Genomic DNA, 144,179 nt, shown 5'->3' on the forward strand with positions numbered 1-144,179 from the left:
TGCCCCAATGTGGGTCTCCCATCTAAGTTTGGACCAGAGAAGTCCAGGGATAGTTCCCATCACTCGATGAGTGTCGGGCCCTCTGTTAATCATGCTGGAAGCTCGTTCTGTCAGTCTCCTAATAGCCTTGTCAGTTGGCTCCTGTTAGCATTCAGATGGTATAGGTGAGGAGAAGTGACAGGAGTGTTCTGACAACGGCTGAGTTTTTACTGTAGTCATTGCTCTCACTGTTGCTTTCCCCATGGGAATGAAGATAGTGTTTACTGGGCATCCGCAAGAAGGCAGTCACCGCTCACAGTCCTCAGGCGTCCCATCACCTTAGCTGGCTGTCGCCCTTACTTTGTAGATGGGTTGATGTCTGCAGGTGTTAACACAATTCTGTCATACAGCAGGAAGAAGAAGGTTTAAACTTAGTTCGACCAATCCAAGAGCCTTTATTCTTCTTTACTTTTCTCTGTCCTCTGATCCCTTTGAGCCTTTGCTCATAGAGACGACCACCCCCAAAGTTCTCCATGAGGCTCCACACGCATGGCCGTGAGCTTTAGGTGAACTAGTGCATGGTCCCAGCTCTGAAAGGCTAGGTCTCTGGTCGCGTCTCATCTCTGTTTTCTGCATCGCTAGGCTGAGGGGACAGAGAGGTATCCAGAGCTGCACGGGACTCCATGCTAAACTGGGGGAGCCGAGATCATGTGGGAAAGATCCTGGGAGCTTGGCTGAGCGTGTGAACTGGAATAAACATCTCAGGTCAGAGAAGGGTGGTACCTACTCTAACGTTTTGGAAATTAACTGCCTGAACAGGACTTGGGAAGGACCAGGGGAGGGGGAAGCCATGTAAGAGGCTCTGACTGCTCACTGCTAGGCAACAGCCACGATTTATAGATGATCCCCCACAAACGCACACACATACACACACACACACCACACATACCATACACACACACACACACACACAAACACACCACACATACCATATACACATAAACACACATACAACACACCACACATACCATACACACACACACACACACACACACCACAACACATGCCATACACATATGCCATAACACACACACACCACATACCATACACATGTACACACACACACACACACACCACATACCATACACATGCACACACACACACACCACCACACATACACATACACACACACACACACACCACATACCACACACACACCATACACATATACACACACACACACACACACAGATCACACCATGCACCCCCTCTCACATACCATACACAACACACACCTAGCACATGCACAGCACACACAGCATACATACATACATACATACATACATACATATATACATATACACATACCACACACACCATATATCACACATACATGCATACCACATCACACACACTACATACCACACCCCACACCCCCACATCCCACATATACAAGGACACATACCACACCACACCACACCCTCATGCCCCACATACACACACACACACACACACACACACACACACACACACACACACACACACTTGCCTGTTAGGTTGCTCTTTCATAAATGTCATAAGATCATGGCCTCACACCCTCTGTCCACACGGAGGTTGGACAGAGGCGTCAGCCTGTGAGCAGAAGCAGAAACAGAAAGAACCCCAGGGAAGGGTGGGGCAGGGCGACTTCTATCCAGATCACCTGAGGCACTGCCAGGTGACCCTGACTGGGGTGCCAGGATGCCCAACTCTCTTACAAACTCTCTGGGTGACAACTGCAGGCTTTGCTGAGGGTTGACTCCAGGAAGTCTTGACAAGAGGAGGAGCGGTTTGGTAAAGGCCAATGTACCTGAAGAACCAGCATGGAGCCATTGTTGGCCTGGCCAGCTGTGTGATGGGCGGGCCAGTTTCCTCCCCTTCCCATGCCTGGATTCCTGGAAAGTTGTATGTTGACCAGGGCAGTTTGGTCAGCGATTTTCTTTTCTATTTCATAGAGATTTGGAGGCTCCATGAGTCTATAAAGAGACTCGAGGCGGAACTGCAAGCCAGAGGGGCAGGTGACTCTGAGCCCCTCCCCCCCTTCCAAAGGAAGTGTTCTGAGCTCACTGAGTTATGCTGAGTACCACTGAGAAGTAGCCTGCCCTTGGTCCTGCCCTTCCAGGATGGGAATCAGCCCCCTTTCCAGTGTATCCACTCTGTATACACTACCTGCTCATTGTTACACAGTGGCCCCCTTTCCAGTGTATCCACTCTGTATACACTGTCTGCTCATTGTTACACAGTGGCCCCCTTTCCAGTGTATCCACTCTGTATACACTGTCTGCTCATTCTTACACAGTGGCCCCCTTTCCAGTGTATCCACTCTGTATACACTGTCTGCTCATTGTTACACAGTGGCCCCCTTTCCAGTGTATCCACTCTGTATACACTACCTGCTCATTGTTACACAGTGGCCCCTTGCTGGTGTTACACCCAGTGCAGCAGCACACAGTGCCAGCATTCAAGAAACTTTACTTAAGAGTGAGCCCACACACAGGGATGCTGACAACTTGGTTATGCCAAAGAGAAGCTCTCAATTTTCATTTAGAAATATTTTTAGAAGTGTTTTCTCTGAAAGTCCTTGATTTGTTAAAGAAAAACCAGTGTAAGTTTGGGTACTTCATCTGAGGTTTTGGACACTCAGCAGAACAGGGATTCTTAATTGTCCCCATCATAACCCTTTTTGGTCTAAGAAAGACTTATACACCCCAAGCACATGGGTACATAAAATAGGTATAAAATTAAACATTTACTGATAATAAGTCATGTGCATATTAATGAGTTGAATATCATTATTTTATATAAAATATGAAGTCCTGACAGTACTTGGTGCTGTAGGAGACAGACAGCTTCAATCGTCTTCAGTTAATATTTTTTATTTGTAATAGTCAATGCCCAGAAGTCTAATTCATACAATGTAGCAGTAAAACTGGGAGAAGTAAGTTCAGAGCCATTTCAGAAAGCGTTGAAAATTATATCCTAATCCTAAGATAAAATTTATTTAATAATTTGTAAATGAAAATTAAGTTAGCAACTCAAACATCAATTTAAAAACTCGAGCAGAATGTGGTGGGGGCAGTGAGAGGGACAGGGGGGCAGAAGCAGAGAAGGATGGGGCAGGGTGGGCAAGAGTCAGGTTTGTATAAAAAATGCCTGGATAAAGTCCATTACTCTGCACGCTAACATAAAACACGAGTAAAACATTACAGGATGCTATTTGAGGAAGCTAGAAAACATTACTAAAATAATTTGGTGTGCGGGTATCTGTGTGAATGTGTGTGGGGGGCGTGGGGATCCATAAACTAGGAAATAAGTGTGGAGGGCAGTTCTCCCCTTCCACCAAGTGGGTTCTGGGGATCAAATGAAGGCCATTAGCCTTGGTGGTAAATGCCTTCACCCAGTGAGCTGTCTTGCTGGTCCAATAAAAAGTTGTCGCACAATGCGATCCAAAGAGATGCCAACTTGATACACATCAAGGAACAATGATAGGAAAGATGAAAAATATCTTTGTTTTCTGTAATTACACCATTATGTTTCTGTAGGTGCAGAAAACTTCCTACATGTCCCATACATGTCCCCAAAACGCAGCAGTTCCTGACGTGCCGTGAGCCCGGGTGCTTCAGGCATTTGTTGGCACTCTCTGGCTTGTTGGTACTCTGTGGTGTGACCGCATGTGCTGTCCGAAGTTCACTTGTGTGCTCAGGGGAAAGCCTGCAGTGGAATCATGGGAAACTATCCACGAGGGCTTCCAGAAACACCTCAGACTCCGTAGACCTTTGATTTTGAATTTTTGTTCATTGTGCCCTCAGAAAACTTTCAATTTGTCAAACTTTTCAACCCCCATTCCCCAGCAATGACATGTCCCATATGGAGTGGCGACCCACAGTTTAAGACACTGGGCACTAGGTCCCTTGCATATTTCCCATGGATAAATTCAGACTCCAGATATTAAAAACCCAGACTTCAAAAGGGAATCAAAGCGTCGGCCTCTAAACCCTTCGTCTAGATGCCCTTTGAGAGCAGCTCCATGACTTGCCCTCTCTGCCCAGGCCCCTGGGATGCCCCCAAGTGAACTTAGCTGTGTAAGTTTCTCTGGATCCCTCTTCTCCCTCACATACATGCCCTTGGCTGTTCCTACCTAGCATCCTGCTCTAGCTTAGCTCCCGCCACGCTCTGCTCTCTCACGGAGAGCTCCTCAAGCAGGTTCGAGGAAGGCGGCAACATCCACAGCAAGTGTGATGGTTTGAGTTTGAATCCCTGGCCCCAACTCTGGGTGGGCGGCTTGATTCCACATGCTTGATTCAAAGGAGGGATTCAAGGGAAGTGATTGGATCCTGAGGGCTCTGATTCCATCATGGATTAGTTTCTCGATGGATGCCTAACGTGGCTGTGCCACTGAGGGCTGCTACAAGCTTGGAGCTGTGGCCTGACATGCTTCGTTCCAGGTACCTCCCTGTCTCTTTGCTCCCTGGATGACACAAGGAGAGCGGCTTCCTCCTACTATGCCCTTCTGCCATGAGGTTTCTGCCTTAGCACAGGCTTAAAAGCCATGGAACCAGATGGCTGTGGACTAAAACTCCGAAACCACAAGCCCAAATGACCCCTTCCTCCCTGAAGTAGGACTGTTCGGGCATTTTGTCCCAGCAGTGAGAAGCGACTGACACAGGAGATGATGGCCTGACACCTCATGGCTGGTGACACTGAAAATCTGATGCTGCGAAATGCATCCATTCCCCTAAGAAGTCAGCCAGAGTCTTGGACCTGAGTGGCTGTGAGATCACCTTTGTCCTTTGTGAACTTCCTCATGAAGTCCTTGATGCTCACAGGAACTCCTTAGTGACAGCTTAATGACTTCCGGGCTCGGGCTTTGCTGCTTAAGTCTGTCCTTGTCACATGGGCCCTCGGGTGTCACACAGCAGCGTGCACTGCTCACTGGAGCTGGGCTACCCACCACTCTCTGCTGGATGTCTGTCCTAGTTGGGTGACAGTGTGACAGCCGAAGCAACTCCAGGGTGTCTAAGTAGAAGAGGCCGTTAGTGCCTCCAGTCTCAGAAGCTGCCTTTCTGGGCACCTTCTGCTCTCTGTCGAGTCCTGGGGCAGTGCCTGAATCGTCCTCTCCTGACTGTGTGTACCTCGGGCTTCTCTGCATGTGCGTCCCTGCATGGTGAGTGAGGAGACTACTCCTGGTGATTTTGGAAGATGCTAGCACTTGTCTGCACCGACAGTCTTCCCCGGAGCTCCTCAGTCATATCGCCTTCTGTTGAAAGAATAGTCTGACTGCACGAGGCTGCACTGGAGGCTGTTAACAAATTTCCCAGGAGACTGCTAACACAGAGGTATGGGGCTTCATAATAGGAGAGCCCAAGGGTCTTCAATGTCCCAGGCCAAAATAAAGTGGGGCCTGGGTGTGGCTGTTACTGTTCTTCTGGGCTCTGGTGCTCTTTCACAAGCTCTGGTCAAGAACGTAGGAATGACAACCAAACTCATCCCCTGGCTATGTGCAGCCGTAGAAGAACACGGCTTTGGGATTCCTACCTTGGCTTTAATGGCAATCCTGTTGTTGACAGTTTGGTGACCCAGCTCTGTCCTCTCCCCCCCCCCCCAGGAATCTCCAATTGGGGGAGGGGCTTATTTGCCTTTCTCTTTTGAAAGGTCTGAATTCAACCCTGAGAAATAGGGACTGTCCTATTTTCTTTTATCAAATATACTGAGGGTTTCCTAAAGTAAACAAACACGGGTTACTGAATAATTGACCTACATTTCTCAGGACTGCAGCGGGGGTGGGGGGGGTCAGGGGTGGGGGGCAGGTGCGCTGCAGAGATGGCCATGGGAAGCAGTGATGGGGAGAATCATGATTCTTTCAGCCAAAGTCAGAGTTTAGATGAGTCTCAAACACAAACAAAGCACCATCCTCCGGAGAGAGAGAGAGAGAGAGAGAGAGGTCTTCTTCTCTTCTCAGTATTATTTCTGCCATATCTGGGAATAGAGGAACCTCAGAAATTAGTTTTCAAGTACTTTGAGACACCATTCGATTAAAAGGCCACCTGAACAACAGCCGAACTAATGCAGGAGGGCTGTGGCTAATCGAAAAGATTCAGGATGGCACTATGGACACTGTGTCCACTGTATCTTCAGCGGGACTGTGGGAATAGCAATACTTTTCGGGACAGGCTTAACAGGTCTAGAATATGACCAGGTATTATTCTGTGGATTCTGCGAATATTGCTTAGGTGGCAAGTGGAACTTTCTGAATGTAATTGAGTTTAGGATTTTGACTGAGAAATTATCCTGGATTATTGGGCGCTGCCAGTGGTAGCCGAGAGGTTCTTCTAAACAAGAGAGGAAGCACAAGAGTCCATGCCACACTGCTGCTTCTGAAGGTGAAGGAAGGGTCCCAAGCCAAGCTATGTAGGCAACGTTTGCGACCTAAACAAGGAGAGGAATCAGAGCCTTTACAGAGCTTCCAACAGGAAGGCAGTCCTTTCAAGACTCCGTTTTTAACTCTATAAGACATTTGGCATTTATGATCTCCAGAGCGCTATGCCAGGAACTGGGTGTTCTTTTAAGTCTCCGCCATAATTTGTTGGAGTGACGATAGGAAACTGATAAACCTTCATTCATTGGTCTTATGTAGGAGAATTTTAATCCAGCAGCATGGCTGCTCGGGCAAGGGAATCACATTCAAAGACCTATATGATAGCTCATATCCAAAGATATATATGATCCCACCGGAAGGCAGACATGCTCTGGATTACAGCGTGATCTGTTTGGAGTACAGACACGCCCTTAGCGAATACCTTTAATCCCCAAAATCTAAAGTTAGTTTGTAGAAGGAAGCTGCCATCTTTGAAAGTGATGTCTAATTGAGGGGCTGACAAACTGATGTATCAGAGAAAGATTTGACAAAATAAGTCAGAGGAGGATATAACCAATTCTCATGACAACAGCACAGGAAAGAAAGGCTACTTTAGAGAACAGCGGGGGGGGGGAGACACAGAGAGAGACAGAGACTGAGACACACACACACACACACACACACACAGAGAGAGAGAGAGAGAGAGAGAGAGAGAGAGAGAGAAAGAGAGACTGAAACAGAGAGAGATACACAGAGAGAGACAGAGACAGAGAGACAGAGACTGAGACAGAGAGACACAGAGAGAGAGAGAGAGAGAGAGAGAGAAAATGAATACCGAAGGAAAGAGAGAGAGCCCAGTAGTAAACACACACACACACACACAGAGAGAAAGAGAGAGACAGAGAGACAGAGACTGAGACAGAGACACACACACACATACACAGAGAGAGAGAGAGAGAGAAAGAGAGAGAGACTGAAACAGAGAGAGATACACAGAGAGAGACAGAGACAGAGAGATACACAGAGAGAGACTGAGACAGAGAGACACACACAGAGAGAGAGAGAGAGAGAGAGAGAGAGAGAGAGAGAGAGAGAGAGAGAGAGAGAGAGAGCAGTTTTACTAGGACAGGTTTACAGAGACAGGTTGTGAGAACAGACAAGGCAGAACAGATCAGCAAAGGCAGTGGACCCCAGAGAGTAAGAAAGAGCCAGAAGTTTAAAGCAGATTGCCAGAGTTAGCTTGAGGCCAAGCAGAAGCCAAGAGACACTGGATTGAGTCAGTTAGCTTGGAGGATTAGATTGTACGGACACTAGAAATTCCCAGGCTTAGGCCTAGGGATAGTTAGAACAGAGAAAGAAACCATCTGGGTCCAGCCCAAACTGTGTATTCGCACAGCTTGAGTATAGCTCTCATTTTATCCCATCATCCGGGGAAATTAAAGTCACAATTACCATCTTATACATGGAGATGTCCTTTGATCGCCCTTCCCTAAACCCAGATATGAATTAAAATGTTCTGCCTGGAGCCATGACGGCTTTTCAGTTCTTGATGATCAGAAACTAAACCAACACTCTCGGTATTGCCTTCTGGGTAAACCTGTCACCCTGTGGAACTCTTCCTAGGACCTTAGAATCAAGAAGAAAAGTGACAGGCACATCTTCCTGATCTCCTGAGTGTGTCCAAGGACCCCAGGGTTCATAGATTCCAGGCTTTTAGCATTTGCCAGGGAGGTGGATAAATGCTCTTGTCTCTTATGAGGCCCTGGAAGTCACTTGCTTAGGGCCATAGAGTAGGCTAGGACCTGAGCACGACTGAGATGGCCTTTATTCCTAGATCTCAGCCGGCTTGTGAGGAATGGTCTGAAACCTTCCACAGGGTAATCATCACATTCGGAGGATTTGGCTCTGGGCCCCACTGCAGGTGGTGGTGGCAGAAGACAGGATGGGGTCATTCTCTTCAACATGCATGTCCTGGACCAATACAAGTTGCAATGTGCCAAGCTCCTTGCTGAGGTGAGGAACACCCTCACCCTGGTCTCCTGGGTGGTCAGAACTTAATGTGTATTTTGGATTTCCCAATGCTTTCCTAGGAGGCCAACAGGGGTTGGGGGTGGGAGCACTGGCAGCCGTGTCCTAAGGTTTGCCATGCAAAGAATGTCCCAAGTGATCCTTTGACCGCCAGAGTTTCAGTGATGAGAGTCAAAGCAGAAAAGTAGGTCACTTGGTGCAAAGTAGGGCGTTAATTTAAAAGTTTCCAGATTTTTCTCTTGGCTCAAGAAAGATCATAGCCTCTCAGAGCCTTGGAGGTCTTTTCTCCTCAGATTTAATTACTAGATGAGTACTAATGTGCTGGGCTGGAGCTGTTCATATACTCAAAAAAAAAAAATCTTAACAAAATTGGAGATGGAAACTGCATTGATTAGACAGGCCCTCACTGAACTGGCAGGTCACAGATGTTACTAATAGGTGTAAGTCCCTATCACTCCGCCCCACTGAGCATTCTCACAGAGGAGGGGCAGTAAACACAGGTATCTATCTGGGGACCCAAGTAACTTCTACATCAGTGGTTCTCAACCTTGCTGCAACTGCTACAGTTCCTCATGTTGTGACCACCAACAATAAGATTTTTTTTTTGCTACTTTATAGCTGTAATTTTGCTACTGTCCTAAATCATAATATAAATATCTGATATGCAAGGTATTTGATATGTGATCCCAAAGAGGTTTCTGCCCACAGGTTTAGAACTGTTGTAAGGTCATTGGATCTCCAAATACACGACCTTTGTAAAATCGGTTTTGGGGACATGGCTTAGATTCTGACTTCTAGTTGTCACCAAACTACTTCTCCCTCAAGCTACATACATAGCTTGACCACATTTTGACTCCTTCACAGCCATGTTTGCTGTGCATGGGTGCCTTCAAGGAAGTCTTGCTTAGTTAGAGCTGGCCCCACCCTTTGCCGGCTGTAACTCTTGGGAGAATAGGTCCTGCACTTTGTCTGGGCAGCACAGTAGAATTGGCCCTGGTGGCATGGGTGAGGGATAGCCAGCCCCAGATGGCATAAGAAAGGGGGAGCTGGCCCTGCCTCCTGCTGGGGCAGTGCTGGAGAACTGGCCCCGCCCATCACTGGGACAGAGCTGGAGAGATAGCTCTGATGTCAATGGCACAGGAAAGCTGGTGAGCTGACTAACTTAGCTTCCATCCAGGCACAGATCCAGGGCTTTGAGTTGCCCACCCCAACAGCTACTTCATCTATAATTTGCCGCAGTGCACGAAGGGACCAGTCCTGCAGGATCTCCATGACAGGGCAACAACAGATATCCAAGGGAGTCCTGGTGAGGATCCAGTATTGATAGAGTAGTAGAAGCCAGAGGCCTTGAACCAGATTAATGACTCATTGCAAAAATGACAGCATTGCAATGACCACTTGCAAGTAAAGCTGTTTGGGCAAAAGGTATAATGTGTGACACACCATGACACAGCACTCTCCAGGGTAAGATTTGGTTGTTGTTGTTTTTGTTGGTTTGCATTTTTTTGTTTTCTTTTTTCTTTTTTCTCTTTTTTTGTTTTATTTGGGGCAGGGAGGTTGCAAGGGTGGAGGGTGGATATAAAGGGATGGGAAGAAGAGTGGGATTGGGGTGCATGATGTGAAATTCACAAAGAATCGATAAAAAGTTATTTTTTAAAGTGACCTCATAGGTGTGTGGTATCAGCCAGCCTTGTCACAGTCTTCAGCTGCGGGAGTCTCAACTCCACTGGGTTCTATGTCAACCTTACAGGAGCTGCCTTACTCTTTTATCACCATCTTTTCACAGGCCTTGATATCTAGTAACGTTTGTGTCTCCCCAGACTAACTGGAGCATCTCCTTCCTGAGCATTCAGCCTACGACCCCAAGGGACTGAGCGGGCTCCGGTGCAATGTAAACTGAGGTGGTACTTGCTATTTGGGGCTTGGCCTTGGAACTATCCTGGGTAGGTGCACGATACCTTCTCCTTTAGTTCCCTGGAGATGGGCTTCAGTGGTGCTCTACAGCAGGTAGACCCATAGATAGGGCGGAGGTTGCGGGAGATCAAGAACAGAGGCCTTGCTAACCTGAGCCTCCTTCAGAGCTCTATTAGAAGTGAGCTTGCAGTGTACACAGCCGCTGAGTTTTGGCCATGAGTTTGCCAGTTCAGCTGATCTGTCCTGACTACTCTTCCCTTCTCCTCTACCTCTTTCAGTACAAATGGAGGAGTTAGAGAAAGATAGATGTGTCTCTAAATAGGGGTGATCACTGGCAGATAGTAGTGGACACCCAGGTGCTGACTATGGCCAGATTTATGCTTAGAGATTCTTGGATCAGATGGTTAGGTAGAAGAACAGGTCCTGGAGCAGCTTTTCTGTGGAGATCTAAACTCCCTTAAAATGTAGTCTAATGCCACTATGTTGTTATCAATAAAGAAGCACCAGTCTGATAGGGGCAGCAATCATAAGACAGGGAAAGTAAGCTCTCATTCTAACAAAGAAGAGACTTGAAATGACTATTCCTGGTTGTCAACTTGACTGTATCTGGGATGAATTACAACCCAGAATTGGAGGGCTCACCTGTGATCCAGATCTTGAGGCTGGAACACACAAGTTTCTGACCTGGATCTTGGCATGGAGATCTTGAGGTACAGTGGCTAGTGGTACACGCCTTTAATCCCAGGAGACTAAGGCAAAGAGATCTCTGAGTTCAAGGTCAGCCAGGGACAAAACAAGCCCCAGATCCAGGCATGGTGGTACACACCTTTAAGTTGGACCACACCTTCTGCTAGAGGCCTACATACAGACATTGGAAGAAGGAAGATTCGCTCTTCTTCATCTGCTTGCACTTACTAGCCAGCACATCTGCTGGAACCTACTTCTACAGAAGAGCAGCTCAACCAACCAGCCTCGTGGGACTGAGCAACTACTGGATTCTTGGACTTCCCATTCACAGCTGACCATTGTTGGGTTAGTGGACTCCAGACTGTAAGTCATCATAATAAATTCCCTCAATACAGAAAGACATTCTGTATATTCTGCGACTCTAGAGAATTCTAATACAAGACTAAAATTGTCCCTTCTCCTTTTAATAATAGAGTTGGTTTGGGATATAGCACATTGAATTCCCTTGACTATGGCATCATCCATGCCTTTGGATAATGCAGTGATAGGTGGCGATACATGGTATATAGTCGTATATACTGTAGGTAGCTAAATTCTAGGTAGGTAGGAATGGAAGATATGTGAATAGAGGTGACTTGTCAGCTGAGTACAGAAGCCATGGCGGCTAGAGACATTGAGATCTGTTCTCATGGTTATGTAATTAGGACTTGGGGTGGGGGTGGGTATGCTGCTGTAGTGAGACATGGGACTCTAAACCCATTGTCACACTCTGGCCCAATAGAGGACAGCTACCAGGCAAAGAACATTCCATTGGTCCCAGACAGGGTTTCCTTTGCCTTGCAATGGCTTTGTTTTTCTTTATTATTAAACATAATAGTTTAGAATTCATATACTCAAATTTTGTCATATAGTGGGACGGAGTGAGAGAGAACATTTAATACCTTTATTCTCTAGGTGCTGGCAGTTTCAAACATTGGCTTTTGTTTTTAACCCTTTCATTGTAACACAAGTTGGGTCAGGGCACAAGTTTTAAATATCTCTTTTTTTTGGTGATTCTTTAATTTTTTTTATTTGTGTATATTCCATGTCATGGGATATGATATGTCCATGGGGACCAGAGGGTATCTGATCCCTTGGAGTTTGAGTGACAGGAAGTTGTGAACTGCCTGACATGGGTGCTGGGAATGGAGCTTGGGTCCTCTGCAGGGAAACCACTGAGCCATCTCTCCATCTCTTGAAGCTCTCAGCATGGCTTTGTGATTAGTTTAGCATTGTTTGGGAGGCAGGCAGGCCAAGGTGAACTGAACAATGGAAAGCCTTTATTACTGGCTGGCATGGTGGCTCTGGGTTGCTAGGAACAGAACCACTGAAGGTTTCTCAGCAATGCAGTGGTAGGCTCCCTGAACAGACCTGAGATGGCTTTCACAGAGATCAGACTAGATCCAGCACAGGGGTTAGGTGGTCAAGGCCTAGACTAGGACAGTGGCAGTGTAAATAGATCCACAGTGGATGTGGAATTGCTGGACCCTGGCAAGGTTACCAAGGGGACAGGAGGAAGAAGGAACGATTAAATAGATGTCTTAGATGAAGTTGATTAAGGTAAGCTACTGGGGAGACGTTACCATTATAGAGACAAAGGAGGGTGGGGGGAAGGAGATGGTGCTGATGTTGACAGTGCTAAAATTAGTAGGAAAGTCAGATGTGGAGGCCTAGGGATGGAATTTAGAGAAGTCAGCATGCAGGGCAGAGTAGAAGTGGGGTCCCTAAGAGTGATGAAGATGTCCACCATGAGCTTCTTTCCAAAGGTAAAGCTTCACTTCCTGGAAGAAGTGAAGATAGTCCTCCAACCTCCCCTTTTCTAGTCAATGGCAGAATTGCACCAGAGTGGGAGAGCCCTGGACACCACAGTTCCCCTGCAGTTGTAAACACATCTGCCCAGTGTGTGTGCCTTATTAGTTTACGGATTCCTCAGCCTGGGGTTGGGGATTTAGCTCAGTGGTAGAGCGCTTGCCTAGCAAGTGCAAGGCCCTGGGTTCTGTCCCCAGCTCCGAAAAAAAGGAAAAAAAAAAAAAAAAAGATTCCTCAGCCTTATCAGGGAATGGGGTCGTGGGCTTCATTAACTATGCTGGTTTTGTTTCTTATTTATTGATTTTATTTTCCTCTGTGATCCACGGGGATCCTCCCCTAGTAATTCATAAATATTTATCTCTGTTCCTTTAGTTCCCCAGTATTGGGAGTCGAGGGGAAATCACTGAGACTCACTGGCCAACCAGCCTATTAGAAGTGGCGAATTCCTGCTTCAGTCTCTCTGTGCCTCACTCTTTCCCTACCCCTAATAAATAGCTCCTAAAGGTTATTTATAAGGAATTAAACTCCTAAACGTTAGAAGTAGGTTTATTTGCATACTTACCATAACATTCTCTCCTCATTTTCACTAACTTTTCTCTTTCTTAAGCTTAGGCATATGGGCAGGAGAGAAAAGGCCGAAGGGACAGGCCTCAGGAAGAACACAAGTGTGAAGCTGCAGTCAATAGGATGTCCCCAGATGTCCACTTGTGGGCGCACTCCACTGCTACTGTGTATTATCTGGTGACACATCTTAGTTATGTGACCATTCAGATACTGCACACAGGTTCATACCAAAAACACGCTAAGGTGATTGACTATACTGTGTCAACTCCATAGCTCTTGAAGGTGTATGTTTTTTTCCTAATTGAATGTATGTTTCTAATTGAATGTTTCCTAATTGAAATTGTATGTTCAATTTCCTAATTGAAGTATCTTGTAAAGAGCGGTGTAATTTTAAATTTACTGTTTTAATTAATTGTCCAGTGTTTAAAAAAAATGAACTGAAGCTTGACTGACTGTATAATTTTAATACTTGAAAATGTACACAAATAAACTCAATACAATACAGATTTGTACAAAAGAAGGACTGCTAAAAACACAGAAAAAAAATAAATAATAGGTTTTTTAAAAAAGGACAAGACATTTTATAAATACTAATAAATACTGTGCAATGCTTTAATTTACTATGGCAGATAGAAAAACTCAAGAAATCATTAACAGGTTGTATATTTAAAAAGCTACATGAATTTTCTAGCTGATTAAAATAAAATGTAACAGTAGTAGTTTTTACTTTTAAAATGAGGTATTATTACATTGTAAACCAAAACAGAGCATAAATATATGACTTATCAATTAATGGTTATAAACTTCAACTTAATAAAAGACAACAAATTTCCCATTATTTATGGACTTTGTCACTTACAATTTGGCTTGCCTGTGTACTTGCAAAAGTGACATAGCTATCAACATACATCGTTAGACATGCAAACCAAACCAAACCAATACTATTTCCATGAGTCAGCCCTAACAAATAAAAACTTCATTTACATTTTACTGAAAACACTTAAATCTGGTTTCCTATACATAATTCTTTGTGCTTGTTAGTAGGAACCTACATTAAACATCTCTACGCAGTGCAAGAGAGAAGCAGTTTTATTTGCATATGGATTTAAAACAATATACACACCAAAGCAAATGTACCTTTAGCTGTCTTAGGCTTTCCAAGATTTTAAAGAAGAAGTATCCTTTTGGTATACTCAAATGGGAACGTAGTCATTTGCAGTCTCAAGCCTCACAGGAAAGGAAGTTGGGTTCTCTAACACACGTGGGTGGACGTCAGAACTATGGGCACACTGACTTGAACTGCTGCACCCTGAGTTCTGCTGGTTGGGTGCAGGAAGCATAGCAACAAGGAAATGCCTAGCTCAGGAAGGGGGCCAAGTGTTACTTGCCTGTGGGTCATGTGCTGGTACTAAATGCTGGTTTCATTCTTATTGCGAATGTCACTTCAGAGTTTTCTGAAGAAAAGCTATCAAAGAATAAGTCTTGAGATGGAAATGTTTGTAACATGCTAATAAAACTGCTTCACTATAAATTAAAACAAAACAAAACAAAAACTCTGGGGCTTAAAAATGCAGTTTTTACATGCTATTTTATTATAAATAGAAAACAAAGGTACCTTTGAATTTACTATATTTAGAATCCAGTGAAAAAAACAAACATTTTAGCCAAAATGTCAAACTTCTACATCATTTTGACATAAATGTTTTTAATTGTATTTCACTTTTGTCAAATATCTTATCCTACATTTTCCAAAAATTAGTGTTTTTTATAACTGGTGATCAAAAATGTAGATATAAGTTGTACATCAAAATATATAAAATAGCCGGGTTTCTTTTGTGCTTGTAATTATTTTAAGTAGTCAATGACTAGTTTGGTCTAATTTGCTCTACTATATTGATTTTTAAGGAGAAATACCATTATACAAACATGACAGGATACTCAAGTAACCAATTTACTGTCAGGGAGCATGCAGACTAACAATACTTAAAAGAATATAACCATGAATCCAATTGGTCTGAAAATACTCTTGTACAATCATCTTTGTTGATTTGTAAAAGCTGTATACACATCTAAAACCCTAAATTTACTTTGTAAAAATAAATCTTTAGCAATAAATGGCACTATCAAAATCCCATGATTCTTCGGCTGCTGTGTCGTGTTATTTACATGCTTTTCAGCAACGGTGAAAAGATCTTAGAGGACCCCAAACCGATGTATCAAAAGACCCTGTGAACTGCACTTGCAGTTATACTGTTGTTACCTTTGTATGAAAATATGGCTACATGCTTTATGGTAAAGATAATGTAGCTCTCTGCTCTGCTACAGTGTGCTGCCAGCACACATCTGCCACTGGGTTCCATCATGTCACAGAAACACTCTTACTGCACTTGGCTTTCCCAGTGGACACCTGTGACAAACTACATACGGACAACAACAAAGTGCTATAAAAAGACTGCTGGACTCAGACCTGTTTCTGCCATAGGCTCTTTTTCTCACTGAATACATTTTGGAAATATATATATATTTTAAATCATGCCTTCACTACACATATTTCATATCTCAGTAAAAAAAAAAGACCCTCATTATTTTAAAAGTGGTGAGCTTTGTGAAAATGTTTTGAAACCGAAACATGAAAGTTTTAAAGGCACAGTAAGAGGGAACTGAGTGCTACATATAGAATACTGTATTTCAAGTCTTCTAGGTTACTCAAGTCCAAACCCTTCTGAATTTGAAATTCCAATAATCAGTTTCTGTTTCAGATCTTTTTTGCTCTTGTATGGGGGAAGGCAGAGTTGATTGAAGCAAGTGTGTGCCACAGGTAACCTAGAGGGAAAAATAAAAATTTAAGGAACACTAAAACAGACAGGAAACGACCAAGAAAGTTAAATGCTGCAAACATTGGGTTCAATTTTCCTGTTCCGTGATGACTCTGTCTTCATTATTGAGGACTTAAGGATCCAGTGCCATTCCAGATAACAGGGCATGGTAACAGACAAGACAATCAGTACTCCTGCCTTCAGTAAACTCTAATTGGAAAAGCATTTTGTCTAGAGTCAGACAGATCTGAATTTAAATACTACTCCCCTCACTTCTGTGGGATTTTGAGTTGCTCAGTGTCTCTAGATCTCAGTTTCCTCACTGATATGTTAAACTGTGCACTTACATTAAAAGAAAAAGACTGTGATCTAAATACCTAGGTGGTATATTGCTAGAGTTCAGTCTTGATTGTCAGAAAGTTGTAACAAGCCATTCTGGACCTGCTTTTAAAGCTCTTGTCCTCTATGCACACAGAACATCCAGTCCTTGAGTCCTTCTGATTGGCTCCTTCCACATCGTTCTACCAGGTTGTCTTCATCCAGAGTCTCTAGAGACATCTCAGAGCCTTCTCTTCAGTTTTTCTGAATTGCTCAGCATCACAAGTAGCTTTCAGCAAAGTCAGTATGTAAGAGTGGAGAATGTGCCAGAGAATACTTAAGAAGAATTCTGTATGATCAGAGTTCATACTGCAAGACCATACAAAAAGACTTACAAATACTAGGTCAGTTACCATTTATGGAGGCTCTGGATTACGATAAGCACTGCAGCATACGCTGATATGCATTGCTTCATTTAAGCCCCAAGGTAACCTAGAAGTGGTTATTATCCCTACTGTATGGATGAGGAAAATTAGACCTGAGAATATATGGATCAAGTATCCAAAGCTGGAAAGAGTAAACTTGAGTTGCAAATCCAGTCAGGTCCGACTCCAAAACCAGTGCTATTTGCTAAGACGTAAAAAAGCATTGCCACTCACATTCAACAAAACCATTAATCATTAATAGTGTGCCTTACAGAAGGGATGAAAATTCTTAGTTCAGATGGAATATTGTCCTTGCCTTTTAAGGAACACTGTCACTGTACTGGACGGAAATGTCATGTGTCTTTGACAGTTATATTTAATCAATGTTGAAGGCCCTGCTGGGAATCTAGAGTCATTCCAGATTCAGAACTAAGCTGTATTAGCTCCTGAAACTATCTCTGAAGTAAAAATAATCAGAGGCATTTATATGTTGCTTTTGTATTAAAATAAGTTACTCAAATTACCTTTTAACTCAATCATATTTTTATTGCTATATTCAAAAAACTGTTGAGCAAATAAACCTGCAAATGCAAAAGCTTCTCTTGACATTTTCTCATTCTTTTAATTATGACTCATATAGAAATTTCTTAATTATATAAAAGGATTCATTTATGTTTTAAAATATAATCTTTTTATTTTTTGTGTGGTATATGCTCATGTGCACATATGTGTGACAGTACACACATTCATGTGTGTATATAGAGACCAGGGGAAGATATTGGGTGTCTATTCTTCACTCCCTGCCTTTAGCTCATTGCAATAGGGTCTCCGACTGAACCTAAAACTTGTCTTTTCTTTGACTTGGCAGGCAAGCCCTAGTGATCCTCATTTGTTTCCGCATCCTTACTCCAGTTCAGGGTTGTAAGCTAATGTGGCCACACGCCTGGCTTTTTATATGTGTGCTAGGGATCTGAACTCGGGTATTTGTGCTTAACCAGCGAAGGACAATATTGTGATCCCTAAGTATAATTGTGACATCAGCTTAGTTGTTCAGGAAATAGTTACTACATGTGTTCCTGTATGGAGTATACGATAAATAAGGCCTGCCCTCTATGCCTTGAAGAGACAGTGCAATGACAGCAATATAAAGTGAAATAAAATTTATTGAAAAAATGATGACTTTTTGGTGTCACAGGAAAAGTCAACATTAAAAAAGATCTTCATGAGAAGTAGCAAGCACATATCACATAAAAATGTTCGAATTATCCTAAATGCACAGAACACATGAAACTCAAGAAGGATGACCAAAATGCATTTGCTTCACTCCTTCTTTAAAAGGGGAACAAGAATACTCTTGGGAGGGGATAGGGAGGCAAAGTTTAGAACAGAGGCTGAAGGAACAACCATTCAGAGCCTGCCCCACATGTGGTCCATACATATACAGCCACCAAACTAGATAAGATGGATGAAGCAAAGAAGTGCAGGCTGACAGGAACCAGATGTAGATCTCTCCTGAGAGACACAGCCAGAATACAGCAAATACATAGGCGAATGGCAGCAGCAAACCACTGAACTGAGAAGGGGACCCCTGTTGAAGGAATCAGAGAAAGGACTGGAAGAGCTTGAAGGGGCTCAAGACCCCATATGAACAACAATGCCAACCAACCAGAGCTTCCAGGGACTAAGCCACTACCCAAGGACTATACATGGACTGACCCTGGGCTCCAACCTCATAGGTAGCAATGAATAGCCTAGTAAGAGCACCAGTGGAAGGGGAAGCCCTTGGTCCTGCCAAGACTGAACCCCCAGTGAACGTGATTGTTGGGGGGAGGGCGGCAATGGGGGGAGAATGGGGAGGGGAACAGCCATATAGAAGGGGAGGGGTTAGGGGGATGTTGGCCTGGAAACTGGGAAAAGGAATAACAACTGAAATGTAAATAAGAAATACCCAATTTAATAAAGATGGAGGAAAAAAAACCTCTCTGTAAAATGTCTCTAATATATTACACTTTGTCTTAAATTTTCAGCAGTTAATTTTAATTTAATTTAAACATTCTAGAAACATTTTCCCAAAACAAAACAAAAAAAAATGAACAAATCAAAGGAATGGGGGAAGGCAGGAAGTGTGTTTTAAGGATGAACCAAAAATAATATGTGGATGTAAACAGAAATGATGGACTCTAGGAATGGAACCGATGAGGTACAATAAAGCTACTAGTGCCAGCTTGTCAGGACCAGGTCAGTGTCATGGAGAAGGAGCTGTATAGGAACCTGGACAGGAAAGTGGCCTTAACTCAGCTAGGCATGAGGTGAAAAGTAAGAGCGCCAGGGTGGGACCAACTGGGAAAGCATAGAACCAACTCAAGTTCGGAAATGAAAGGCCTGGAACAGGATTTGAGAACGTCCAATGTGTGACCATAGGGCAAGGGTGATTATGATGAGAGTTGTGCCTTCTTGGAGTAGTTTTTGAAGGCACAGAACAGTGGAATAGGAGTAAGGAGGACCAGAGTGAATTACCCATTAACACCATTAGAAAGATGTTTAACGTCATGGTCTTTACCACTTCATATGTCAGGAGCATAAGACTTGAAAGGTGCCAGTACCAGTACTTAAAAAGTATTAATACAATAGTTACCTCTGCTCCTTTCAAAAGCCCCAACTTCATAAATTTCCTAATTATAAAAATCATTTACACAAAAATGAGGGCTAGACAACATGCTACTACAAGGTTCTAAGAAAGTCCACAAAGCGAATACCTGACACAGGCATTTAAAAAGAGACAGAAGAGTATCACCATTAGTACTGGGATGCGCCAACACTGCCAGGAACTTTCAGCCAGTCTCCTCTGTTTCAAGGTCACGTTGACCCTGAAGAATTTTACATGAAAATGACTTCAGATTGGAAGACTCTTTTGATTCCAAAATTACTAATAAGTTACATATTAAAAATAAAGTGAGCTGGGCAGTGGTGGTACATGCCTTTAATCTTAGCACTTGGGATACAGAGGGCGGTGGATCTCTGAGTTAGAAGCCAGTTGCCAGTCTGGTCTACAGAATGAGTTCCAGAACAGTCAGGGCTACACAGAGAAACTCCATCCCAAAAAATCAAACCAACCAAGCAACCAAGCAACCAACCAACCAACCAACCAACCAAACAAACAAAGTAAATAAGTAAGTTATAACCCAGAGTTTACCAGTTAGTAGAAGTTTCATTCTTTGAAATTTTAAAATTCAAATCAGCCATCCCTCCAACAGGTACTCTGTCGCTTCCTGTGGTAAAGTGTAGCAGCTTCTTCTGAAGTTCAAGAGGAAATCCAAGCACAACATCCCAAAAGTATCTACAGAAGGAAATTCACACATGACACAATCCTTAGAGACTCTTATAAACTAAGTTCTGAGAAAATTTCTCTAGTATAAATGTGTTTGATACTAGAATAAAATAACATTTTATAACATTATTTAACCAGTCTAACAATGGATAACATAGAACTTGTTTTTTGTTCTCTATATAATATACAAGTTTTTTTTTAAAACACAGTGCCAGTAAAAGGCTATTTATGAATTTAGCATCTTTAGAAAAAATCTCTATACTTTGATAGAAAGAAACTGATACAATTTTTTCTCAATAAGATTCTAAATACATCCCTATTTTAGTACATTTTTAGAAATAAGTGAAGACAGAGTGGGGCTGCAGAATATTTAACGTAAGTAATTGAAGAATTCTAAGTTATATGAACAAGCAAGGCACATTCTGTTCTGTTCTACAGATGTGGCACCTTAGTGCTTACCTTATGGTCAGGTCTGTTTTTGCATAGCCATCATACTGTGTACTCCTCTGCAGTGCATGCATATCCAGTTCAGGACTTCCACAAACTAGAATTTCAACCTCTTCTGGACGAAGCAGCTGTCAGTAATCATAAAAACCATAATGAAAAGCCTTAAATGAAATCTGAACTGGTTTTATTGCAGAATCAAATCATATACATTATGATACTGTTTCAGTAAATCAAATGACTTTTTTTGTTGAAAAAAAAAGCTTTCTGTTTATATTTTTCTACTAAAGTATTTTGCTTTAAAAGGTTTGTATCTTATAACAGTAATTAGTAGTTTGCTAGAAAACTGAAAAAACAACTCAGCTTGAACCAAACTCATTCTTCTCCAGTCAGCAGGAAGCACTGACGTGTTCTGATATGGCTGTCCTGTCACCTTTGTGGTGCTCTGTGCACTGCAGGCTGGGTAGTCTGCTAGTCTAGACCTAGTCTAGACTCACTAGCTTTCTACCTTTTAGGTGAGTTAGTTCTCATTTGAGAGTAAATCTGAAAAATAGGCAATACTATGCCATATAATTTTTATTTTCCCTTTCTCCATCTTCCCACTACCAGAGTCATAAAACTTAGTTACAGCTCAACAGCACTTCTTTTACAAAGGTACGTACCAGCAAGCATATTACAAAGTTACTCTAAAGGAGTGGTTCTCAACCTTCCTAATGCCACCATCCTTTAATACAGTGTCTCATGTGTGATGACCCTCAAACACAGAATTATAGTTGCTGCTACTTTATAACTGTTGCTTCTGTTATGAATCAATCAGATATACAAGATACCTGCTATGTGACCCCTCTGAAAGAGCTGTTATCGACCCCACAGGGGTCATGACCCACAGGTTGAGAACCATTGCTCTGTAACAAGCCAGAAAGAAAGCTTCTTGCTCCTGCCACCATTAGCATTTTGATAATCCATTTCCTTCTTCTTTAAAAACAACATAAATGAAAGGCTACTCCAGACTCTCATGATAAAACAGAAGGGACATATGACAGGCAGGATGGCATGTGCCTGGTTATTTAAGGTGAGAGAATCATGTAGTATTTACAAAATGGTATTCTAACTCCAAGTTACATGGTCAAGACAAGTCAAAGCACCATAAAAGCCCACCAAAAGCTGTGGAGAAGTTGGTGAGACCCTAGGGTAGGCAGGGCAATCACACAGCACACTGGCACATCCCCCACCCGGGAGCCAGGCATTAACTCTTCTGCTATGTTTACTCCTAAGTCTCAACATCTTCATACAGCTTTTAAAGCCCTGATTTAAGGCATAGTAGAAGAGAGAAAGAGCTGAAGTCACATTTTTCTTTCTCTAAAGGAGAAAGGTGAAAGAGGAACACTACTGTTATTTCTATTTTTAGAAACGTTTTGATTCTTTGTGAGGTTCACATCATGCTCCCCAGTCCCACCCATCTCCTAATCCTCTCATATCCGCCCAATGTCCTTGCAACCTCTTCATTTTCTAATTTTAAAAGCTTATCTATTACGATACTTAGGAATTATCTGCTGTACCATTACAAAACCTAATCAAAAGCTTAAAAATTTAAACTCACCATTAGGGCATTTGAAGCACACACACTATGAAATCCACAGTAAAATGCAGCAAATTGCTTATAGATAGATTTGTTCAAAAGGAAGTCAGTATAAAGCTGTACATATTCTGGAAAGCAATTTTACATCTGTTACACAGTCATAGGAATAAAAAGGTATAACTTACTGCAATTTAAAATGGTATCTAACTTACCTCTTCTATTCTGATTGGTAACTGGAATCTTATCACCCCCTGGCTTTAAGTTATAGGATTTAATTACTCCAAATTCTTCTTGAAAAACCTGGTGGGCGATACCACATGTTAATTGGACTGTTGACATACAGAGGCTTCGGGTGGGTAGATCCGTAGAACAATTCTGCCTCTACATTAACACACAACTGCCACAAGCCTCAACTTTCTAGTGATATTTATATTAAGGGGTGTCATTCTGAGGTAAAAAAGCAGGTTTCCAACCCTCCCTGTTAAATACAGTTAATGTTTTAACAAAGCTCACAGAACCTGTATGGCAAGTGAGCAGAGTGGAAATGAGTGGTTTTCTGTCTGACCTGCTCCTAAACCTCCTGTGTTGGGGCAGTGTAAGAGGCCAGCTAGCTTTGGAGTAAAGCCAATCAGTCACGGGAATATGCAGCTGTCTTCGGGGCATACCATGCCCTTGATGAATTCATTTTCGCCTGCTTATCTGCATGTGTCTGTGGTACTGTCTCTATTACATCTGATACTTTTAAAATTAGTTAAGTGAGAAAAGTGTTGCTATAAGGCTCAAAATCACAATTCTTGTGTCTGAGACTCCTGAGTGCCTAGACCTCTGATACACTGCTACACTCAGACTAAAGATCCTTCTCTTAAGGATTTACATGTTGATTATTCTTGTTCATCTAACAACAAGTGCTTAGGAACAATGACATTTTCATATTTAAGATTACAGCTCATACATAGTGCTATGCTTTTTCATCAGTACCTGGAATGTTGAATAGAAATCTTCTTCAACATTGCCTTCATATGATAAGAGTTCCTTTAATCCATGGGCCAACTCCTGTAAAAACAAATCTGTGATCTATCTTTTACAATCAACTAGCATTACTTCAAACTGTAAGGAGACGACTGTGGGTCCCTTACCTGTGAGAATAAAAAGTGAACTCATATTTTAAAACAAATATTTGAGATGTACTTTCTAAGACTCATGATTCTTGCTAAAGATTTCTACCATCCATAGCTTGGAAAAACTGAAGTCCATGCAGGAGGGAATTGTCCAGTTCATACTACAGAAATCTAACTCTCTGGTCCACTATTAAGCAAACAGGTGTTACAGTTCTACTGTGACTTCCAGTAATTCCTGTCTTCCTGCCACATCACCTATGGGTCTGCAGTGCGTCTCCCTTTCAAATCACATATATATTTAAAATGTGCTATTCCAGGATGCAGTGCTCAAACCTTAGACACACAGCTCATATGCATTAAGGGTTTATACATTTCGTTATCGTGTTCTCTTTTCCCAAGAAAAGCCTGAGAGCACTGGGAGAAGTATTTTCTTATTTTAGTTATCTATGAACAAAAACTGAAAAGAAGAACTGGCTCAATATTTCATTTTTTATCAAGTTTCATGAAAAGTTACTCTTAATTTATTAAATTGTTTGAAGAGATAAGTAATATCATGGGCTAGAATAATTTTACTTTACATAATGCATTTTAATTTCATTAAAAGTACAGGGACTAGAGCCTTAGATCTGGCAGGGTAGCGGTGTTTTTTATCCCGATTACTATGACTTTATATTTATATATATAAATCTGTATCTATATCTATATCTCCATCCTACAATCACCATCTGTAGGAAAGTCACACTGCACTGTAGGAACCACGAAGAGAATGTGGAAGTCTACCATCAGAAATGGTATCTCCCCACAGTCTCCTGGGTCCTCCTCATCTGGGATGATGCCTACACCACAAATGGGAGGACCTTCTCCTAGGGTGATGTCTGTGGAACCTGCTCTTAGAATGAGGCTTCCCACATGCCCAAGATGACTAAACCTCCCATGATGAGACCTTCTGCTTTCCCTACGATGGTACCCACTCATCCTAGCATGACTCGGCTACAGTTTTGTATTACTTGGTCTGTTTTATCAGATCATGATGCTGTGTCTGAGTGTTTTCTGGTAGTACAATAAAAGAAGACTTCTCCCTGTTTCTAGCAAAGAGAATAGTCTTGGATAGGAGGAGTGGGATAAAAAGTACTATTTTCACCTGTACTGTAAAATGTGAAAATAAAATTGTCAGCGGTTTTTCACGTATTTTATATAAATCTAGGTGGGTAGAGATTTGATATGCCTATTACCATAAAGTATATTTTAAATTATGCTTATGTGTGTAAGTCTGTGTACGAGTATGTGTATATGATTGCAGAGGCCAGAACTGTTGGATTCCCCAGAGCTGGAGTTAGAAGTAGCTGTCAGCACTCTAATATGGGCCCCAAGAACTGAACTTGGGTGCTCTACCAAAGCAGTAAGAGCTTTTAACTGCTGAGCTAGCTATCTTTCCAGCCTATTATTTGCTTTTGATTATTATTTTTAAAACAACCTAGTATTTCCATAAAGACATTAGGGCTCAGAAAGGGTAAATAACTCACCCAAGTTTACAAAGTCAATAAATGGCATGGTCAGCATTGAAATCAACGCCCATCAGACTTAAAAATCTTTACTGTTCTGTAAGAACTTAGGCACACTGCAGAATAGCTCTGTAAGGAAGGGACTACAAGGAAGACAGAGAAGAGTTCTACAAGGGAAGCCTGATTTAAAGTAAGATCAGCATTACAAGACTACAAGTAAGGAGGCATTCAGCATAACACACAACTACAAGATCAATAGCATACTTACAGGCATAATCTGGCACAAGTCGTCAATGGTAACACTGCAGATGCCTACTGGTGTGCTCTGATCACTAGGTACAACAGGAGGGCTCAGTAACTTTTTGTAACAGCAGGGAGGAAAACGAATATCCAAGGTGATGCTGTTATAAACAGCTAGTCCCATGAGCTATGCATACTAAATGTTAAGTATTAACATAAAATCCATGACAACAAATGAGTTTCGAATTATGCACCAATCTTCTTATATACTTCTTTCAGATCTAACACTGGATTTCTGATTAGTCCAACACACCTCTCTTTTCTCTTTATTTCATTTTATTTACACACTATAGTTCTTGATTAACAAAAGTCATGAGAAAAGGTGTTTATTTGATAGGATTTAATGATTTCAGGCATTCCTATAAATTATTTAATATATAAAAATTACTAAATTTAAGCAAGTATGTTGGTGGTTTTGTAAGAAGTACTTGATTTTAGAAATTGCCATTTTTATTTATTTAAAGCTGAAGAGTGTGTTAAGGGAGTTGGTATGAATGGGCGTACTGACGTACAAGTACTGTCAACGAAACAATGGTGTGAGCACATTCATATACAAAACTTGAAGGGCTAGAGTTCAGATACCTTATTTAAGTTGTAAAACTTGCTTACACAGCACAATGTAACTTATCCATTTGCTGAAAAAGGAAGTTCAGATCAAATTTCCTGGTATTTAAAGGTCAGTTATTATATTAAAGTTACTTAAAGGGTTAGGGGGATGTTGGCCCGGAAACCAGGAAGGGGAATAACAATCGAAATGTAAATAAGAAATACTCAAGTTAATAAAGATGGAAAAAAAGTTACTTAAAGAGTAATTTATTTTATATATTTAAAAGGAAACCTAAACAGATAGGCCTAGAAAATTGCTGAAAAAATTTTGAATACTGTGAATTTAAGTTGCAAAGGTTAAATGAGGGCTGGAGTCATAAGAAATGGCTATACTGTTGTCTAAGTAACTGCACAGGCTGATCAGTGTGTGTAAGAAGATAGAATCCGCAAATACACTTAAATATATAATCAAGATAGTAGCAACAGTGATGACAATCATAATATTACAGTGTTGTAATTCATAATTATCCACTATGATAATAGCCTCTAAACATTTTTCACTTAAAAAATTTTAATACTAAAATCCTCAAAGCAGGTTGCCCACAGTAAGGAAGTAGGTTAATAGGTTTCTGCTACAGAGCCTCTCACACAGAAATATTATACTTCACACCAAATTAACCTGCTCTAGTTGAAACAGGGATGGAGTAATTTTTCTGCCAGTGTCACTGACTGCTTTGTGCTGTGGATAGTCTGAAAACCTGTACTGTACTATATTGTTTCTATACAGTTTCAAAATCCTTTTATGGTATAGGTAATTCTACTTTTAAAATATTACTGTTATTAATACTCTTATAACATTTATAATTTTACAATTATTATTTTGTTTTATAGTTCTATTTCTTGTAAACACTAAGATTTTACCATATTTAAAAATAACTGCAGTCAAACACTAATTGTGGGAGTTTAATGTTTAACATAAAATATACGCATAAGAACATGCTTAGTATGATCTTTTAGGTACTGGCTGAGTAAAAACCACGGATATCATAAAAGAAGATGACTGGCAATTCACAGTCTTATGAAAAGCATTATTTAAAAGTTCAATAGCTAACTTTATTAGTGATATCAGGAAGTCAAAATATCACAACTGTGAGCTGTAACATAGTATTGTAAAGCAAGATAACCACATGCATGAAGAAGTTCAAATAGGTCAAAGTCAGTAAAAAGTACCACAGAGTTGGACACACTCAAGTGAGACCTGTAAATTAGAGGAAAACAGGAATCTAGGACTTGTTCAGCCTTCTTGGATAGTGTGAAATTAGTCGTTCTGGACCTTAGATATGACAATCTATAAGCGTTTCAAATTAACTTGACTACTTCAATGTGTATTTTTATTTCCTGCTTTTTCTTTCATATACGCACGCTTTCAAGTTCCTCAGGATTTAATCACGGTAAAAATCATGACATGGCCTGATATGGACGGATGCTCAGCACTTCCTCCAGTCCCAGGGTGATCACTGCTTTGTAGCAAGTCAGTAACAACTCAGCCTTTCAGTCCCCCATCCTCTCGGCTTAAATTCTCTGGGACAAATACAGTATTACATCGTCTCCACCTTACAACCTCACCACACTTATTTTTATGCTAATCTTGGTTTAGTGAAGTCACAAACCCCTTAGAACTTATTGTTAATGCACGGTACATAGCCATCTGACTGACGATAAATTCCCCTGCACTGATGCTCATCGACTTATTTAAATGCTAACCTTCCCAAAGTTGGAATTTTTCCTTTTCTCTACACATCTTCAGCTCTTGCTTATCTTTTTACTCTTCTTTCATTTCCTACAATTATATTTCTTCTAACTTAAAAAGCTAATATACAAGGTATCTTTGTCTATTATCTAATCTCTCTTTGTAGTGAAGGAATAAATTATACAACATACCTGAGATAGAGATAAGAAACAGCAAATGAATTTATAAAATTAAAAAAGCTGTAAAATAATTATATATGTTTTAAATATTTCCCATAGCATTCACTTTTTAATTTTTTTAGGGTTACCTCCTTCATGTCTCAGGATTTCAAGGTACTTAAAAAAAGCTAAATTTAATTCTTATGATTTCAACTTAGTAAATTGAGTAAATGAGCACAAAATGCAAGGAGAGAAAATAATCTATTACAAATGGAAAATACTCTAGATTTTTAAAACTTTTAAATTTTTGATAATTTTGATATATATTTTGAGATAAAAAGAATTAAAAGTCAGTCATTTTCTTTAAATGTACTGAGACTATGGAGGTTTGATAACATATATATTATATATATACATATATATGAGAAAATCTAATAAGTCTGATGTTTAATTTTCTAAAACAACATCTTTCTAAACTATAGATTGAAAAATTAAGAAAAAAAAAAAACCCTTAAAAAAACTCTAGTCTAGTAGCACCTCCTAGTGGAAAGTTTAAAGGATACAATTCCAACCAATCGGAACTCAGAATAGTTATCACACTTAAAGCTGCTAAACCAATGGCAGTGTGAATCCTTGTGGTATGTAAACATGCCTGCAGAGAAAGCATAATTTATCCGTTAGATGAAAAGCACTGGAAAAATACATATGAAATCTACCAAAGGCAACAGTTCTGTTACGAATCATCTTTCATGTTAAAAATTTCACAGAATATATTTACAAATCTTAGTAAAATATTTATGGAAGGCATTTTTATATCTTTGGGTTTTTACAAGGATGTACAAGATTTTACACATTTATGTTATCCATAACATGTATGATATGTATAACCTTTGAAGAAAAACATTTAATAGACACATAATTATGTAAGCATTTTCTCTAAATAAAATATAATAAAGATTTTGTCCTTAAAATTTAACTTATGAATTTCTACTTCATTTGTCTGTGGTTTATGCGTGTATACATGTTCACCTGTGTGTGAATCCACAGGTTAATGTCAGGTGTCTTCTTCAGTCATGGTCCATGTTATCTTTGAAAGAGTCTCCCACTGACTCTGGACCTGACCAATTAAGCTCTAGGAGATCTCTCTCTCTCTCTCTCTCTCTCTCTCTCTCTCTCTCTCTCTCTCTCTCTCTCTCTCTCTCTCTTTTCCTTTGTTAAAGGAGTGCTGGCAGATGGAGGATACTTGGGACCTAAGTTGAGCCTTGGGCATACACAGCCAGCTGTTTACTGACTAAACCATCTCCCAAGACCACAGACTTCTATTTCTTAAAATGACTATTTAACGGAACAAGCTTCGCATACTAGTACAGAAAAAAAGAACCTATTGGCTTGTTTTAAAATTCTGAATGTTCTTTATTTCAATGGTACACTTCCATTCATTTCATTTATTCAAGAGATGTACGACTATTTCTGTACAAATTCTACATTTACAGCTGATGAAAATGTCAGGGCTACTACTAAACTCTAACAAGTCTAGAGTGACAATGATCACAAACATTAACACTCACCATAATCTGGATGGAAAATCTGGCGAATTAGAAGAAGGAACCATTCTTTAGTCAAGCCACCCATATCCAAACCAGCTTCACCTACAAATGTAACTTTCAATTTCTTCTTCAAGTCAGCTCTTTTCCGGGTCAGCTATTTGAAGAAGTTATGTAATAGGGCAGAACAAAGAGCAATAAAAAGGGAATTTATTTATTTTTTAGTTTTTGGGAACAATATTAGGCAGACTTTAGCTTATTTTTACTTCCATAAACATCTACCCATTCACACATCTATCCATCCATCCAATTTGTCTGACAGGATAAGCTAGGCGTTATCATTTGTTTTACAGACTAGGAAAAAGAATTAAGGGTATTGCCCCCAAGAATCATACTGTGTCCAAAATTTTAATTTAGTAGACTGTAACTTTTTATGGCCCCTTCTCTTTCAACACTAAATAAAAGCCCCACATAGATAAAATAGCCATTATCTCTAATACATGATGGTTTGACTGCAGCAGTGTACATGCAAGGTGTGAACCTACAGAGGTCCTATATACCCCATACCCTATCGGTCAGACCTCTAAGTTTACAGATGAGCAACGTGGGGTGTGGAGAGCTAAAAATGACTTGTTATACACCTAATCAGAAGAAAGATGGCTGGTCTAGAGTCCAGGTAGAACACTAAGAAACATGAATTACGTATTTACATATTCTACATCAACTCCTATGAGGAATTAACCAACTACTAATAAATATCAGAATGTTATAAAAGCTTATTTATATAAAATTTCTCTTAACTATATCAGCATTTATGCAGGTATACATATTGGCACAGAGAAATAATAGTTTAAAAAATTTTAGTAATAAGTCAGAACCATTCTGAAATAAATTATACCTCATCAAGTGAGTCGCTAACCAGATGTGTCCTCCTTACTTTCATATTTAGAAATAACATATTCATATCAGGTCTTTGTCTTCGTGATACTTTATCCACCAAACTTTGCTAATTAAATAAGAAAGCAAACATTTTCACTTTTACTTAAAGTATAATTTCATTTAAAACACTTAAAACAGTCAAAAAAGCTTAATTCTTTTTTATGTGATCTCTCACATAAATAATTTCATAAATCAATTATATACATTTTAGCTTGTGAAACATCTTATTATTACTTTATTTTGGAACCCTGGTAGCCAGTAGGTACAAAAATCTTGCTCAATTTTATAGTGAGAAGGCTGAACTGCGATTTCCACAGGACTCAGACTTTTGATAGCAAAGTTTCCTGTGTAAAAAAGCATGTATTCCTAATGCTAAGCTCAGGTTTAAACTATTTTGGATACTTAGTTTATCCTAAAAGAACAGTGTATTTCTAGAAAGTAAAAAAGTTAATGTGTCTATAGGTTTAAAGATATCAACGTTCAGATCTTTAATTCTAATAGTTCTACATTGGAGAATTTTAAAGATTAGATATAAATTTATTCCATGAGATATTTATAAAAATATTATCAATAAAATCAAAGCTTAAAACTATCCTAAGTATATCTAATAAGTGGAATATAATGCAGCTACTAAAAATAAGTAGGAAAACTATGCAGACAGTTTAAGCAGGGATTAAAATTATGTATATAACACAACATTGCCTGTGTTGATTAAAGAGTACCAAAAGAAAATTTACCAAAATGTAAACATATATGCTGGGTGATACATATATAAAAGATTTGAGAATGCATTTTTCATGTTTCTCCAAAATATAAGCACCGAGTATATAAAAACCAACATATTAGAATGTATAAGAAATGTATGTATGTCATTTATTATACAAAATCAATATATATATTTATTTACCTAGATAATGATTATTAGACTAATTGTCTTTGGTGACAATGAAAATAAATTCTGTACAAATAAGGATCAATATTTTAGACATCTGAAGTATATTAATGTGCTATAACATAGTAAATATCTCATGCCCCAAATGGAGTTTGAGGTTTAAGATTTTGTAGATTACTATAATAGATGACAATTCATAGCCTCCCCCAGGCCTCCAATCTCTTGTGTGAAGACTCTTAGTAGATTTTTGTTTTTCTGGGTCCTAGCTTACTAAGGAAGTCTATATTCCTGGACAGTGTCTTGTGTAACAGATCTTTGTCCTATCCTTTCTTTCTCGTCTTCTGATCCTGTTCTTGACCCTATGTAGCTGTCACATGTTCAAGTAAATATCTTTACCTCTGGATGCTAATGAAGACAAGCTTAATGGTCTTTTCACTGGAAATGTGTACTTGCCATAAGAATGCTTCAAATGGAAGAGGCCATCAAAGGCAGAATTTTAGGCAGTCTTATGGAACTAATTTGTTTACTTAATTTTGCAATTTCAGACTATAGCATAAGCTGTGCCAAAAGAGTCACCAGTCATTAATTCAAGTGGCATGGGAGTTAGGAGGAACCTGTGAGAACTAACAATGCCTCTGAGTCTTCAGTCTACTCCTCCCTCTCATGGTCTGTGAAAGCCTATCTGGGCTCTCCTTTCCCATTGGAGAACTGCAGCACGGAATGGCATCTGATACATTAAGCATGAGTAGTAGCACACTGCTAGATACATCTGATACATTAAGCATGAGGAGTAGCACTGCTAGAGAAATCTGGATAAACTAGTGCTGTCTACTTCATTTAAACTGTAACAAACCACACAGCCACAGTAAAAGAAATTACTTTAAAAAAAGACACATGATACAGAAATTCGATGAAGTCAAATGTCAGGATGACTGGCTATGCAGATCAACTTTTCAGTAGCATGCGGTGTCACATATGCCCACTTAATCTCATTCTTTAGGAGCAGCATGGCTTTGGAATTCTCTTTGGAGCCAGAGGCAATAAAATTTCTTCTAATATTCCCATTCTCAATGCAAGCTGATTTTTGGAACTTCTCAAGCAACAAAACCTTTGTCTTTTTCTTTGACAGAAAACATTATACCCAGGAACTGAACTGCTGATCAATAAAATATTATTTTTATATTTTGAAATATCGTAATTTATACTTTGCTGTTTTAACTCTTGAAGAAGACTTGGGAATAATTTCTGTCTACTCTGTTTTTCTTTCCATTTTAAGCCGCCAAGCTTCTCTTTCATCTTTAACACTGTGCGTATTCTCATATGCACAGACACCTGGTATGTGCAAATGTGTAGGGGAGCAGTGTGAGCGCTCACTCTTGCGCTGTCCTCAACAGTGGTAGGCAGTGCAGAGGCCCAGGGAGAAACTTCACCTTGCTCTCCATTTTCCTAGTCTGTCCTACTGTCTGCATTTCCCATGTACTGAGAAACAATTATAAGACTTTTCACTTTCCTTAAGTGTATTTCTTAGTTTTATAGGATATATACTAGTGTTAATCACCTAATGTCTTGGTTGTTTCTGATTTTCATCAACTCCAGAATGTGCTATAGTGTGAATGATCAGTGTCTTGGTCTCATCTTGGTTACAACAAGCTCCTCAAATTTGGGTCTATGAGAGAGATTTCTGCTATATTTATAATATACTGGGAGGCTGACTAGATGTGGGGTGTTCTATCTCCCATATTGTGAACAGGGTTACCTTGTGGGAGTAATAACATGAATTATATTTTTAACATTTCCTGATTACACTAAAACAATTCACAAGACATTTAACTTATTTATTATTTATTATATTGATTACAGTCAGCATAAACATGTTTCATAGCTGGCTTACCCTTGCGATGCTTATCATCTGTTGTTCTGAGTCTCTTTGAATAATGATTTTTTTTGCAGTTATAGAAATAACGAATGGGTACTGACAGAAGGAAAACCTGCTTTATAAGCGAAAACAGAAAAAGCAAAATGGTGCATTTTTAGCAAAAGTACACTAAGGGAATCTAAGGTACCCTCCTTGCAATATAAAACATTACTTTTGTATGGTGTTTTACCATTCACAAAAGATTTTGTGTGCATGAGTTCATTTTCACAAACCTATGAAAAATGTATCATTCCTAGAAGTACAGTGTTTTAATTCTCTATAGGAAGCCACAACTAATTTTTTAAATATGTGCTAATCACTTACATTGTTCACACAAATCATTTCCATTTTCACAGACACCTATATTATCACCTGTGAAAAATGTGGCCAGCAGCAGGAGCAGGAAGCAAGTGTTGATGGTCCAGAAATAGGACAGAATATTTACACATTCAATGAATATACAATTTATTTTTCAAGGACTATTTCTGGTGTGTGAGCGTCAGAAATGAACAAACAGTGATAATTATAGCATATAAAAAGCAGTCATAAATTTAAAAGCAATATAATAAAAATGAGAAAACTGCAAAATATGAAAAGTACTACTTACAAAAATATAACATTATTATCAAAGGGCATGGGAATAACTTGTCTCCCAGATCAGAGCTACGTCTTACACTACATAGGAAAGGCACAAACTACTCAGTCATAAACATATGGGAAAGAGTGAACACGGCAGTAGTAATACTTTGAGGTTTAGACTCCCATTAGAAGTGGCTGCAGTGAAGGTGGGGTAGAGTTCAATGGAAGTAACTGCAACAACCCCATCAACTTTAGCTGTACTCTGAACACAGTAGGTGGTGGTCTTATGTCCACTAGTTGCAAAGAAGATATGAGAAAGAAGAGATAGTCCTATGTACTGAACATTACACAGACTTTACTCTGATTCAAAATTGATAATAAATACAAATTGCTCAGTACTAGTAACTAATGATGAGTTACTAAGTCAACTAAAGGTTTGAAATAAAAGAAAATGCAACAAACCTAAAAAGATATATGTTGGTTTCATTATATACTTTAAAACAGTGCTTCTCAACCTTTGCCATTTTGGTTTTATAAAAAATAAAACACATTAAAAACTACTATGTGTATGAAGTACCCAGGTAAACACCACACAGTCAATGGTGACTTGCCCTGAATTCCAGATCCCATTCCAGATTCTACTGACTTCCCAGGGCAGATGGGGCCACTGGAACACCTAGGTAGTGCACTGTCGGTATGTTCCAATGTGACTAAAAGGACTTCATATTAAAAACTTACAATGAAATAGTCAAATTATTAGTTGGTTTATGGTTACACTTATACTAAAACAGGAATGAGAGCATCTTTGCTCTCTACCAAAGAAACTCTACCAAAACATTATTCCTCAGACGACTGTTCATATGTACACTGAGATTTGAACAGAGGGCCATTATAAATTTTAGGTCAATTCTGGTAGAATTACTGGAAATTTTAAGGAATGCGTGTGTTTACGTGGGCTCTGTGGGTCTTCAATATGTATATTCACATCTTTCCATCTCCTGAATATTTCATGTTTGAGAAATAAACTATGTTTTGGATAGGCTTGATGTAATTCAAAGTAGAAATGTACACAAAAAGTATTGTGTATTCAAGAATTTGGCCAAGCATTTTTGAAAATCTGTTGCACTAAACTGTGAAGCTCCTTTCTCTGAAATATCAATTCTTTGTATAAATAATTCACAATCACTTTTTGTTGCAGACTGAGGGAGCGGCCATAAGTGTGTGATCAATGAACTGGACTAGGAACCGGTACACTGTGGCCTCTAAGATAAGATGGCTTATCACCAGTTTTTGTAAATAAAGTAATCTGGAACATTCACAGTTATTCATTTATATAGTATCTAAGGGTTTTCATGCTGAAATAACAATATGTATTATTTACAGAACTGAAAATATTTATCTTCTAGTCCTTTAGAGAAAAAAACACACTGCCCCTTGTGTGATGACAGCACACTGAATAGTAAGCTCCAAGGAACCTCATACATAGGGAAAAACTCATTGTTCTTGAAAAGATACTATTAATTAAAACGAAACTATATTAACATGTGCATAAACTGAAAATGTAGCAAAAGTTAAACCTCTCGATAGACAAAATCACATTTTAAAGCTACATATCTAAATGACATGTTTATATACATAGAAATTATATACATACTATTTATACAAACTTAAAGTCCAGTTATTACTTTAAATAGCATTTTGTTAGGTAAATAATTAGATGTGCTACTAATCATACCTGTGAGAATTCCCAAAGCTCTGCCAAGTATGATACTCTTCCATGAGATCAATGTGATCCAAGGTAGAATTATAGAAATCAGTGTAAGGAACAAGGGGTGGGTGAACCAAATTGTTGGCAGTATCTGTGAAGAGAAGTTCTCTTATAGTGTTCCTTTCCAATATGTGCATAATCTATTCTAATAAAAAACACATTAATATTTACTGGCTAGCCTTAACTTAAACTTCTGTTTTAAATAACTACAGTTCCAATGAAAAGGCATTCAAAACTGTTAAAAAATAGCTATTTCTTGCCTTAAAAAAGTGATAAGGATCATAAAAATATTTAGAGAAGGGGCAGATGGTCATCTACTCATCATTTCTCCATCACTGTTGTCTCTTGTAGAAGTCTTCAATAATTAGTGGGAATTCCTGTTTTCTCAGCAATGAATACTTAGTGAATCATATGCACCATAATGCAAGCAGAAACAAAGCTCTTCCCAACTTCGTAAAATATTCATAATTAAAAGTTTTATATTTTGTAAAATCCATAAAACAGAAAATGACTTTGTTTTCTTCAAAATAATGGTTTAAAAGTTAAAGCTATCTCTCAAGTACTTAGCGACCCTGAAGACAAGCCCCTCATACTCATCAAGAGAAAAGGAAGAGTGAGTGAATTATCAAAACCTACTAAGTAAAGCCAGAACTTTAGCAGCTGATGGAATCCACCAGGTACACTTTGTTAGAGGCGGGAATTCTTCAGGTTTTGCTGGAAACAGGCGTAAAGAAACAAATTGCAGCAATCTCTCTACCAGTTGCTTGAATTTCTTCTGGGATAATCTGGTAAAGATTTTGAAATAATTCTAATCAAAATTTTTCATTTCTTATTTTGTCTATATATTTGTTAGAGACCAAACTACATCCGATATGCATAGAATATAAACTATTCATTCTCACAGATTATATTTATTAAGTTGAAAACATTTCAAAAGATGTGAAATTCTACCAATACTATTTCTCAAATAAGAAATAAACACAAAAATTACTGCAGAATTATTAGTATAATTTTTAAGTCTTTCAGGATTTACCAGTTTTCATTATTCACAGATCCTGTTCTGGAAGACTAACCTGTATGCTAAGATTTGTTCCCTATGCCCCAGGTCAGCACTTGTGCTTTCATGACCACTTGTGGACATAAACAGTAGTGAGAACCTCGAGGCATCGGCATGTATGTATGAATGAGATTCAGTAGGGTAGTGCTTTAACCTTCGTTTCAGTTCTCATACAGTAACCAAGTATCTTTTCTATAGTCTGAGATCATGTTTTTCATATTTTGTGCCTTTTTTGATTATTCTGTTATTTTTTAAAATGGCCCTCCAGCCAGGCACTGGCGGTGTACACCTGTAATCTCTATAATTGGGAGACTGAGACAAGAGGACTGTGAGTTAGAGGCCCACTGGGATACAAGGTAAGTTCCAGGCTACCCTGTCTCAAAATCCAAAGATCGTACAATGTAATAATTAAGTGCTGGCTAGTCCCAATGAACAAGACGACTGTGATGTTATCCAATGAACAAGGAGGACGTGGCATGTTGTACTTACAAAGTGTGTGTGTGTTATAGCATTATTAGCATTGCATATGGTACAACCATCATGATCTCAACTTAACCAACTTACATGGAGTAAAGCATCAAGTACAAGCACTCATAAAGTGGATGCTTGGTGAGCTGACAGGACTGTCATCAGAGAGGCTTCTGGTAACCCACCCAAGCAAAGGCTCATTGACGTGTGCTAGACAGCATTGTTTGTGACTTCATAAATACAGTTAGTTTCTGAATACTACTACCAATAATAGTAATTATCACTAGTATAATCAATAGTAATAATTATTATTATAGTCATCATGAGGCCTGACAGTATTGAAATTTTATTTTGGAAATATTTTGCCCTTTTAGTTTTTTCCCATCATGGAGAAATGTCTACTAATGTAAATATAGACTCGATGGGAAGAAGTAATGTGCTTTTGTAATCTGGTATTTTTAAATAAGGAGAAAGTACCACATGTAGTAAGATGTGCTAACAGAGAGGAAATAAAAAGACACATAATAAAGCAAAAGTTGAGCAAATTCACTTGAAATGTATAAAAAACAGAAATGTGTTACATAAAAGCTGCAAGTGGTCAATATTTTCACAGGAACATGGTTACTTAGATTAAAAATATTTATGTATCTTTTATGTATTACTGAAGTATACATTTTATAACTGGCTTTTGAAGCATTTCAAAGTATAAACATCATTCCTAAAAATCTTCAAAACATTTAAATATTATAAAGGTTTACAATAGTTTATCATAAAATTAATAATATCACATTTAAAAGTGAGAGACTATGAAAGTTTTTGTTTACTTTTTAAGCCAGTGAACTAGGAAATGATGGTCAGCTTCCACTAAGGTAGCTATCTGTCGTAGCAAGTGAGCATAGATGACATATGTAGATGTGATATTAAATTGAGGATTCTGAAAAAGATATTAAAGATAACTGTGTTAAAATTGTGTTAACAAGGAAAAACACAAATCTTAATGAATTTTAAGCAGCAAATTCAGGAAGCTACATTTGAGTTTGTGTAGTTCTTTAAAAACAATCAACTTGTATTTAAGCAAAACTAGTTTCTGTTATAGGCTCTGGAGTCGTATATTAGCTGTGCACCATTAGGTATGGTTTTAAACTTTAATTCTCAATTTTCTAGGCTGTAAAATGGAAATAATATCTATCTCAGGAGTCATTTTGAGTTTTAAAAAGAAAACATATATAAAGCACCTTGTCCCATTCTCCATAAATGCTGTCAATCAATCATTCTTACTCAATTAAACAGCAAGAGAACATTGTGGGTTTTCTTGATTTAAAAAACAAAAGGAAAACCAGGTAAATGTACGTTGTAAAACTTTTGCACTGGGAAATAAGCTGGCTTCATTTGTCACAGAGAATAGTAAGCATGTGCTGTGACAACTTTCAAATGTTAAAGGACTGTGAGAATGCTCCTAAACTAAGTAAACCCCATATTAATCTTTCAAAGCTGAAGCTCTTTCGCAGTGTTTATTTCATAAATTTCCATCGAAGTTATATTATTAAAACTCAGGTGCCAGGTAGAGAGATGGTTCAGAGTGCCTGATGCCCTTCTAGAGGTCATGAGTTTGGTTCTGGCACTAAGAACTGTGTGCAGTGTTAGTCCTAGAGCATCTGACTTCAACCTTCATGAGTACTCCACACAAGTAGCTCACACACAGACACACAAATAAAAATTAAAAATAAATAAAAAATCAATCCGATTGTGATTTTAAAAAAAGAGAACCCTGTTTTTCAAAGCTGACTAATGAGGCAGGAGTGAACTTAGGGCGCTGACCACCTCATCCAGTAACAGCTCTGGGAAGAGTGATGTGAGCAGAACTTACAGCTGACTAACACATGCTTCTAAGAGCTGAGCTTTATGCTGTCAGCTTATAGCTTTTCTCTATCTGCACATTCCCTACACTGACACTTAATATTCTTAACTTCAAATAAGTTAATATACCTGAACAACAAATTATAAAGAATGGTATAATGTAGTGTGTTAACTAAGATAATATAATTTTTAAAAAAATTAAAGATTTGATTTTACTTAATACCTTAATATATTTTTGTATTTTTAAATCCATCTCTCTCTCACGAGAGAGCAAGTATCAGTTTGCTTTCTAACAAATAACTAACAACTTTTATGTTTCTATCAGAATTCTAATGAACATTACTAAAAAACAGAAGCCTAGTATATGGGGAAATTCTGTATCCTGTGCCAATTAGGTGAGAGGAAAGTGTCTGAGTGGAAAGGGAAGAATATCCAAACACTGTGGAAAGGAGGTATGAACTCACTTATAATTTAAATTCCTCATATAATTTAGCTTCTGAGTCTCTTTGGGTTACAATTAAATATTATCCTAAAGAGTATTAATACTATTGCAAGTTATAGTTATCTGATATAATTTAATTTGCACATGCAGATTGACATATGAATTCAATAACTCTAACTTACCTGTAACAGTATAAAATATGCTCTAAGATCATCTTTTGTTCGTGGACTGAAAAAGGGACAGACATGATTAATTACAGTTGAGTGGTTAATTTCATAGTATCTAATAAAACATGACTATTATATATGTGTTTTTAAGAACTGAGAAGCCAAAATAAATTTAAGTTTACATGCATTGCTTTTATTGAGATATAAATGTCTCTAGTGTGCTTGGAAAATAGTAGGCTGGTTCTGAGAATCACTTAAAGAGCAAGTTACTGAGGAAAGCTGTAGCATTTTAAGGTAAAAGCTAGACTATGGAGAATGGGATCCCTAATGGAGGAGTTAAGAGAAAGGACTGAAGGAGCTAAAGAGGTTTGCAACCCTGTAGGAAGAACAACAATATCAACCAACCAAACCCCCCCCCCCCCGAGCTCCCAGGGACTAAACCACCAGCCAAAGAGTACATGTGGAGGGACCCATGGCTCCAGTCACATATGTAACAGAGGATGGCCTTGTCAGGCATGGGGGGGGGGGAGGAGAAGCCCTTGGTCCTGTGAAGACTGGATGCCCCAGTGTAGGGGAATGCCAGGGCAGGGAGCTAGGAGTGGGTAGCACCCTTATGGAGGCAGGGTTGGGGGAATGGGATGGGAGTTTTCTGGAGGGGAAACCGGGAAAGGGGATAACATTTGAAATGTAAATAGGGGTTGGGGATTTGGCTCAGTGGTTCAGCGCTTGCCTAGGAAGCGCAAGGCCCTGGGTTCGGTCCCCAGAACCAAAAAAAAAAAAAAAAAAAAGAAATGTAAATAAAGGAAATATCCAATAAAAAAAAAGCCTAATAAATAATCAGTAATTTAAAAACACATTTTCTTTTAACATGGATTATTTTTACTTAATATTTATTTATGCATTAAAGAAAGAAAATGTGCTTCAGCTTATAGTCCACTCCTGAAGAGACAGAAATGTCTGTAACCCGGCAACAAGTAGGCCGACAGTAGATCCACACCTCTCCTGCTCCTCCAGATTCAATCCTCCAGTCTCATCACCCAGCTCTGAAGCAGAAAACCTGCTGTGGTCTCTTTTTCTTTCTGGTCCCACCTCCAAACTGATCACAATCTTTTCCTCCAACTCAACCCATTATCCAAGCCGCTAATACCAGCAGGCACACCCTGGGAAAACATCAGCTTAGCAGGCCATGGAAGCAGGTCCACAGAAAATTTCCTACTAGGCAGCAGACAGCAATCATACTCATTCAACAAAGACAAACCCAGTACAGCACCTAGACCAGTGGTGCTTGTTCTTAACCTGTGGGTCATGACTCCCCACAGGGGTAGCATATCATATCTTGCATATCAGATATTTATATTATGATTCATAACAGTAGCTAAGTTACAGTTATGAAGTAGCAACAAAAATAATGTTATGGTTGGGGTCACTACAACATGAGGGTTGTAGCATTAGGAAGGCCAAGGACCATTAGACCTACAATCATCCCAATTCCAGATACCTAGATACTAATATAAAAACACCATCAATAACAGCCAGGGCATTGTGTCTCTACTAGAGGCCTGCTATCCTACCACAGCAGGCCCTTTTATCATAGCTGAAATAGAAGAAAAAGACTTTAAAATCACCTGAATGAAGATAACAGAGATCCTTAGAGAGGAAATTAATAAATCCCTGAAGAAAATCTATAAAAACACAGAGTGGAAGGAAATGAATAAAACTGTTTAATATTTGAAAATAGAAACAGAATCAATAAAGAAAACCCAAATTGAGGGAGTTCTGGGAAGGAAAAAAATTTAGAAATCAAAACAGGAACTACAGAGGCAAGCTTCACCAACAGAATATAAGAGATGGAAGAAAGAAGCTCAGACACTGAAGCTACAATAGAAGAAATAAATACACCAGTTAAATCTAAAAAACTCCTGACACAAAACAACCAGGAAATCTGGGACACCATGAAAAGACCAAATCTAAGAAAAACAGGAATAAAGGAAGAAGAATCCCTACTCAAAGGCCCAGAAAATATTTTAAAAAAATGATAGAAGAAAAATTTCCTAGCCTAAAAGAGGAGATGCCTATAAAGGTACAAGAAGCATTCACAACATTAAATAGATTTGACTAGAAAATAAAGTCCTCTCAGCACTTAATAATCAAAACACTAACTGTACAGAACAAAGGGAGAGTATTAAAAGCTACAAAGAGAAAAGAACAAGTAACATATCAAGACAGACCTAATAGAATTATACCTGACTTCTCAATGGAGACTGTAAAAACTAGAAGGCCCTGGACAGATATGCTGCAGACTCCTAAGAAACCACAGATGTCAGCCCACAGTACTATACCCAGCAAGACTCTCAATCATTACAGATAGAGAAAATAAGATATTCCATGAAAAAACATGTAGGGAAGAAAATTCCCAACCTAAGAAGGAAAACTATAACCATGAACACATAGGAAATAAACAGTCCAGACAACCAAAATTAAAGGAGGTGGAACACATGCACGAACATACACACGCACACATGAACTCACATGCACATGCATGTACACACAATCACCACCACCACCACCAATAACAACAAAACAACAAAACAACAAAAATCAACATTCATTGGGCATCGATATCTCTCAACGTCAATGGTCGTAATTACCCAATCAAGAGACACAGACTAATAGAAAGGATGCCAAAACAGAACCCATCTTTTTGCTGCATTCAAGAAACACATTCCAACATCAAAGATAGAAATTATCTAAGGATAAAGGGTTAAAAAAAGATATTCTAAACAGACCTAAGAAAAACAAGTTAGTGTAGCTATTTTGATATCAAACAAAACAGACTTCAGATGAAAACTAATTAGAAGAGATAGGGAAGGACACTACATACTCATCCAAGGGAAAATCTACCAATATTATATTTCTATTATTAACATCTATGCCCAAAGCATACACCTTTGTAAAAGAAGCACTACTTAAATCACATATTTGACTCTCACACACTGACAGTGGGAGACTGCATTACACCATCTCATCGACAGACAAGTCATCTAGATAAAAAGTAAATATAGAAATGCTAGAGCTAATAGATGCTATAAACCAAATGGACCTAACATATTTACAGAACATTTCACCCAAACACAAAAGAATATACATTCTTCTCTGTACCCTATGGAATTTTCTCTAAAGTTGATCATATACTCAGACATAAAGCAAGTCTCAACAGGTTAAGAACACTGAAATAACTCACTCCATCCTATCAGGTCACCATGGATTAAGGCTGGTTATTGACAACAAAAGAGATAATAGAAAGCTTACAAACCGTGGAAACTAAACAGCTCTCTTCAGAATGAAAAATGTGTCAAGACAGAGATAAAGAAATTAAAGACTTTCTAGAATTGAATGGAAATAAATACACATCACACCCAAACTTAAGGGATACATGAAAATTGTTCTGAGAGGCAAGTTTATAGCAATAGTGCCTACATTAAAAAACTGGATTTACCTCATATAAGCAACTTAACACCTGAAATTACATCCAAAAGAAGTGTAATAAACTCAAGAAGTAAACTCAAGGCTGAAATCAATAAAATAGAATAAAAAAGAGTAATACAAAGAATCAATGAAACAGAGTTGGTCCTTTGAAAAAAATCAGTAAGACCAACAAACCCTTATCTAAATAACTAAAAGGGGGAGAGAGAATATCAAAATCAACAAAATCAGAAACAAAAAGGGTAAGAAGGTAACACCTGACACTGAGGAATTCAGACAATCCTATAAACACACTTTACAAGCTGAACTCTACCAAATTGGAAAAATCCAAAAGAAAGGTTTAATTTTCTTTATAGATACCATTTTTTTAAAAAGTTAAATTAAGATCAGATAAGCAATTTAAACAACTTATAACCCTTGGTGAAACAGAAACAATCATTAAAAGTCTACCAACCAAAAAAAAAAGCTTTGGACCAGATGGTTTTAGCATATAATTCTACCAGACTTTCAAAGAAGAGTTAATACCAATATTCCTCAAATATTCCCACAATATAGAAACAGGAAAAACACTGCCCAATTCATTATACAAGGCCATAATTTTTCTGATACCCAAAACCACACAAAGATCTAAGAAAGAAAGAAAATTATAGACCATTTCCCCTTATGAACATAGATGCAAAAATACCCAATAAATACTTGCAAACCAAATCCAAGAGTACATCAAAAACAACATCCACCGTGATCAAGCAGGTTTTATTCCAGAGCTTCAGGGATGATTCAATATATAAAAATCAGTAAATGTGGGTTGGGGATTTAGCTCAGTGGTAGAGTGCTTGCCTAGCAACTGCAAGGCCCTGGGTTCGGTCCCCAGCTCCGAAAAAAAAAAAAAAATCAGTAAATGTAATCTACCATATAAACAAACTGAAAGACAAAAACTACCGTATCATCTCATTACATGCAGAAAAGGCCTTTGAAAAGAATCCACTATTCCTTTATAATAAAAGTCCTGAAGACATTAGGGAAGCAAAGGGACATATCTCAACATAATAAAGACAGTTTAAAACAAGCCCATAGCCAATAGCAACTTAAATGAGGAGAAACTCAAAACAATTTCACTAAAATCAGGACTAAGAGTTCTAGTACTTGAAGTCTTAACTACTGCAATAAGACATCTGAAGGAGATGAAGGGGATATGAATTAGCAAGGAAGAAGGTGATATCATATGACAGCATACATGAGTAACCCTAAAAAACCCACTAGAAAAATCCTACAGCTAATAAACACCTTCAGCAAAGCAGCTGTACAGAAAATTTCTGTATTAAACCCAGTAGCCTTTCTATATACAAATGACAGCCTAATAAAGAATCAGAGAAACATCACCACAAAAATCCTTAAATAATATAAAATATCTTGGGGTAACTGTAACCAAGCAAGTGAAAGACCTAATGATAAAAAAGTCTAAGTCTTTGAAGAAAGAAACTGAAAAAGATACCAGAAAAGAGCAAAATCTCCCATGCTCATGGATTGTTAAGATTAACATAGTTAAATGGCCATCCTACCAAAATCAATCTGCAGATTCAATGCAATTCACATAAAAATTCCAATACAATTCTTCACAGATCTTGAAAGGACAATTCTCTATCTTATATGAAAATGCAAAGAAGACCAGTATAGCTAAAACAATCCTGAAGAATAAAAGGATTGTTGGAATCTCACTATTCCTGATCTCAAGTTATACTACAAAGCTATAGTAATTAAAAACTGCATTGAATTGACATAAAAACAGATGTTCATCAAAGGAATTGAATCAAGATTCAGACATAAACCTGCACACCTAGAGACACCTGATATTTGATAAAGAGGCCAGAAATACATATTGGTAAAAAGATAGCATCTTCATCAAATGGTGCTGGTCAAACCGAACAGTTGGATGTAGAAGAATGCAAATTGATACATTCTTCCCCCCCCCCCGGAGCTGGGGACCGAACCCAGGGCCTTGTGCTTGCTAGGCAAGCGCTCTACCACTGAGCTAAATCCCCAACCCAAATTGATACATTCTTAAAACCCTGCTCAACACTCAATTCCAAATGGATCAAAGACCTCAGCATAAAATCAGGTAAACAACCCAACAGAAGAGAAAGTGGAGAACAACTTTGATCTTACTAGCGTGAGAGAAGACTTGCTGAACAAAACACTGATAGTGCACTCATATCAACAATTAATAAACAGGGCCACATCAAACTCAGAAGCTTCTGCAAGGGAAAAGGTACTGTCATTTAGACAGTGGCAGCCTACAGAATAGGAAAAAGATTTTTACCAACTCTACATCTGACAGAGGACTAGGAAATAAAATATCAAAAAACTTGACACAAAAAACTAAATAACCCAAGTAAAAATGGGGTACAGATCTAAACAGACTTTTCAAATAGGGGAAACTCAAGTGGCTGAGAAATAGTTAAAGAAATTTCAACACCCTTAGCCATTAGGGAAACACAAATCAAAATGACTTTGAAGTTCCATGCTAACCTCTGAATGGCTAAGATCAACAACACAAGGGACAGCTCATGCTGAAGAGGAGGGCAGCAGGGAGAACACTCCTCCACTGCTGGTGGGATGCAAATGTGTACAGCTACTATAGAAAGCACTGTGGCAGTTCCTCAGAAAGACCCATCTACCTCCAGATCCGGTGCAGTGGGAATTTTGGTTTCTTTAAAAACATAGAAATATTATGGGAAGTGGTTCTGTTTAATCCCAGGTGTGCGATACGGAGATGCTTCTGACTGTCCACAGCAGCAAACTATGAAGTGCCTCATGCCCTGGCAGGGGCGGACTTTGTCAGCTGCAGACAGTTTCTGCAAGTGTATGGTGTTAAGAATTCTGGGAACTCTTGAGAGGATATAAAAAAAAGCGGCTGCTTCTCTTCTTCCTCTTCCTGCTGCTGCTGAAGATCAAACCTGCCCCAAGGAACGCAATGCCCCTAGTCAGCAGGAAGTAGTCTAATAATACTGATGCTCCCTTCCCCTCTAACCTTCTTTCTCTCCTACCTAGTATTGAGGGCTGGGAGTTGGAAGGGTAAAGAAGGGTGGTAGAAAAAAAGAATCCAAAAAAGTAGCCAAAGGTCTGGTTTCAATCCAGCTATACCACTCTTGGGCATATACCCAAAGGATAACTGATCCTATCATAGGAACACTTGCTCAATAGCACTTGGGTGGCCAAGAACCAGAGACTAGATAGTCCAGAGACTTAGGATAAAACCAAATGCTCTTTGTCTTAAAAAAAAAAAAAAAGTAACAATGAGTCCTAATGCTATTCTGCTATATTCATAGACTGTTGCCTTATCCAGCCATCACCACAGAGGCTTCCTCCTGCAGCAGATGGGAACAAATACAGACTCACAGCCAGACATTATACGGAGACCTTGGAATACACAGCTCTAAATGAGGTATCTCTCTCAATCAAATCCCTCCCTCAGAGCTCAGGGAACTCCATGGAAGAGGAGGCAGATGGAATAGGGGAGAGAGAGCAGACAAAGGACACCAGGAGAACAAAGCCCTCTAAATGAACTGAGCAAAGCTCACATGAACTTTAGAGACTGAAGCAGCAATCACAGGGCCTACATGGGTCCTCTGGACACCAGTCCCCTGCATATGTGTGTGTGTGTGTGTGTGTGTGTGTGTGTGTACACACACACACTATATATATATATATATATATATATATACTACAGCTTTCAGTTTATGGGACTCGTGAATGTGTAAACGTGTGAGTCTCTGATTCTGTGCCCTTCTCTTTGGGCTCTTTATTTTTTTGAATTGTCCAAATTATTTTATTCTGTTGGTATCTCCTAGAAGCCTATTCTTTGCTCATGAGAGACAGAAAGGGAATGGATCTGGGAGGAGTTGAGGGAGGAGAAACTGTTTTCAGAGTATATTGTATGAGAAAAGAGTCTATGGTTAATGAAATGGGGAGAATGTCTATAAACCAACTCACATCCGGATGCTAATTAAAAGAATTTTACTTGGGTCATCCTGAAATATCTTGACTTTAACATTATCAGTTTTGTCCAGGAGAGTTTTAGTCCCAAATCTGACCAGCATTTCTCACTTGTTCAAAGTTTATAGTATACTGTCACAGATACATAGAAGTAACTTTCTAATTTAAAAATGATTCCTGAACACGAAATCATGAAATTCAAGATCTTTCACTGGATCCCAGATTAAAGGCAAAACTCAGACATTAGAGCTTTTGGGGATATTAAACTCTGCTGAATTTTCTCTCTGCTCAAGACTTAGATTTTCACCTATTACTTTAAGTCTTTTTCCATTTCATTTAGGATTTTATCAAACTAGCAGTATCATTCATGTTTACATGAATTGTTAGGCACAAGCAACAAAAAGTATGCATGGGCTTGACATCTTGATGTTTTTGATGAGGTTTTTGTTGTCATGCTCAGGAAGTAGCCAAGGTCCAGTTTGGTTTCAACTCCTTCTGGCCTGAGGTGATTACCTGAGGTAACAAAAGCTATTTTCTGGAAAAAAAAATGTATAGGCTACAAAGAAGCCCAAGATTATGGACTAATACTCAACTTATATCTGCATAGCACATATATCTGTACACAAAAATTCTTAACACATAATTTTAAAAGTCATAGATTTCCTTTTGCATATTCGCAGATCCAAGAAATCCAAACCTCAGGACACTAAATAGCTTTGTTTCCAGTATTCTATAATCCCTTTCTGATCCATGTCTTATTAAAACTCATATAAGATACTTCCTAAGATTAAAACAGACATAAAGAAACATGAGATATGTATCTAAGTCATCTATACAGATTAAATATCAGTTACAATTACCCTTTCCATTCTTGTAACAAGCTGTTAATGATTCCCTTCAATACTGACTTCTGAATATCTTGAGGCTAGAGGCAAAAGAAAATAATAAGATATAATAATTATTAGGATATTTTGTGATTTTTACATTATTTTTACTTGCAGATCTGTTTGAATAATGACGAGCAGACTTAGTGACTGGAGAATAACCCTCAGAGCAGTGTCCATTTCACACCTGAGAACTCCAGGGAGCACCAGTTATGTAGACTACAATGAGATTGCTCTCTGGGATGTGCAGTATATAGTTTGCAGAAATATACAACGTGATCTTTTGATTACTAGCAACAATTTTATGAAACTGAAAAAAAATTCACTTTTCTTTCCTTGAGAGGACAAAAATCACAAGTCCAACAGTGTTGTATTTACTAATTTAAAATGTTTGGCATACATCTACACAATGGAGTACTATTCAGCTATTAAAAACAATGACTTCATGAAATTCATAGGCAAATGGATGGAACTAGAAAACACCATCCTGAGTGAGGTAACCCAATCACAAAAACACACACGGTATGCACTCACAGATAAGTGGATATAGCCCAAAAGCTCAGATTACCTAAGCTACAATCCACAGACCTCATGAAGCTCAAGAAGATGGATGACCAAAGTGCGAATGGTTCAATCCTTCTTAAAAGGGGGAGCAAAAATATTCACAGGAGGAGATATGGAGACAAAGTTTGGAGCAGAGATAGAAGGAATGGCCATTCAGAACCTGGGGATGCAGTTCATATACATATAGCAACCAATCCCAGACAATATTGCTGATTCCAAGAAGTGCATGCTGACAGGAGCCTGATATAGCTGTCTCCTGACAGCCAGAGCATGACAAATACAGAGGCAAATGTGAGCAGCAAACCATCGAACTGAGAACGGGATCCCCATTGGAGGAATCAGAGAAAGGACTGAAAGAGCTGAAGGAGCTTGAAACCCCATATGAACAATACCAACCAACCAGAGCTCCCAGGGAGTAAACCACTACCCAAAGACTATACATGGACTGACCCATGGCTCCAGCTGCATATGTAGCAGAGGATGGCCTTGTTGGGTACCAATGGGAGAAGCCCTCAGTCCTGCCATGGTTGGACCCCGCCAGTGTAGGGGAATGTCAGGGTGGGGAGGCAGGAAGGGGTGGGTGGTTGGAGAAGGGGTATACTCTCATAAAAGAAGGGGAGAGGGGGTAGGATAGAGGATTTATGAATCAGGAAAGGGAATAACATTTGAAATGCAAATAAAAATATCTAATAAAAATATTTGGCATACATTTTGGCTATGTACACCTTGATTCAAGTTATAGTTTTCAGTATGTAAACCAGGCTAGCCTGGACCTTTTGATTTTCCTCAGTTTCTTAATTGCTGGCATTACAAATTGAACAATTATACCTGAACATTTGGGATGAATTTAATTCCAACAAGTTAGTCCTGTTGATTCAGCAAGTGCTACTAAGCTATGTTCTACTAAAATTACTTTTTTCTTTTATTTTAAGATGATACTGTAATTACCTCATCCCCCTTTCCCTTTCTTTCCTTCAAACCCTCCTATGTAGCCTTTTTGCTCTTTCAAATTCATGGTGTCATTTTATTAATTATTATGTGTGTATAGGTAATATGGCACACACATACAGTCTGTATAATGCTATTATGTGTATTTATGTTCTCAGGGAAGAATAACTAAATAAAAGAAAAACTGTTTTATCCTAATGCTCCAAACAAAGTCATAAGAAAGGAAAGTATAGACCAATGGTTCTCAACCAATGGGTCACGACTCCTTTGGCAAACCTCTATCTGTAAAAATATTTCCACTGTAATTCATAATAGTAGCAAAATTATAGTTATGAAGTCACAACAAAAATAATTTTATGGCTGGGGTTCACCACAACGTGAGGAACTGTATTGTAGAGTCTCGGCATTAGGAAGATGAGAACCACTAGGATGGTTGATGTGAAACAGTCAACAAAATATTAGCAAAGTGAACAAAAAACATGAAAAGAATCATACACTGTGGCCATGCAGGATTTAGTCCAACCTTACAAGGTTTATTTGACCTTTGGAAATACATGAATATAATTAATCACATTAACAAACTCAATTCTTGATCTCTGCATAAGACCTACTGTCTCTGAGCCTATGTCACTTCCCGTGACTGACTCAGAACTAAACTTTGGAGAATCATTCAAGTCACGTTCCCTGAGTAAGTAAAATAGGTTGGAGTCAGTGAGAGGGGAGTGGGATGAGGACCTGTCAGAGGGAGGACCAGGAGGGGGTTAACAACTGGACTGTAAAAAGGATTAAAGAATAGTAATAAAAAGTTTAAAAAAAGAAAGTCTTTCTAAATTCACATTAGATACAGAGGTATTTTCTGTTGAATTCTCAGATAATTAAAAAAAAGAATAATCTAGTGATTTGAAAATCCTATTATAAAATTATATTGAATGTTTAGTGTAATTATGTTACAAAGTGGCTGCATCTGACATAGAGGAGCTGGAGAGATGGCTCAGAGGTCAAGAACACTTGCTAATCTTCCAGAAGACCTAAAATCGGTTCCCAGCACCCACAGACCTATAGACCACACTCCAGTCCATAAGCAGGGATCAGGTGCCCTCTGCTGGCCTCTGTGGGCACCCTTATACACACACACACACACACATTCATTCACACAAACACACAGACTGAAAATTAAAATCAATCTTTTTAAAAAATAAGAGTTGTGCAATAGAAACACAAAATTATCCTACTGAAATATGTCCATAAACAATACTTACAGTATTAAGTAAGGCATCAAATACTGCATTCACCAAATTGGCATTAATCCCAGCGTCCTCAATAGTATTAAATGAGGCTGTGGCATCTTTCTGCAAATTCAATTAAAGAATTAAATATGTTTAATATTTCATGGATTATTCTTAATAATATCTGAATTATACTTTTTTATAATCTCAACTAATCTTATTGTTTGATGATCAAAAAAGAATCATTGAGGTGATTAATTATTGAAGATAAAATTAATGCTTTGGTTTTAATAATTTTTTAAAATTGAAAGAAAAATAATAGTGAAATAAATAAAATACTTAGTAAATCACAAATATTTTGATACATATAATTTAAAAATACATCCATTGTTTAAGTCAATACTGACTATAAAATAGTCTTTTTAAATTTAAAATTGTCAGTGAATGAAAAGTACCTTTTATATACTATTTATTACCTTAAATGCAGCATTTAATTCTGTGAAAGAATCAAATGCAGTTATATAAAAAGCATGTACTGTTTTCCAATTTCCTGTGGCCTCAGCTTTTTCTAAATCTTCCCTATAAAACAAACAAAATTATATATTAATTATAAGTTGAGAGAAATATCATTCAGCTAAACAGCATTTCTTTAAAAAAATAATATTATGCTAAATATATAATTTTAAGGCTGAAAACAACATAAATCAGTTGTAGTTGATATAAACAGTATATAAATGTGTAGTTCTTCATTATATTAAAATAGTAAATCACAGTTCCCTAAGAGTCTTGCTCTGTAGCCCATGTTGGCCTCAAACCTGGAGTGTTCTTTTTGCCTTACACTCCTGAGTGCTAGAATTACTGGTGTGTACTATCATGTCCAGCTAAAAACCATCGCCTTGAGATGTGCCCTTTCTCACTCTTTCCTTTTCCTCCACAGCCCATCTTCTGGAGCGTTCGTACTTTAACTCTCTCCTTTTGCATTCCCATGTAAGTACTTCAAATTATGGATTTTCTGAATGGTGACACAGCTTTTAGAGAATGGTTACATAGTAGATGAATTTGTGTTGTGTGTGTGTGTGTGTGTGTGTGTGTGTGTGTGTGTGTTAATGGTAAAATTAATTATTGTCACCATTTTGAGACAATTCTGACTCATTCACTGGTGTTTGCTGTCTTTTGCTACAACATATCCACTATCCATTATTCACACATTTATTTACATCTTCAACTTGAGATATCTTGTCCTTGGTAAGAATCTACAAGTTCAGCTAATTTTTCAGAGAAAGACATTAAGCTATGCAAAACACTGATATGCAGGTAACTGTCAGTCTACATAGAAGAGTGAGTCAGAACTTACTCAAAGTCTTTCACAGTTTTGGGCTGGCTAGGAAGAATAGGTTCTGGAAGGGGTGGGACCTTCACTTCAGATGATAATGAATCCATAGACATGCGCTGTTTTTGTCTAACGTCAAGACAAATTGGTGGTAGGTCTCTCACTGTGAAGTGTAAGAGAACATTCCACGTAATGAATCAAAGCTTTTTCAAATTAGCAAATACCAGGGTAATTTAACATAAACAGAAAACAAAGCATTTTATAATGCATTCACTTTGGGACTATGTAACAAAGCTCCCATCCCACTGAAAGGCAATTTCCAGCTACTTCATTTCTAACAGCTATTAGACTGTGCTTTCCATAAACTCAGAACCTTTAACAGCTATTTAACTATACCTTATATAAAGTTAGAGTTGACTACCATTGATCTCCATTCCTCCCCAAAGCCCTTCATAGATGAAATGTATAGTTCTTTCACTCTCTTTCCTTTTTAAAGTGTCTTTCAAGGAATATTTCAGTGAAACAACATTATTAACACTTACTAACTTTTCAGAAATAGGCGAATCACTTACATGCTTTCTTATCGGTGTCCACAATAAGTAAGATTCTATTTGCGTCTCTACCCTTACTTTTGAGTTTTGGACTGGCCCATATTTGTTTTCCATTTTCTTGAAGTAATTACATGTATTTAAGATCTTACTTTCTTATTGTGGACATGCATTTCTCGTGTGTTTCATGGTCTTCCTGGCTGTTCCTTTGTTCCTTATTATAATAAAAATTTGTAATTGAAAATTACAAACTTTGACCATGATCCTTTAATGCTGCTTATTTTTACTTGAACATAGTAATTTTGAGCTCTCAGAACTAAGTGCACCTCTGTCCTTGGCTATTTCTGTGTAGAATCCAAACAAAGAGACCTCTGTGACCCTTGTACCCCCTTCCTTCTACTTGTACTCAGCTGTTAGTTTTCTTCAATCCCTATGCTACTCAATTTGGTTGTAAGCTCAGTATGGGGTACCCTGGGATAAGAAGGGGTTGTCAGTTATCTTGGAGAATTCTGAGGGATCTCATTGCTTCCTCATCATGGGACCCCATCCTGGGATGTCCTCTACTTGCTCTTGATAAAATCCCTTCAGCTTCAGCTTTTGTTCTAGAACCTGCCTTCTGCACTTAATGAGTATCTATTACTTATTTTGAAATTCTCTTATGCCAGGGTCCACCAACAGCTTTGCTCAGTTCTCCTGGTACCACCTACCCAGCAGCTCACACCAGGGAGAACTTATATTTTGGGTTATTTATTCTGTTTATTTTAAAAGGTTTAAGTGGCCATTTTATCAGTTAACTTTATTGTAAATTATGTTCATGATTTTAAACATTGATACATAGTTAACGTAAGTTTTTACATAGTGATTTAAGGAGATTGAAAAACTGCTTGTTTCTGCTGTTATACTCATAGTCACAGAATCTAGCACTAATCCTTTTTTATTTTAGAAAATGGAAAAATTCTCTGGCAAGTCCATTAGCTAATTTTACCTTTTTTTTTTTTTTTTTTTTTTTTTTACTGTAGTACTTTTGTATTTTTATAGTTGGGGAACTTGCAATCTAAATCTCTTTTATTGTGTTTTTCTTCACTGAAGCATATATAAACACTAAGAACAATGTTCAGTAAACAGAAAATGATCATCAGAGTACTGATATCATCAATGGATTAACTGACTGGTAAGTAAGAGCTGAATGGGAAATTAGAAGGTGGGGCCTAACTAAGAGCAATTAGGTTACTGTTTTAGTCAGAGCTCTTTTGCTGTGAAGAAACACCATGACCATAGCAACTCTATAAAGGAAAACATTTAATTGGGGCTTGCTTAGTTTCAGAGGCTTTGTCCATTGTCAATGATGGGAAGCATGGTTGCGTGCAGGCCAGGCATACATAGTGCTGTTAGTTCTACATTCAGGTTTGAGGGCAGTAGGAAGACACAAGTCACTGGTCCTGGCTAGAGCTTTTGAAAACCTCAAAGTCCACCTCCATTGACATACTTCATCCAACAATGCCATTCCTCCTAATCCTTTCAAATAGTGCCACTCCCTGGTATCCAGACATTCAAATTAATGAGCCTCTGAGGGCCATTCTTATTCAAAGCACCAGGAACTTACTTACTGGAAGTGTGCCTTTTTTTTTTTTTTTTTTTTTTTTTTTCCAGAGCTGGGGACCGAACCCAGGGCCTTGTGCTTGCTAGGCAAGCGCTCTACCACTGAGCTAAATCCCCAACCCCTGGAAGTGTGCCTTTGAAGGGTTTGTCTGATCACAGTCTCTCTCACCTTCCAGCTGCCAGAAGGTGAGCAACTCTACTTACTTCTCTGCATTTGTCCCATGTGAAACAGTGACTCAAAATGAATCCTCCCTCCCTTTAAGTTCTTTTTCTCAGGTATTTTGTCCCAGTTATAAGGAAACTAGCTAACACAGTCTATTTTAAAATAAACTGTCTCTATTAGAAGATAGTACAATTTTCAATTTTTCATATGCCCCTTCTTATCCCAGGGTACCCCCTACTGAGCTTACAACCAAATTGAGTAGCATAGGGATTGAAGAAAACTAACAGCTGAGTACAAGTAGAAGGAAGGGGGTACAAGGGTCACAGAGGTCTCTTTGTTTGGATTCTACACAGAAATAGCCAAGGACAGAGGTACACTTAGTTCTGAGAGCTCAAAATTACTATGTTCAAGTAAAAATAAGCAGCATTAAAGGATCATGGTCAAATTTTGTAATTTTTAATTACAAATTTTTATTATAATAAGGAACGAAGGAACAGCCAGGAAGATCATGAAACACACAAGAAATGCATGTCCACAATAAGAAAGTATGGCTTTCGGGGCTGGGGCTCAGTGGTAGAGCGCTTGCCTAGGAAGCGCAAGGCCCTGGGTTCGGTCCCCAGCTCCGGAAAAAAAAGAACCAAAAAAAAAGAAAGTATGGCTTTCACACTTATTAGGCAAACTTGAAACACTGATGGCTGAGCCCTCCTTAGAGTCTGGGGTGAAGCAGGTAGGGGTAAGACATAAGAAATTCATTTATAACAAGCTCCCAGGTGATGCTGATGTTGCTTGTCCTGGGATGTACTCAGTGATGTGAGGTGAGAAGGTAGTGATGCTGAAAACATGCAATATAGAATTTCTTCATTTCTATAATTATTTTATATCTTATTAACTATGCAAATATTAAAGATCAAGCAGTTTGTACTATAAACAAAGATTTGATAAAGCTTAATTTATTATCAAATAAAATTAAACATTTCCAAAATGATTTATGTTTAAACATTTTTTTATTACTAGTGAGGAACACTTTAGCAGAAAAGAACTTAACTCCAGTCTTGTTAAAATGATCTTCTGTTACTCTTCCACCTTTCCTCATTCTTCACTAGGCTTACCCTTTCCTATCCCTTCCCACACACTTTTCCCAATCTGGCTATAAACACCCTCTATTAAACACAAACAGATTCATTCAAATATAAATCAGCTTATTCATAAACTAAGCCTATATGGGTGTACATTTTTATACCCACTCACTTTTATTAATACCATGCTGGGGTAGAACAGTGAAATCGAGTTAGTAAGAGAACTTGTTTGGCAGAGCCTGAGAGCGGGAGAGTCTTATATAAGAGAAACAGGAACGCTGAGGCTGGGAGGAATGTCCAGTGAAGTAGCGCCAGAGGCTGACAGCAGGTTTTATTTTTAGTTCCAAAGGTAACTTGCAGAATGTTAACATGCATGTTAATGAAATTCAAGTCTGAAAGAAGAGCAGAATCCTTTGCTCATATCAGTGAATGGAAGCCAAATTACAGGATGTGACATTCAGCTATTAAGGGAAGAAAAATAACAGCTCACAGCTGCTCTTATGTCCCTAAATATCAAAGCATTGTTTCTAGAGAATGGTTTTTTTGCCTTTTTTCACAGATGGCTTTTATTAAAGTTCAACTCAAATGAGAAAACCAATAACTATGGTGATTAATTAAACCTCATATCAATATCATAAATAAAACAGGAAAATCTTCATTCTGACATATGTAACTGCAATATATGAGGATATTGTAATACAGTAAAAAAAAGCAAAAATACACTTGTGAAAACGTGTCATTTAGGTTTCATTCAGTCAATGTGTGGAACTCTGTGCTAAATTGATAAGCAGTAAAAATTTTCCTTCCTTTTAATAAAGTGCTGCCTATTTTGGTTGCTTAGAAACATTAAGCAAAACACTTGAAGCCAATATAAGAAGAATACAACCACGACGAGGGCTGGTGGTATAGTAAAATGTGTGTAGATTAGAATACAGTTATGTATAAGGGTGTGAGATTATTTTGCCATCTAACTATTTACAGATTGACTTTGATTAAATACAGAATATGTAGCTTTCTACAACTACAATAATCAAAATGAAAACTGACATTTTGGTTGATTACATAAAGACAGTTCCTGCATAACCATCAAATATAGTAACAATAACTCAGATATAAACAAAAGTATCTATGTGGATTGTTCAAGAGAAGGAACCTAGATCTATGTGCTGCTGACAAGGAAGTAGGGGCAGACAGAGTTGTTGCTTTTAATACACAACTGCAAAACATCATACCCTAAAGTTTCATAAATAATGGAAAAGTCCCAGCCTTGAAAATCAGGGACTTAATCTATTGCTTGCTGAGCTACTCTGTTAACCTTAGTCACTGAGGCTCTTGGAACTGAGCTCTGATATAAAATGATTGAAATGGTCAGTCACTTGGGGGTGTAACTGAATAGATTGCTTGAGTGGGAGTAGCTTACCCTTTGTGTGTTTAAGCTATCAGCTCTTTAGGAAATTTTATATTGTAAATATCTGTTTACTGCTCTAGTTGGCAGTCTGAACCTGGGATAATGGGGCCTAAAAATGAGAAGAACTAAAATTTCATGTGATAGGCAACTTTATACAGAACATTAGACAATTATGCTCTGAGGGTTAAGGAGAGTCACCCAAGTAAAGTATCCAATCACAGAGACAGGCAAAAATGTTTTTTTCGTAGAGGCTGTGGTGGTCCAAATGAAAAAGGCCCTCATAGACCCATAGGGAATGGAACTATTAGGAGGTATGGCCTCATTGAACTACGTATGGCCTTGTTTGAGGAAGTGTATAATTGGGAGTAGGCACTGAGGTTTCAGATGCCAAGCCCGGTGTCTCACTCTCTTCTTGCTGCCTGCTGATCCAGATGTAGAACTCTCAGCTACTTCACTAATGCCATGACTGCTTGCCTACCCACCACACTTTCTGCCATAAGGATAATGAACTAAACCTCTGAACTGTAATCCAACTCCAATTAAATGCTGTTCTTTGTAAGAGTTGCCATGTCATGGGGTCTCTTCATAGCAATAGAAACCCTAATTAGGACAGGCATCTGAGTAACAACAGCTGAAGTAAACTCACTCCTATCTGCTACAACTGGGAGGAGCACGGAAAATATATTCTAAGAATAGTTCTGTGTTTTGAAGAAACTGAGGTTGCAAGACTCTTGTCTTATTTTCTGTTCCAACAACTATTCAAAAACAAAGTAGATAGGACTTATAAACAATCAAATATAAAAATATCTCTCATCAGTGTGATTAATATTGTGATCTGTTATAGAGAAGCTGAAGGAGCAAAGGAAAGTAAAATGTGCATGTTATCTAAAAGCCTCCTTTCAGGTATGGGTCCTGCTCTACAGCATGAGCTAAGGACAGTTTTGGAAGAATCAAAAGCCCAATCTTCTTTTCCTGGATCTATATAGTATATCCACATATATGGTAGTTTTAAAATATGCCCACAGGTTCTTTGATATTTCTTCAATCAAAAGAAGGAGTCTAGTTGCCATCCTTTTGAATATGAGCCAGTCTTAATGAATCCCTGATGATAAAATGTAGTCCAAGTCAAGACTTGACTATAAAATCTATGCAAGTTTTGTTTGGCTTTCTCTTTACGGATATTCAGTCTTACAATTCAGTCATTATGCTATAGGGAAGTTAGGAAGCCACAGAAAAATGCCACAGGTAGGTGCCTAGTCCCAGTCCCATCTACAGTCACAGGAATGCTCAGCAAGCCCTCAGAGGTCACTCTAGATCCTTATTTTTCAAGTTGTCTCAGATGATGCTAAAGAGAAAAAAAGATTCCCTTCCAATAATTACTAAAATTTGATGTGGTTTTTATAATGTGAATAAATAATGGAAAATGTGACATTAGGAAAATCAAATCATCTCTTAGAATTTCATGTCTCATCTTTTAAACAAATAAAATGGCTGAAGGGATGACTCGGCAGTTGAAGAGAACTTGCTGCTTTTGCAGAAGACTTGGGTTAGGTTCCCAACAACCACATCTGACAATCATAAGTTCCTGGGATATTTCAAGGGATATGATGCTCTCTTCTGGCCTCTGGGAGCTTGCATGCATGTGGTACATTTATATGTATATACATATTTACAGACATTTGGGTATACATAAACAATAAATAAATCTTTCTTTTAAAGAAAAATAAAAGAACAAATGGAGGCTTTTGAAGATAAATGGTCAGTTGAGAAGACTTTTAATTCCTCTCAAATTCTGTTAAAACTACAACAAAAAGTTCTCTTATTTTCTTTTTTTTTTTTTTGTTTTTTCTTTATTAACTTGAGTATTTTTTATTTACATTTCGAATATTTTTCCCTTTCACGGTTTCCGGGCAAATATCCCCCTAACCCCTCCCCCTCCCCTTCTTTATGGGTGTTCCCCTCCCCATCCTCCCCCCATTACCCCCCTCTCCCCAACAATCTTGTTCCCTGGGGGTTTAGTCTTAGCAGGACCAAGGGCTTCCTCTTCCACTGGTGCTCTTACTAGGCTGTTCATTGCTACCTGTGAGGTTAGAGTCCAGGGTCAGCCCATGTATAGTCTTTGGGTAGTGGCTTAGTCCCTGGAAGCTCTGGTTGGTTGGCACTGTTGTTCACATGGGGTCTTGAGCCCCTTCAAGCTCTTCCAGTCCTTTCTCTGATTCTCAGTTCAGTTGTTTGCTGCTGGCATTCACCTATGTATTTGCTGTATTCTGGCTGTCTCTCAGGAGAGATCTACATCCGGTTACTGTCAGCCTGCATTTCTTTGCTTCATCCATCTTGTCTAATTGGGTGGCTGTATATGTATGGGCCACATGTGGGGCAGGCTCTGAATGGGTGTTCCTTCAGTCTCTGTTTTAATCTTTGCCTCCCTATTCCCTGCCAAGGCTATTCTTGTTCCCCTTTTAAAGAAGGAGTGAAGCATTCGCATTTTGATCATCTGTCTTGAGTTTCATGTGTTTTGTGCATCTAGGGTAATTCAAGCATTTGAGCTAATAGCCACTTATCAATGAGTGCATACCATGTGTGTTTTTTTTTGTTTTTTTGTGATTGGGTTACCTCACTCAGGATATTTTCCAGTTCCCTCCATTTGTCTATGAATTTCATAAAGTTTGTTTTTGATAGCTGAGTAATATTCCATTGTGTAGATGTACCACATTTTCTGTATCCATTCCTCTGTTGAAGGGCATCTGGGTTCTTTCCAGCTTCTGGCTATTATAAATAAGGCTGCGATGAACATAGTGGAGCACATGTCTTTTTAATATGTTGGGGCATCTTTTGGGTATATGCCCAAGAGAGGTATAGCTGGATCCTCAGGTAGTTCAATTCCAATTTTCTGAGGAACCTCCAGACTGATTTCCAGAATGGTTGTACAAGTTTGCAATCCCACCAACAATGGGGGAGTGTTCCTCTTTCTCCACATCCTCACCAGCATTTGCTGTCACCTGAGTTTTTGATCTTAGCCATTCTCACTGGTGTGAGGTGAAATCTCAGGGTTGTTTTTTGATTTGATGATTTCCCTGATGACTAAAGATGTTGAACACTGCTCCCTTCCTATCCCCAATACCCGCCCGATGTTGACATTTAGGTGTTTCTCAGCCATTCGCATTCCTCAGCTGTGAATTCTTTGTTTAGCTCTGAACCCCATTTTTAATAGGGTTATTTTGTCTCCCTGCAGTCTAACTTCTTGAGTTCTTTGTATATTTTGGATATAAGACCTCTATCACTTATAGGATTGGTAAAGATATTTTCCCAATCTGTTGGTTGCCGTTTTGTCCTAACCACAGTGTCCTTTGCCTTACAGAAGCTTTGCAGTTTTATGAGATCCCATTTGTTGATTCTTGATCGTAGAGCATAAGCCATTGGTGTTTTGTTCAGGAAAATTTCTCCAGTGCCTATGTGTTCGAGATGCTTCCCCACTTTTTCTTCTACTAGTTTGAGTGTATGTGGTTTGATGTGGAGTCCTTGATCCACTTGGACTTAAGCTTTGTACAGGGTGATAAGCATGGATCGATCTGCATTCTTCTACATGTTGACCTCCAGTTAAACCAGCACCATTTGCTGAAAATGCTATCTTTTTTCCATTGGATGGTTTTGGCTCCTTTGTCAAAAATCAAGTGCCCATAGGTGTGTGGGTTCATTTCTGGGTCTTCAATTCTATTCCACTGGTCTATCTGTCTGTCTCTGTACCAATACCATGCAGTTTCTATCACTATTGCTCTGTAATACTGCTTGAGTTCAGGGATAGTGATTCCCCCTGAAGTCCTTTTATTGTTGAGGATAGTTTTAGCTATCCTGGGTTTTTTGTTATTCCAGATGAATTTGGAAATTGTTCTGTCTAACTCTTTGAAGAATTGGATTGGTATTTTGATGGGGATTGCATTGAATCTGTAGATCGCTTTTGGTAAAATGGCCATTTTTACTATATTAATCCTGCCAATCCGTGAGCATGGGAGATCTTTCCATCTTCTGAGGTCTTCTTCAATTTCTTTCTTCAGAGGCTTGAAGTTCTTATTGTACAGATCTTTTACTTGCTTGGTTAAAGTCACACCGAGGTACTTTATATTATTTGGAACTATTATGAAGGGTGTCGTTTCCCTAATTTCTTTCTTGGCTTGTTTCTCTTTTGTGTAGAGGAAGGCTACTGATTTATTTGAGTTAATTTTATACCCAGCCACTTTGCTGAAGTTGTTTATCAGCTTTAGTAGCTCTCTGGTGGAACTTTTGGGATCACTTAAATCATATCATCTGCAAATAGTGATATTTTGATTTCTTCTTTTCCAATCTGTATCCCCTTGATCTCCTTTTGTTGTCTGATTGCTCTGGTTAGAACTTCAAGAACTATAGTGAATAAGTAGGGAGAGAGTGGGCAGCCTTGTCTATTCCCTGATTTTAGTGGGATTGCTTCAAGTTTCTCTCCATTTAGTTTAATGTTAGCGACTGGTTTGCTTATTTTCATGACATAAATCTGCAGATCTGAAAAGAATAAGCCAAAAGGCTATATAGCCTCGAAGTTAAAAAGAACATGTAAACACGGACTTAGATGCAAGACATCTAAACACAAATGCTCAATGAAGTAGGATGAAATGGATGAAGGAGATGAAATGTGGACATGGCTATTTAAATAGTGAGGTCATAGAACTAAAGTGAAACTGAAGACAAGCTTAGAACTCTTGTTGGTCTCTCTTTGTCACAGTGTCACAATCCCTCTCCACTCCTACTCTAGCAGAAATCTGGAAATTTACATTCTTTGGAGAAAATAGGCACTTTGGACTGGGAAAAATGTTACAGGTGTTATAAGAGGAGCAAAAATAAGGGAAGAAAATGCTAACTGCTAAATTCTAAAAATTATCAAGAAACTTCTTTCATCCCCATCCTCCTGACAAATCAAATGCCCGGTTCAGCTTCACTCCATAAGGCCTCCCTCTCCCCACATCACGAGAGGAGATTACAGCTTTCTTGTAGAATCTGACATGCCTCAAAAGAAATAATGGTGTTAATTAATGAGATTTCCCTAAACAGGCCACCTGTATCATCTTATGATAAAGCTTAAAGTCAATAACCTTACTCATGGCTCAGATTTCAATTATTTGGTTCCTTACTATAAATGATAAGCAGAAAACTAAATAGCAGCTTCTGACTGAAAGCCTCCAACGTGAAAAAGACATAAACAAAGACAAATAAAACTTGAGTTAATCATGAAAGGAGACAAGGTGAAAACCTATCCTAGAAAAATACAGTTTTTATTTCTGCTGGATTAAAAAAAAATCACAACATAAGAAAGTTGTGTAAAAGAAATATTCAGAATGTGACAAAGAAATCTTAGTAACTAAAGACAGTTTCAGAAACTAAATACTCAGCAGATAGGACCTTCATGCTGTTGAGCATGGAGGTACACGCCTATAATCCCGGCTAGGCAGGAAGCTGAAAGAGAAAGATCAGAAATTTGGGCTTAGTCTAGACAACTTTGCTAGACTCTGTACAGTGCTTGCTTATTATACTGAAAACCCTACATTCAATCCTTGGTGGTAGAAGAGAGAAAATGGGAGACAAGATCAATGGAGAAAAGAAAGAGTTTAAGGAAATTTCCCCAATGACAGAACAATGTAAGTCAAGAAAGAGGAGACGGGGAGGGGAAGAAAGAAAAGTTTAAATAAGGATCTCAGAAAGGCTAGGATTTAAACTACAGGGGATATAGAGAGAAGGGACAGAAAAAGCAGAGGGAAGAAATAACTAAAAGTTTTTTTTTCCTGGAATTTAAATACAGGAGCTGGAAAACATAAGGTGTCTACCAAGTATGTGTCATAAGAGATTTAAAAAGACTCAAACCAAGGCTTATTACCCTGCAGTTTCAAACCTGAAAGAAATGGTTCTGTGAGTTTCTTCAAAGTAAGCCATGAAGACAAAGGCAGAAATACAGAGATAGTTAGTAGTCTTACAAAAAGGACCAGAACTCATAGTGGCCTCAATGAGAGCTTTATTTTGTACAGAGTGGACAGAATATGCTGAGAATTAGTATCACTTGGTACTTGTCATTACCGCCATCTTGACTGTCCTTGTGATCTGAAACTGAAGAGAATGAACACACAGCCTGCATGTTCTCTTAGCTAGTCCTGGTTGGCCTGCCATGTGCTGTGAACTTCCTGCTTCCTCTTCTGGCTCCACTGTTTGAATAAGCTAAGGATACGCAGGTCAACTCACAGCTTTCGTGTGCAGTGCTCTGGTTAGTTGGAAAGTCATGTGTCTGCTAGACATCAAAGGCACTGATAAAACAATCAGCCCTCAGCTCTTTGGGCAGCTGTCTGTCTCAGGGTTCTTAGGAGGGACAGAGAACAGGGCAGTAGTGACCTCTGAAGAGGACAATGCACATGGAGTGGGCTCACTGAGACCTGCTGGTACTGCTCTTTTCTTAATTTGAGTTCATGGACTTCAATTTAACCACTACTGCATTCAAGGTCTGCGACATATTTGAATTAACTTGTGCCCTCAGTTGCTCAGTACCCCATGAAACAGAAACTCTGTTCTATCATAATCTCTTCTACAATTCTTCACCATACAAATATATACAGATGTAAACATATAAAAATTACTCATCACTAACATTTACTGAACTATATAAGGTATGGAACTAAATATGTTTTAAATGTTTTCTTTTCATTTATCCTTGTAACTACAGGATAGCTTTTTACTCCCTTGATTTACAGGGAAAATAAATAGAATGAGATTAACTTTTCTAGAATGTCAGTTTGTACATTATAGAAACAGGATTTAAATCTAGTCTGAAAAGCTATAAAATTTGTATTTTTTTCCAATATTGAACAATGGCCAATCTTCTACCATGAATGAAGTCAAGTAGCAGAAGGCAAACCTATTGGAAACAGAGCTAATAAACTGTAAATATGCCCAGAATGTTATCCCAAGAAAACCAAAAACATCCTTCAAAATCAATCAAAATCATTATACTAGCAAATCCCATCATACATATTACTTATAAAACAGGTACAGAAGATATTTTACAGTTCATTAGCCACAACTGCCCCATTCTGTGACCATTAAACAAAGGCCTATCGGGGTTAGATGGTTAAGAGTATACACACAGTTGCAGGCAGTCAGGTGACAGCATGGGCACCATGAAAGGCATAATGGAACAATGTAAAGGTTCCCTCTCTGTTTAGTTCTTGTGCTGTTTTTGACTACTTCAGTTGTGGCATGAAGCAGAAACCGGGAAAGACCAGAGTAGATTAGTTATAACAAGTGGTGCTTACATCACTGTGTATAAGAGTACTTTTCTGAACATTTAGCAAAAAGAAAGCTGAAGGAGGGAGAAAGGAAGAAGGGGGGGGAAACCCTGATTCATAGAACTTTAGCCATTAGAGCCAAATAAAGCAACACATTCACTGGACTGGGGAGATGGACTTTTACCAAGTTCAGTGAAGTTTATGTAAAACTCTAAGCATGACTGAAGTGTTCTTTTACGTACTTTGCATTAAAAATACAAGTTATTTTTGTAGAAGCTCATCTTTAATGAACTAGATGCTTTATACTAGATTGTCTTACAGAATTAAAGACCAAAGAAGGACTTAGTATCTCACTAGGGCAAACAAGCCAGCGTAGAAAAATTATTTTCTATTCATTTTTTTACACAGTAAATTGCTTAACAATTACAGACTACATGAGACATGAATACTAGGTCCTTGAGGTACCTGGATTTGAAACCCAAGAAAACTATAAATATATGCATGTCCAGATCTGACAGTCACACTTCCAGGAATATCTTACAAACACTTTGCAGATGCACAAAAGGGAAAATATATATATAAAGTCACTTGTGGTACTGGTTCTGCTTTAAAAAATAATGGACACAATTCATCCTTTTTAATGAGGTCTGAATAAACATGTACATCTAATATAATGGAATACAGCTGTAAAGAGCCAGAAAGATACCTGAAATAAAACAACTGAAAATAACAATCCAAGGTGCTGGACAATGTACATGTAGGGTGTGTGTGTGTATGTGTGTGTGTGTGTGCGCGCGCGCGCGCGCGCGCATATATGTATGTATATGTATGTATGAGAATATATGTTTTTAATTTTTTTTTTATTAACTTGAATATTTCTTATATACATTTCGAGTGTTATTCCTTTCCCTGTTTCCGGACAAACATCCCCTCCCCCTCCCCTTCCTTATGGGTGTTCCTCCCCACCTCCCCCATTGTCGCCCCCCCCAACAGTCTAGTTCACTGGGGGTTCAGTCTTAGCAGGACCCAGGGCTTCCCCTTCCACTGGTGCTCTTACTAGGATATTCATTGCTACCTATGAGGTCAGAGTCCAGGGTCAGTCCATGTATAGTCTTTAGGTAGTGGCTTAGTCCCTGGAAGCTCTGGTTGGTTGGCATTGTTGTACATATGGGGTCTCGAGCCCCTTCAAGCTCTTCCAGTTCTTTCTCTGATTCCTTCAACGGGGGTCCTATTCTCAGTTCAGTGGTTTGCTGCTGACATTCGCCTCTGTATTTGCTGTATTCTGGCTGTGTCTCTCAGCAGCGATCTACACTTCTGCACTTCTTTGCTTCATCCATCTTGTCTAATTGGGTGGCTGTATATATATGGGCCACATGTAGGGCAGGCTCTGAATGGGTGTTCCTTCAGTCTCTGTTTTAATCTTTGCCTCTCTCTTCCCTGCCAAGGGTATTCTTGTTCCCCTTTTAAAGAAGGAGTGAAGCATTCGCATTTTGATCATCCGTCTTGAGTTTCATTTGTTCTAGGCATCTAGGGTAATTCAGGCATTTGGGCTAATAGCCACTTATCAATGAGTGCATACCATGTATGTCTTTCTGTGATTGGGTTAGCTCACTCAGGATGATATTTTCCAGTTCCAACCATTTGCCTACAAATTTCATAAACTCGTTGTTTTTGATAGCTGAGTAATATTCCATTGTGTAGATGTACCACATTTTCTGTATCCATTCCTCTGTTGAAGGGCATCTGGGTTCTTTTCCAGCTTCTGGCTATTATAAATAAGGCTGCTATGAACATAGTGGAGCATGTGTCTTTTTTTATATGTTGGGGCATCTTTTGGGTATATGCCCAAGAGAGGTATAGCTGGATCCTCAGGCAGTTTAATGTCCAATTTTCTGAGGAACCTCCAGACTGATTTCCAGAATGGTTGTACCAGTCTGCAATCCCACCAACAATGGAGGAGTGTTCCTCTTTCTCCACATCCTCGCCAGCATTTGCTGTCACCTGAGTTTTTGATCTTAGCCATTCTCACTGGTGTGAGGTGAAATCTCAGGGTTGTTTTGATTTGCATTTCCCTGATGACTAAAGATGTTGAACATTTCTTTAGGTGTTTCTCAGCCATTCGCATTCCTCAGCTGTGAATTTTGTTTAGCTCTGAACCCATTTTTTAATAGGTTATTTGTCTCCCCGCGTCTAACTTTTTTGAGTTCTTTGTATATTTTGGATATAAGGCCTCTATCTGTTGTAGGATTGGTAAAGATCTTTTCCCAATCTGTTGGTTGCCGCTTTGTCCTAACCACAGTGTCCTTTGCCTTACAGAAGCTTTGCAGTTTTATGAGATCCCATTTGTTTATTCTTGATCTTAGAGCATAAGCCACTGGTGTTTTGTTCAGGAAATTTTTTCCAGTGCCCATGTGTTCCAGATGCTTCCCTAGTTTTTCTTCTATTAGTTTGAGTGTGTCTGGTTTGATGTGGAGGTCCTTGATCCACTTGGACTTAAGCTTTGTACAGGGTGATAAGCATGGATCGATCTGCATTCTTCTACATGTTGACCTCCAGTTGAACCAGCACCATTTGCTGAAATAGCTATCTTTTTTCCATTGGCTGGATTTGGCTCCTTTGTCAAAAATCAAGTGACCATAGGTGTGTGGGTTCATTTCTGGGTCTTCAATTCTGTTCCATTGGTCTATCTGTCTGTCTCTGTACCAATACCATGCAGTTTTTATCACTATTGCTCTGTAATACTGCTTGAGTTCAGGGATAGTGATTCCCCCTGAAGTCCTTTTTATTGTTGAGGATAGTTTTAGCTATCCTGGGTTTTTTGTTATTCCAGATGAATTTGGAAATTGTTCTGTCTAACTCTTTGAAGAATTGGATTGGTATTTTGATGGGGATTGCATTGAATCTGTAGATCGCTTTTGGTAAAATGGCCATTTTTACTATATTAATCCTGCCAATCCATGAGCATGGGAGATCTTTCCACCTTCTGAGGTCTTCTTCAATTTCTTTCTTCAGTGTCTTGAAGTTCTTATTGTACAGATCTTTTACTTGCTTGGTTAAAGTCACACCGAGGTATTTTATATTATTTGGGTCTATTATGAAGGGTGTCGCTTCCCTAATTTCTTTCTCGCTTGTTTCTTTTGTGTAGAGGAAGGCTACTGATTTATTTGAGTTAATTTTATACCCAGCCACTTTGCTGAAGTTGTTTATCAGCTTTAGTAGTTCTCTGGTGGAACTTTGGGATCACTTAAATATACTATCATATCATCTGCAAATAGTGATATTTTGACTTCTTCTTTTCCGATCTGTATCCCTTGACCTCCTTTTTGTTGTCTGATTGCTCTGGCTAGAACTTCAAGAACTATATTGAATAAGTAGGGAGAGAGGGCAGCCTTGTCTAGTCCCTGATTTTAGTGGGATTGTTTCAAGTTTCTCTCCATTTAGTTTAATGTTAGCCACTGGTTTGCTGTATATGGCTTTTACTATGTTTAGGTATGGACCTTGAATTCCTATTCTTTCCAGGACTTTTATCATGAAGGGGTGTTGAATTTTGTCAAATGCTTTCTCAGCATCTAATGAAATGATCATGTGGTTTTGTTCTTTCAGTTTGTTTATATAATGGATCACGTTGATGGTTTTCCGTATATTAAACCATCCCTGCATACCTGGGATGAAGCCTACTTGATCATGGTGGATGATTGTTTTGATGTGCTCTTGGATTCGGTTTGCCAGAATTTTGTTGAGTATTTTTGCATCAATGTTCATAAGGGAAATTGGTCTGAAGTTCTCTTTCTTTGTTGGGTCTTTGTGTGGTTTAGGTATAAGAGTAATTGTGGCTTCATAGAAGGAATTCGGTAGTGCTCCATCTGTTTCAATTTTGTGGAATAGTTTGGATAATATTGGTATGAGGTCTTCTATGAAGGTCTGATAGAATTCTGCACTAAACCTGTCTGAACCTGAGCTCTTTTTGGTTGGGAGACCTTTAATGACTGCTTCTATTTCTTAGGAGTTATGGGGTTGTTTAACTGGTTTATCTGTTCCTGATTTAACTTCGGTACCTGGTATCTGTCTAGGAAATTGTCCATTTCCTGCAGATTTTCAAGTTTTGTTGAATATAGGCTTTTATAGTAAGATCTGATGATTTTTTGAATTTCCTCTGAATCTGTAGTTATGTCTCCCTTTCATTTCTGATTTTGTTAATTTGGACACACTCTCTGTGTCCTCTCAAGTCTGGCTAAGGGTTTATCTATCTTGTTGATTTTCTCAAAGAACCAACTTTTGGTTCTGTTGATTCTTTCTGTGGTTCTTTTTTGTTTCTACTTGGTTGATTTCAGCTCTGAGTTTGATTATTTCCTGCCTTCTACTCCTCCTGGGTGTATTTGCTTCTTTTTGTTCTAGAGCTTTTAGGTGTGCTGTCAAGCTGCTGACATATGCTCTTTCCTGTTTCTTTCTGCAGGCACTCAGCGCTATGAGTTTTCCTCTTAGCACAGCTTTCATCATGTCCCATAAGTTTGGGTATGTTGTACCTTCATTTTCATTAAATTCTAAAAAGTTTTTAATTTCTTTCTTTATTTCTTCCTTGACCAGGTTATCATTGAGTAGAGCATTGTTCAATTTCCACGTATATGTGGGCATTCTTCCTTATTGTTATTGAAGACCAGCTTTTAGGGCCGTGGGTGGTCCGATAGCACGCATGGGATTATTTCTATCTTTCTGTACCTGTTGAGGCCTGCTTTTTGACCAATTATATGGTCAATTTTGGAGAAAGTACCATGAGGAGCTGAGAAGAAGGTATATCCTTTTGCTTTTAGGGTAGAACGCTCTATAAATATCCGTTAAGTCCATTTGGCTCATGACTTCTCTTAGTCTGTCTACGCCTCTGTTTAATTTCTGTTTCCATGATCTGTCCATTGATGAGAGTGGGTGTTGAAATCTCCTACTATTATTGTGTGAGGTGCAATGTGTGTTTTGAGCTTTAGTAAGGTTTTTTTTTATGTAGGTGCCCTTGTATTTGGGGCATAGATATTTAGGATTGAGAGTTCATCTTGGTGGATTTTTCCTTTGATGAATATAAAGTGTCCTTCCTTATCTTTTTTGATGACTTTTAGTTGGAAATTGATTTTATTTGATATTAGAATGGCTACTCCAGCTTGCTTCTTCAGACCATTTGCTTGGAAAGTTGTTTCCCAGCCTTTCACTCTGAGGTAGTGTCTGTCTTTGTCTCTGAGGTGTGTTTCCTGTAGGCAGCAGAATGCAGGGTCCTCGTTGCGTATCCAGTTTGTTAATCTATGTCTTTTTATTGGGGAGTTGAGGCCATTGATGTTGAGAGATATTAAGGAATAGTGATTATTGCTTCCTGTTATATTCATATTTGGATGTGAGGTTGTGTTTGTGTGCTTTTCTTCTCTTTGTTTTGTTGCCAAGACAATTAGTTTCTTGCCTCTTCTTGGGTATAGCTTGCCTCCTTATGTTGGGCTTTACCATTTATTATCCTTTGTAGTGCTGGATTTGTAGAAAGATATTGTGTAAATTTGGTTTTGTCATGGAATATCTTGGTTTCTCCATCTATGTTAATTGAGAGTTTTGCAGGATACAGTAGCCTGGGCTGGCATTTGTGTTCTCTTAGGGTCTGTATGACATCAGTCCAGGATCTTCTGGCCTTCATAGTTTCTGGCGAGAAGTCTGGTGTGATTCTGATAGGTCTGCCTTTATATGTTACTTGACTTTTTCCCTTACTGCTTTTAATATTCTTTCTTTATTTTGTGTATTTGGTGTTTTGACTATTATGTGACGGGAGGTGTTTCTTTTCTGGTCCAATCTATTTGGAGTTCTGTAGGCTTCTTGTATGCCTATGGGTATCTCTTTTTTTAGGTTAGGGAAGTTTTCTTCTATGATTTTGTTGAAGATATTTACTGGTCCTTTGAGCTGGGAGTCTTCACTCTCTTCTATACCTATTATCCTTAGGTTTGATCTTCTCATTGAGTCCTGGATTTCCTGTATGTTTTGGACCAGTAGCTTTTTCTGCTTTACATTATCTTTGACAGTTGAGTCAATGATTTCTATGGAATCTTCTGCTCCTGAGATTCTCTCTTCCATCTCTTGTATTCTGTTGGTGAAGCTTGTATCTACAGCTCCTTGTCTCTTCTTTTGGTTTTCTATATCCAGGGTTATTTCCATGTGTTCTTTCTTGATTGCTTCTATTTCCATTTTTAATTCCTTCAACTGTTTGATTGTGTTTTCCTGGAATTCTTTCAGGGATTTTTTATGATTCCTCTCTGTAAGCTTCTTTACTTGTTCTCTAAGGGAGTTCTTCACGTCTTTCTTGAAGTCCTCCAGCATCATGATCAAATATGATTTTGAAACTAGATCTTGCTTTTCTGGTGTGTTTGGATATTCCATGTTTGTTTTGGTGGGAGAATTGGGCTCCGATGATGCCATGTAGTCTTGGTTTCTGTTGCTTGTGTTCCTGTGCTTGCCTCTCGCCATCAGATTATCTCTAGTGTTACTTTGTTCTGCTAATTCTGACAGTGGCTAGACTGTCCTACAAGCCTGTGTGTCAGGAGTGCTGTAGACCTGTTTTACTGTTTTCTTTCAGCCAGTTATGGGGACAGAGTGTTCTGCTTTCGTGTGTGTAGTTTTGCCCCTCTACAGGTCTTCAGCTGTTCCTGTGGGCCTGTGTCTTGAGTTCACCAGGCAGGTCACTCGCAGCCGAAAAGTTGGTCTTACCTGTGGTCCCGAGGCTCAAGTTCGCCAGGTGCTGCCCACGGGCTCTCTTGTGGCAGCAACCGGGAAGATCTGCGCCGCCTTCCGGGAGCCTCCAGGCACCAGGGTTCCAGATGGCCTCCGTGTTTTTCCTCTGAATCAGTAATGTGTGCAGAGAGCAGTCTCTTCTGGTTTTGCAGGCGTGTCTGCCTCTCTGAAGGTTTAGCTCTCCCTCCCACGGGATTTGGGTGCAGAGAACTGTTTATCCGGTCTGTTTCCTTCAGGTTCCGGCGGTGTTTCAGGCAGGGGTCCTGCCGCTCCTGGGCCCTCTCCCACGGGAGCCCAGAGGCCTTATACAGTTTCCTCTTGGGCCAGGGATGTGGGCAGGGGTGGGCAGTGTTGGTGGCCTCTTCCGCTCTGCAGCCTCAGGAGTGCCCACCTGACCAGGCGGTGAGGTCTCTCTCCCACGGGTTTTGGGAGCAGAGAGCTGCTGCGGGCCGGGATCCTCGGGTGTGGGACTTCCGGTAAACACAGGACGTGCCCGGTCCTAGAGGAATTCTGCCTCCGTGTGTCCCGAGATCACCAGGCCGCTTTCTTGCAGCAGAAAATTTGGTCTTACCTGTGGTCCCGAGGCTCAAGTTCGCTCGTGGGGTGCTGCCCATGGGCTCTCTGCGGTGGCAGCAACCGGGAAGATCTGCGCCGCCTCTTCCGGGAGCCTCCGTGCACCAGGGTTCCAGATGCCCTCCGGTGTTTTCCTCTGGAATCAGCAATGTGTGCAGAGAGCAGTCTCTTCTGGTTTCGCAGGCGTGTCTGCCTCTCTGAAGGTTTAGCTCTCCCTCCCACGGGATTTGGGTGCAGAGAACTGTTTATCCGGTCTGTTTCCTTCAGGTTCCGGCGGTGTCTCAGGCAGAGCTCCTGCCTCTCCTGGGCCCTCTCCCACGGGAGCCCAGAGGCCTTATACAGTTTCCTCTTGGGCCAGGGATGTGGGCAGGGGTGGGCAGTGTTGGTGGTCTCTTCCGCTCTGCAGCCTCAGGAGTGCCCACCTGACCAGGCGGTGAGGTCTCTCTCCCACGGGTTTTGGGAGCAGAGAGCTGCTGCGGGCCGGGATCCGCGGGTCTATGTTTTTAATTTTTAAAAATACATTATTTATTTAATGTATGTGAGTACACTGTAGTTGTCTTCAGACACACCAGATGAGGGCATCAGATCCCATTACAGATGGTTGTGAGCCCCCACGTGGTTGGTGGGATTTGAACTCAGGGCCTCTGGAAGCAGTCAGTGCTCTTAACTGCTGAGCCATCTCTCCGGCCTGAAAATATATATGTTTATATCTACACAATAGAATACAGGAGATAGAAGAAAACATGTGATAGTGACATGTATGAAGCTACTTATTTTTATACCTGTTTTTTTCTAAAGGCTGGAGCAATTCTATTAGTGTTTAAAAGAAAAGCCCTAGACAGGCAAACTATAAATCTCAGCAGCTGTTCAAAGGCAGAGAGCAGAGAAGGAAAGAAAAAAAGCTGTGCTATTTGAGTTCAGCTGGCAGGAAGGTCAGCTGCATGGTGGTAGGCAGCCATGTGGCTGGGAGGGAAGGTTTAGCGCTGGGGAAGCCAATGAGTTAGGAGAGCATGCTTAGAAAAGAGAATGAATAAAAGAGAAAACTGTGTTTCCCCAAGTAGTTCAGAAAAGCAGACATATTTCTGAAGCTGTATGTCTGTGTGTTAAGAGCCTGCGGGCTGTAGGATGGAGAAGCACACTAACTCACTGAATGGATAATTATTCTACCATCTCTTCAGGGTGGCCTAAGGTGAGCCCACTTTTGAAGCACATAAATGTGCTATTCAAATGGTTAACTGGAATATAAAACTCTGATCAATAGCCTTTCCTCTCTCTAAAATAAACATTTTAGGAGCAGACAGTAGTAAAAAAGATAAGTAAACTAATGCAGGGAAATATTTTTTCAGACACACTTTGCTCCAGGAATAGTTAAGGAAATAATGAAGGCACTTGTTCTGCTGTAGGAGAAGACCTTAGAGATTTAGTCCAGTACCAGTCCATTTTCAAGGAAACCTGAAGTTCAGGGTTATTTGAGGCCTTGGAGATACTCCCAAGGTAAAAATCCTAAGGTGGCAAGGCCTTTGCTCTCCCCAGACAGATAGCCCTATACCAGGTTTCCTTTAACCACTTATTTCTGTCTGCCCTTCACACTGATCTTAAATGGAAACTGTACTCCTTTACCTGCAGATACATCACAGGACTTTCATGCAGACCTAACCACTGAGTTGAGACAACCTTCCTTCCCTTGGGCTATTTTAGAGTGACAAAGATGCATTCCTCAATCGAGAACTGCAGAGTTTATGCCACACCAAGGCTCTGTTAAGAATAAACTCATGATATTAGCTGAGCTTGGAATTAAACACTGGCTTATAGGTAAAATGGGAGTTCATATCCACTCTTTCCTGAATTACCAACAAAACAGAGAAATTTCAAAAGGCTTGAGAAAGAACTGCTTTGCCTCTTTTAAAGGTGTTTTGTAAAGTTTTTTTTTTTTAAAAAAATGTTTTAGGCAAGTTTAAAAGGGGGAAAGAAAAATACAAAAAGAGAAAGGAAGAAAGGAAGGAATGAAGAAAGAAAAAGGAAGGAAGGAAGGAAAGAAAGCTGTGTTACCTACACAATTCCACTTTTACTTATCTTCTAGGCCTTTTTTTTTTCTTCGAAGATGCTGCATCATCCCTAGCAGCTGTTATAGTAGGTAAAACGCCTACACTTCTCAGCTTTTTCAAAGGACAGCCAATTTGACAGGCTTACCTAGACATGTGATCTACAGGGAAGAATGGATCCCTCAACTGTTAGGGAACTCACACTGGGGTAAGCCACACTGGGCTTCCACAGTCTCTCTAACACCACTTGGAGATCAGAGGGGAAATAAGCTGTTAAGAGATTGCCTGGCCATAGGTCCTGCTACCAGAAAAGGAAGAAAATTATAATAATTGCTAAGAATTTTAAACTTCTGAAGAAATAATCTTAATTGACAAGTGAGAAAGTCTTCTCAAAAAAAAAAAAAAACCAAGGAATTATATGCACGCCTACATAAAGACTCAGTCTAATTCCCATTCAATACGAGTTCTTTCTGTAGCACCTGTGATATGAGAGCACACTAGAACTAAGGTGGTACCCAGACAGAACAGTCAGCCGTCTAGACAGGAGTTCTATTAAGGTAAAGAAGTCTGCTGAACTGTTCATGTAGAGTGATGTGAGCAAACACTCCAAGTTGAGTGAGTTTGGTGCTAAGTTCAGATTCCACAAAACTGGTTCTTAGGAGAGAAAAACAGGCAAGAGGTGGGAGTTTAGCTAGTTGGAACATATTTAAAGTCAACAATTCTACTTGAAAACCTATAGACTGACAAGCCAAGTTCACAAATTGAAGTATCTGTACAGGTAAGAAAGCAAAGGACAGGTATGCACATGGTACAGATACACATTCATGCAAAACACCAATACATAAAATGAACAACCATAAGATAAAATAAAAAAAAGAAAAGATTAGGTTTAAATTGAGAATGGAGGGGGTTGGGGATTTAGCTCAGCGGTAGAGCGCTTGCCTAGGGAACGCAAGGCCCTGGGTTCGGTCCCCAGCTTGGGGGGGGGGGAGAATGGAATCAAAGGCCACACCTAAACAAAAAGCTGAAACAAAGGTTACTGCTGTCTACCACATTCTGACTTCCTGTCATACTCAAGTTTATAGTTCTCTGTTGTGCTTGTGTCCCTGTATCTCCTTAAATGTTTCAGGTGTAAACCAGGAACTTGTAGATGTGACCTTAAAATGGATGGACTATCTAGGTAGACAGAATCCAATCATACAAATCTCTTACAAGTGGATCTTACACTGGTTGCAAAAGGCAGAGCTGAAGAGACTGGAATCAACCATAGAATTCAAGAAGGCTAACAAGCCAAAGGGCCCAAGTGAGGATGCCTCAATCCCACTTGGGAGGGAGAAGACAGCAATCATGGGGGGCAGAGGGAGGGAGGGACCTGGATGGGAGAGGGGACAGGAAGGGGAAAAGGGGAACATATCAGGTATTTGGGGGTGAAGTAGTGAAACCCTGAGGGCCAGCAGAAAGAATGGAAACAGGCAACCTTGGGAGGTAGGAAGTGGAGAAGACCCTTTAGAAAGTACCAGAGATCTGGGAGGTGAGAGATGCTCGGGACTCAAAGGGAGGGACCTTAGATGAAATGCCCAACAGTGAGAGAAGGAACTTGCAGAGTCCATCTCTAATAGAAAGACAGGGCATGGAGCGGAGGGATGGGGCTGCCATCCCACAGTCAAAAACTCTGACCCAGAACTGTTCCTGTCTGAAAGAACTACAGGGACAAAAAAATTGGAGAAGAGACTGAGGGAAATGAGGTCCAGTGACTGGCCCAGCCCAACTTCGGATCCATCTCAAGGGGAGGCCTCAAGGCCTGACACTATTACTGATGCTATGGTGTGCTTACAAATAGGAGTCTAGCATCACTGTCCTCAGAGAGGCTCAACCAACCAATGGACTGAAGTCAGGGACCCCTGCATTTGAATTAGGGAAAGGCTAGAAAAGCTGAACAGGGGAAGAGGGGAGAATATAGGAAGACCAGCAGTCTCAACTGACCTGGATCCCCGAGATCTCTCAGACACTGAACCACCAACCAGGCAGTATACACCAGCTGATATGAGGCCTCCAACACATACACAGCAGGGAACTGCCTGGTCTGGCCTCAGTAAGGGAAGAAGCACCTAACCCTCGAGAGACTTGAGGCTGCAGGGAGTGGGAAGGCCTGGTAAGGTAGATGGGTGGGGACATCCTCTTAGAGATTGGGATTGGGGTGGGGATTCCAGAAAAGGACCCTATTGTTGGCCTTGAAAGAACAGCTTTGATATTATTGAGAACCAGTAAGAAGGAATGTGGGAAGGAACTGTGTATGTCTACATGACAGTCAGGAAAGGTGATGGCACATCAATCTTACAAAAACCAATTTTGCCAACAATCTGATGGAGGTTAGAAAAAAATATTTGTGCAGATTCCAGCTCAACCAACATCTTGATTTCAACCTTGAAGGGGTTCTAAGTATAGAGACTAGCAACATCCATCCAGACTTTTGACCTAAAGAGCTGTGAGTGAATACCTGAGTGCTGTTTTAAACCTATATGACAGTTCATTGTGCAGCAATAGAAAATATGAGATTTTAACTATTGTGAGGGTACAATGAGATAGCCTTTCTAAATTATATAAATAAGTGTTATTATCCAGCTGATATGTCTAAACAGAAATCATTATATATAACTCATCTCCTAATATTAGGCTAATTTTCTTTATTTCTCTATTTCTATAAAGCTACCACAATGTATCTTTCTTTTGCTGTGTTGTGGAACTATGACATATATAGAATGGAACATACATATGAGGGTGTAGGTGTAAATAAATCAAAGGAAGAAAGACATTATTGAAGGTAGAGGTCCAGAAATAAAGTTCTGCAGATCTAACCTCTAAAACGGTACAGTAGGTCTAATACTATTGCCGAAAAGAAAACTTTTGTAAGACTAATTTCTCATGTAAGCTGTTTGACTAGAGCATGAGGGCATTTCAAATGTCAAAGATTTGTTTTGTGTTTCCATAGGGAAAATTATCGTGAAGAAATGTAAGCAGCTTTATATTTGCTACATTAAAATAAGCTATATAAAGAAACACTAAGTATTTACATAGCTTATTTCTCTCTTTTGTAATAAACTTATTCAAAAATGCTAAATAATTGAAATACATTTGAAGCAGTTTAATACCATAATATTCTTTCAGCCAAGACACAGACATTACCATTCCTGATGTTAGGGAGAGCAAGATGGGTAGGCGAGCTTCTATTTTCAGTGGCTTCTTTCTTCTGGGTAACACTTGAAACGAAGCTGCTGAAAGTGGAAATCTGGCCCTTGGATCCTCTGTCCAAGCCCTAAAAAACATAGCGTCTTAAAAGTTTAGATTTTATGACAGAAAGATGATAAAACTATTATATATGCAACTGACTAAATTATCTTAAGCATAAAAGAGCCACAGTAATCATCTGACGACTTACATACTGGTAAGGTTTGCAAAGAGGATGACAGCAATGTACCTACTTTATAGTTATTATGAGGTTTAACAAAGTCTACTCATAAAATATTAACAACCACTTTTTGTACATAGTATGTAGTCCACCAATGTTAACCACTTTAATTAGATATTTAGATATTTCTTTTATCACTAAAACTATAAACTTAAATAATTTATGAGTTATAAGTTGATTTGTTAAAGTCTTTACAGTGATGTGATTCGACTTTAAAAATTCATATAAAATGATAAATCATTTAGTCTGATTTTTTTTCCAAAGCATTATAATTATAGGTATACCAGGATTTAAAAAAGTGCTAACCATACAGGGATCCTTAGGTATAGACCATAGAACATGCTAAAGAAGAAACTGCCCATTAACATATTTTCCACCTCAACACCAAAAATTCCTAAATGATTTAATTAATTTATATTTTGTAAAAAAAATATAAATTATAAAAAAATAAAAATTAAGCTGCAGTCCTGACTTTAGGCCTTTTCTTAGTTCTTAGATTTTTCTGAACTGATGTTCCGGATCTTTTTTTTTTCTTTTTTTTCTTTTTTTTTTTTCCGGAGCTGGGGACCGAACCCAGGGCCTTGCGGTTGCTAGGCAAGCGCTCTACCACTGAGCTAAATCCCCAACCTGATGTTCCAGATCTTAAGACAAGGCTTCTCTATACCCTTGCTGGGCCAGAACTTGTTCTATAGCTTAGCGTGGCACTGAACACCTGTCTCAGTCTCTGCAATGCTGAGATCACAGATCTACAGCACCATACCCTACTTTACACGCCCATGTAGATGTGTGCTGTGCTGCACATGTGGATGTCAGAAGGCTACCTCAAGGAATATGCACTCTCCTTCTGCCATGTGGATCCTATGACTGAACGCAGGTCAGCAGTCTCAGAGGCAAACACCTTTACCCACTGAGGCATCTTTCCAGTCTAACATCTACTTTTTAATCTAAAGACAGTTTCACGGTAAACGAGGAGGTTCTTTTTCATTTCTTTATTTACTCACCAGATTGATTCCATTTACTCTTTTAGAACCAATTCACCCATAATATAGCAGATATATTTTTGCTCACCAAATATTCATGGGTTCTCTCCAAATTCCCTTCCTCTTTATAGAATCATCTGATTAACTCTGATAGGCTAGAAGTAGAAATCACCTCTATCAGAACTGATGATCCATTTAAGATTGGTGGGGAAAATCCAGCTCCTGCTGTTTTCCAGCACTATAACAATGACAGATGCTAAGAGCTGAGGTTCTGGATTGTTCATGAGCTTAGGTCTAAGCAGAACCACTTCTGACCCACAGGCTAGATGTAATAACAATAGTAAAAACCCTTTAGAGCTTTTTAAACACTGAAACTGGGCTGTGTAACTGAAACCACAGCTCATAACGACTCTGTTCCTTCTGTGTTTTATTTTTCTATGAAGCCAATCACTCTTGTTAAATCTTACAATGTATTTCAACTACTCCAGAGAAAGTAACTATCCTCATATTGGTCTATTACGCTGGACTTGAGTCCTTATTCATCACAGGGCTTGACATAACTTATGTCCAGGCCCTGAATCTAATTGTGCTTTCCTTTTTAAAAGGTTATTAGTATTGGAGCGTGAAAGATGGCTCAGGAGTTAAAAGCACTGACTGCTCTTCCAGAGGTCCTGAGTTCAATTCCTAGCAACCACATGGTGGCTCACAACCAATGGAATCTGATGCCCTCTTCTGATGTCTGAAGATAGCTACAGTGTACTCGTTAAGTATAAAATAAATTAAAAAAGTTATTAGTATTAAAAGAGCTCAAAGAAAATGAGTTTTAGATACTGTATTTAGAAGTGTCTGGATTTAAGTGACCTTTGGAAATCAGTTAATTCCTATTTCACAGGTAAAGACAGTGGAGTCACCTGAGAGTCACAAAAGTCAGCAGCTAAGAAGTAAAAGAAAGGTGATAGCTGGGCTGAGAAGATGGCTCAGTCATACAGTAGACTTAAATTTGATTCTCAGAACCCACATTTTAAAAAGCCAGGCATGGTAGTACATGCTTTTAATCCTAGCATTGAAGGAGTATTCACAGGCAGGTCTCTGTAATTTGCTAGCCAGACTCTAGGTCAGTTGAGAGAGACCATGCCTGAAAAACACAAAGGGGGAAAGTGTTTGTAGAAAGTGCCTCAAAAGTTGTCCACTGACTTCCACTGCATGTGTATACACGTACACACCTGTACACATGTGTACCTGAACACACAAAAATATGCCCGGACATGCACATAGGCTTCACCTAAATGAAATGAGACAGTGAGAATCTGAACTTGTGGACATACCTCCACAAGTACATAGATGCAATTTTCTTATGTGTAATATCTCTGGCTGCTCACTGACTTTGCTATTGTTACTTGTTTTTATAGCTCAGCTCAGTGAATCCCAAGTTTATATTTCTAAGTTAGATTTAGTGGTGACAACACTGTCTATAAAAGTTCAAGGTATCTAGGCTGACAAGATGCCTCAGTTGGTAAAGTGCTTGATGCATAAGCATGAGGACCAGAGTTTGAACCCAGACACCCAGGTAATTGGCCAGTCTATCTAAGTGCTGAAGAGAGGCCTTTTCTTAAAAAGAACATGGAGAACAAATGAGGAAGTGTGGCAGGAATGGTAGGGCCGCTTCTACACACATGGACACAGACATATAAACATCTACACATACACACAAAAGTTGAATATATCCTTACCTTGTCTTAATAAAAACAAAGCCTCCAGGAACACTGTTTAGTTCATTTGTAAGATTTTGAAATATAATAATTTAGTTAATTGCTATGTAACTGCTAAAGTGAGAAACATAGTGTTAGGGGTTAAATCAACACAATTTCAAGAAATGAAACCTAAACTGATAGAATTGAAACAGTGACTAAAAGATGGTAGTCTGGCTAACCAAGAACAAAATGGCAAGCACTATTTCCAGTCTAAGTCTGACACACAGTGAGGATGAAGAAACTGTCCAATTAAGTTATACAAGAAATGGGACAATGGATAAAGCTTCAAATTTCAAAAGATATTTTGGCACCTCAAAGTCGGAGGGCTTACTGGAAGGACATCTTAGGATGATTTACACATACATACAGTTTATGAGTAACTAGACAAGGAGCCAAGGCTCAGTAACAAACATGTTTTACACGATAAAGTGACTGGTATTTTCTAATGGGGCTTTGTATAGAGCAAGGAACAATACTATATGTGAGATACCATAGGAGGTAAAGAATAAGTGATGAAAGAGAAAAATTCCAGAAGAAAGCAATGTGTTACAAAACGAGTGGGAGGGTTGGAGACATGGTTCAGTAGTTAAGAGCACTGATTGCTCTTCCAAAGAACCAGTATTGATTCCCAGCACCCATGGACGGCTTATAACCATCTGTAACTTCAGTTTCAAGGGATCTGACACCTTCTTCTGGCCTCCAAGGATGGTGCACAGACATTCATGACTGCATAAAACCTATACACATAAGATAATTTAAAGCAAAAAGAAAACTAAGGGATTCAAGAATGTGAAACAATAGAGTGTGTGTCTATCCCAATGATTAACTACAATATCTACAAACAGATTCAGTGGAATGGAATGGCAGAAATCATACAAATGAACTGACAAATAGGAAGCTGTAGCATAAATGCAATGAAAAGGACAAGAATCTTGGCTAACATCGTAGGAGTGAGGGGTAGGGGGCAGTGGAGACTGAAAGGTTAAAGAACATTACAACTTCTTAAACTTATGACTATCACTGGATTGCAGGGTTTTCAGTAGTCTTATCTGGAGTTCTACAGTTGAATACTAGAGATGAAGTCTTGGAATACAGCCAGCCTGCAAACAGTGGGCTGTATGTGTTGAAGAACAGACAGGAGGAGGATACTCAACCAGCTGTTACAGACTGAAGCACAAAGAATCGGGTGTTGGAGGGGGCAGGGAATTGAACTTCAACAACTCATTGAGAGAAAACTATACTCAAAACATTTCCACCTAGTACACTAATAGAATTCATTCTTCAGGCAGACACTGCCCATGAATTTATTAGAAAGTTCACTATTTCAAGCACCAGCAAAGTTTTATGTAGTAAGTACAATAAATTTTATTTTGCTAATACCTAACAAGGGCCTCCATAGTTTTCTGCCCATATGAATATGTGGGAAATATGTAAGATTATAATATTAAATAATCTTAGAAAGTTAAATACACAAATATTTAGAATACCTGTTCCACTCGTATTAACATATAATCATATATTTTCAACCTTATTTTCTTTGAATATTTGAATAACCACTTTCAAAATTCACTGATGAACAGTATCTGAGTCAAATTTCTAGTTTCTTAAATCATATTTCTCCTATATATGCCAAATAAGGAGTATTCAGTTTTCACTGATCAACATTAAGTGCCAATTTCTGTTGTATACAAAATTTTAGTACAATTATTCTCCATCCTCCAAAAACTGCCTTAGAAGATAGACATTTCTGTTTACACTCTAACACAATACTTGATAAAGCTATAATTGACCCTGTTCCATCACACAATGCTGTAATATGGTAATATCTGCCCTCTATCTTACAGTCTCTGAAATAAAATATTTTAAATTGAATTTCTGGAAGTCTATAAAATCCAACCTTCAGCCTCAAGGAATCAGGGTAGACTACCTATACCTATGATGGGTATAAAAACTACTTTTACAGAAGAGTAAATGATTTCCTGAGATATTCAGTTAAGGCTATTATGGCAAATGAGTAGTGTCTTTATGTTTTAAATTAAAATAAGCAATCCTTAAGATATCTTGCTTTGTCAATCTCTAAAATAAACTCTCCTAATTATAATCAGAATCATATGAGACCTAAGACCTCAAGTATATTTAGAGTCTATAAAAGAACTATTTCAGGTCTTGAAACCAGGCAAAGATATGTTCTCTCTTTACGTTCTTTCCCCGCAGCTAAGATGTTAGATCCAAAGTACTAATTTTACAACCTTCCTTTAAAATGTGGAGTCAGCTGCTCTTAAGTGGTAAACAGCTAAATAGCACCAGCACCAAGTAGAATTTTAGTATGAACCATATCTTTTAAAGGATAATAAGAAATAAAGATAACATTCTTTGAAATAATTTTTATTATTGCTAAATTGACACAAGGCTCACTGAAAATAGTTCACTTTTTTCTTAACAAGACTCTAAGCCCAAAATAACATTATTTTCCACTATAAAGGTCACAAAGCAATTAATCTAGAGACAACTGATAACTGACCCCCATAGGCATAGAGCTTCAGTGGTCCCTGGCCATCAGGAAGTAAGGTGGCCTCTGAGATTTATTCATTGCCTAAACACACACACACACACTCTCTGAAGCTGCAGCAAAATACTTTTAGGCTTTCTGTTTGTGCATGTGTCTATGCATAGGTATGAGCACATTTGTGCAGGTATACAAAGGCAAGAAGAGAGCATCAGATCCTCTGGAGCTGCACTCATAGGTAGTTGTGAGTCATTTGACATGGATGCTGGGAAATGAATTTCAGTGCTCTGGAAGAGCAATAAGTGCTCTTAACCACTGAGCTGTCTCTCTAGATCCAAAGTACTTTTAGAAAAAGGTCAAGGGTTGGGGATTTAGCTCAGCGGTAGAGAACTTGCCTAGCAAATGCAAGGCCCTGGGTTCGGTCCCCAGCTCCGAAAAAAAAAAGAACAAGAAAAAAAAAAAAAAAGAAAGAAAGAAAAAGGTCACAATTCTACAACCAATTATTAAGAATCATGTTGCTCTTTAATAAAAACGTATGAATTAACACCAAGTTGATTTTTTTGTACCTCTTATAACAACATCAAGAATGATTTTTCAATTCAGCCTAATTAGTAAAATTTCATATTTATATTTTATATTTAAAGCATATGCTCAACTATATTCATTCCAGTCTGTGATCCCCACAGCTGCCCTCCTGGTGCTGGGGGTGGAACATGACTTTGTGCATGCTAGGAAAGTGCTCTACCACTGGGCTACACCCCCAGCACAAATATATTCATCCTAAACAATATTTTGACTATGTCACACTGATCTCTCTTAATGTTGAGATATCAACTTAAAAACAACTAGTTATCTAGACAAGGCTCACCGTAAAACATTTATCCAGGGCTAGAGAGTTGGCTCATGGTTAAAAGGAACTTGTTGTTCTTATAAAAGACCCAGGTTCAATTCCTACCACCACGTGGAGGCTCACCACCCCCTCAGGCAAGCATAAAAATGGTGTACAAATGCAGACACAGAAGATAATAAAAAGACACAAAAATATTTTAAAACAAAAATTTTATCCATACATACAACTGTAATGCTAGAAAAAAGTAGGTGAAAAACATAAACCAAAGCTTCCCAGAGCCTCTCTGCGCCACCTACTTCCTCATTCATCCACTGTTGATCTTTTTCTTCTCAACTCTAAAAATGAGCAAGTTAATTTTAAAATGCAACACAGAAATTGCTAATTTTGATAACACGAAACTATATCTCCTATGAAGCTCTTCTTCTTCTTTAAATAGAAATTCATATGAATTCTTACATTGAGGAGTTCAGAGTGCAAGGCATCCCTTAATTTAATTCTGTGTGGACTGGAAAGGGATGGATGGGTAAAGGCAACAGATACAGAGCTTGAGACTTGATACAGAGGGCTGCTAAGAAAAGTACCAAAATAATAGGAACGGCAAGGGCTGGCTGACTTATACTTTCTCTCTACAGATGTAGCTTTTTCATGTGTATTATTTTAAATTTCATATCTATTACATGAGTAGGTATTACTATTGTTTTCCTCATTTTATAGACAGTTAAAAATAGCAATGTGGTCTCACAATTGACATTTTGGGGGCATTTTCTAGTTCACAATTTATAAGCATGTTTTTCTCCAATTGTTAAATATACTCAAATTATTTGTGTCCCAAATCCTGAATTAAACAGGAATGGGAAAATGAACAGATGTGCATTCTGGCCTTGCAGCCAAAAAAAAAAAAAAAAAAAAAGTTGAGAGACTTTATGATCCACTCATAATTAGATATCCAGAATATGTATTTATATAGCTACCAGCCTTCTTTTCTTAACTGAAAACTCTTTAAGTACTATTTTAATCTCTTTTTTTTTTTTTTTTTTTTTTTTTCGAGCTGGGACCGAACCCAGGGCCTTGTGCTTTTCCTAGGCAAGCGCTCTACCACTGAGCTAAATCCCCAACCCCTCATTTTAATCTCTTTTAAGAGGTTATTTTACTTTATCAGATGCTTTGTTTTATATAGAATTTAACTACATATTCATAACATTAAAACCAAATAATCATATATTCTAGAATATTTACTTGACATAATATTCCTACCTTTGGAAAAAAATTGAACTAATATGGTGCTGGGCCACATCCTCTTTCCAAATTGGGATTACTGCTTTAGGTGGAGGTTCTTTGTACCACACCTTGCCACCAGAGAGGGACATAGAGAGCTCAGAATAGAGGAAAGAACATAGATTTTAAAACAACCTTTGTACCTCAGTATCATTTTACCCTTTGGTAATATACAAGAATCTGACTCAAACATCTGTTCCAGAAAATGGGAAAAAAATCTATACAATGGGTTGTTGTGTTTGTTGATTATATTAACTGACAAATGACACATGACACATGAAAAATGCATAGTGCAGAATATGTACTCAACACTCATGTTATATGTATATGATTTTTTTAGGAGGAGAGACAAACAGACTAACTGACTGACAAACTGACTCATTATGTAGTCCCAACTGTCCTACAGCTCAAGAGATGAAGATTTCGCTAAAGTGCTAGGTTGAAAGCATGGACCACTAAAAAAAAAACTTTAGTTTATTAAATTATATAAGATACATTCACCATCATTTTTTTATTCTCTCCCTACATCACCTCATTTAGAATATAATAGACAAAAGGCACAAGAGGTTACACATGTAAGATTGTTCAAAATGCTAAGCTGTACAGAGTTTAGGGAAACACACACACACACACACACACACACACACACACACTTTTTTAAAAAATGCTACTGGCTGGACTTTAAAAAAAAAATGCCTCTTTCTCCTCCTCTTTTACCTTCTCCTCCTCTTCCTTTTTCTGCCTTCTCCTTTCCATTCTCCTCCTCTTCCTCTCCCTCCTCCTCCTCTTCTTCTTCCTGAGAAACCTTCTCTGGAACTAAGTCTTTTTTCCCCTGTATTAATCCTTCTATCTTTCATTCCTGTCACCTAGGTTCCATACTGTGTGGCTCTTCTATCCCGTACAGTTTATCCTGTGCTCAACACTCCAATGGATGTGCTCATCATCTCAAGCATGAACCACAAACCTCCTTCCTTCACTTTCTTCCTCCTACTTCCTCTAGTTTAACTACACACTAGCAGCAATTTTGTTATGTTGTTCTTTTATTCAAGGAATTCCAAAGATTTCCCATTAACCACAGGGTAAAATATCCAACCTTCTCCAGCCCCCATGCATCCTTACATACCTCCCACAAGTCCCCAGCATGTTTCCATTGGGCTTGTTTTATTGTTCCCTAGTTTATTTTTCCCTTTAAGGCCTCTCAAGTTATTTTCCCCACTGTTTACATATTTTATTTTGCTCATTCAGATTCTATCATTCCTTCAACTTTACTTCAAGACCTTTCTTCACAGTTCTGCGCACACTCATCATCTCCATATTACAAAACTGTTTCTGTAGCTTATTGTGGTTTTATTTATTTATTTATTTATTTATTTATTTATTTATTTTTTATTTTTGGAGTTCCAGTGGGCTTTTTATTGAGATCAATTAACAAAAAGAAATAAGATTTTACCAACTATCTTTTCTGAATCGTGTATAAACTCTATAAAGACTCAGGTCCATAGACATGTACATACAACTACACAACCCCCTGAACATTTGCCAATTAAACAGAAAGCCAATTTCCCATTTCCCCTAATGTTTTCAAATTTTTAAGTACCCTCTGTTTAAAGTGGAACTGGTCCTGTGTAACTAGAGACATTACAATTATTGTGGCTTTTACATACTGATTTGTTCTTTATCCATCAGCCCTGAATCACCCAAGTTAGGATAGTCTAGTTAAGCCTTGTCTGTATTTTCTACCCAAGTGAGTACAAAGCTAAGTATGACATATGTTCAGAAACTGGTAGTTCCATCTTGGTCCAGAGGTTCCAGCAAGCCCATTTACACACAACACAAATTGTCATTCTTGTCCTCTGCATACACCTTAAGAGTTTTCCCTTAAACTCTTCTACCTACTTGACACAGTTCCTAACCTTCTATTTGTGGGCAAACTTCCCTTTGAATTCTAAACTAGGCATGGAGATGTATCTCAGTGGTAGAATATATATGCACAAAGCCCTGACTTTGATCCTCAGCAAAATATATACACACACACATGCACATGCAAACTCACACATGTGCACACACAGAGTTTAAACTGACTTTCACCTCCCTAGTTTATATAATTTATCTTTTTTGAACCTATTTTATTCGCTGGTATATTCCATTCCATGGAGAATCCCTCTTTCCTGTTCAACTCATTAAATACTGAAGGAAGCAATAAAAACTTGTCCTTACTTGCCACAATTAATTCTGTCTCTCTTTTGTGTATTTTCTCCTTTATTTACCTGTTTTTCTAATATTTTTATTAAGTCACTAATTTATGCATTTGTCTCCATTTCAATCTGCCAACCGTAGTGAAGTCAGGATTCTCATTTCCAGAATCTGGGGCTTCTTGAGCATCTCTCACTGAGCCACTTTAACAGCCATTCCTTTCAGTAACCTCCTGCCCCCATCTTTCTTTTTCTTTTTAATTATTATTGGATATTTTTATTTACATTTCAAATGTTATTCCTTTTCCTGGTTTCCCCTGACATAAGCCCCCTATCCCATCCTTCTCCCCTTCTTCTATAATGGTTTTCCCCCTTCCCCATCCACACCCCCTTCCCACCTCCCCACCCTGACATTTCCCTACAATGGGGAGGGGGTGTCCAGCTTTGGCAGGACCAAAGGCTTCTCCCATTGGTGACCCATCAAGGCCTTCCTCTGCTACATATGCAGCTGGAACCATGGAGTTTGTCCATGTGTACTCTTGGATGCTGGTTTAGTCCCTGAGCTCCAGTTGGTGGTATTGTTGTTCTTATGGGGTTGCAAAGCCCCTTCAGCTCCTTCAATCCTTTTCTCTAACCCTCCAATGCGGACCCCATTCTCAGTTCAATGGTTTGCTGCTAGCATTCACCTCTGTATTTGACATGTTCTGGCTGTGTCTCTCAAGAGACAGCTATATCAGGCTCCTGTCAGCATGCACTTCTTAGCTTCATCAATCTTATCTAGTTTTGGTGGCTGTATATATATGGACTGTATCCACAGGTGGGGCAGGCTCTGAATGGCCATTGCTTCAGTCTCTGCTCCAAACTTTGTCGCCATATCCCCTCCTATGAATATTTTTGTCCTCCCCCCCTTAAGAAGGACTCAAGCATCCGCACTTGGGTTGTCCTTCCTCTTGAGCCTCATGTAGTCCACACAGAACCACTTTAACAGCTATTCCTAAACAGATTTGGGGTGAGAGTGTAGTTTTAAAACGGATTGTGGAGCTGTGCTCATAGCTTTTTTTTCTTTTTTTTTTTTTCCCGGAGCTGAGGACCGAACCCAGGGCAAGCGCTCTACCACTGAACTAAATCCCCAACCCTTGCTCATAACTTTTAATTCAGTACATACAGCATTGGTGTTTACTCTTAGTTATACCAAGGAATTAAAAGAAAAATACCTCTCCATTCTCAGAAATTCTGATTTAAAAAGCTCGTATTTGGGCCATCAAAGTTTTTCCCAGTTGATTTTACTGTGCATCAAAAATTAAAAACTGGTATCTTAGGGAGGGATGTCAGTCAGAACCAATATCCTACCTACCAAAGTAACTCTATGGTCAGTCTCCTTTGAGACCTGTGTCAGGAATCTGAATGGAACTTGGCATAGAGGTAGTATCAGAATTTATCAGTTTCTAGCATTCTCTCTCCCATCCTGGCATCCCTCTTTAAACATTCCGAATCTAGCTTAAACCTTTTACCCTTACTTAGGATTAGCATAACCTGGCCTCTCTCTTCATTTCAGTGAGCTGTCACTCTCACTTGTTTCTACCGTCATAACCATGTCACACTGATTTTTCTGAATAAGCCATGATGACAGGGCCACTTGAATTTAAATATAAACTCAAAATGGAAAGATGGAGCTATTAATTGGGGCAAAAAGAATCACTAAAAGCCCCAAAGTTACCAATGTCAATTAGGATACTGAACAAACTTTGAGTTCTGCTTAAGCTCTACTGAGTTTAAAAATAAACTAGGAGGCCATAAACTGTCTTTCCCAGCCCACCATCTTCTGTTAAGTCTTCCCCACTTCACGGGAGAATTCAATCATCTCAGATGCTCTTGCTTTCCTGTTCTTCAGATGCTAGCAAATTTTTTTCCTTAGGCCTTTTATTGTGATGCCTCAAATTTTCAGCTCTGAAAATTCTCTTGAAAAATACGCATACATGCTTGCACTGTTCTCTTAAAAGTTCATTGAAAAAAATCCAACAGCAGTATTAATGTCAAAAGACATTTTAAGGCACCACCAGTAACTGCCTCAGAATCCCAAGTTTTCTAAATTGTTTTTAATCCTCAATGTTTAAAGATTTAAAATTTTCTTAAACTATAGTCTTTTTGACTAGTCCACAATCCTGAAAAAAATGTCTTTGCAATTCATTTGTTAGCAAAAATGTGAATGTGACTTGAAATGGCATAAGGCTTAGTAACAGTTTTTTAACCTTATTCTATTTAACAGAATAGACAATGCCTTGTCTACAATTTTAAATACTACTGATACTGGGAAATTGCCCAGGACTTCACTGTAGGCAATTACATGTGGTAATACTTAAAAAGATTACTTTCTTAAAATCTGAAAAACTTGAAATTACTAAGACCTATGGGCTTCAGATAACAAATGTTAGACTTCCATCTACATTGTATCAGCTTCTGTAAGTTCCAAATCTTTCTTTCAGTTACACTGAAATTATATATAATATATAATATATAATAAGTAATAGACATTATTAATTATATATAATATATTCTTTACTATATATAATTTGGGAAAAGACACTTGGTGTTAGAAACTAAACTCATTCATAAAACTGCCTCTAAAAGCAGATGATACATTTTCCCCCTTAATAACCACCTTAGGAAAAAACTGCTGGGAGCATGGGGTGAGGACTGACACCAGAGGTTTCCCCTGACCTCCATACACATACACCCACACTTACACGTTTACACACACTAGACACACACACGGATTTGAAACAAGGAAACCACACTGGCATTAAGAAGTGCTACATAATAAGCTCTGAAAACCCTGGGCACCAACAGAGTACAACACGAATGACAAACTGCTTCAGAGCATCTCCCAAGGTAATCCCTAACCACAGCTGCAATTTACCAGTCAGTTGTAGCTATGCTTTTAAGTGTGTGTCACTGCTGTCCACAATTTGCTGCACTGATTGGGGTAAAAGAGTTGTCTTTAACAATTTCCAGTTATTACAGGCTTCAGACATTTTTGAAAAACCTATCAAATCATAACATTATTCTGATACTAAGACTTTATAAAGAAGAGTGAGATATTTTAGTAAGTTCTTAGTCATCTAGGAGGGCGGCTTCTACAAACTAATTGCAAACTAGTTGCAAAAAGAAATTTTAAAAATGTATAATATTCCCTAAACTTTTACTATTTTGTCACGTACAGATGTCTTGACAAGTCATAATCTTTAAATACATGAAAGCAAACTTGCCCAAAGTATCTAAATAGTATGTCAAATAAAAACGTCAAAACCAGAGGTTAATTATAAAGCAACCAGACTCACAACCACTAAGTACAAACAGGGGCGGAGGGAAAGCGGGGATGATGTCCCATGACATCATTTGGCAGTATGGAGTTTGAAGGCTGAGAGCGCCTTCCAAATAACCCTTGCAAAATCCAGCTGGGAAATTGCCCCGGTAAAGCTTAGCTAGCCGAGTTTGAAAAGAATTGAAAAAGCCTCTCTCCTTGAAGTCACATGTCAGTACCATATGAAAAAAATCAAAGCATCCAGGCATGCATCTGCCTCCCACTACCCCGATAGCAAAGGAAAGGTCAGAATTAGGCGGAAACTCGCCCGAGACTGTCAGGGGAGAAAGGACGGCAAAAGCGAAGGGAAGCGCTGCCTCTGCGCCCACAGGCAGGTTTTCCCTCTGTGAAAGCCTCACTGAAGCCAAACTGACACCTATGCTCATCCAACAGAGGATGCCAATCCTCTGGAGAAAGTCGCGAGTCAGACCCCTGAAAATGAACTCCCCGCTTCGGGCAGCGAACCACACTCCCCGAGCGTGGAAGGTGCGGTTCCCTAGTGGTAGCCCTTGCCTCGAGGCGCGACTTCCTCGGGGTCCCCTCTCCAGGCCGCCTTCACCCGCCGCCCGGGAGCCCCCGGCCCCCGCCGCACCTACCGCGGCTGCGCCGGCCGTCACGATGGGCGGCAGCTTCTCGCGCTCGGGCTCTTTCCCCTTCCTCTCCTCAGAGGCGGCCGCGGCCACCGCCGGCGGCGCTCCCGGCGAGAGATCCCGAGCCGCCTCACTCATGTCTGGCCGGGCGGCTGAGGCGCGAGGCGGCGGCGGCGGCGGCCGGACTGCAGCCGGGGCGGGCGCTGCTGCTGCCGCGGCCGCGAGGGGCTCTTCCAACCGCCGCCGCCGCTCCGCCCCCGCCCGCGCGCCCGCGCCCGCGCGCCTGGATGTCGGCGCGCGTGCCCGCAACCCACCGCGCGCGCCCTGGGCCGGCTGCCAGGCCCGCTGCTGCGCGCGCCTGGCTCGCGCCCCCTCGGCGCGCGCGCGGCTCCTGCAGGTCGTCCGGGGGCCGCGGCCCCGCGTCAACGCGCGAGGACCGCTGAGAGAGGGCGCGGGGCGGAGGGGGGCCGGCCGCCATGTTGGTTGCGGGTTGTCGTGGGCGGGCCTCGACTCGGGAGGGCGACGGGCCTATAAGGAATGAGACGCGGATACTAACCCTAGCCTTCCCTTCACCTGTTGTGGCGGATTAGCCGGGGACCTCTGACCCAACTGGTGGCCCTTGACCTTTAAACTCCTCGGGGTCACGTCTGCCCCTTGACCTTCCGTTTCCTGCGGGTCCTCCGGTGCCAGGGAGACTGCTTCCCTGAGCCCCCTTAAGATTAGCCCATTCCCCATGCGTCCTGTCATAGCCTCGTCCTACAGGAGAGGAGCTTGGGGTCGGGAGAGGACAATGCGGCACCATGCTCCCCTCCCACACACACACCAGGGCAGGACGGCCAGGCCACACTTTCCATTTCTGAGCCACGGTCCCTCCTGACTGCCAAATCCGCCTCTCCCTTCCGTGCCCACGCGCCTACATTTTGCTCTCCTCCCCACCCCCATCTTTCGTTCCCTCTAATCCCTTGTCCCCTTCCGTTTATAAGTTACAGATGGACATATCCAAAATGCTGAGTAATCCGTAATAAAGCTCGTAATAAATTCTGGGTAAGAACGTTAAAACTGAATTACTTTAAGCCGAGATGTTAAAATATCGCCACCTCCACCACCCAACGACGTAGACAATTTCCTTTCTCCTCGCCCCCTCCTTTTTTCCTTTTATCAGTCTGCTGGAATGGCAGAGACACCTGCTGATGGAGGAGAAGGGAGGGAGGAAGTGTTCACTGTGCCACTTACTAAAAATAGAGAATTTCTCGACACTGAGGTCTTCGGATTTTGAGCTGAGACTTCGTTATTTTATTCATGGCGAAGTGAATTTTCTAATCCAAGAATGCTCAGATCCAAATACAAGAAGCATGAATATCTTCTGAAACAAACTCAAAGGGGATTTGGAGAATGTCATTTTACATAATTCGGAATCTGGCAGAACTAAATAGTTACAGTTCTTCATGGCAAGAGGCTTGTTTTCAAACCCAGAATTAAAGCAAGCAATGGAGGGACTAGGACAGTGCCTACTGTATTGCTTTGGGAATGATAACCTTTGCTTATATTTATGGGAAAGTCTTTGCAGTTTTAATATTCGGGAATGATAAATTTTGCTTTTATTTATGGGAAAGTCTTTGCAGTTTTAATATAATTGCTGTCACCAACATTTCTTTACTAACAAAAAGTGTGGAACAAGTATCATAAAGTAGCCAGGAATTTCAATCCTGATAATCTTTACAGCCAAATGACGTAGGCACTACTTTGCAGCATCTCATTCTGTCTCCTTTTCCTTGAATTTTTGTTTTTAGACCTCTCTTCTTAAATCTCTGGACTGTCTCAGAGACATCTGTTTTCTTTGAGCAGGTCAGCATGCTGAAAACTGGTAACAAATATTGCGAAGCTAACACTTTATTTTAAATATATTTCAAGATATACCGAGCTGCTGGGTCTAGACTGGTAGGATGAATCCTGAAATGGTGCCGTGTTATCTTTCCTATTGTCTTCAACTAAATTTAGTGATTTGCTATTAAAATACTTGGATCCGAAACGAGCTGGATCGCACGCCTTATGCTCTCACTTTCCGTGTGTGAGACAAAATAAAAGTGTGTCTGTACATCTAGTCACATTCAATAGAACAAAAATATTTAGATATTGGCAAAACACTGGCAAGTCAGAAATGTTCATTTCTGCTGCCTCAGACGAGATAAGCCAACTGAAACAAGCCCATTGGAGTTCTGTACAGGAAAGATAGGCAACACGGTGAATTCGTTTCCACTCCCTACTAAATGCATGCTTCTCAATTTACCACCTAAAGTCTCTTTCATGCCTCCTGTGGGACTGGGAGGTAGATGGGGGGCGCTCTTGGTAAGCTAGAAAGATAACTCTGCAGGAATGTGGAGCCTTGTAAGGCAGCTGTCAACAAAATCTTTGTGTGTCTGCTGGATCTGGGGGTTGGGGGAGTCAGTTCTGGCTGTTCTGTATGCAGAAGAAGCTTTGCAGCGACACCAAGTACAATGGTCAAGAACAAACTTGTTAGCCTTGGAAGAAGTGGGGATCTTCCTAAGTCCAGATGTAACCGGACTAATCAGGTTTTGCATCTGAATTTAGGAAGGTGAAAGACCTAAGGAGGAGCGGGGTTGCGGGGCAGTGAGATGGATTTAGAGACGTTATTTCCAGAGAGGACTGTCAGGGCTAGAGTTGGAAGGCAATGGGAAATCTGATGGAGCACCCCCTCATTACACACAGTAACAGTAATGCACTGGACAACAGCAAGATTGGTTCTGAAAGAGCATTTAAGATCAGGTCCTAGCCAATCATTATGATCATGTGGTCTATTTTAAATGGGTGCCTTACTTTGTCTTACTTTTAAGGTTCTGTCACACGGATGTGTCATGTGGTGTGCCTCCTTGCACACGTGGTGGTCAGAAGGCAGCATGAGTCAGTTCCCTCATTCTGTCCTGTGAGTCCCTGAGGTACCGAGCTCAGGTATGAAGCCAGGCAGGCAGCACCTTGATCTAGTGAGCCTTGCGACAGACTTTTTAAAGAAAGCGTCTTTTTTTTCCCTTTCATATTCCCATTCAGTATTGGTCCTGAAGCAGTGAAGTTGATAAATGTACTTCTTTTAACCATGTTGGCATACGTCCTCGGGTACAATGACTAACTTTTTGGAGAAGAAAAGTATCCAATCTATTTCATTACAGAAGAAAGTAGGACGCACTGCCCTCAAAATGACGCAAACAAGCAGTGGAGGTCCTGCTCGACTAGAGATGTTCTCTAAGACCCTGTTCAGGACCTTTAGGCTGTCTCCGATAAGGATTTCTGTGTTCACACACACACATAATGATACAGCAGTTCTAACTTACCTTTATTAAAAACAAAAGCCAAAACTGTACACAGACTCGTTCCTTAGACAGCGTCAAATGGTGTAACAATCATGAAAGGAAACAAAATAAAAATGTGAAGTTTGGGGTGCGGGGTAAGAAGATGGAGAGGATCTGGGAGGAGTAGGGGCAGGGGAAAGAATATGACCGGACTATGTTATGTGGAAAAGTATTATACAAATATATGAAACAGACGTCTGTGGTAGTAGAGAGTGGGTTAGTGATGACTTAGGGACAGAGGTCAGAGGATGCAGGGATGGGAAGGACAGAGTTGGAATAGTGACAAAAAGCCACGTTTGTAGTAGATGGACTGAACTGCGCTGGCCATATTCACCTGTGTGTGTGGGACCTTTGGGTGAGCTGTAGAATAGGGAAATATGATTCAAATGTATAAAACTGTTTAGAAAGACTTAGTGCAGCAAGTCAGAACAAAGAGAGGATGGAATTTTTACAAAGTATACATTGTTGCACAGATTTAAGACTGAGGAATGCAGCAGTGATCACCAGGCTTAGCACTTTTAAACCGGATGCCCCTTGCCATGATCTCCTCAATGCCCTCAGCATCTTAAAGCTTATACTTTGTCTGCCTTGGGTCTTACCTTCAGTTTCTTACCTACTGTAATTGCCACCAGAATGGCCTCAAAAAAAATATATATATAATTCTTTGCCGGTCCTTTGTTTAAAAATACCTCAATAGCCTTTCAAAGCCTTTACAATAAAACTCCAAACCCCCTGCTCTGGCATTCACCTGAATTCTTTGCAAAGAAGGATTTTCAGAATGCCCTAATTAGAGTCATTTTTTTTTCTTTTCTGCTCCCAGAACATATTGTACATATTTACTTGGCATTCACAGACGACATTGCGTCTTTGTTATTTGTTCCACAATAAATTCCTGGAGAGGAGGGAAAGCCCCATGTCTAATTACTCCTTGAAGCCCCACCTGCAGGGAGCATACTATCTGGAGTGTGCTGTTGAGGTAACTGGATAAGCTCAGATTAACCAAGCAAGACGTTTCTGTAACGAGGCTTGTAAAGGCACTACTGTTCCCAAAGAGGAATGAGAAAAATATCCTGCATGATAGGTTACACTCATGTAGGGGATCTGATCCTAGTATTGATGATTTTTAATTTTCAAGTTTATTAATTCATTTTGGAAACAAGTCTTGCTTCATAGCCCAAGCTGCTCCAGGACTCACTATGAAGACCAGCATGATTATCAAACGTATGTTAATTTCCCTGTCTCTGCTTCCCAAACATCAGGATAACAGATATACACCACCCTGGTATTGCCTCTTAAGCATCTTAATTGTAAGAACAAGGCCATCAGAAGAACCTTCCATAAAGCTGGAAGTGGTCTATATCTATACCGTTCTGTGGAGGTTGCTTAAGACATGAAGACAAATCTTCTACTAAGTTGGTTTCATATCTGAATAGTTATGTGTGATTGGTGGCGCTAAGATGATACCTCAGTTATGAAAGTGCTCCTCCAAATTAGTGGGCCTCATCTAAATGGCTCCATGTTTAACCTCACTCTCCCAAGTGTAGGCAAACTACGTTCATCAAAGGAATGGAGATAGATCTAAAGGCTCTGACAAGTCCAGAAGCTAAATTACTCCTCCACTTTTGGGATGTTTTTTAAGACATTTTCACAGGAGTTTGCATTTACGGCTAAGGCAAATTACATTTGACTACATCTTATATGTGCTAATGCTATGGAGAAATGATCCAATTGAAAATGATCAATATGAAATGATCAATATGAAAATATTAACAGCAGAAAATGTTGAGATGGCTGTAACTGTCCTCAAGTTGATTTCGGTTACTTTCTTTAGACACTCCTAAAGGGATGTGTGTGTGAGTATATGTGTATGTGTGTGTACAAGTGTATACCTATCTATATACTTATATTACCTATACCCAGTAAAGAGTTCTCCTTGAATACCATGTGTATGATTCTAATTGTCTCACCTGTATATATTTATAACTTCTAAATCTTAAACCCAATTTTATACTTTTTTTACTTGCAAGAGATTAAAAACGACTTTAAAATAAATGACAAATCAGAAGCACCCTGTACAGAATGTGCCTGTTTGCAAGTAATTTTATAAAAATAAATAGTCTAAGGTAGCTTAAGACATGAAGACAAATCAATTAGGCAGCCATTGCTATTTCTTCCTCTTGTCTTGTTAGAGATGCTCAATTAAAACTGGATTCTTCCCCGGACTCCCATTTAGCTGTGATGAGCATGCGATTTAATTCCGATCAATGAAGCCCGTCGTAGTCTGGAGCAGGAGTTTGGAACGCTGCTGAAACTGAGCTTGCTATGGCAGCTCTGCCCGCTTGTATTTGCATTTCTAGTTTTGCTCTTCAATTAAATCCTTACCTTGTTTAAATCCATGTTGAATGCCTTTTCCAGCATTTGCCTTTAAATATATCCCTGTTGTTTTCAACATGTGTACGCATGTATATGAACACACACATACTTTACAAACACATATACACTACCACACACACTCCACAAGAACATATATACTACATACACACATGCCACATATATACATACCACATACACACATACCACATATGCACATACCACATGTACATATGCCACATACAGACATACCACATACACACATGCCACATACACACATCACACACACACACATCACACACACACACACACACACACACACCTATACATGCTCTGTGCACATACAGGTACACACACACTCCACATACATACATATGTGCACACTCCACAAACACAAGTTTCTCAGTTTCATCTTAATTTACCCCGAAACGTTCAGGTAGTTAAGTTTTGATGGATACAACTTGTTTCAAGTCATGACTCTAGTTAAGCAAATTATCTTAATTATATCTGTGTTATTGTTCTAACAACCTTTACCAATCACTGAACTTCCTTGTTCGGAGTTAGAAAGGATGGATGCCTGCGGATTTTAACTCCATGCACTGGAAATAACGGGCTGCGAAAAATTGACTTCACTTCTATCTTTTGCAATTTTTAACTAGTCTATGTGGCTTTGGAAAAATTACTCTCTGTGTTAATTTCCTTATACTTGAATGGGTGTTGTGAAGAAAAATGAGAAACATACAAAAGGACTTTGTGAACTATGGTGCATTTTAATAACTGCAAGTTAATGGGCACTGCTGGGTACCACAGGCTAAGCACTTCTAGCTGATTGGCACTCTTATTCTCTTCAGAGTTCCGTTTTAACAGGTATTGCTGTAGGAAAGGCTTGTTTCCATTCTATAGATCAGAGACATAAGAGGTCACAGCCGGTATACTGTTTGTCCAGAGTCATCTTTTCACTCTCCAGTTCTATTAAAAAATAATTTATTGAGGCAAGGCTGAGAGATAATTATATATTTTAAGATATATAATGTGTTGTTTTGATGCACATATGAGTATATACACCTTGTGAACTTAGCAGAAAAATCCCCCAAATGGGGGGCAAGAGTTGCACAAGTAACAGATTGTTAAACAGGCAAAAGCAAAAAATAACCTCTTGGTGTTATATTTATGTTAAAACACGAAATAGACAGAGAAAACACACAGAAAGCTGTAGAGAAACAAGTCGCATGGAAAGGCACGCCCACTGGAATAACAATTGGCTCCTCAACAAAAAAACTAACCAGCCAGGAGGACTTGGAGTGATGTATTTTAAGCTCTCAAAGCCCAGGAAAATGATGGCGTGATTAAGGAAGAAGACTTTCCATGATAAAAGCAGGCAGATGGAAGTCATAACCACTAGCAGCCACTACCGAAGGCACTTGAAGGAATCCAGAAATAAAAACATGCCGTGATGTCATTGGAGAGAATAAATCATGCAAGGACAATAATTAAGCAACTGAGGACAAGGAAAACATAAAACACTACAAAAATCAGCAAAATGACAATCACGGGTAGTTAATATAGATCTCTCTATAAAGATTCCACATATTGATCTTGTCTCTTTGCCTAAAAGACACAGGTTGGTAGATTTGGTTTGAAACAGACTCTTAGGAAAGTTAAGTAACTTAGGGCTGCTGAGAAGAATGGATCCAGAAATGTTTTATTCTACTTGTTACATCCAAGAAACACACCTCAACATCAAAACTTGGAGTGATCTTGGCCTCAGAGGACAGGAAGAAGTTCTCCAGGCAAAGAGAACTAGGGAACAAGATTTCACTGTTCTAATATCTGAAAAATAGACGTCAAACCACTTTTAGTCAAAAGACATAAAGGAGGTCACTTTGCGGTAATTAAGAGAGCAATCTACCGAGGGGACTTTACAGTTTTAAACATATACACACCAAATACAGGAATCATAGATTTAATTCAACGCAGTAATGGTGAGTGACTTCAGTATACTCATCAAAAGCCAGGTCATTCTGACAAATATTGAGGGAGAAATATGAATTCAGTGATATTGTCACTCACATGGATCCAATAAACGTCTAGGAAGAGTCCATCCAAACACCACAAAGTTCATATTCTTTTAAGGAAGCTTACAGAACTTTTTAAAATACAGAATAATAAGACATAAAGCATGTACCAACAAAAATATAAAAGTTGAAGCAATTTTGATATTCTTTCTGTTAGAATGGGATACAACTAGAAATCAGCAGCAAGAGGAACCACAGAACGCACAGAAATGCCTGTGATTAAACAACGCACTGCTCAATGATGAGTGGGCCATCAAACGAAGCAGGGAGGGCATTTGAAAACCTTTCTCAGAATCAAAGAATAACAAAAGCACAGCACCACAATCTGTGGGCTCCACAGCAGCAGTCTTAAGAGGGAAGCTTACGTTTAAAAGATCTGCTCTCAAACAAATAATAATGCATCTTAAGATCTTCAAAAAAAAAAAAAAAGTAACAAATCAACCCAGTAGATGGAAGACGTAATTAAAGTCGAGGAAAATTTTAATGAGATGGAAATTTATAATACGAGAAAGAAATCCGTGAGACAAAGATTTGGTTTATTGAACAGGTAAATGAGAGAAGCAAACTTCTACCCAAACTAAGCAAAAGGAGAGAGGAAAAATCTCAAATTAATGAAACTAACAGATGTCAATGAAATTCAGAAAACCATGGGACATACATATTTTTACTTATATTCCACTAAATCTAGAAATAAATGGTTTTTCTATCAAAATTAAACAAAACAAGATAAATTAATTAAACAAGCATATAGAAAGCAATGTGACTGAAGTGACAACTAAAACATTTCCCACCAAGATAGTCCAAGCTGGAGTCACTGCTGAAGTCTACCAGACATTTAAAGAGCAAAGGGTTGGCAAGCAGAGCTCACACAACTCCTACAGAGAGAGGGGTCTTGAGTTAGCCCCCAGCACCTATGCAGGTGCTTTACCATTGCCTGTAACTCCAGCTCCAGGGTATCTGAACCTTCTTAAGGACCTGCATGCATGCTTACATGTGTGCGCGTGTGCGTATGTGTGTGTGCACACACACACACAAAACCACACAAATACACATGCACATGCACACACAGACACACACACACATAACCACATACACACACAACCACACATATACACATGCACATGCACACACAGACACACACACATATAACCACATACACACACAACCACACATATACACATGCACATGCACACACAGACACACACACATATAACCACACACACACAACCACACATATACACATGCATGTGCACACACACACACACACACAAACACACACACGCACAGAGGTATTTAAAAAATGAAGAACAACGTTTCTCAAATTCTGTCTATGAAACAGAAAAGCACAAAACTTCTTTTTTATGAAGCCAGCATTACCTAGAGACCCAAACCAGACAAAGACACTACAAAAAATGCCATGTATCAATCTCCCTGATGAACATAGATGGAGAAGTTCTCATTAAAATGCAAACCAAATCCAACAGCACATCAATCACCATGATCAAGTTGTCATTATTTTAGAGACCAAGGAATGGTTTAACATGTGCACATCAATAAGCGCAGAGCACTATATACAAGCTAAGTACTGACATGACATGGCTATCTCAATAGGTAGACTAAAGTCTTTTTAACAAAGTTTAACATATATTTCTTCAGGATAAAAGTCCCGAGGAGACCAGGAATAGAGGGAACATGTATCAACATAATGAAGGCTATCTATGACAAACTTAAAACCAACATTATACTGACTGGGGTGGGACATTCAGCGTTTCCACTAAAACCAGGGACAAGATAAGATTTTCTACTCTATCCACTCTTACTCTTCAAAGTCTAGTCTAATAAGACTAGGAAACAAAAGAGAAAGGAAAGAAGCCAAAGTATATTTACTTTCAGATAATATGATTCTATAGATAAGACATCCTAAACTTCCTCAAGAGAATGACACACATTTTAAGCAAAGTGTGGATTTATGCAAAATCCATGTTTAAAAAGCAGTAACCTTCCAAATACTAATGATAAGCATGCTGAGAGAGAACCAGGGAAATAGTCCCACTCACAACTGTAGAAAAAGGAAGGGAGAGAGATGGGGAGGGAGAGAGGGATGGAGGGAAGGAAGAAAGGAAAAGAGAAGAAAGAGGAGAAGGAAGAAATAAAGACCCTAGAATTAACAAAACCAAGGAAGTAAAAGACCTTTATAACGAAAATGTCAACACATTGAAGAAGGAAGCTGAAGAAGACGCTGGGAGATTGAAAACCTTGCAAGCTCATGCATGATTTCACTTAACAGGATGATTTTCAGTCCCACTCACTTTCCTGCAAGCGACAAATTTTAATTCTTCAAGCTAAACAAAATCCCTTCCTGTATGCATACCATAATGTTTTATTCATTTGTCTTTTAATGGACATCTAGGCTGAGTCCACCCCTCGATTTTGTGAATGCTGACAAAATAAACATGGATGCTTCCCATCCTGATCTTTGAGCGTGTGCGTGCTCTGCCTGAGCGGCTGAAGAGTCTGAGAAGAACAGTGGGTACCGTGGCGTCTTCCCATTGGCTGTTTCTCCTTCTCCTCCATCCCCTTCTGCCTGGTTCTCCTCTGATGCAGGGAAAAGATGTTTTAGGAAAAAAGTCTCCATGCTTTTTACATGGACCCTGGGCCCTGAACTCAGGTCCTCATGGTTGAACAATGAGTGCTCTTACCCACTGAGCCAAGGCTGCATCCATGGGGTGTATTTCTTAAAAGCTGCCCTTGAGCCTAACTAGATCAGCCACACTTCCTCGCTTTTTTACTTCCTCCTTTTAGACCTGGGTTATTTCCGATAAGGTCATTTCGGGTTCACAGATTCATTATACTACAATCTGAGATCTCCCAAGTCTGTGTACAAGAGGTTTCATTTTGCAAATTGTACTCTTAAAAATCTAGAATTTCTACTTGTTTCTCCTTTATCATATTTATCTGCTGTGATATTGCTGTTTTGCTTATTTCATCATGGATATTTTTTTTAAATCCTGAGATGCTTTTCCTTAGTATACCATAATTCTGTTTTTCTTTTCTTTTATGATTAATGAATTTTGTTTGAATGTGATAATTATTTACAATGCATTATATTTACCCTCAATGTACATTTGTTTGAAGGAATCATTTTTGCTGTAATCATTTGCAATAAACTTGTCTAACCTCAAAATAAATAAATAAATAAATAAATAAATAAATAATGGAATTTGTTAAAAGAAGGAGAAGGAGGAAGAAGAGAAAGAGGAGGAGGAGGAGGAGGGAAGAGGAGGAAGAGGAGGAAGAGGAGGAGGAGGAGGAAGAGGAGGAGGAGGAAGGGAGGAGGAGGAAGAGGAGGAGGAGGAAGAGGAGGAGGAGGAGGAGGAGGAGGAGGAGGAGGAGGAGGAGGAGGAGGAGGAGGAGGAGTCTCCATGCCTCATGTCAAATGTGGGCATGCTACTTATGGCCAATCAATGAAAATTCATCTTTTACCACAGTGATTAATTTAGAGCTGGGGGCTTGATCCAACTCAGACTAGCAAGAGATAAGAGAAATATTTTCAGAACTGTTAAGGGAGAATGCTTCTTTGCATAGAGAACTTGTGAGAACAAACTCTACTCCCTTTCCCTCCCTTTCTCCCTCTCTTACCCAACCCCAGCCCCTGCGTGAAGGTTCTACAGAATAAATTCTGTGAAATGAAGTTGATGCCATTGATGGCAGCAAGGGAGAAAATAAAGAAGACTGGGTTTTCTTGTGTAATTCATGATCCACAGAACCTGACTCATTACATTATCTTCCTCATAAGACATGGCGTATATTGGTGTTATCATTGTATATAGCCAAAAAGGTCCTGGTTGGTTTGATAACTTTGGGTGGGCTCAGGAATCCTTGTTTGAAATAAGCTGTAGCATGTGATTCTGGATTAGGTGGTGGTCGTGGGCTTACGGCCACACGTCAGAGAGATCACATTTTCAGAGAGCAAAGGTACTTGCTTCATTAACTCTATTCTCCAAACTTCTAAGTAAAATATGTAGGTTAACAAGAATTTAACTAATCTCATTTAATGAATTGTATTTTGACAGCTTAAGTCATTTGTCTATTATACATCTGCCAAAGATAAATGCTCTCGAAACCTAAAAATCATACATTTTTCTGCCTTGCCGTCATAAATGATTTCATTGCAGCAACAATGACACCAATTTTATGCCTTTTATGTAGCGAAGTAGAGAAAATGGGTCTTAAATAGTCATTACCCAGTAAAAATGGAGCTGTCACCCCAAATAGTCAACAGTAAGAGCAGAGAATTTAAACAAAACCAGCAGCTCCCATATCCTTCCCTACACATGAGCTAGAAATGGGTGTGTAAAATTGGCAGGCATTGTGGGGATTTTCAGATATCCACCAATCATATCTGTGTCTATATATATTCTGCTGATGAAGTCGTGAAATGCCAGTTAGATGTGGACAGAAGAGCTGGGAAGATGGCCCAGTGAGTAAAGGTGCCTTTTGCTGTTAAGCCTGAAGGGTTGACAGAATCTCAATCTCTCTCTCTCTCTCTCTCTCTCTCTCTCTCTGTCTGTCTCCATGTGTGTGTCTGTGTGTCTGTGTGTATCTATATGGCATATCCACACTTGTTTTTGTGCATGTGTGCACCTTCTGGTACATGGGGAAGTCAGTGATCTCTATAACTCTCGGACTATTCTCTTGCAGCAGGGTCTCTCCCTGAACTTGGTACTTACAGTTTTTTTGGATAGATAGATCCTCCTGTCTGTGTTCTTAACAGAGCTCAGGTTACAGGCATACATCAGATGTCTGGCTTGTTACATGGGTACTAGAGTACAAACCCCAACTCCATGATTGCCCAGCAGGTGTTATTGACTGTGGACCCATCTTTCCAGCCCCAGCAATAACTTTTTCTAGGAACTGAAGGACCTTCTTATATATGGGCTACTACTCGAAGGTACTTCTCACTCTCAGTGTTGGAAGGGTAGGGAGTCCTTCTTACAGCTAATCCTTTCAGGAAATACTCTTACTGGCCTACCCAGAGGCCTGTCTCTTAGTTTATATTAGATCTAATTAGGTTGACAACCAAGATCAACATCACAAAGATGGCCAGTGTGTCTGTTACTAACATTTGTTTTGTTTACTTAAGAAGATGGTATTTGGGTTCAGAGGTAAAAAGCACTGGCAGACCCAGTTTCAATTTCCAGCACCCACATGGAAGCTCCCCACCATCTATAACGTCAGTCTTAGGGCATCCCACACTCTCTTCTGGCTTCCTCAAGCACCAGGCATGCACATTGTGCACAGATATGCATGCAGGCAAAACATCATACACATAAAAATAAAAATAAATATTTTTTAAGATGATATTTTATAAGTCTAAGATATGAGGGAGAGGGATAACACAATATTAGAATGGTTTCTGTGGCATTTCAACTCAAATTTTTTACGAAGACCTTAATTCCTTTAAGTAAATGAATCTAATTGATTGTACAACCTTTATCGATGACAGGGGTCTAGAATTTCTGTGTGGGCACAAAAATTGTATGTAATACAATGATCTTTCATAATTACAATAAAAAGAGAAATTAGGCTTGGGACAAATTTGTGATCAACAAAAAAACATTCACTCTAGGTCAGATCCAAGGATGAAGCCACAGGTGTGCACTATGATAAAGGGAGGCCGTGAGAAACTGTTGCTCTGAACTTATAATGAGCTTACAGAATGAAACACTGCTTTGAACTTAATATCGACATCCTTCTGTAACTCCTCTCTTGTATAACATGTTATCTATGACGTAATTTTCTAAAAAAAAAAAAGTTTGTCTATAAAAAGGCCAGAGAATAGAAATAAGGTGGTGGTTCATTCGGGCTTGGCCCCACCCACCAAATGTATACATGTATATATCTGTTTGTCTGTGCATGAACATGTGTGGAGTAGATGAAATGGGTGGTCAGACCCAGCTACAATGTGTATGTGCATGAGTATGTGTGTGTTTGTGCATATTTGCCTGGGTGAAGGATTTTAATTCTTTTCCTTCCTTTGTAACGTTTTATCTGTGAGGTAATTCTTACATAGGGAACTAAGCAATAAAAAGGGGCGTGTAGGCAGTTTCTGCTTCACCTGGTGTGTGTGTTGTCTATGTGAGTAACCTCTCTTTTCCTCCCTGGTTCACAGAGAATCAACAAGCTCCAAGTCTCTCACCTGGCCAGGAGCTCTAGACATAAATCCTTTACCTAATCCCTGACCCCCTGTGAACAGTGTCTCAATCACCAAAGCCAGTGGTTTTCAGTCACAGAATAATTAAGAGAGGGTTAAGTTTCCAGAAGCCATCAGCTCCCAGCCCCCAGTTAGAGAGAATTACAAGGCCAGAGATCATCAGCCTTTGGCTGAGTCCAACTGTGTTCCACCACAGCTCAGTCCCCTAAGCTGAGCAGGCCCCAGGCATACCAGACCCTATAATGTGATGAGATCATCTTCCTGTGACTGTGTTACAGTCTGGGGTTCACTTGACTTAGGGTGTAAAGATACCCCTGGCAACTCTCATCTAAACATTGGGGCATGGAAACTAGAAACTGGCTGGCAGAAGTCGCAGACTCACAGAATGAGAAGGGGTTCATGTGCCACCGTTGCCTTGACGGGAGCAGAGGGAGTATATAAGGGTAAACGTCAGCATCCTTTAAAGGGCTGAGGAAGGTCCTTGGACCAAGCCAGAAAACAGGCACCTCAGCCTTACAACTGTAAAAACATGTATTCTGTCAACAGAGCTCAGGCAGCTAATCCTGGACCCTTGTAAACCCCTCAGTAGAGAATCCCACCAGATCTGTCTGAACTTCTAACCAGCAGAATCATGAACTCATAACATCATGACTGCTGTTTTAAGTTGTTAAATCTGTCCTATTTTTATATGTGTCTATCTGTGAAGTGTGTGTGTGTGTGTGTGTGTGTGTGTGTGTGTGTGTGTGTGTGCGCGCGCATGGGCATGCATGAGAGCACATGGGGGAAGGGGTTGCATATACTCCTGAACCTGCAGAAGTCAGAAAGGGTGTTGGGTGTCCTGCTCTACCCCTCTCCATCTTATTTCCTGATGTAGAGTTTGTCATTGAACCTGGAGCTAGCCTGGAAAGCCACAAACATCAGCAGCCTTAAGCCCCTGCTACCTACAACACCAGGGCTGAATACATGTATGGTTGTGCCTAGATTTGTATGGTAGGCATTAGGGATTTGGATTTATTCCCATGCAGCAAGTACTCTTACCTATGGAGCCATCTCCTTAGATTTGTGCTAAATTCGATGCCACAATTAATAGAGTCAAGAAAACTGCACAGAATATTCAGGGTAAGGGGAGAACCTCCATCTTCTGCATCCCTAACACAGTGGCAGGGGACAGGATACTGGAAAGTGTGTTAAATGCAAACTATTTAAAACGTGCGTGCGTGTGTGTGTGTGTGTCAGTGTGTGAGTGTGTATGTGAGTGTGTATATGTGTGAGAGTGTGTGTATGTGTGAGTGTGTGTGTGTCTGTGTGTATGTGTGAGTATGTGTGTATATGTTAGTGAGTGTGTGTGTGTGTAAGAGTGTGAATATGAGTGTGTCTGTGTGAGAGTGTGTTTATGTGTGAGTATGTGTATGTGTGAGTATGTGTGTGAGTGTGTGTGTATGAGTGTGTGTGAATGTATCTGTGTGTGTGAGTGTGCGTATGTGTGAGTGTGTATGTGTGTGTGTGTGATGTGTGAGAGTGTGTGTGTGTGTGTGTGTGTGTCTGTGTGTGTATGTGTGAGTATGTGTGCATATGTTAGTGAGTGTGTGTGTGTATGAGTGTGTGAGTGTATCTCTGTGTGAATGTGCGTATGTGTGAGTGTGTATGTGTTTGTGTGTGTGAATGTGTATATGTGTGAGAGTGTGTGTATGTGTGAGTGTGTGTGTCTATGTGTGTATGTGTGTGTATGTGTGTGTATGTGTGTGTGTGTGAGTGTGTGTGTGTGTGTGTGTATGTGTGTGTGTGTATGTGTTTGTGTGTGTGAATGTGTATATGTGTGAGAGTGTGTGTATGTGTGAGTGTGTGTGTGTCTGTGTGTGTATGTGTGAGTATGTGTGTATGTTAGTGAGTGTGTGTGTGTGTGAGTGTGTGTGTGTGTGTGTGTGTGTGTGTGTGTGTGTGTGTGTGTGTGTGTATGTGTGAGTGTGTATGTGTTTGTGTGTGTGAATGTGTATATGTGTGAGTGTGTGCATGTGTAAGTGTGTGTAAGTGCATGCGTGTGTGTGTGTGTGTGTGTGTGTGTGTGATGTTTTGTCTGAATGTGTCCCTGTCTGTGCACTACTTCCATAGACCCATGGAGGACATAAGAGGGTGTCAGATCCTGGAACTGGAGTCACCAAAGGTTGCGAGCTGTTGTGTGGGTGCTGGGAATCAAAGCTGGTCCTCTGGAAGAGTGACAGATGCTCTTAACCACTGAGCCATCTCTCCAGCCATTATTTTAAAACTTTTACAGTCTTCAATTAAGTCACACAAGTATTGCCAAGTGCTGTGGCACAGGCTTACTGACTCCTGATGCACTGTGTATCTCTCCATTTCCACCTTTGCTACAATGTCAACACCACTGGGCAGCAACCACCAGTCCTTTTCATCCTATGCCAATGCCAAGAGCAGATCTCGATTCCCAGTAGGCACTTAATGAACATTTATAGGATAAACAAATATATTATTAGGACTAGAATTATATCAGCCAGCATTGAAACAACACTCAGCTGCTGGCAATTATTTATGCTTGAATTCATTAGAAAGATTGTAATAAGCTTCTCTGAATGTGCAAATAGAGTTAAATTGGTCAAATCAATCAAAACATAAATTCGGGGAGTTTGTGGCACACGCCTTTAGTCCTAGCACCAGAGAGGTAGAGGCATGTGGATCTCTGGGAGTTCCAGGACATTCTGTTCTACATAGCAAGTTCCAAGACAACCAGGGCTCCCTAGAAAGGCCATGTCAAGAAGAAGAAGAAGAAGAAGAAGAAGAAGAAGAAGAAGAAGAAGAAGAAGAAGAAGAAGAGGAGGAGGAGGAGGAGGAGGAGGAGGAGGAGGAGGAGGAGGAGGAGGAGGAGGAGGGAGGAGGAGGAGGAGGAGGAGGAGGAGGAGCAGGGAAGGACACCTGATGAAGGATTCTTCACTAATAACACACATGTACCGGTTTCACCTTATGTGTGCTGTTGACCTCCATTTGTCAGGACTCTATAGAGAGAAATACACCAAAAAATTTCTGGTGGCTTTTTGCTGCTTCTGCGGACCCAGGCCAATTGGCAGGGTGATGGCAGCTGGTACAGACTCATGTGGAGTTTTGCTAAGACAGACTCGGGTGCTGAGGCAAGACACGCGGTGAGGCAAGACCCGTGGAGGACACGTGAGGTCTGGAGGGAGTATAAACGGGACTCAAGGGACTGTGAGAGGGGCTTGCTTGTAGAGTAACCTATGCAACACTTCTTTGTCTCGTGTCTTCGCTGAGAGAGGCCCAGCAAAGAACTTCTCCTGGCATCCCTGTTGTTCCTCCTGCTGACTTGAGCCTGAGGCCTTGCTGTTCCTGCTAGGCCTTGCTACCACTGCTGCTATTGAGACGCTACTGAACAGGACTGCTGGTGTATCCATGAAGTGTTTGCGAGTGGATCAAGCTGATCTGTGAATCGAATTGCTGATTTCCTGACAACTCAGAAGGGATTTGCTCCAAAGAGCCATTTCTAAACAGGTCCACTTCCTCTGTATCCTAACAACCTTCTTTCCCTCTGGTGGGTGGTGGCAAGAAGGGAGGTTAAAGCATTTAAGAACCGTTACTAAAAACAGGGTGAGAAAACAATTAAAGCATGTAACTGAATTAAATTAGACGTTAGTTCTAAATGCTTATCGAGTTCTTCAGCCCACATTTAGAAATGATGGGTACAGCTGCCAAATCAGATGGGGTCAAAAACAGACGAAAAACAAACAAACAAGCAAACACCAAACAGGCTTCAGATTTATAGTTGCTGGAAAACAAACCCAATTCCAACTTGTTCAGTAAGGAAAGGGACTGTTAAGTCCTACCAACAATGTATTACATGTGAGACACCAGCAGGTCTCTCTGGAGTGTACATAGGAGCAAACACGCCTGGCTATCTAGCAGTTCCACCCTGGAGGGCCTAGGACAGGTAAGTACAGTACAAGGCTGTATGCCACAGGTCGGAAAGGTTAAAGCGATGAATCATGGGAATAAAACTGATGAGAGTGTGTTTGTGGCTGTCTGTTTTGTTTTTGTTTCCTTGGAAGGTTGAACAAAGGTCTCAAGGGGAAGGCTTTATACAGAAGTTTCATCTGGCATCATGGCAATGGGGGTAGAAGGTGACCCACGGGAAACCTGCCCTTTGTCTCATTAGTGGCTCCAAATCCATGCCTCAGAAATGAACTGTGTGTGTGTGTGTGTCTGTCTGTGTGACTGTGTCTCTCTGTGTGTATCTGTGTGTGTCTGTGTGTGTGCATGAGTGTGTGTAAAGATCTCTGTGTGTGAGTGTGTGTCTGTGTGTGTCTATGTGTGTCTGTCAATGTGTGTGTGTGTGTCTCTGTGTGTGAGTGTCTGTGTGTGTAGTGTCTGTGTGTGTATATATCTGTGCATGTATGTGTCTGTGTGTTTGTATATCTGTGTGTGTGTGAGTGTGTGTGTGCATGAGTGTGTGTATAGATCTGTGTGTGTGTCTGTGTGTGTATAGATCTCTGTGTGTGAGTGTGTGTCTGTGTGTGTCTATGTGTGTCTGTCAATGTGTGTGTGTGTGTCTCTGTGTGTGAGTGTCTGTGTGTGTATATATCTGTGTATGTGAGTGTGTGTCTGTATATCTGTATGTGTGTGTGTGAGTGTGTGTATGTATCTGTGTGTGTATATATCTGTGCATGTGAGTATGTGTCTGTGTGTTTGTATATCTGTGTGTGTGTGAGTGTGTGCGCACGCACATCTGTGTGGTCTAAGGGACTGAACTCACGTCCTAAGCATGCTAAGCATAGCAAGTATTCTTCAGGCCAGCTGTACCTCAGGACCTACCTCAGAGAGAAATACATAGACCCTTCCTAGACAGAAAGTTATGCTTTATTACGCTCCTCCTAGGTCTCACAGGTGCCTTGTCTTGTGCATGTGAGAGTTATGTGGGATACTGGACATTTTGAAAGTGTTAAAGAAACGCTACTGATGTTATCAGAGAGAGCAATGCAGAAGAGCCCCCAATCTACCGGTAATTTCTTTTCTCTAGGCCAAGGCATTAATCTGCAGGCTTTTTGATTCTCTGACAAGCCTCTATTTGAAGTGTTCTTTTTATGTAGTGAAATGTCTTTTCGAACTTAAATATAGAACCGATAAAAATGTCTGGTGAAATACACAAAGAATGAGAAATAAGATTAAAAAAAAAAAAAAAAAAAAGCTGCTTTTGTGACCCACCTGGAACCCGGCTAGTGGTGATAGTACTTGTGATTACATTGCCCTCTAGTGGCAACTTGAGGTAATTAGGCACAAAATCATTTCCTTGGGTAGGTAGGTCAACTTATTGTAGGTTTCCCAGTGAGGTTGCAATGATGACGCTCAGAGGATGAAGACTCTTGTTGACTTTGTGGGCTAACAAATCTTCCTCTTGTCATAGCACAGTGTGAGAAAGAAACTAGAGCAGTAGCTTTAAAGATGGAGGAGACTTGGAGGGAGCACTAGGTTCTCCTGGAGTCCTGGGGGGACTTTTAAAAACATCTTACATTTTTAAAATGTAAGTTTTTAAAAATGTTTGTCCATCTGTCCATCCATCCATCTGCCCATCCGTCTGTCTGTCCATCCATCTGTCAGTCTGTTTGTCTGTCTGTGTCCACAGAAATCAGAAAAGGATGTCAGATCTCTTCGAGCTGAAGTTACAGACAGTTGTCAGCCACTCATCCTGGGTGCAGGGAACTGAACCCAGGTCCTCTTCAAATACAGCAAGTGTGCTTGTTTATTGAGAGGGACATTTCCTCTGCCCCTCAAACATGCTATACTTGAAAAGCACTTTGCAAAACCACAAGGGAGTTTCCCGAGGGTGTATGTGAATGAACGCAGTCACATGTGTGTGTGTTGTCCTAGGATAAAGAGGCTTCCTGAGTAAGGGACACTAGTCAGCAAAATGCACAGCACATCCTACAGTCAGACATCTTTCATGGGACGTTTACAATATGCCTCAGCCCAGTGCTGTCATCCTGACTATCCAGAATACCCACAAAGAGACTAAGTGTGCATTTAGATCGAATGGGTCTTCAAGGTCATGGCATTGAGACTGTGTTCTTCCTTTTAGACACTTAGTAAGTGGTGAACGTATTCTGTAGTCCGGGCAACTGGAGTGTCTTTAAGATGCTGCCTCTCTTTAAAGTAACTTAGCCATGTACCTCTCAAAGACAAAGCAAAATCATTAGTTAAATTAGCATTGTGATTTAGAGAGGGAATAATTGCTGGTGGAGATGATGTAACCACAGGTTTCACATGGACAAGCATTTCCTGTCATGCGGGTTTCCTTAAAGAAAATGAAAAGAAATGAGTACCTTTTCTAGACCACAAACCTCCTTTTAAATATTTAAATATTTATTTATTTATTTAAATTGCCACGGCATGCATGTGGGGGTAAGAGGACAGCTTTATGAAGTTGGTTCTCTCTTTACACCTTTACATGGGTTTTGGGGATCAATCTTGGGTTGCTGGATCTGCACAGCAAATGCCATGGTCAGCTGGGTCATCTCTTTGACCCAACCTCTATCTATCTATCTATCATCTATCTATCTATCTATCTATCTATCTATCATAAATTTTACTGTGTAGCCCTGAATGGCCTGGAACTTGCTATGTATTGCAGATTGGCCTCAAAGTCACAGAGATCTGAGATCTGCTTGCTGCTGCCTCACTGGGTTTAAAGGTATGAACCCCACCCAGTCGAAACCCCACACTTTTTAATTGGATATTTTTTATTTACATTTCAAATGCTATCCCCTTTCCCCATTTTCTGTCCAAAACCCCCATCCCCTCCCCTTCCCTTGCTCCTATGAGGATGGTTCCCCCCACCCACCCCTCCCCACCTCCCCACCCCTGACATTCCCCACACTGAGCATCGAGCCTTGGCAGGACCAAGGGCTTCTCCTCCCACTGATGCCCAACAAGGCCAAGTGGGAAACTTAACATCGTGTTTGTTTGTTGCTAAACAACTCTGGGTACACTGTGATGTTAAACCCATTCTCTCGTTCCAGGTTCCCTCTCTGTGCAAGCCAGCTCTGCAGCAGATGAGGAAGTCTCCCTTTTTCTTAGCTGAAAAGGATGCTCCAAATATCAGTAAGCAACAGTGAGGGAAAGGACACACAGTGTCATGTGTGGTTTCCGTGCAGGGCAGCAAGCGATGGGGACGTGTTGAGAGGTGCATGAAGATCTCGGCTCCCTAATTGGGCAGACATGAATTATCCAGCCCTGACTACTGACACAAATGATTTAACAGTGCGTTTTTAGACTCGTCTCCAGGGTACGTACGAATATCCGGTGTGTAGGACTTTTCCTCTAAGGATAATTTTAGCCCTGAAAACTCATCAAATTATTTCAAATCCAGGCATGTTTCAAAATATGAGTGGGTGACTTAGGAAAGACCTATTCTTTTTTTTTTTTTTCTTTTTTCTTTTTTTCGGAGCTGGGGAGGAAAGACCTATTCTTAAGAAGTAACAATGGTGACAGCACAATCCAAGGGCTTTGAAAAAGAACGAGGACACACACACACACACACACACACACACACACACACACACACACACACTGAAACACACTGAATCACTTTCTCCCTGCCCTTCCTCCGTTCTTTTGGTTCCCAAAAATTAAGATGGATTGACCACATTGAGAGCTATTTGGTATTACTTTTCAAAGCCAAGGAATGAGTTTGTATTGGCACTAGAGGCAAACAGTTCTAACCCACAGAAAAGAGGGCAGAGTTTAGGCCTAAAAAGACCAACACCATGGGCTAGAGAGATGGCTCAGCGGTTAAGAGCACTGACTGCTTTCCAGAGGCCCTGAGTTCAATTCCCAGCAACCACACGGTGGCTCACAACCATCTGTAATGGGGATCTGATGCCCTCTTCTAGTGTGTCTGAAGACAGCTACAGTGTGCTCCTATACAATAAATAAATAAGTCTTGAACAAACAAAACCAGCACCGAGACCATGATTTTTGCTGACTGAGAGACCACCTTTCCACTTGCCAGTTCTCTCTCTTCTTTCTCCCAGGTCTTCCTCTCACAAAACAACACAGTCACTGGGGGGTGGGGGGTGGGGTGATAATGTATATCTGTGCCAGTCATCCTGGGTAGCTTCAACCAGGCAAGAATGAAAAAGAAACCCTCTAAAGGGATAAGTAACTACACATCACACGCACGAGTAGTTCCTCATATTTCCCTTCTCCTTGTCCTCGTTTTGATTTTCCCTCTTGTCTCCTATGCAACATATATTTTTCCACCAAAAGCATCTTTCCAGGTGGACTGCCATTGGCTTGGGGTGATTGCTCTCGTCCTGCTTAGCAACTGACCAGACAGACATCCTCAAAGGACCCCCACCTTCTCTGCCGTAACCCAAGCATCATTACCCCAGCCTCCTCATCTGTGCTATAGGACGAGACTGAACATGGGGGGCAAAGAGCAAACACGTTGACATCCCTTTCCAGAGAATTGACAGTCCTCTGGGAAAAGCACAGTGTGTTCGTGAGGCAATCAGAGAGCAACACACGGAAGCATGACAGCCTCTAAAGTGAACACAATTAAAGATCAGCAGGAGGAAATGGGCCAGCAAGGTAAATAAATATTGATTTAAGCAACTGTGGCAGACCCACTTGCACTCGTGGATTTCTTTTATCTTAATTAAAAACCTAAATTATATACATCTGAGAGAGAGAGAGAGAGAGAGAGAGAGAGAGAGAGAGAGAGAGAGCGCAAATGGGTTAATATGCAGCAGACCTGTGTGCAGGTTATAGATACACAAGCTAAGAGAGTCAAGCATCAAATTACTCTAAATGCACTGTTGACTTTTGTCTACAGAGCATCCGTACCGGCTGATTCAGTTAACTTTGCGCCTGTAATATTCAGAAAATACTGTGTCGGCAATGATTATTTTCAGACTTTTTTTTCCCTTTCATGTCCCTCTTCCTGAAACCTAACAGTACAAGGCAGGTGAAGAAAGTGAGAAAGAATGAAGGTTGGAGCTCGGCCGATGGTCTGGGAACACTGGGCGGAGAGGGGCTCGAATAGGTGGAGTCTAAGAAGAAGAGATTGCTCTAGGAGAGGTGAGGGGAGACTCGACATAGAAATCAGACCCTGTCAGTAGCTGGGATGTGAGAGTAATGAAGGCGAGAACAATGAGGAAGGCAGCAGAAACTGGCAGGACTTAATAGTGGTGGGAATAAAGGAGAAACTTAAGTGCTGAGTTACTAAAGAAAAGAAGCTGTTTGCGGCTGCCCCTAATCTAATGAGGTAAATGCTCAAAGGGCAACTGCCAGTCAAGGCTGCTGTTAAGAGCTCGATTGCTCGGGGAGGAAGATTGGTCTAATCTAGTTTAGCTTTTCTTCCGTTCTTTTCCTTGAATGCTGTGAATGGAGTTCAGGCGATTCGCAGGGGTATCGCCCTGGAAAACCAGTTGGCTGCCAAGACGCCGCACAGAGTGACATTCACTGCCGGTGACTCGAACAGAGAAGGATCTGGCATCGGTCCTGTTGGCAGGATGAGGCTTTTTATCCCTCTCTCTTTCCTTTCCCTGGGGCATGGCACACACCCAAGTCCCCTCTCGGGTCAGGCATGCAGCGAGCCAGGACTAGAAAGGGGTCTTTTGTCAAACCAGAGCTTCATCCACCAGCAGGGACTGGAAACTCTCGGAAATTCTTCTATTCCAGGCTAGGAAAGAAATACAGAAAAGCAGATGGAATGGGATGATTGACAACCTAGACCGGAAACTAAGGAGGGGACGGGCTGAGATCAGAGATCTAGGCGCAGAGCAATTTAAAACACTAGGAGATGGAAAGGAACAAAAAACCCCTTTCATACAGGGGAGGGGCTCCTAGGACCCTGGGAAAGAGGTGACAGTGTGGGTGGCCTTGGGAGTTGAGAACAAAGGGCAGGCGGGGGGGTGGAGCCCTGGGAAGGAGAGCTGCTGTTGGGATTAGAGCAGATGGTTTGAGCAGGAAGTCGATGTTCTGAACATTCTTCTGGACGTGTCATCGCATGAGATTGATCAGCTCGGCTTTGTCTGCACCCAGAGAGAAGCTCTGCCTTTCCGCGGAGGCACACGGTAACCAAAGCCACCGAAACGAGAGGATGAGCCAAGTTAGCGATCTCATAATGAGAAACGCAGCGGTCCTCTGCAGGATCCAGTCACCTCCTTGCAGGCCAGCCAGGAGAGAAGTCAAATGATGGCCCAAGGGTGCAGATGAGCCCACAACTGGAACAGAGGTGGCCGGATGCATAACTCATAGCAAAGAGGTAACCTACACAAAGACACTTCCCCTACGGACGGTGTTTAAATGACTCCAGCAGCCTTTACAGCTTAAACTTTCCTCCTCTTATTTGTCTAGGCCACTGAAACTACCTGCATCCACATTCACTGGGGAATCTGAAGTGTCCATATATTATCTAGGTGTTATCCAGGTTTTCTAGAATCAACGTCTTAAGAGATTTCCTGGAATCGGCAGTTTTTAAGAAGTCTGCACAGAATGTATGGACCCTAAACACAGTTGTATGATAATCATTCGATTTCCTTGCAGCTTTAAGCACATTTGTTTAACTAGGTTTGCCTGTGTTTACGATCTGAGGTCTGAAAAGCCAATCATTCTTCTCTTTCCCCATTTGGGGACTTGTGACGATTAAACTGTGAGTATAAAGGGCCGGAGAGATGGCTCCGTGGTTAAGAGCACTGGCTGCTCTTCCAGAGGTCCTGAGTTCAATTCCCAACAACCACATGGTGGCTTATAGCCATCTGCAGTGGGATCTGATGCCATCTTCTGGTGTGTCTGAGGACAGCAACGGCATACTCATATAACTAGAATAAATAAATCATTTTTAAAAATGTCAGTATAAAAGGGGAAGTCTTTTGACTGATAATAGGACTTCCCAGCCCTCCATTAGAACTCAGACCTAGAGCTTGCAGCTGGAGAATTCGAGGAAGGCCCTGCCAATGGGGTTTCTGTGTGGAAGTGGAAGTAGGTTTAGGTGCTGATGGCCAGACCAGAGGGAAAACGAGGTAAAAGCTTGGGTAAGTCTTGAACATGTTCTGTCAGTTACTTTTCTGTTACTATGATAAAACACTAGGAGGGAACCAGCTTAAAGAAAAAGTAGTTTATTTTGGCTTATGGTTCTGAGGAATGAGAGTCCATCTGGGCAGGGAAAGCCAGGGGGCAAGTAGCAGCAGGATCAGGAAGTTGGGTGCTCACACAATCCTCCACATTCTGGAAGCAGAAAGAATGGACTGCAGGTGAAGTGAGGTTCTTTTTTTTTTAAATCTTTTTTCTTTTCTTTTTTCCTCCATCTTTATTAAATTAGGTATTTCTTATTTACATTTCAATTGTTATTCCCTTTCCCGGTTTCCAGGTCAACATCTCCCTAGCCCCTCCCCCTCCCCTTCTAGGTGGGTGTTCCCCTCCCCATCTTTCCCCCATTAACGCCCTCCCCCCAACAATCACGTTCACTAGGAGTTCAGTCTTGGCAGGATCAAGGGCTTCCCCTTCCACTGGTGCCCTTACTAGGCTATTCATTGCTACCTATGCAGTTGGAGCCCAGGGTCAGTCCATGAACAGCTGAGGAATGCCGAATGGCTGAGAAGCACCTAAAGAAATGTTCAACATCTTTAGTCATAAGGGAAATGCAAATCAAAACAATCCTGAGATTCCACCTCACACCAGTCAGAATGGCTAAGATCAAAAACTCAGGTGACAGCAAATGCTGGCGAGGATGTGGAGAAAGAGGAACACTCCTCCATTGTTGGTGGGATTGCAGACTGTACAACCACTCTGGAAATCAGTCTGGAGGTTCCTCAGAAAATTGGACATTGAACTACCTGAGGACCCAGCTATACCTCTCTTGGGCATATACCCAAATGGTGCTCCAACATATAACAAAGACATATGCTCCACTATGTTCATAGTAGCCTTATTTATAATAGCCAGAAGCTGAAAAGAACCCAGATGCCCTTCAACAGAGGAATGGATACAGAAAATGTGGTATATCTACAGAATGGAATACTACTCAGCTATCAAAAACAATGACTTTATGAAATTCATAGGCAAATGTATGGAACTTGAAAATATCATGAGTGAGGTAACTCAATCACAGAAAAACATACGTGGTATGCACTCATTGATAAGTGGATATTAGCCCAAATGCTCGAATTACCTTAAATGCACAGAACACATGTAACTCAAGAAGGATGACCAAAATGCGGATGCTTCACTCCTTCTTTTAAAGGGGAACAGGAATACCCTTGGGAGGGGATAGGGAGGCAAAGTTTAGAACAGAGACAGAAGGAACACCCATACAGAGCCTGCCCCACATGTGGCCCATACATAAACAGCCACCAAACTAGATAAGATAAAGAAGTGCAGGCTGCCAGGAACTGGATGTAGATCTCTCCTGAGAGAGATAGCCAAAATATGGCAAATACATAGGCGAATGCCATCAGCAAACCACTGAACTGAGAAAGGGACCCCCATTGAAGGAATCAGAGAGAGGACTGAAAGAGCTTGAAGGGGCTCGAGACTCCATATGAACAACAATGCCAACCAACCAGAGCTTCCAGGGACTAAGCCCCTACCGGAAGTGAGACTTTTTTTTTTTTTTTTTGGTTCTTTTTTTCCGGAGCTGGGGCCCGACCCCAGGGCCTTGTGCTTGCTAGGCAAGCGCTCTCCCCCTGAGCTAAATCCCCAACCCGGAAGTGAGACTCTTAAACTCTGAAATTCAACCCTTTCTCAGGGTCGCATCGTCTCCCACAACAGCGCCACCAACTGGGGACCAACCATTCAAACATCTGAGCTTATAAGAGACATTTCTCACTCAAATCACCACGCATGGTAACCCTGCCTGGAAGACAGTGTGACCTCCTGACTCCCTCTTTTTTTTCCCTGTGTCTCTAATAGGGTTCAAGTTGCCGAGTTTCTCTCTAGGATCGCACTAAAGCTCTGCTTCTGTGAGCTACTTGAAACAGGCTGACTTCTCCAGGAAGTTGTGATCTCCTATCCCGGATCTACTTTGACTTAGCTTTTTCTTCAGCACAGTTTCTGCCATTGTCCCCCAACAAGAACTTCTGCTTCTTTCTTCCCAGAGATCAACCAGTATAGGTTCTGATCCTCAGCCGAGTGTCAGGAAGACTGCCGATTATGGGATAGGGAGAGCCAGGCACAGGCTAGACCTGCGTCTCGGTCACCTCATTCTGAAGTCCCCTCCCTGCAGAGAGTTACAGAAAGATCTTTAGTTAAAGGAAGAGACCCAGACTCGCCTCAAAGCTCTGCTTTTGTGGTTTTAATACTGTCCTTCCGTCTTTAGACATGGCTGGTGTCAGTCTGAGAAAATCAGGGTGGTGGCCACACAGAGGAGAGATTTCTCTCAGGTGGCATAGGAGCATGGTACAGGGCATGTGGCAGTCAGTTGCACAAGAGATGAAACAGAAGAGCAGGAAGAGCAGCTGAGCCAGGGGACAAGTGACACGAAGATGTGCCTGGAATGTGGACAGAGGCCATCCTGATGGACCTCCTCTATGCCGTGCTAAAACCCAGAGCTTTCTCCTGAAGACAAAGGTTCCCACAGTGGATTCTGTATGTTCCCCACTGGGGGTATGGCAGGTAAGCTACTAGTATATTTTAAAAGATTATTAATTATACTCACTAATAAACGTAGTTACTGATGGACTTATATTATTATTTTTTTTTAGTCTTAAGAAATGGAGATAATGAAAGTTTGTGGTAGTTGGGGATTTGGAACACGTGTTTGGGCACTCGATCTCCAGCCCGTGTCCTTTAGGTGGTGGGGCCCATGTGGTCTCCTAGGTCAGTAGGCAGAAACAGTCCCATGATCTCTTGCCTCACTAGTCTAAGAAGTTCCTCTCAGCTCTTAAGGACCTCAATATAGGCTGAACTGAACTGGGGATTTCAGGACTTGCTGTTATAGTGAAGCAAAGTTGAACATTTGATTAAAGATATTTAAATACAGGCTTAAGCATGAGAGGTAGGAGAAAGAGAGGCACTCGGAAGAAAATAAGATTCTCTCAAGTGACAGGATGTGCTTCCCAGGGGAGAAAAGACGTATCTAAGTGGTGGTTGGATTCAGGCTCTTCAAGGGAGAGTAAGTAATTAATTGTCTTAGCCTTAACCATAATACCGTTTTGATGGCTCTCAGGTTGTAATTTCCAAAGTTTGCTAAGAATCCCCCCCTGCCCCCGCATTTCTTTTCTGTCTCTTATGACAAGTAAGGTGGCTCTGACGATGCCTTGGATGAAATCATAGTCTGATGAGGTAAAGCCAAGAGTCAGTAGGGTTGCTCAGGGTTTAGTAAGTGTCTTTTTCCTGTAAATGGGGTCTCTGGTGAGGTGCCTAGAAAACTGCTGGTTTGCATTTGAGAGAAAAAAGAGAAGCCGCAAGCAGTATTAAAGCTGCCACCACCATGTCTTCTATGCCACGATGGGCTGTGTCTTAGGGTCACTGTTGCTATGTGAACACACCATGACCAAAACAACTCGGGCAGGAAAGGGTTTATTTGGCTTCCACATTGTAGTCTGTCACCGAAGGAAGCCAGGATAGGAGTTCAAACAGGGCAGGAATCTGGAGGTAGGATTGGATGCAGAGGCCATGGAGGTGTGCTGCTTACTGGCTTGCTCCCCATGGCTTGCTCAGTCTGCTTTCTTATAGAGCCCAGGACCACCAGCCCAGGGATGGCAGCACCCACAATGGGCTGAGCCCTTCCTCACCAATCACTAATTAAGGAAATGCCTTAGAGCTGCGTCTTATGGAGGCATGTCTTTAATCGATAACTTTCCAACAGCTCTAACTTGTGTCAAGTGGACATAGGACCAGCCGGCACAGTTGAGTATTTTGTCACAATGATGACAAAAATAACTAATAGAGATTTTTTTAAACCACGATGTCCAGGTTGACCTTGGCTTTCCTATTTATCCTATGTATCTGATGTGTTACATATAGAGGATTAGGCATCCTGAGAGTTAGAGAGATGGGAACTCTCAGAGGCCGTGGCTGGTGTCTCTAGCCTTTGTTTGCTTTCACCATGTGACACATGGCCTGAATAAATTCATATCGACCGGATAAATGGACTTACAGATTATTTTGTGCCTTAATTAACTTTGCAAAGTGGGCATATGGCTTAGGATAGTATTCCAAAGAAATTACAGTTTGCTTAAGAACATTTTGCAAAATGGTCTGGGGTACAGACCGCTCACAGCAAATGACTTTTAACCATATGTAGAAATGTTCAGTTTAACAGTGGTAAGTTCAAATTAACATCGCAAAAGCTACGATTCCTCACGCCTGTCAGATCTGTGAAAACCCAGAAATTCGACTCAATCTCCTGCCCTGTTTTCTACTGTTGTGATGATGACACCATGGCCAAAAGCAACTTGGAGAATAAGGGACTTATTTGGCTTCTGTGTCCTGATCGTAGTTCATTGTTGAGGGACACCAAGGTAGGAATCCAAGTGGGGTAGGGACGTAGAGGCAATGCTAAAGCAGAAATATGGAGGACTGCTACTTCCTGGCTTGCTCAACATGGCCAGGTCAGCTTGCTTTCCTATATTACCCAGGCCCACCTACCCGGGATTGGCACTGCTACCAGTGGACTGGGCTCTCCCACCTCAATAATCGAGAAAATACACCCCAGACTTCCTCACAGGTAACCTGACAGAAGTAATGAAGAGTCTTTCCCTCAGATAACTCTAGCCTGTGTGTATTCCAGAGGGAATGAAAAAGGTACCACCCCTACAGTGAAGACTTAATATCATCTAGCATAGCCACATAAGCCTCATTTTGTCAAAGCAGACACTAAAGACAACCAGGGACATGTCACATGCATGCAGAAGACAACACAAATAGGTTACCACTGGCCAGGTAGAAGACATATTGGGTATCAGTAAGAACCACAAATTCAGAAGCTGAAGCATAATCAAACAAGTCTATGAGTTTATAATGATACAAAAAAAATCTTTGGTTCCAGGAGCTTTGCCCCAAGGTTGGGTCATCTCTGGAAGTTAGCAGAGGGTGAAAAGTGTTGACAGGGGCAAGACTTGGTCTTGTGAGAGAGTAGTGTTGCTTTTTATAATAACATTTACCTGTCTTGACTCTAAGTCACTCTGAAGCCAGAAGGTTCAGGCCCCTGGGCAAATTAACACCTGTTGCTTAACACTGGGGTGGGGGGATTAAGTAAAGGATTAATTGCTAGGGTTCCTTTCTCTCTTGCCCAGAAGATTTGCTTCTTGCTTGCCAGACAGGAGGGAGGTTTAGAGCAATTAACTTTTATTGAACCAGGAGAAGAGAGTCTCATGGGGCAAAAGGAAAGACTTTTTACATAAGCAAATATGCATAAATAAACATACATATATTCATATACATATTTATCTTTTGTTGGGCCCAACCATCTGTCTTATCAACTTATAAACTTAGACAGAAACACCCATACATATATATATGTATATATGTCATAAGAATGTGCATATATACATACATGTATGTATATGTCACACACACACACACATACACACACACACACACACACACACACACACACACACATTAGATGGAGCAAACGCCCAACCAAGCACCAGCACAGAAAGTATTTACACATTCTGGATGAAAATAAGCTTCATTTTTGCATATTCCTTTACAGCATAGAGAAAGAAAAGGCTCCTGCTTTGCTCTTGAGTATGAAAAAACCCTGTCCTTGTCAGTGAGAAGAAACCTGCGGCTAAGAGAAAAATCTATTCTTCCTGCTTTCTGTGCTCTCTCTGCAGCTCCTATTCTGCTCTGAGTTCTGTCCTGCCTCACCTCTCTCTCCTCAGCTCTACCACACTCTGCTGTCTCACCTCTCTCTCCTCAGCTCTACCACACTCTGCTGCCTCACCTCTCTCTCCTCAGCTCTACCACACTCTGCTCCTCATCTCTACCACACTCTGCTGCCTCACCTCTCTCTCCCCAGCTCTACCACACTCTGCTGTCCCCCTCTCTCCCTCAGCTCTACCACACTCTGCTGCCTCCCTCTCTCTCCCTCAGCTCCCACCACACTCTGCTGCCCTCACCTCTCTCTCCTCAGCTCTACCACACCTCTGCCTCCACCTCCTCTCCTCAGCTCCCACCACACCTCTCCCCACCTCTCTCTCCCTCAGCTCCCACCACACCTGCTGCCTCACCTCTCTCCACTCCCCCAGCTCTCCCCTCACCACCACACTCTGCTGCCCCACCTCTCTCTCCCTCAGCTCAGCCCCACCCTCTCTCTCCTCAGCTCTACCACACACCTGCTGCCCCACCTCTCTCTCCCTCAGCTCCCACCACACCTGCTGTCTCACCTCTCTCTCCTCAGCTCTACCACACCTGCCCCACCCCTCTCTCTCCTCAGCTGTCTCCCTCTCTCCCCCCCAGCTCTACCACACCTGCTGCCCCACCCCTCTCCTCCCTCACCTCCACACCTCTGTCCACCTCTCTCCCTCAGCTCTACCACACCTGCTGCCCCCACCTCTCTCCCTCAGCTCCACCACACCTGCTGTCTCACCTCTCTCTCCCTCAGCTCTACCACACCTGCTGCCCCACCTCTCTCTCCCCTCAGCTTTAGCATACCTGTTGTCTCACCTCTCTCTCCTCAGCTCTACCACACTCTGCTGCCTCACCTCTCTCTCCTCAGCTCTACCACACTCTGCTGCCTCACCTCTCTCTCCTCAGCTCTACCACACTCTGCTGCTGCCTCACCTCTCTCTCCTCAGCTCTACCACACTCTGCTGCCTCACCTCTCTCCTCAGCTCTACCACACTCTGCTGCTGCCTCACCTCTCTCTCTCCTCAGTTCTACCACACTCTGCTGTCTCTTCTGCACTGATTTTTTTCTACTCTGCCTCTATTCTCCTTCTGCATCCTTAATTCTGCTCTCTTCATGGTCTCTCCTCATCTGTTCAGCTTCTCATCTCTGAAATGCTTCTAGTCTCATTCTCCTGACTCCTTAATGTCATCATTCCTAGGTTTTTCTTCTTCTTGTTTTTGGTACCTTTTCAGGAGAATAGATCACATAGTATTCCAAAGGATCACAAAAATTTCAAACATAAATCCAAACCTTGTCACAACAGAAATGCTTCCATGTGTTTTCATTAAGATGAGTTATCGAACGAGACATTCATTATCTGTCACACAAGCTCCACAGGTTCCTTGAGAGTCTAAAACTTTATTTTTTATGTCTAAGCTAACGCAGTATGTCAAAAGGCAAATTAGTATCCGTATTTTCTATAGATAAACCCAGGCAATATTTTATCTTCTGTCCTTGCACCTACGATAAATCCTTTGTTTCTTTTACAACCTTCAGTGAACGGTTTTACAGCCTAAATGAATGTATTTTTAAGTAGCAAATTTATATCAATGCCTGTTTTCCATCTAGTGCAATTAGCCTGTGACATGTGAAGGCTGGCAGAATTCTAATTGCAGCTTTTACATCAGAGAGGGCCTTAATTGCAGCCTTTATTATAAAGGGCTCAGTAATCATCAGTATAGATTTAGGAATTCTTATAGGAGCACCATGCGGAATTAAGAAATCATCTATTTTGTCTATATAGCATCACTATAAGACAGTACATCTTCATTGAATTACAGAAAATCTGCCAAATGGGGGGGAACTAATGCCCAGGAATTGTTATATTAACTTAATAATGGCAGGAAAGACATATCAGCAGTAAGAATCAATCCTGAGATGAGCCTTCTATGGGTCTTGCAATTCAGAATTACCCATCACAGTCAATCGAAACAATCTTGTCATCTCCAGGAAAGTCCTGTATTCCTTTAGCACTTTCTCAATGGTTCCTGATACTTTGATTGATCAATAGAGGAATTAGCAAAGAAAGGAAAATGGCAAACTGACATGTGGACTCTATTAGAAGTTTTTCTTTTTCCAGTCATTGACGAAGATGAAAACAATGATAATGATTAGCAATATATATATATATATATATGCATGTGTGTGTGTGTGTGTATGTAGAGAGAGGGGAGGTTAATGTTTAAAAACACACTTACAATGATAAAACTAGCTGTCCAGAAATTTGTGGTCATGATGGAGTAACATTGATTGATCGACTGGACTCGGATTGAACTGATTAAAAGGCACATAGAGCTCATGGGTTAGTGACTCTTAGACATTTGTCAGGAAGCAGTACAGGATAGTGAGCCTTTAAATAATGGGAATGAATAGAGCGGGTCCTGTTGTTACTAAGTAAGCTTCTTGTTCAAGGTTCCTGGGCTGCTTGCTGGGTATGGAGGAAATCCCAAAGACTAACAGAATTCAGAATTCATAGGGACCGCAGTGACTAGAATTCACAGGGCAACTAGCATGAATTTTACCTTCAGTTCCTTCTTGTTTCTGGTTTTATGTTCATTTGATTGATGTCAGTTTCTTGGTTCAGTTGCAAATGCATATTACTTATAAGCAGAAAAACACAGACAATTTCACTATTTTTTTTTTCTGGCAAGGATGAATAAGTAAAATCTTGGAGATGGTCATTTTGGCTGATAAAGACTAATTAGGATGTTTTGAATAGAGACAGATATTTTAGTTTTTGATTTGGCTCTTAGACAATTACTGGAAGCAGTGGGGAACCTGGGATGAGATTAAACTATTGAATATGAGCTCTCAAAATTTGATGGGATTCGAGAACCTGTCTATTTAGACATTGTGTAATCTGGAGACTAGAGTCAATGGAGAAGCACATGCCCTATGTGGGTAGCTGTCTTTAAACGTTTGAACTAGCTATAGTTTCTAAGAGCTTAGCAAGGAACATATTTTATGGGTCTGGAAACGGAGGTCCACTGATAAGAACTTTTTATTTGTCTGAAATCACTCAGTCAGTTGGATTGGAGTTGTCAGGCAATGAAGAGGTTAAGATGAATTTCCAGTGACTAGATCACTGTTCCTTGTGACATCTTCAAGATTCCCTGTCCACTGGGCAGAATCCTTATGACTATATGACAGCATAAAACATAGCCTCAGCTAATCCTGGGGCTTCTCCAGTTTTGAATATTCTTTTCCTTTTATTGGATATTTTTTTATTTACATTTCAAATGTTATTCCCTTCCCCGGTTTCCTGGACATAAGTCCTCTATCCCATCCCCCCTTCTTCTATAAGGGTGTTTCCCTCCCCAAACACCTCCACTTCTTGCCCCCCAACATTCCCCTACACTGGGGGGGGGTCCAGCCTTGGCAGGATCAAGGGCTTCTTCTTCCATCGGTGCCCAGCAAGGCCATCCTCTGCTACATATGCAGCTGGAGCCATGGGTCAGTCCTTGTATATATAGTCTTTGGGTAGTGGTTTAGTCCCTGGGAGCTCTGATTGGTTGATATTGTTCTTATGGGGTTGCAAGCCCCTTCAGCTCCTTCAATCCTTTCTCTAATTCCTCCAACTGGGACCCCGTTCTCAGTTCAATGGTTTGTTGCTAGCATTCGCATCTGTATTTGCCATGCTCTGGCTGTGCCTCTCAGGAGACAGCTATATATATATACACACACACACATATATGGGCCACATGTGGGGCAGGCTCTGCTAATGCTGGTCTTCATTTTCATTGATGAGGAAATTTAGCCTTAAAGAATTGAATAAACATGATATTTGAATAGGAAAGAAAAAACTCTGACAAACCCTTCTAGAAAGGGTTGTTGATTTATCTATGACATTGGCATCCCTCCCCCAGAAAAACATCTAAAATCCCCATGTAATCAGGAGAGACATAGAACCTTCCAATTTCTCCACGAGTACAGCTTAACTGACCATCTACCAGAAGAACTCTGCAGGCCTCCTACGTCATAAACTTGACCAGCCCATTTCTTCCCCAAAGTCTCTGCGGATGCTCCCAGGTGCCAGCCCTGGTGCCGCATGCTCCTTATCCACTTTGACTTTATTTTCTACAGAGTAGCATTTTTCTCCTGCTTAAAATAGGAGTTTCTGAGTCACTCATCACTAGGAAAACACGAAAAGTGATTCTGAAATATTTATTAGCTTTATTATTTGGAATGAAACCTTGAGGCGGAAGCACAAAGCTGTTCTCCATCATCACATTCAATCCCAAGTAAGGGCTTATGGGGATGTGCATAGTAGTAGGGTAGGAATGGGGGTGGGGTTGGGAGGTGAGGAAGGGAGAGATAGAAAGAGAACAAAGGAGGGAGGGAGAGAAGGAGGGAGGGAGGAGAGAAAAGGAAGTAAGAGAGACAGAGAACAGAGGCACACACACACACACACACACACACACAGAGACAGAGAGAGAGAGAGAGAGAGAGAGAGAGAGAGAGAGAGAGAGAACTATAGTCAGAGTATATGTTTCCAGTGCTGCTAGCCATCCCTGGTGTAGCGTCTTCCAACAGAACTATAGTTTCTGACAGCAGAAGGAGTTGGCTGGGAGCGCCTGTATTTGACATGTGAACTTGGTTGTTTCAAGGGACTGAATCTGAAAGAATGATTTCTGAAAGAATAGATATATAGAGGGTTTCAAAGAATTCTGGGAAAAACTCCAGTCCTCATGGGAACATAATCAGGCAAGTGACACCAGAAAATGTTTGAAGATCACGAATTTATGCCAAGTAAAAGGTTTAGAAACCATCAACATGGGAAAGTGGACCATATTAGAAAGAGAGAAGAGAAAGGAAGGAAGGGAGAAAGAAGAGAGAGAGAGAGAGAGAGAGAGAGAGAGAGAGCACTAAGATGAGAAGATAGAACACGGAGGCGCTCTCAGCCCTCACAGAGAAGCGTCTTTTCTTAGAGGCTCATGGCTAATACGAAGCCACGACTATTCAACGTGTAGAGAATAAAGGACTGTAGAGCTCTCAACCACAGAGGGAGATCTATGTCACTCCGTCCCTTCACCATCCCCATGTCCCAAGCTCAGGGACCATTAAGGAAGAGGTGACGAGCAGTTGACTCAGAGGAAGGGGCAGACTCTGAGAACCTGAGGCTTCTGGACCTGATAGAACGGAGGCACTCAGGAAGCTGTGGCAGCTGTGGTTTCCCGTGCAAGAGCCAAGTCACCTTTATTTCATTTAATAGCAACCCCCCCCCTTCACTCACACAAGGGCGGTAGTGTTAGCAGTTCAGATCCACCAAGGAGGAGTCACAAGTGCTGCTTTCAGGTTATCAGGTCGCATCTGATCATCGCAACAGCGGTGTGAGCAGTGAGGGACGATATTGTAAGAGAGACTAAGAGAGACATCGGATCTACACAACAATTGCGTGTAGTGCTGCGACTTAGACTTCCTATGTCTTTAGGAACTGCTGGTGCTAATCTCTCTGTGCTGTGACTGTTTGAATCTGGAGGGAAGTCGAGTATGCAATAGGTTGCAGGGCCACAGGGATGGGACTGCAGAGGCCACTGGAACTTTATCTAATGGAGCCATGTGTTCCAGAGGCCGGACATAGCCCCGGGTAGGCTCGTGTTTTGAACACTCGGTCTCCAACTTGTTGTTCTACTTGGAGGTCTTTGAAGCCCTTAGAATGTGCAGTGGCTTAGGCACTAGGGGACATAACTTGATGTCCTCCATGGTGTTGGCTTTGAGATCTGAAGAATTTAAATCATGGGGTCAAGAGCGTTTATACCAGCTTTCGGAGAAAAGCCTGTGAGGCTAGGCAATGCATAACGAAGTGGGATTCTCGGTAGGGAGTTGTACAGGCTATGTGTGAGACTCTGATGCTCATGTTTAAGTTGCAAAGGACTGGAGATGTCAGGAGGATGGGGGACCTGCCAAGAACTTTTCTCTAGTGCTAAACAGAGCCAGTGGTAGAGGGAAGTCATGTATACAACAAATGGCAGGGCCACAGGGATGGCGGGACTGCAAAGGCCACCGGAGCTTATTTAATGTCACCATGTGCTCCAGAGTCCTGACACTGAAGCACAGGATTTTGGTGCTGCTTTGGCTAAACCCTTCCTTGCTCTCCTCTTGTCGCTCCCCTTTTGGGTGACAGTAAATGTTCTGTGTGCATGCACACACACGTGCGGGTGTGCTTGTACTGCATGCACATGGCTATCTTTAGCTGTGACACTGCCATCCAAAATTCCAGTCATTGTACATTAGTGTACATACCTTTCTTTTCTACCTTACAGGGGCTTACAGTTAAGGGTTTGCCCAAGTCTTAAAGGAGACTTTGGACTTTTGAACAGTGTCAGGGCAATTAGGACTACAGAGATGTTTGGAGTGGTTTAAATGCATTCTGCATGGTGCGGTAACCAAGAGCCTTTGAGTAACATGTTGCAGTTGAAATGTTCTGGTTTCCATCTGTGCTATCCATAGGCTCCTGTTTTGTGTGCCCTGTAATCAGCTCACGTCACGATTTGAAGCTTTGTGGAGCCTTTGAAAGCTGGGGCCCAACTAACAAAAGTAGATTACAAGGGGCGCCAGCTGAGGTAATGCCTGGTTTGTACAAGCATTCTGCTTCCTGGTACCTGGCTTGTGAGAAGCCTGAACGCCATGCTCCCACTGCCATTGAGTTAAGCTACCAGGACTTCCCCGCCATGAGGGACCCAAATGTTTGAGATCAGGAAGCAAAGCAAACCTTACACTGTTTCTGTCAGGTTTCCACGATGGACAAATAATAACATGAATGAGTTGAGTTCTGGCCATGATTTCTTTGAGGATCATGGAATGCATCCTTCACACACAAAGGGAGACAACTCTATAAATGAAGTTTGAGAGACTTATTTTTTTACATGAAAGGTGACATGTCCAGCAGGTCCAGTTATTCAGGGTCCTGAAGAGGCGCTACCTGAGGGTCAAGGGGAGGGGAGAGAAGGAGACCAAGCAAGGTTCTGTTGTCAAGGTCTTGTTTATTGAGAGGAATGTACAGCATTTAAAGCTCTGAGGCAGGAATTGAAGCAGGAACTGAAGCTTAGGGTGGGGGAGTACTGGGAAGTGCCCAAGGACGTAAGGTGAATCATTAGACCGCAAGATATCCTCCTTAGACACTGAGGCAACAGTCTTCCAGGGACAAGCTCTTTGACAAGGTCAAGCCCTTCTCAGGAATCTGCTCAGGGCAGGGCTCTAGCTTTGCTAAGTTCGGACGTCCGGTCCCCGACAGAAAGGAGACTCGGTCTTTCTCTCCAGAAAATAGGCCTAGAGTGGTTGCTACTTTTCTGAAGGATAAAGGAGGAGACAGAGAGAAGAGAGAAGAAACTTCCCCGACGAAGGCCTCCTCTTCTGACCCTGAGCATTCAAAGCACAAATCCATTTTGATCCTTCAGGTTCATGCAGAGTGGGGATTGAAAACTGCACACGGCGTTGTGCCTTCACCTAGGTTCAAGAGGAATATGCACCAGAGGAATGCCACTGAGCCTGGCACCATCTGGTGTCCAGGTAGACGCATCTGCATGGTACAAAGACTCACCTGTAACTAGGTAAGGTTCTTAGGGTTGGAATCCTCAGCAGTGGGCGTCTCCTCACATGCATCAAGCCTGTAGATCATGAGTTGCTTCAGCCAGGATGACAGACAGTGGTAAGCTACCTCACTACCACTGACTAATGGAGACCCATGAGAATAATGCTCATAACCACCAGCTTGCCCACTTCCCATGTATAGTCAGAGAAGAGAATCCTCACCCCTCCCAGCTGAGAAACAGTCATAAGGCCAAGGCTGAAGGCAAGAGAGTGTAATGAGTACTTAGGGACCACGCTGGCGACTCTTTCACAAACCACTGTAAATGAAACTCTAGCCTGGACCGGGAGGAGGTGAGGAGAGATTGGTTTTTCTCATCCTAGTAAGGAGTGTGAGAAGCAAGAGCAAAGCGAGACACTGCGAGGACTGTTCCGCTCAGCTGACAGCAGTTATGTGTGTAATGTGGCAGTTCCGTGTTTATACCCGCAATGAGTTAGTGTGCCTCAATCAAAATGCCTTAGAAAAGAAAGGACCCATTGTAAAGTCAGCACACCGCTCAAGAGAAAATGCAATCCCGGGCAACGAGCGAATATGTTTTATTTTGATCAAATGTAGTTTCCTCGAGGAAGAGATCCCCATGAGCATTAGACATCAAAATGACATACAGTGAAGATTTGCAAGGAAGATATTTCGAAGGATTACAAGAAGAAAATTCCTAACACTGTGAATGTAAGAGATTTCAATACATGCTCAAGCAATGAAAGCTTGATGATGAGTTTGCTTACTTGCAGATGTGCAGGAGAGCCTAGCCTAGAATCTAGCCCCATTGACCACCAGTAATGAAACAGGGAGACAGGTTCACTTTATACTGGTTACCCATCTGAGTCCTTGAAAAAGAGCATACAAACTCTAAGTTAGACAAAGCGAGTTTATCACGCTGTCATGATGTCCCCACTATGAGAGACTCAAATATTCAAAACCATGAGGCAAAGCAAACCCCGCCTCCCTTACATTGCTTCTGTCAGGTTAACTGACGAAAGCCATTAACATGTGGATAGATAACTGCAGAACTATACAGACGAGTTCAGTTCTATCCATTAGCAGATGGTACAAAAGGGCAAAAAAGAAAGCTAAGATTGACTGCAAGCAAGGCCTAAGGTCAAGAAAGCTGCCTTGACTAGGATCTCTCCATGGAGATCCTCCATTGGCTATTCCAGTCAGTTCCTCCCTAACTCAGACTGCTATACCACCTTGGAGGAGCGGGATCATGACTCAGAGGGTTCACCGCAGTTCCTCTCTGGGCATCTCGCATCACCAGCATACTCTAGCTATTCTTGAGATGCGCAAACCCTTTGTGGGGCATGGGGTGGGGAGGGGCGGGGTCCGTATTCTTTGTATTCTAAAATCTGACTTGCCCAGGCATGCCCCGGAGAAGGCGGAACATCTGTATCCTTCATTCCAAGACTCAGGGACATCTCAGAAGGGAAGGTAGAAAGGATGAAGGAGATGGAGGATGGGGAGGAGGGACATGAAACGCTGTCTTGTCCTGTACTCGTCTCATGACTGTTGCACTCTTGAACTCACAACATCTGTGGCTCCCTGCGTAAGACCCGCACAAGACTAAGCCAGCAAGGAATTCTCACACGGAGTGGGCAGGGCTCCTGAGGCCCGTGTCTAGTAGAGGAGTTAGCGGTACTACATGGACCTTGGACGGCGAGGTCTCTTTAGAGCTGTGGCTGCTGGTCCGTTGCTCATGCCCCAGTACCTATGGTAAACACTAATTAGACTCAGTGGGTTTTTTTTTTTTTAAAGAGGGTGAACATGAGTTGGGAGGAAGAAGTGTGGGAGACGCAGGGGAGTCAGAGGGGACGGGAGTGCTTATGATTAAGATATGACATTGTAGACAAGCATGACATTTTCAAAGATTAGACAAACAAAAATCTCGAAGAGCCGATTTTTCTCTTTGGCCTGTGCGCACTTGTATACATAGCTGAAAGATGAAACACATCCGGGTAACTAAAGTCAGATGCTTCGGGGATATTTTTTGTTGATTACAAGACATGACAGAGAGCGCTCTGTGGTTAGGCATAGAAAATATTGTTGCCCCCCCCAAAAAAAAAAAAACCCCACAAAGCTTCTTTGGGAGGTTGAAGCAGGTTAATTCTTGGATTTCAGAAATAATTCTCTCTCCTTAAAACAAAAGTAAAGAAATAGCCAAGTAGCCATTGAAGGTAGCATTGCCTCCCTGAGTGTGAAAGTGTCCTGAGTACATCAATTGTACCCCAACTCTTTCCCTTCCATCAGCTGCGTCCCGACTATCTCGTTTCTTTCCCTTCCTCCTCTCTTTCAGACAGTTGGGGAGAGAAGCAAAACCAAATGGGGAAAATGCTGTCCTCTGGTCTCCAGAGCCTTGCAATACCACAGTAGTCTGGCAATCAGTCACAGACCAGACGCTGATAAGCACACTGCCTCTTCAGCTGTTTTTAGAAAGTACCAGAAGAACAAGCTGCTCTCCCGGTAACAACAAAAGTACTGGTCTGAGGGAAGCATTCTCTTTGTACAGCCTTTCCCTATGTAAAGTCAGCACTCGGCAGTCATGCAAATTACAGTAAAGGAAGGAAGGGATAAATAAATCTAATCGTGTAGCAATAAAGCACTGGAAACAGATCAGAAGCAATCATCGAAAACTTCTAGTGTCGTGAAATAAGAATCAGGCAATCCAGTTGTTCTTGTATTAGTGCTGTAAACTGCACTTGAACCTGTGGAGTGTTGGCATTTCTGGGAAGGACAAAAGGAGAGGACGTGGTGACATTGATGCTTTAACAGAAAGTGAAAATTCCAGACCTATGCTCTGCTTGCTCTCTGTTATTCATTCAACAACTGTGAGCCCAGCCTTCCATTAGTCACTGGGATGGGTCTTATGTAAGGGTCTGAGGTCTTAGTGTCCTATCTATAACAGATGACAACATTTGGTCCCTGAAGGTGTTTGTGGCTAAGGCTTACTGGGTTTAATAATACCACAGGCCAGTAGGATATCTTTTGTGATCCTATTCTGAAGACTTCCTGTCTGGAGATGTGTTTGCACCCAATACTTTGACTGCTTCCCCTGACCAGCTGGGTTTTTTTTTTTTTTTTTTTTGCCCCCGACAATACTACTGTGTCTTAGTATGATTTCTTGTGCTGTAGTACTATTATAGATAGGGCATTTTGTAATGACGTAACTTAATTCTCACAGTACCGGAGGCTGGGAAGTCCATGTTCAAGGCACAAGCACTTGTTGCATCAACTCATGGCAGAAGGCAGAAGTGCAGGGCAGGGCAGATAGGCGTTGTAAAGATGGTGGCTATTCAAGATGGTGGTGTCTAAACGCCTAAACACCTAAACACCACTCCAAAGGACCCACTCCTAACCAGTTGCATTTGGGATTAAGATTTTGGACAAAAATATTCAAGCCATAGCATGCTTCATCATAGTTGCTCTATATCAACTATCAAGTAATTAGATTGCTTAATTTCTCTCATGCAGCCACATGACTGGATGACAAACTGTTTCTTAGGTAGTCTACGGAAGAATACTGAACAAGTGAAAATATATAACATTCACTCTTTATTAAACACAGATAGAAACCAAATCAAGTACTTACATAACGGAATAAAAATATCAAAACATAGAAATCAAGTCAATCTGTCTGTCTGTCTGTCTGTCTCTAGCAATGACCTCAATAGATTTATGATGTATCTAGAAAACTTCAATCAAAAGCTTCATAATTCCAGTTTAGCTTCAACATCTGTGGAGTAAGGTATGGGAACTGCACGTTGCCTTACCGTTCAATGAGAAGTCTTGTCCGGAAATGAGATCTGGTGGTTTGGGTACCATCAAGGAGGCAAACTTCCAGTGGCAGTTTGTTCTTAAAGTACCCTGTACTTTAGTTCTATAAATCTGGCTCTGTTATCTTTTAGGGAGCAGAGGGGGTGGGGTGACTCAGGCATGCAGGAATAGGAAAGAACAGTGATTTCTTAGAAATGAAAAAGCTGAAATCAATTTTTTTTTGAGCCAGCAGGGAAGTTGCTACAGGTGTGGGCATGTCCACACATGCAGCTCTGTGTTTAGAACTGTGATTCATAGCCAGGAAGAATCAAGATTTTATAATCAGACCTGTAAGGTACCTCCTCTCCCGGCTTCCCGTGGATCAGGATAATGGAATAGACATTTTTTTTTGTTTCTTGTGTTACACGCACATCATATTTTGCTCACACCTTCCTCACAGTCCTAGTGACTAACAGAATGCTAAGAATTTGTTCAAAGTGTGCTCCAAGAGCAGCTCCAGATAACACATCGGAAGTCTCTCCCCGATGGCAATGATGACATTTTACAGTGACATCCTTGTCTACACTGTAAGTCTTACTGATTTTGTTTTTCTCTAAGATAATTTATCTCCATCTTAAAAGTCATGTCTTCACGGTGGCCTTTTCAACTCGCTCTAGTTCCAGGCCAGACGAAGTCTGTAAGGAGCGAATTCAATCTGAGGAAGGCTAAAGAGAGGTCAGAGTCAAGAGGATGGAATCCCACAGGTTACAGCCAAAAAGTAGAGTGGATTTAGGGTCAGCAAAAGAGTTTAGTTCTCATTGCAGGAATGATTAAGGCAAAACACTGCATTGAATCCAAGCCTGGGGCTAGAAATGGTCTAGATTCAATATTTTATTCCTGTTATTACAGTTTTCTAGGCTCTTTCAGCCAAGAACCAAGCCAGTAATGACTTGCTTGGACATCCGTGTAATCTCTCAGAGAAGTGCCCCTTCCCCAGTTTTGCTCTGTCACTGAGAAAATTTATGCAGAGTAGAACGAATCCACACCCATGTACAGCAGCCGGGGGACCCAGAGACCTCTCACCTACTTAAAGGTGTAGGATGGGGTTCATTCACCTGGGAAGTGGGACCCTCCCAGCCTTCTTATTGCAGACTGAGGTCTCCAGAAAGAAGACTCTGAGGTGAAAGTTGGCAAGCAAGAAAATTTTTAAGGAATTACTTGGAGAAAAATCTGTAGGAGGGAGAAAAAGAAGGAGGATTGGGTAGAGGAAGAGGATGAGCCATGGGCAGCGTTAGCAGGTGTGGAGCCAGCATTAAACGAAGGACTTTAGGGGCAGAATGAAAGAGAAGAGCGTTCCAAAACAGGATTGCATCTACGTGTGCACCAGTCGTTAGAAACAGAAATCCGAGGGAAGCAGATGTGACCGTGGCAAAGGCTGTTTCTTTAAGCTGGGTGACTTACAAAGGGGGGATGGGTGAGAGTTGGGGAGTTGGGCAGTCCCAGGTGCTGGGAGTGACTGGTGTCTCTCTCTCTCTCTCTCTCTCTCTCTCGCCCCCCCTTCCTTCCTTTCTCTCTCTTTTTTTCTTTAAAGATTTATTTATTATATATAAGTATACTGTAGCTGTCTTCAGATACACCAGCAGAGGGCATCGGATCCCATTACAGATGGTTGTGAGCCACCATGTGGTTGCTGGGAATTGAACTCAGGACCTCTGGAAGAGCAGTCGGTGCTCTTAACCACTGAGCCATCTCTCCCTGGTCTTTCATTCTTGAAGGGTGATCTTGCCAGTTCATCCAGGGATCCCCCATACTCACCTTCCACTTGACCTCTAGTTCCCTTGCTGACCTACAGTAGATGGCAGGTAAGTACTCAGGCTCTGACTAGTGACAGACTGTGTGAATCAGTTGCCAAGTTCAAGACCAGCCCTAGGGAAATTGAAGAGGGGACAGATTTATTATTGTGATCCTGCTTTTGCTTCCTGAGCGCTTTTGTTCCCTCAACGCCCCTTCCTTCCCTTATGTCTTCCTTCCTTGACTAGCTACTCATCTGTTATCTACACTTCCACTTCCCCAGGCCTACTTTTTAGGTGGAAATGACCTAATTAATTCCCCAAACCTTCAGTGACAGAGGTTGGATCTGTTTTTCAGTGTCACACTTGACCCTACACCAACAAAGTGGTATCCTCTGGAATTCCAGGTTGTCTTGGGTGAAGACCATCTCACATATAGGAAGAAAGTGGCTTTGTAACTTCTCTCTCTCTCTCTCTCTCTCTCTCTCTCTCTCTCTCTCTCTCTCAAGTTAAGGGTGGTCCTACAGAAACCTCTAAAAATTGCTGTGGGTTGGACAGCAAACAATAAGGGGAAACAAGCTTGTGTGAGGTTCTTCCCTGCTGGGAATGGCTGACAAGCGCTGACAGAACAAGATCTCGAGGCCTCAGAGTGGGAACTGCTGCACCAGCCACTCAGGCTAAAGACTCAAAGCTGGATCTTGTTAAAATCATGATGGTGAAGGGAGGTTTTAGTTTTATTTCTTTTATTGGATTTTTTTATTTACATTTCAAATGTTATCCCCTTTCCCGGTTTCCTGTTCGTAAGTCCCCTATGCCATACCCCCTCCCCCTCCTTCCATGAGGGCTTTCCCCCACCCATCCTCCCACTCCTTTCTGCCTCCCTACCCTGACATTCCCCTACACTGGGGGAGGGGGTGGTCCAGCCTTGGCAGGACCAAGGGCTTCTTCTCCCATTGGTGCTCCACAAGGCCATCCTCTGCTACATATGCAGTTGGAGCCATGGGTCCCTCCGTGTGTACTCTTTGGATGGTGTTTAGTCCCTGGGATTGCTGTCGGTATTGTTGTATTTGTGGGAGTTTATAGAAAGGACCATTGTCAACTCCACTGCCTGTACCCTCACGGGGACCCCATCTGGTTTGTCAATCTACTTTCCAGTATCGAGATCTGGGACTCTAAATGAAGACTCTGAGGAAAGCCTCTAAATATTTTCTTTACATATCATAGCTTTTTTTTATTGTCCAAGGCCAAGGCAGTATTCTCAAAGGCCTTATTAATGCAAACATGCTACCAAGTTTGCTTTTATTGTTCCATCTATCCTGCCTTATTATCTGGGATAGCCTAACTCTTCTTTTGATAGTGTGTAATTTATACCATCAAATAAGTTTTTGCAAGGTGTTTTGAAATATTTCATTATGTCTATTTTATGTCACTGTGGATTGTGTCATAGATATTTAACACAACTGATAAAAATATGAAACACTGAAGGAGTAGACTTGGACAAAAACAAAAACAAGTTTTGATTCTGGTTTAATTCTACTTCACACACACCTCTTTCTTCCCACCCTGAGTGTTCTGTATCTTCAGTGATATTTCCTTACCTCGAACTACCATGAAAGCTCTGTGAAGGCAAGGATTTTGTTTGGTTCATAGACATAACTCTGCATCAAGAATAATGTTTGGAATATAGTTAGTAAATAACTAAATATGTTCAGAATAAAATTTCTTTCCATTACAACCTAGAAGATTAAAAATATCAATATCTCTCAGCATTAGTAAAAATATGTAAAAATTGTCTGCCTTTGCCCCAATCTTTTTCTCACTGATAACGACCTAACTAGTAGCTCTTTGCTTAAATATATTGTAAAGAATTTGACTAGGAAGCCTGAGTCCTGAGGCTGATTAAGAGTGAATAATGAGTTGGGGAACCTTCAACAAGTCATGGAAATTTTCTTTTATATGTTCACCATCTACAAAGGGTAACTTAACAATGCCGTTATTTTGTAGGATTTGGGATTGGACCAAATGGCAAAACAAACACGTGCTGGTTAAAGTGAGAATTTGGATCAACTCCACATTCTAGTTATATCCTTTTATGCATGCTATTAACGTTGATGGGTTTTTACTTCTTCATGAGCGAAATGTAAATAAAGCACCTTTCCCATAGAATTTTTGTGCGGCTACATATAGTATTTGCCAAACACTTAAAATACTGTTTTCCACATAGAAAAGTATTCAAAGTAAACATTAGGTGTCATTACTAGATATAAGTCGGAATTGAAAATTCAGAAAATGCTGTAGAAATGTAAAGTGATTAGACTTTCATTTCAATAGGTGATTCAATTTTAATACTGGAATTAAGGCCTTCTGCTAAAGTAGAGAATGAATGATTTGACTCCTATCAGGCTGCACCCTGTAGTTGATTATGTATTCTACCTATTCCTAGGGCAAGCTGCGTGTGGGCCGAGGGTAGCTGGTGAGTTGATTCAGTGACTTTGCCTTCCTGAGTCCATCATCACCCACCATGTAATTTTAGTCAAGCCAGTTAATGTATTTGATTCTTACTCTCCTTCTTTGCCAATGAGAATAATAGCAGCTTATTGACCTTCGTCTAGAATGTCACAAGGAGGCCTCGTTAAAATATTCGGTATTCAAATAGGAGGTTGTTATCGTCCACTGCTTTATTCTCTGCCATTTTGTTATAAAATGCTTATAATAAAGTAGGCTATCTAAATATTTTTTCATTTTCATCTAATCTTCTCCACAATGCAAAGCTGAAAGAGAGCTCGGTAAGTTATAAACTAAGGCTTAGATTCGAGTGACTGATAAAAGCTGTGGACATAAAGGGGGGCACTGTTGCTAGTCATTCAGCCTTAATGGCCAATACAGAAGAGTATGGTGCTTTTGAAAGGCCAAGTCGGTCTAATTGGCTTAGTTTTCAGGTTTAATGCATTAATCCCTCAATGAATCAAACACTTGTATTTTTGTAATATCCAATAACTATAAATATTGCGGAGTTGAGTGGTAGAGAATAATGAATAAAACTATAATTTTTTTCCATTTTGTTCTTCGGTTGCAAATGTGACTTGATTCTGCTTGCATCTAAAATGGAGTAGCTGCTGTTACACTCTTACTGGGCTGATAAGCAATCACAACGTTGGGCAGAATAAATAACTACTGTGGAACACTGGAAAGCAGGCAGTCTAAACAATGGCTGAGAGAAACACACTTGCCTCACTTTGCTGTAGGTTTCTTACTGGGGGACACTTTCGCAATGCAGGAAGTACAATCTGAGCACAGGATGCCACTCTCCTGAGTTGAGGAAACACAAGTCTTTGGCATTGGAAGTGGCTAGAAGAGTGCGGGAGAGAAAGAAACACAGAGTTGGGGTGAGACCTTGGAAGGTCAGTCAAGGTTCTTGTCTGAGGCTTTCAAGTGTAGGGAGAGACTGCGTTGGCTTATTGGAGAGCAACTAGTACATGATGATGAACTAGAGATGATAAAGGTTTGGACTGGAGATCTTCCCCATCTAGAAGAAGAAAATCAAGGCCATGTTAACAACTTAAGCATCCACCTTTGTGATCAAGGTCTTATTATAATAAGGACCAATCACAAGACAGTCTCCCAACTCGCTCTGTGAAAACCTAATACAATTCTTTCATAAGACGCCAAACAGAGGGTTTTCCACTCTATGAAGTGTGAGGTTGAAGATGCACAAGTTCAGGGTGGTCAGTCAGTAACTAATTTACATGCTACAACAAATTGTGCTGCTCCTTTAAGGCAGATAACAACACAGTTTCTGTAGCATATCATGGATAATACAGAACAGTCAGTTACTGGGTTTTAAGAAACAGGAGAATGTGACCCTTAACTATTGTAATCAACAAGACAGGAAGAAGAAGATGAGAATCATTCCTGAGACGGTGTAAACTTAGGATTTATGGTGAGAACCTAACGTGTTGGATGATTAATATTAATTATGAACCTGTTGGAGTTTAGAGCTACTTGGGAAGGAAGTCTCCTGAGGGGTTGTGTAGGTTATGATAAGTCTGTGGGGAATTGTCTTGATTACATTAATCGGGGTGGGATGATTCTCCCACACTGGGTAGCATCATTCCCTAAGCATGGGGTCCTGGTCTTTTGGGTAAGAGCCCCCCGAATGCTAACCTGCACACGTTCATTGCTTTTTTAAAATTTTTTTTCTCACTACAGACATAATATGACCATCTACATCAAGTTCCTGCTGCCCTTGACGTTCCTGCCATGATAGAATGTGTTTCTCCTTTAAGGTGCTTTTGCCAGAATATTTTGTCACAGCAAAGGAAAAGAAACCAAGGGACATTACAAACATTAGAAAGGCTATTATAAATATATTAAAACAAAACAAAAAGCTATAGAAATATGTCTTAATGAGTAAGTAAAGAATTTTAGCAGAAAATGGAATAAATACACGCATATATTTATCAATAGAAACTCTAAAATCGAAAGGAACTCCACAGAAAGACCAACAGAGTCAACTAACCTGAACTCTTGTGGGCTCTCAGGGAGTGAGCCACCAACCAAAGAACACACAGGGGTTGGATCTAAGCCCCTCACACACATGTAGCAGATGTGCAGCTTGGTCTTTATGTGGGGCCCCCAAGAACTAGTGTGGGGTTACCCCTAAAGCTGTTGCCTGTCTGTGGAGTATGTTCCCCTAACTGGGCTTCCTTGTCTGGCCTCAGTGGGAGAGGATACACTTAGCCTGCAGAGACTTGATGTACAAGGGTTGAGGGATACCCTGGGGGTGGAGGGGGAGGGCTCAACCCTCTCAGAGGAGAGGAGATGGGAGGAGGGACTGTGTGGGGACCAGTGATTAGGATGTAAAGTGAATTAAAAACTGCTAAAAAAATACAGTAACTTTTAAAACATAAAGCACAGAAAGGAAAATTAATAAAAAATTGACAGAAACTTAGGTACCTGTGGAACAAATGGTTCAATATACATGCAATGGAAGTCTTAGAAGGAAAAATATATTAAAGGGGTAGACAGAAAAAAATGAAAAATTATGACCAAAAAATGTCTAAAATTAAAAAATTCTTTAAATGGGATGGGAATTGCAGATTTAGGAGAGAAGCCTAACTCCAGGCAGTGAAATCCCACAGGCAAACTGAGGCCCATCCACAGTGCAGAACCCTTGATTCAGGAAACGGAAACATATGATACACAAAGGAATGGCAAGGGTAACATACTAATGCTAAATAAACACAGAAAGACAAAAGAGAGGCAAAGAAAGCCCCAGTCAAGCCACGGTTGTAGTTCTAGAAAAGATGTGTTTCAATAAAGTGGAGAAATGTGAACATAAATAGAAGTTTAAGTAACTTATCATCAGGAATTAAGGGTCACATTATGGAGGTGCTAGAGGACGTTCTTTGGCCCGAGAGGAAGTGGTTTAGAAGAAATGGATCTAAGTGAGGAAAGGGGAGGCCTAGAAAAGGTAGATACGGTGATGTGTTTAAAATATGGCTGTTTTTTACCTTGTGGTTTCCCATTAAAGCAGCATTAGTTATTATTTAAAGGGGCTTTACAGTATCAGTATAAAGGAAAAGACGTTACAATAGTAGTACAGTGGACGGTGTGCATAGGGATGGAGTTATCCTTTCCTGAGGTTATTGCATAAGTGGAGTGATATGCGGGAGACACAAAGTCCCCGGATATGAAGGCATCCGCTATAAAATGCAAAGGCTGAAGAAGGACGGTTGAAGGTCAGATATGAAGAAGTGAAATGTGGGCTCCAAGTAGACTTTGTTAAAGGTACATGTTATCAGCCTTTGAACAATCACCAAAAAGTTGGTATAAAAAAGATATAACTAAGGAATCCATTGTGAAAATGAGACAAAGTATGCTTTTTAAAAAATTAATTTTAACCTCAAAGAGTGCTACAAACAAGGCAGGGAGAGACAAAACAAATAGAAGGAATAAAATAAAATAGGTATCAAGAAGGTTAACTTAAATCCTACCCCATGACTAATTACATTAAATGTAAATTGCCTAAACAATATTCTAACAGGAAGACATTTTCTAGTAATATTAGTAAATGAATAGCATATGATATCAGCAAGAGATAGACTCCAAATATAAAAGACACCAACAGAAGAAAGAAATATGTCATACAAAAATTCAGCTTTAAAAACTGGTATTACTATAATAACACCGGATTAATTAAGTTTCAAGGGAAAATATTGGCGGAGCTAAAGACTAATTCATAATAATCCTAAACATTATTAGTAGCACCTAATAAGGGAACTTTACATTTCACACAGCAAAAACTGACAAGCAAAACCAAGTAGGCAAGTCCTCACTTATAGCCGGCATTCTCTTTGACATCTATGTAGGTTTATATTTTTCAAAACCTACTTTAATAAGGGTTCTTAAAACTCCAATCTACTTTATAGCCCACTGACCAAAGGTAGGGGAGGAAGATGGCTACTAGATCAAGGTGGGCATGGACCTACTTAGAAGTAGTTCTTTGGGGAGATTCCAATCTTTGTTGCCAGCAGTTCAGTCTACTAGCCTTACACCAAGCACAAATCAGCAGAGGCAGGCAGCCACCAAACAGGAACCAGCAATGACAATTCAATCCAGAAGAAACAGCGAGGCTCCCCTGGTTGACCTGAGTCCATGGAAGCAGCAAGAGGCTGCTGGAATATCATCAGAAGTTCTTCTGTGCATTTCTCTCCACAAAGTCACAACAAGGGAAGATCAGCAATGCAGTGCCAGGTGAACCAATGCAATAGCTTCATCTGCAAAGACTGACATCAGCAAAACCCAGTGATGACGTCTGTCAGAGAATCCCAATGATGGCCAGCAAAGAATTGCAAAGTGGGGTTGGGGGATTTAGCTCAGTGGTAGAGTGCTTGCCTAGGAAAGCGCAAGGCCCTGGGTTCGGTCCCAGCTCGAAAAAAAACAAAAAAAAAAAAAAAAAATTGCAAAGTGAAACAATGCAAAGCATCATCCACCGTCTGTGGGGTTATACATATACTCTTTCCAAACATCACACGTCCTCTCAAGCGTCTGCTCCAGCAAAACATCCCAGGTGCTTTCGCCAGAGTCAATTCTTAGCAAAGCATCCTCTCATAAGATAGTTTGCAGAAAGAAACATCACATAACACAACTGAGTCTCCAATGAAACCAGATCTCCCACTTCACATCCCTCTGTCAGTAATGAAAAGAGTGAGTAGATAAGGCAATACCAGCAAAGATATGTAAGATCTTAATGGTGTTACCGATCAATGTAATCTGTAACAATGTATCAATGTCCTGCCTCATGCATGTAACCCTGCACTTAGGAAGCTTGAGGCAGAAGGGTTGTTACAAGTTTGAAGCCAGCTTAGGGTAAGAATGAGATGCAGACTTCAAACAATAACAAAAAAAGGTTTAGTCAGTTGACACAGAACTATACTCAACAATGGAGAATACTGTTTAAGCACATGTTGGGTATTTCCAAAATTAGACAGATGAACCATAAAATAAATCTCAGAGGCATGCAGAGATGGCTTGGTGGTTAAAAAGCTCTTGCTTCTCTTGCAGAAGAGCTGAGTACTGTTTGCAGCACCCACATCAGATGGCTCATAACCCCTGGTGATTCCAGTGGAGTAATATTAATATTTATATTTAGCCTATAAACCAAATCTCTTGCTTATGTCTCTTGTTTCCCCTTATTCTTCCAACATAGATTTATCATAATTTAAAGTATTAGTTTTTGGGTTTTATAATGTTAGAACTGAAGTGTAATCATACTATATGTAATTATCAGTGCAGTTTCTTTCTTTTTTTTTTTTTTTTTTTTTTTTCGAGCTGGGGATCAACCCCAGGGCCTTATGCGCTTCCTAGGCAAGCGCTCTAACCACTGAGCTAAATCCCCAACCCCATGCAGTTTCTTTCATAACTTTATGCTAGTTCTGGCTTTAATGACTGCCAGATTCTTATCAAGCTTCTATACACAAATTTTCCACTGTAAGACTAATGGGTCAGTTCTCTATCCTTTTCATCTGGAGGAGAGAGAGAAAGAGGGAGAGGAGAGAGAGAGAGAGAGAGAGAGAGAGAGAGAGAAAGGAAAAGAAGAGAAAGGAAGGAAGAAAGGAATAAATGAAGGAAGGAAGGAAGAAGGAGATAAAGACAGAAAGAAGGTTCCCTCCTTGAGTCTCTTTGTTCCCAACTCCCTGTTAGTGTCACTGCCATGCTGGGCCTTCCCTTGACAACCCCACCCCCCACCCAACCCAGAGAGTTTCCTCACCTTTCTCCTGTGTTGGATGCCATAAGTTTCAGATCTTTAGCCATCTTCTTCCTTCATGTTCTTTATTGTGTTAACCTTGTAGAAACCATAGCAACCAGGAGAGAGAGAGAGAGAGAGAGAGAGAGAGAGAGAGAGAGAGAGAGAGAGTCAAGGAATTACTTTTTGTTAGACTGTACATATGCAAAAAAATTTAACTTTTATCTTCTCGTTTTATTGCTTGGGAGGATATGGAATTTAAATTTAGAAATAATCTTATGTAGACTTTTGAAGGCATCTTTGCATTACTGGCCCCCCCATTAACCATTGAGAAGTCCTAAAACATTCTGATACTTCGATCTGCTGTGGCCTTGAAATTTTCTTAAGTTCTTATGTTTTGGGGAGATATTTATTTTTATGTGGATATGTAAATGGGGCAGAACAGCTCTCCCTATTTTTAACCAGACAGCAAAGCTGGAGAACTTGTCCTTTTACTGGAAAATGAGACTGGGGTGAGACAGAGGCCAGGAAGGACTGGGGTAACTCAGCCAGAGCAGCGTCTTCTATACAAGACAGGGTGGCTGTTGGGGTTGGGATTTAGCTCAGTGGTGAGCGCTTGCCTGGAAGCGCTGAGGCCCTGGGTTCGATCCCCAGCTCCGAAAAAAAGAACCAAAAAAAAAAAAAAAAAAAGACAGGGTGGCTGTACTGGGGGCACTCCTGCAGTCTGAGCGAGACTTGCACAGGACGAGCCTGTCAACATTCCAGTATGGAATGGAGGCCTTTTGATTCAGGACTTATTCATGGAGCCACTGTAATCAAGAAAGTTTACCCGTGGCACACAGACACTGATCAATGGAATAGCTTGGAGATTTTAAAGCAGATCCACATGTCACCTTCAGGCACATGAACCAAGTATACACCTTAACAAATGCTGCCTGAGAAATGCAGATAGTCTTGGATAAAAGAGGCTCTCTCCTTACTCCACAGACATGGTTAGTTTTGGTTTTGTTTTTTTTTTAACTTCAAATAGACCATATATCTAGAGAAAGGCTAAAAATGTAAAATTATACCACAAAACCTGGAACAAAGAAAGATTTCTTAGCTAGTGCCTACAAGAAGCAAAGTGTGAAAACATCCGATAAATTGGATTTAAAAACTAGGCTTTTAAGAAAATAGAAAGGCAAACCCCTGACTGGGAGAAAAAAATTAATGATACACACATTTGACGAAGAATTATATCCAGACTGTATGAAGAGCTAGTAAGACGTCAGAGAGCCTAACCTAAAAAGAACAGAGGAGTTGGACGCCTCATGAAAGAAAACACACAAAGGTGATAACAGGTACTTGACACAGGCTTCACCACAGTCGGCCTTTGTGTGTGACGTAGAACTCCAGGGAGCTCCTCTGAGAAGCCCACTGAAGTGACCACAGTGAAAAGTCAGAAGCAGTTAGTGTTGTGAGCAGCCAGTACAACCGCAGCTCTCTTGCACGAACTCATCTGAACTATAGGAACTTCTGGTTTCTAATGCATGACTATGCAACTGCATGCTTTGAGAGCTTTGGACTGTGCACAGGATGCTGAATGGTAATAGTTAGCCATGCAGATGAATGCAGAAAAAATCCATTCCTTGGATCGATAAGCTGGTACCCCATCCTGGCATGTACAATGATACAATTCGTGCCCTTGCCAGAAGTTCCTGTCTTAGGCTTTTACCCACGAGAGCTGAAAGCATATGTGCGTACAGACTTGTATGCGTT

General features: G+C 40.6%; 1 protein-coding gene across 4 annotated transcripts; it reads right to left on the minus strand.

Annotated features, from left to right (window-relative positions):
• Positions 1–13,998: 13,998 nt before the first annotated feature.
• On the minus strand, positions 13,999–91,073 carry Hectd2 (HECT domain E3 ubiquitin protein ligase 2). Of its 4 annotated transcripts, none has more exons than XM_032891878.1 (21): positions 90,730–91,073; positions 76,386–76,515; positions 51,779–51,917; positions 50,901–51,003; positions 50,458–50,547; positions 47,663–47,727; positions 39,342–39,387; positions 37,685–37,794; positions 35,972–36,120; positions 35,303–35,426; positions 32,965–33,064; positions 30,141–30,248; positions 29,267–29,399; positions 28,262–28,350; positions 25,213–25,371; positions 23,303–23,377; positions 22,537–22,624; positions 22,346–22,452; positions 20,761–20,876; positions 20,167–20,310; positions 13,999–16,237 (listed from the first exon to the last, which is right to left on the minus strand). In XM_032891878.1, the coding sequence occupies exons 3-21, from the start codon at positions 51,868–51,870 to the stop codon at positions 16,117–16,119; spliced, it is 2,019 nt and encodes a 672-aa protein (XP_032747769.1). In that variant the 5' UTR covers positions 51,871–51,917; positions 76,386–76,515; positions 90,730–91,073; the 3' UTR covers positions 13,999–16,116. The 4 variants fall into 4 exon arrangements, with proteins under 4 accessions (XP_032747769.1, XP_032747768.1, XP_032747767.1 ...); XM_032891877.1 differs by lacking the exon at positions 90,730–91,073 and adding an exon at positions 90,180–90,348 and having other exon boundaries at positions 32,965–33,061; XM_032891876.1 differs by lacking the exon at positions 90,730–91,073 and adding an exon at positions 90,180–90,348.
• Positions 91,074–144,179: the final 53,106 nt, after the last annotated feature.

This window comes from Rattus rattus, chromosome 2 (assembly GCF_011064425.1).
Source record: "Rattus rattus isolate New Zealand chromosome 2, Rrattus_CSIRO_v1, whole genome shotgun sequence".
Lineage (NCBI taxonomy): Eukaryota > Metazoa > Chordata > Mammalia > Rodentia > Muridae > Rattus > Rattus rattus.

Bases quoted from the DNA above. Each gene is read 5' to 3' on its own strand.
- Hectd2 (XM_032891876.1), bottom strand. From the start codon at position 90,311: ATGAGTGAGGCGGCTCGGGATCTCTCGCCGGGAGCGCCGCCGGCGGTG. The intron at 39,388-47,662 runs GTAATTGTAACT...TCCCTTTTTCAG, and splicing joins TTGTTACAAGAATGGAAAGG to TCCACGAACAAAAGATGATC. The intron at 22,453-22,536 runs GTAAGTTAGATA...ATTGCTTTCCAG, and splicing joins TACCAATCAGAATAGAAGAG to AATATGTACAGCTTTATACT.